Below are 127,544 nucleotides of genomic sequence, written 5' to 3' on the forward strand. Positions count from 1 at the left end.
TGCTGAGAAAGACATTGCAGGGAAGCTATAGTTCAAAGGTCAGATTGGCATCCGGAAGTTGCCTGGTGACTAGAAGTTACATCTATAGAACTTCCTGTAGTCATGTCAATCAAAGCTACCAGCCAATTAGCTTGGAGCTGTGTGTGGATGGCCCTGCTCCCTGTTTCACAGAAGGCTTCTGGGAGAAATGACTGAGGATCAGGGTCTTTTCATTTAGGAACCAGCTGTTGGAGGCAAGAAAATGTTTACTCTCTTAGATAGCTAGATGAAGGCTGTTTTTCCTCTCTCTCTCTCTCTTCACTAACTTCTAATACACTTTAATAAATACTTAAAAGCCTAAACTCTTGCTGAATTGATCAGTAAATCTTAGCTAGTTTCTCCCCAACACTGGGGTCAGGTCAGGTGACCACACATTAGATTTTAAATATCACAGCTAGAATTTTAGGCTTTACAATTTTGACTGACCACAAAGGAGAATGAATGCTGAACCCTTCAATCTTCTGATCTTCCAGTTGGGTAAGGAATTTTTACTACCTGTGTGACCCTGGGAAAGTCACTTAACCCCAATTGCCTCACCCCCCAAAAAAGAAAACTACACAAAAATACAAATAATATCTCATTTGATCCTCACAACCACCATATGAATTGGTGCTAATATTATCTTTTTGTAGAAGAGAAAACTGGCTGAGAGAGATTACATGATTTGCCCAAGGTCATACAACTAGGAAGTGACTGAAGCCAGATGTGAACTGTTCTATCCATAGCTTATAAAATTCTAATTTGGTTGGTAAGTTATCTATGACTTTGCTTCAGGCTCTTCAGAAAATGTTCTCCCAGTTCTGCTCACTTCACTCAGCATCAGTTCATGTAAATCTTTCCAGGTTTTTCTGAAATCAGCCTGCTCATCATTTCTTATAGTACAATGCCATTCCATTACATTCATATACCACAACTTGTTCAGCTATTCCCCAATTGATGGGCATCCTCTCAATTTCCAGTTCTTTGCCACCAGAAAAAGAGCTGCAAAAAATATTTTTGTTCATTTAAGTCCTTTTCCCTTTTTTTATGATCTCTTTGGGATACAGACCTAGTAGAGATATTATTGGATTACAGTTTGGTTGCCCTTAATGCATAGTTCCTAATTGCTCTCCAGGTTGGTTGGATCAGTTCACAACTCCAACAAAAGTTGCAGTCTTTCCAAATTTCAGAACTTTTTCAAGGTCAAGTGTCATATTTATTGTATAGCTTCTGGTGAAGTAAGGTCTCTAGGCAGAAGAAACTTGAACTGAATTCACTCACTCCATCTGCACCACTCCATCACCAACCCATCCCCACATTCTAGGGACAACTCAGTAGCTGTCAGCTTTACTAGCCAGCCCCTCTGGAAGCCTAGCTTGGGCTGAGCAGCAGCCCAAGGTTATAGAAGTCACCAGTATTCATTATAGTCTTTATGCATTTCTTAACCATTTGACATTTATAAAACTGTATTCTTGTTTTTATTAGGTTTCTATCTTTTTTAAATGTGTCACTGATGGAATTTTTTGTGTTATACTGCTAACTCCAATTTTTTTCATAAACCCTGTGGCTTTCATTGAGTGATTTTGCATAGAATTCTTAGAAGTGCATTTGTCCTCATATAGCAGAACTGACTGTTCATTCTGAATTGAATCTGGAGTCAGAAGCTATTTAGTTCTAATTTCTTTCTTTCTTTCTTTCTTTCTTTCTTTCTTTCTTTTTGGTGAGGCAATTGGGGTTAAGTGACTTGCCCAGGGTCACACAGCTAGTAAGAGTTAAGTGTCTGAGGACAGATTTGAACTCAGGTCCTCCTGAATCCAGGGCCGGTGCTCTATCCACTGAGCCACTTAGCTGCCCCTTTAATTTATTTCTTAAATCCAACAGCCTATTAGTATATTGATTTTAAGAGAACCAAATTGATGCATGTGATGATATAGCCTTGCCCAATTATTGGGGTTTGGGGGAAGTTTAAAATATGCTGATATTTCTATGTATTCATGTTCTGATTTGTTATAATTTTTGTAACATATAATTTTCAGAATCCACCTTTAAGGAAGAAGGGGCCTGAGGTCAGTAATTTGTGATTGTTATGTGGGGAAATAATTGGGTTCCCAGATAAGGAAAACAAAAGCTATACAGTTTCCATTTAGCTCTTCCTTATGTCTGCAATCTTACATTAATGAATTTTAAGAAGTCAGATGTATATAGAGAGGAACTTAATGTTAAGGAAATGAGCCCTAGAGTAAAGATGTAAAGAGACAGACCTAGAGACAGGTCCTGATGATGGCAGCTAAGAGCATGAGACCCATCTGGTATAGAGTGAAGGGGAGTGGCCCTGATTTATATATCTCCTTACATAACTAGGGTAGCAGAGTGACCAGAAAATTCCATAATGTGGGTAAAGTACTGAATTCTTCCAGTCTACCCCGCTCATTTTTTTTTGTGGGGCTATTGGGGTTAAGTGACTTGCCCAGGGTCACACTTAGTAAGTGTCAAGTGTCTGAGGCCGGATTTGAACTCAGGTCCTCCTGAATCCAGGGCCGGTGCTCTATCTACTGCACCACCTAGCTGCCCCTACCCCACTCATAATCTTGGCATTATTTTAGACTCATTCTTCCTCATCCCACATGCCCAATCCTGTAATTTCTAGCTTCACAACATATCTCACATCTGAGCACATCTCTCCACTCACGCAACTACTACCATCATTGAGACCCTTATAATCTCTTGGCTGAATAATTGCAATAGCCTCTTGTTTTTTGTTTTTTTGGTTTGTTTTTGTTTTTGTTTTTTTGTAGGGCAATGGGGGTTAAGTGACTTGCCCAGGGTCACACAGCTAGTAAGTGTCAAGTGTCTGAGGCCGGATTTGAACTCAGGTCCTCCTGAATCCAGGGTTGGTGCTTTATCCACTGTGCCACCTAGAAGCCCCCACCTCTGCCTTTTTACCTCATTTGAAATTATTTCTTTCCTTCTTTTGACTTCTCCATGTCTTTATCCTCTTTCAAAAATTCATCTCCTACAGGAAAACTTCCCTGATTACTCCTAGCCCACTCTCATACTTTCAACTTGGCATTCCCTTAGAATTTAAGCCTCGTTAATATTTATTTAATTTATCCTTACTTCTAGGTTGGGTTTTTTTGCTGTTGTTAAGTCACTGAAAACACTGTATCCCCCAACTAAATTTTCCCTCCTTTTCCCCCTTCCTTTATTACTATCTAGGCCTTCCTAAAACATATGAAACTACACTCAGCACAGTAAACAGTGTTGACTGATTTTTCTCTTAGATGGCCAAGGGCTAAGTATATATACACCAACTAGGCTTCAATGAACATTGAGACATCAGTGCTATTGTTCGGGGGCCTCAGTTCAATGCAAGAAGTCACCGCTATTAAGCAGAGGACCGTGCTAGACACTGAAGATACAAAGAAAAAAATGAAAAAAAATCTGACCTCAAGGAGCTTGTAATCTATTGGGGAACCTCCAGAAATTGCTAATAATGAAAAAGACTAGCAAAATAGCAGAGTAGTGTTTGACTGCAGTTCCACTGTTTTGTGTATCCCAAAGGTTTCTTGCCCTTGCCAGGTACCCAGCATCCTTATGGTGACCCTTGCTTTTCCAGGGCCCACATCCCAACTCTGGTGTTCTACTCCCTTGGAGACCTCTCCTTGCTTCTAAACATCCCCATCAAAGTATATTAGTCCTGCAGTGTGATAACCACATTGGAGATTTTGGAGATGGCTGGACCTGAGCTAGGACCACTAAGCATTGACCTGGGAAATCAGTATCATTGTAGCTGCTCCATATTACTGAAGCAGCCATTTACCTTTGCCTTTGTCTTTTCCACCTGCTGCCAGGGCCTTCTGATACTCATTCAAGACAGGAGAAGTGTAACAACCAACCAAAGTCTTCCCCAAGTAGCCTGATACTAATTTGCAACACAACTCAGCCAGTCATTGATATTGATAGGAGAGAGGCTATGGTCTCCTTCCCCTATAATAAATCCCATTCTTTATATGCCAAGAACTATTTCTCATCCTTTATTAATTCAGAATTCTTCCAGACAGTCCTGCTATGCTGAGTCCCATATCTGCATCCTGCTCTCTGCTCTGTAACAATGGATGATAATAGGTTAAATAGGTAAACTCAGCTCTGCTAATGTGCTGTCTGGCTGTGGCTATTTCTAGATTTTTTTTTAAGCTCAACCTACTTATAAAGTCCTTTAAAGTATAAAAATCAGTATAGAAATGCAGAGGCTATATTAAAGAAGGTATTTGGGATTGGGAGCCCTTTAAATGAATTTCCAGTAATACTGTTTTAGGAAGTATTCTCACTCTCACCATTTGTTTTTGTGGACAGATTGGCCACTGCCCCACTTAGCCTAACCTTCCCCTACTAAAATTGTCTGCTGAACCCTTTTATAGATGCAAAATACCCCACTATATGCACCACTGAACAAAAGGCCCTGAGTCAGTATTAACCAATTCACCACACCTACTTTAGAGCACTCCTATTTTAGAGCAGGTGTTCATAATCTGCAGTCTGTGAATTTTTTAAAAAAACATGTTCCTATCTGTAAAACTATGTATTTTATTTTATGTATTTAAAAATATCACTTTGAGAAGGAGTCCAGAGACTTTATCAGACTGACAAAGAGGTCTACAACCTGCTTCTAGAGGCGGGTTACTGGCTCAGGAGAGTTAAGAGTTAAATCAGATATTCAGGCCCAGAACAAACTTTGACTCCATTGTTCACTCTATGAGTTCCCGACCACCTGGGCAGGGAAGAGTTTCTGAGGGTCCAGTCAAGGCCATGAAAGCCAAAGCTGCTGTCTCTAGGAAAACAGACCTCCTTTGTAGGGTGTCAGGCTTTCTGCCTATCTTTCCTTTATTCCTTCTGCATCTCCTCAACCAATTACAAGGTTCAAAGATCCCAAAGTGTAGATTTGGTAAAGGGAGAAAAGGCAATAGATAACACTGTTGCTTTCCAACCAACCACTGCCCTAAAACAATTGGGGGAGTATCTTCACTATGTCAGAAATGGGGACTTTCCCATATAAAAGGGGAAAACCCCCCCACACACACACACCTTTGAAACTGTTAACTCCACTATCCCTATGAATTGCTTGGGTTCAGGCTTGGAGTTTCACAGGAACCCTTCCTCCACCCTCAGTTCTTCAGCCCTCTTGAGATATCCCTTAGTTATAAAGAATCTCCTTACATAAATCTCCTTTGGATATGTAAGCCTCATATGTGAGTTTCCTCTCCTCTCTATCAGTAGGGATGCTGACTTACTACACAATCACTCATTCAAACAGGTATTTGTCTAAAAGAATAGGAATTGGGGCAGCTAGGTGGCGCAGTGGATAGAGCACCGGCCATGGATTCAGGAGGACCTGAGTTCAAATCTGGCCTCAGACCCTTAACACTTACTAGCTTTGTGACCCTGGGCAAGTCACTTAACCCCAATTGCCTCACCAAAAAAGAAAATAAAAGAACAGGAATTAAAATGGAAAACTTTAATTTTTATGTTCATTTTAAGAGGAAAAAAAATCTTACGAACCAAGAGAAATAGCACTAATTCAAATTGGTGCCAGGAGTGAAACTAATACAATCATTCTGCATAAATACCTAGCCATTGAGACAGTGAGTTATAATAAATAGTGTAATGGGGTTGAAATAAAAAATACATAGGTTTTAATCCAATTTCTGTCACTAACCATATGATCCAGGCTCTAAGTTCCTCTGAATCTCAGTTTCCTTATCTATAAAGTGAGGACAGTAATCCCCCACTCATGGAGTGGTGATAATGAGCTTATATATTTATAAACATCTCTGTGTGTGTATATATGCAGATAAAAGTCTATTACCAAAAATAAGGTACAGATTTGCAAAATTAAGTAATGGATATCAAGGCAGACATTACCTAAAATAGAGTATACACTGTGGTAATGAGATAGATAGATGATAGATAGATAGATAGATAGATAGATAGATAGATAGATAGATAGATAGATAGATAGATAGATAGATAGATAGATAGATTGATAGATTGATAGATTGATAGAGAGATAGATGATAGATAGATAGATAGATAGATAGATAGATAGATAGATAGATAGATAGATAGATAGATGATAGATGATAGATAGATTGAGAGAGATAGATGATAGATAGATAGATAGATAGATAGATAGATAGATAGATAGATAGATAGATAGATAGATAGATAGAGACCTCAAATGTGATCATGTTTTTTTATAAAGTACCTTAAAGTTCTATATAAGCATCAGTTATTATAAAGCCAACACTATACTTAACCAAGGAGTGCTGGGGCTATGTAACATCTGATAGGAAACCAGAGACATAGTCTCTCTTTATACCAAGTTGTTTTTCTAAAACCCTTGATGCAGAAACTGTGGCCTCAGAAGAAAAAGACCAAGTGAGGAAGAGGACAAGGGTAGAGACCCTTGTGAGGAAGATTTGTTACTCTGTTTGAACTAGGTCCGAAAAAGAATTTGATACTCTGTGATACTGATACAGGACTGAATGGCATGTTCTTTTTTTTTTTTAAAGGAATAATTTCCAAAGACTTCCACCATCTACTCCATGCTTCTTATTTTCTCTCTTTTTCAGTCACAAAATGTCTGAACTGACCATCACTGGGGAAAGAGTAGGGTCCCCCCAGCAGTGATAGAGTAGATGACATATATTAATAATAGCATAGTTCTCTTAATATCTCTTTTCCACACTGGTCATTACATGAAATTATATTAAGTACTATGATGTTTAAAAATCTATGTTGTGTGATTGCCTTAAATTAGAAGCTTTAGCACCAGTCTTTGGGCATTAAACATTTATTAAAGCATACAGGTATTAACATGGAGTTCAGAAAGTTAAGAAAAGGTCTATCTAGCTATAGGGCTTGATTTTGCAGATGGGGGACCAGGTTTTGATCTTTCTTCTGATATTTACTAACTACATACTGTATGACTCATGCATAAGTCATTTTATTTATCTGATTCTCAGTTTCCTCATCTATAAAATGGGAATAATAATACCTGTAATACTTACCTTCAGTCAGTCAACAAACATTTATAAAATACCTACTGTGTGCCAGGTGCTATGCTAATAGACAGAGATATGAAGGCAAAATATAAGATAATAAAGATTAAATAGAAAATTTACACAAGTTACTTAGGAATTGTGGGATCAGGAAAGGCTTCATGAAGGTCCAGGTGGGTCTTTGAATATCTGCTAAATCCCATTATTTTATCACAAGTATTTGGTGTCTTTCCTCTACGGCTTTCAAATCTGTTTATGAGTATCATTCTGAAGACAGAGGCTAATAGAAAGAATCACACTGCTATGGTTAAGATCATGCTTTAGGAGATGAGGACTACAAATACCTCATTTTAGTCATTGGTTTGTTTTTACTTTGAAACTAAAAAAAAATCTTAGAATGACTGCATTTGGTAGCCTTGGACTGAGGAAAATCCATGTTTATTTTCCTTTGCCTTGATACTTTAATAAGTCTAAATACAATGATTTGTCCCTCAGCTTTCCTACTACCACCTTCTTTGCCTAAAACATCAAATCTAAAGGAAATCTGATTTTTAAGGTTAGGGATAAAGGCTAGAACTCTGATATCACTGACATGGGGAACTCTGAGATAAAGAAATCCTTCTACCAATTCCAGTCTATCAGTACATGTGAGAGGTAGGACTAAAACATGGGCTTTCGTGGTTCTGGACACAGCACTCTATCCACTATGCCATGCTCCCCATCAATCTTTAACAAATATCTTTAAAATATTTTTGACTAAACTTCTGATTTCAATCAATCAACATTTATTAAGAATCTACTGCCAAACACTGAACTAAGCACTAGACATACAAAAAGAGGCAAATCATTAAAATTGAGAATTCCTAATGAGGAACATCCTATACCAGTGTACCCAAGCACCTGCTCTGCAACTTAGACACTTAGAGAATTGCCTGAGGCATTGAAAAGTAAAGTGACTTGGACAGTGTCACATAATATGTATTGGAGACAAGCCTTGAACCTTTGCCTTTCTGATTTCAAGGCTAGATGTAATAGCATGAGATTTAATGTCAATTCTGTTTTCATTCTTAATTTATTGTGGAATATGTTGAAAGATATTAGTCTAAGCCCAGTTTATGTCAGACTGCATTCTGTTTCCTAGCAGTTTTTATCAAATAGGGGATTCTTTCTGAAATAACTTATGTTTGAGGATATAACACTGCATTTATTGAGTTCTGGTCTTTCCTTGACTAATCCATTCTATTAAACTGCCTTTCTATTTTTGAATCAATACTAAATGATTTTGATGGCTGTGGTTTTATAATATAGCTTAAGATCTGGACGTATAATAATTCCCCTTTCATTACTACCTTTTAGAATTATTTTATTTTCTAGCTCTTTTGTTTCTAAAAATTATTTTTGTTAGTTTTTATCAAGTTTGATAAAGAATCTCTTTGATAGTTTGGCTGGTATGTCATTAAAACTGTAAATTAATTTTGGTAGTATTGGCATTTTTATAATGTCAACAGGACCTACCCATGAGCACTATATATTCCTCTAACCATTTAAATGGTCCTTTAAGAAGTACTTCATAGGAGGCAGGTAGGTGGCGCAGTGGATAGAGCATGGGAGTCAGGAGTACCTGAGTTCAAATCCAGCCTCAGACACTTAACACTTACCAGCTGTGTGACCCTGGACAAGTCACTTAACCCCAACTGCCTCACTAAAAAAAAAAAGAAGAAGAAGAAGTACTTCATAATTGAATCTATATAAGTATTTTACGGGCTTTGATAGGTTGGTTACCACTAATTTGATGCATTTTGTAGTTATTTTGAATGGTGTTTCCCTTTCTATGACTGCCTCTTGGATTTTTTTATTATTATACAGAAAGGTTATTTAGTTTATGGATTTATTTCGTAAACTGCATCTTTGCTGAAGTAATTGTGTTAACTAGTATTTTTTTCTGATTTGCAGGATTCTCTAAATAAACTATCATGTCCTAAGCATATAGAGATAGTTTTATCTAATATCTTTCTCCTGTCTTATTGCTATTGGTAGTATTCCTATAACAATATCAAATAAAAATGAAGAAAGTGGGCATCCTTTTCATACCCCTGTATTTATTGGGAAAGCTTTCCATATATCCCTATTGCATATGATGCTTGTGGCCAGGGGAGAGGGGCAAGTTATATATTTTTTTTAAATCTCCCTAGGCCTATGAGGGTTGTGCTTTGCCAAAGCCTTTTCTGTTTTTTTGAGATAATCATGCAGTTTAGGATGTTTTTATTTTTAATATGATTAATTATGTTGTTTGGCTTCCTAATATTGAACCCTCCTTTCCTCTGAGTTATAAATCCAGTTTAGGCATAATGAATGATTTTTTAGATAAAGTGCTGTAAGTCTATTTGACAAGATTTTCCTTTAAATGCTTGTATTGACATTAATATTTATAGTTATATTTATTTGCTTTATCCTTCTCTGGTTGAGGTATTAGAATTATATTTTTATCCAAAAAAACAGGAATCTTGTAGAGTACTTTCAAAATTTTTAGAATAATTTGTTCAGTATGGGTACTAATCGTTTTTTAAAAGTTTGATAGAACTCTCCTGGGAATCCATCAGGCCAATGAGGTATTTCCCCTCCTTTGGTCCTTATAACTTTTTTCTATTTCCTTTTCTGAGACTGTATTATTGAAGATCTCAATTTGCTTCTTTTATTTTGTATATTTTATATTTTTGGAGATATTCCTCTATTTCTTTTATGTTCTCAGTTTTTAGCATATGACTGTATAGTTAGGTTCTGATAATTCTCTTTATTTATTCTAATTTTGTTGTGATTTTACCTTGTTCATTACTATTTTGTTATTTTATTTTCTGCTACCTTCTTTTTAATCAAGTTGCTAAAGGTTGGTCAATGTTCTTAATCTTTTTGACGAACTAGCATTTAGTCTTGTCGTTTCTATACCCTTGTTGGTTTCCAATTTATCAATTTCTCTATTTTCAACGTATTTTGTGTGCTTACTTTGGGTTTGTTTATTTTCCCAATTTTATTATATATTTATTGATAAATATATATATATCAATATATATTGATAAAGTATATTTGTTTCATTATATTGAATCACATTTTTATTTTAATTTGATGTTTAATATATTTTATATCTTTTATTATAACTTATAATTTTATATCATTATAAAACATATTCAAAATATGTTTATATTTGTTATCATTAATATATTATTAACATAGTATGTTTTATTTATTATAAATGTTTTATTGTTTCTTAATATTTAAAATACACATTCAGTTCATTAATCCTCTATTTTTATATTGTGTTAACATTTTTAGAGATGTCATTTTTTTGCCCAATGCTTATTTTGATTGAGTCTTAAGAAATTTTGGTTTGCTGTTTCATCATTATGATTCTCTTTTGCATAATTATTTATTGTTTCTTTGATTTGGATTTTTTTTGGACCCACTTATTATATTAGATTTCATTGTTAAGTCTCCATTTGGGTCTGTGTCTTTTGTTTGTGCTCCCTGAACTGATTAGTATTATTGTGTTATGATCTATAGCATATGTATTTACTTTTTCGCTTTTTTACATTTATTTGCAATATCTCTGTGTCCTAATACATGATTGTTTTTTGTAAGTGTCACATTGGAAGCTACCATAAGTTCTTTAGCTCTAATTTCTCCAGCAATTTGTTCAATTCCACGTATTGTCCTTTTACTTATCTTTTTGATAGATTTGTTAAAAATGGAGAATCCTATTGTTATAAATGGAGATTACTAAATAGAAACCACTATTATTGCATTACATTTCTTGTAATTCAGTTAGTCTTTTCCTTTGTGAATTTAAATTCTAGGGCACTTGAAGCCTATATGTTTGGTACTGATATTGGTTTGTTGTCTTTGATTCATTTCAGCACAGTGTAATTTCCTTTTTTAAAATGTCTCCTTATGTTGTGAATGTTTAATTTTGCTTTTCCTGGTAACATGATTTCAACTCCTACTTCTCTGAATTTGCCTAATGCATAATAAACTTTGCACCAATACTTCATTTTTATTCTATGTCTTTGCTTTTTAAGTGTATTTCTTATAAGCAATTGATTGTGGAGTTTTGTTTTCATATTCAAAATGTCTTCCTCTTCTCTTTTATTTGATTGTTTAATTCATTCCCATTTAAATTTATAAGATAGGTTATATTTTTCTGTTTGACTCTAACTTTTTTTCTAAATTATGATTCTTTTTGTCTCTCTTCTCCTTAAAGACAGTACTTTTTCTCTATAAGGTAACCCTCTTATAGGATCTCTTGCCCTCATCCTCAAGCCCACCCTTGTTTTTGTAACCCTTTTCCATAGCTTTGAAGTTTTACTTAACTAATTCATTTTTCTTTCTTCCTTTTATCTATTGGCCTAATCTTTTCCTTCTTTTTTCCTCAGTTAAGTAAAATCCTCTTTCCCCTCCCTTCTATTCAACTTCTTTTTTTTTTCATTTTCTGCACCTTTTTTCTAAGAGGTTTTTCTCTCATTCTCTTCACTAATTCTCCAATTTTTTTCTATTCCAAATTTTTATTCTTTAATTCATAGTACTTATGCTTATTTATTCCTTCTTTTGTCTGTGTCCCTCATATTAAAGCTTCCAAAATACCTATTTTGAATGCCTCTTCTGATGAATTCCTATGTTATTGTCTAATAGATCTTTCTTCTATTGCACCTCACTCTTAGAAGTATTAATCCCTGTAGGAGATAAAGAGGTGAAATTCTTCCTGTGTCCCAAGAATCACCTTTTTCATATTAATATTCTGCCAGTGTTTTTATAGAGCCACAAGATGTAAAATAAAACAGTTTTCAAAGAATTCAAAATTAGCATCACTCAGGGGACAATGGTGGCAAATTCACATGGTTGGTTTGGGCAGACTATAACATAAAAGCAATGAATAACTTACAATAAATGAAGAGTCTCATAAAAGAAATGTATGAGTGAGTGGACTGGTGAGAGTGAACAGGTGGGCAGTTAACTGAATTCCCTATTGGTATCCTCATGATGTCAGGATAAATTGAAAGTCACATGCTCATTGACTGGAATACATGTGAATTTATGGAAGGGCATGGTCCAGAGTTTCACAGAATGGGCATGCATGGATGGGTTGTGATCTGCATCTTTGGAGGAATACAGTATTGTCCCCTATGGAGTACCACTGAAAGCAGGTCTATATAAGCTTGTCAAGTTTGACAATTTAGTCAATCTGTCAATTCCTTCAAAGTTATTGAACTGAGTGTTTATATAAATTAACAATTCAATCTGGTCAAAATAGAACATGGAGTCAAGATAGCCTGATTCAAAGATTTCCTAGTTGAAAGCAACATTCCAAGCTTAATGGGCTTTTCTTCTGATGAATGAGGAAAATAAACCCAGCCCATCTTTCTATTTTGTCCTCATTTCATTCCACAAAATGCTGTGCTTGCACCATAGCTCAGGACATAGGAATTGCTAATGTGCCTGGAAATGTTATTCCTTTTGCAGAGAGAGTGATTGCTTGCCTAATGTTGGCTTTCACATTGGCACTTTGTTATCCACAACAGAGGACAGAAGATTGAGAAATAAGTCATAGAAGAGTGAAAAATATCCACATCAAAACCAGCTATTTTTATTCTCCTGCTGTGACCCATCAGCAAACAGTTGTTCCTTGACTCCTGTAGATAAGGATTCTATCTCTATGGCAAATTGACTGGAAAGGAAGTAGAAAAGGAGGTGGATGATGGTGGTCGGGTTATTCTCTTTTCGAAGGAATAAACCAGAGGGCAGAGTATGACTGGTCAATCCTTGCTCTTTATTATTGACAACCAAGGACAAAACGAACATCTAATGATTGCCATTTCTAAATAAACATCTCACTTAATCCATATCCCCTCCCTTTCTCAAGGGAAATGCAATCTCTGTATCTTGGTCTATTGCAGTTTTCTCATCATAAAATGAGTATTACAATAATAGCACCTACTCCCAGGGTTATTGGGCTAGGTTGGGCACTTGACCTAGAATCAGGAAGCCTTGAATTTGACCTCAGACACTTGCTGTCCATGGGATGCTGGACAAGCCATTTGACTACTACCTACCTCCTTTTCCTCCTCATGAATGTACCAATAGCACCTACTCTCAAGGTTGTTGGACTAAGAAAAATTTTTGCTGAAGTGGGAAACCTCATGAAATATTTATCCCCCTTGGAAGATGTGTTATTTTGTTTTTCAGATCTATTCTGTTAGCTAAAATTTGTTTTGTTGAGGAATTCAAAAAAGAATGATTTGCATCTACCTGCACCTGCCTAGTCATTTAAACTCTTTTAGCCTCAGTTTCTACATCTATAAAATAGGTAAAACAGTATTTGTTTCACACATAGAGTTGTGAAAATCAAATGAAATAATGCAAGCAAAGGGCTTTGCATACTTTAAAGAGCTATATAAAAGTAAGTTATTGTTATTAGTAATTATTATTATTATTCATTAGTAGTAATAGTAATAGTAGTAGTAGTAATCTGTGAAATCTTATCGTCAAGATGTTACATTACATGAGAGCTCTTTAGTCACCAGTAGTGTGGTAGAGTGGAAAAGTAGGCCTAAGTTTCAATCTCTGCTCTGTAATTCACTACCTATATGACCTCAGGCAAACCATTTAACTTCTCTTGGACTCAGTTTTCTCATCTGTTAAATGAGGGAGTTGGCCTAGATGATGCTGGTGGTCCCTTCTGATTCTAAATCTATGATACTATAAGTATTCCTTATTTTATAGTTAGTACCTTTATGACTATAAGCAACTGAATTAACTACTTTTGGCCTCATTGTCATCATGTGTAAAACCATGGTGTTAGACTAGATGACTTCAGAGGTCCATCCTGGCTCAAAATCCATCTGATCATTACATATGCCTTACATGAGTGACACACAATTCTCATGTTAGTGTTAATCCTTCCTAAACATAATAGCTTCACAATTTGCATAAAGCTTCTTTATATTTCCAGACTTTGTTTAATTAAACTCAACAAGCTAAAATATAGATCAGTGTTTTGTGGAAAATGCGCACATACATAGAAATGGACAAAATACATCTGCTCACTTCTGCTTATAACAGCATATGGGAGAAAAAAATGTCTTATAGTTATTATTCATTTTTCTCCTCATTGCCACACAATGACCACCAATGAACCTGATGTTTCCTGAATTGTTATCGTATTTAGTTCTCCTTAATACATTTATTCCCAAATTGTGTTTGTGTTTAAGTCAGATCTTACTTTTACTTCTTACACTAGGACAAATTTTCTTTCAGAGACAGCTAGGTGGCACAGTGGATAAGGTGCTGGACCTGGAATTGGGAAGACCTGATTTCAAATCCAGCCTCTGGCACCACCTATGCAACCCTGTGCAGGTGGCTTAATCCCTGTTTGCCTTAGTTTATTCATCTGTAAAATAACAATAACACCTACCTCCAAGAGTATTTGTAAGGATCAAATGAGATAATAATTATGAAGCATTTATCACAGTGGCCAGAATATTGTGAGCACTATTTAGCTATTGTTATTATTATAATGTCTTCTAAATGATATCACTATTATTATCATCATTATTCACTACACAGGATTTTATGTTGAGCATTGTACCAGGCTAACAAAACTGGCATTGCTAAAGCCTAGGAAGTAGCTAGGATAATTCAATGTTGCCATTATTTTAACCCATGACAAAAGGTTCTGATTTGTCATAAAAGGAAGTCTCTACCCACTATGAGCTTACAACCTCATTTTTGGAGAATACAAACAACCAAATAAAAATGAGTATGTAAAGACATGGACATATAGTTCTTCATCAGAAAAGTGCTATACATTCTTGTTAATTTGCTGGTGCTGTTTTCTTCCCTTTAATTTTGTACTAAAAGGGAAAATGAGAAGGAGAAAAGCTAAATAGCAATGTGAAGGTAATGACAAAGAAAGGGGAAAAGGAGAAGATGCATAAAGGCCAATTTAAAGGCCTCTCTATATAGGAAAGCTTCACTGTGTTATTTGTAGGAAACTTTTGCTACAGTCATTGAATTTTAAGGCAGAATGTAGCTATCTTGACCAATTATAGGTCTTCTTGCTTTCATCATGGAATGATTTCAAACTCAGTTAAATGTTATTTTTAAATGTCTTGTCCTGATAGGAATATAGTCAAACATTGTAACGGGCCTTTGTTCTTATCAAGATGGAAGTTTCCTCCAATGGTGAGAGCCTTGTCTTATCCTTCCATAATTCTGCTACCCAATGTGTTGAAGGACTTCCTTGATTTCTGTTGACATAAGAAGGGTACTACTCTACTGTTTATCTATCATCCCTCTCCCTTGCCATATGTGCGGCCTATCTTCTCTTACTATCATATAATTTCTCAATGTCTTTAACTGCTGTTCTTTGAAGTTCCTTGTTGTTCATAGGTTGCAATGTATTCATAACCTTCAGACACCTCTCCATTGTCCTCTGTGTGATGTTCATTTTTAATTCTTTAGAGATAATTGGGATTCCATGTCTTACTACCATAAAACAACACTGGCAGAATTCTGGTATTTAAAAAATTATGTGTTTTTAATTTTATAGGAAGTTGGGGGCGTAAAAGAGCTTTTCAGTTTCTAGAAGGCAACCTATCCTGATTTCCTGAGTCGGTCCAAGGGCTATTGTGTTTATATATTATTTTTGGGGATCTTTCTTGCTAAAGCTATTTTAATCAACTACCCTTTGTGAGTTGAATCTGTTGCTAGGGGTGGGAAATGCCGAAGAGGAAAACCACGGCATTTAAATTTCATCTAGGGGGCAGAGCCAAGATGGCAGAGAGAAGTCAGGAAGTTGCCTGAGCTCTCCTGAGTTTCCCTCAGAAACATCATTAAACCAAGCCTCTAAACAGATTCTGGAACTACATAACCTACAAAAAGACAGACACAATCTTCCAATTTGAGATAATTTAGAAAATTTCAGGAAAGGCCTGTCTCACTTGGGCAAAAGGGGAGCAAAGCACAGCTCAGCACAGCTTGGAGGGTGTCTGAACAAATCAGCAGGAAGCTCCTGGCCACAACACAGATCAGCTGAGGCCTCTTGGTCCTAGCTTGGGAGGCTGGTGGTACAGCAGGCCAGTTGCCCGGGCTAAGAGGGCAAACTGCCAGCTAGAGAACCACCCACTGGACAGGCACAACTAGGCCAAGCCATCCCATTGCAGGGAACAAGCCTAGGGAGGTGAGGAATCCACAAGCCACAGAGGCCTTAGAGCAGAAAGCCAGTAACCAGTTCCCTATCCTCTCTTCCCTCTGTCCCCCAGCACAAGAAGCTTGCAACAGTGCAAGCTTCTTCCTATGTCCCAGGAGCAGACCTCAACTTTAAAAGTCAAAAAACAGGCTATAATATGAGTAAGAAATGGAAAAGGGCACTTACCATTGAGAGTTTCTATGGTGACAAGAAAGACCGAAACACAAACTCAGATGAGGACAATACTGTCAAAATGTCTACATGTGAAGCCTCAAGGGGAAAGATGGATTAGTCTCAAAGCCAAAAAGCCTTCTTGGAAGAGCTCAGAAATTATTTTTTAAATCATATAAGAGAGGTAGAAAAAAAGAGAAAAGAAATGAGAGAAAATTATGGGAAAAAAAGGGAAAAGGAAGCATAAAAATTGACCGAAGAAAACAATTCCTTAAAAAATACAATTGGCCATCTTGTTTTCATTTATTTTCATCATGCAGTGTGTCTGACAGTAAATTCTAACTCACTCTGTCTCTCTGTCTGTCTCTCTCTCCCTCTCTCTCTCTCTCTCTCTCTCCTTCACTCTCTCTGTCTCTGTCTCTGACTCTCTGTCTGTCTCTCTGTCTCTCTCTTTCCTTCTCTCTTTCTCTCTCTCATCTACCCATCATCTATCTCTCTAGGTAAGAGCAATGCAAACTGAAACATTGACATCATCTTAAAATAAGGTTGCTGCCTTGAAACATAAACATACTCCACAGCAAAGAAAAAAATATTTAGAGAGAAAATTGGTCATATCCCAGCCCATTGCCAGGTAGAATATTCAGCACACAATGGGTTAAGAATAAGGATCTGGTGCAGACATCTAGCCCAGGGGAAGCACCATTTCAAGGACAGCAGTGTGAGAAAGATTCCTGATGCCTTGCTCATCAGAGATCCCTGAAGGACAATTTAGAAGATGGCTTTGGAAAAATATCTCATCAGGGCCCTCCTGGGAGATGAGAAATTTGGTGGGATACTGCTGTGGCATGAATTTTCAAAAGCCATTCTGGGCTATGGCATCTGTGTTATGGACCTAGAGCAGTAAGATTCCAGGACTGTACCCAAGATTCTAATTCTGTAGCTCCTCCTCACCCCTTTCAACACCACCAACCACAGGAGGGAAAAAAAACAAAGCTGGAATTGTTATAAAGAATCACATTTCTCCCACTGCCACCATTCTCTTTGCCTTTCTCCCACACATGCATCAGGGCAGATGTCTTCTGCTATGTCAACCAATTGATTGCTTTCTTTTTTGTTTGGTTGGGGTTTTTTTCTATTTAGAATTTTATTTTTCCAAATTACACGTAAAAACAAATTTTGACATCAATTTTAAGACTCCAAATATTTTTCACCCTTAAAAATCATGCAAGTCAGGTTTAGTCAAAAAAATGTAGTAATCTGAAAATTCAAATTTTTCATTCTATTTCCTTTGAACTATAATAATAATAATTAACATTAATAATCCATTAAGGTTTATAGAACACTTCACAATAGCTTTGTAAAGAAGGTAATATAAATCTTGTGTCTATTTTACAGATGAGGAAATAAAGGGTCAGAGAAATAAAGTGTTTGACCAAGGTCTGTCAGCCAATAAGTGAAGAGGCCAAGGATCTATCTGAAGCTGTCTTCTGATTCCAAGCCCAGTTCTCTTTCTATGCAATGCTAGAGAATGGGGACTAATAACTTTCTAGCCTCATTAGACATCGGTCCCCTTTGTGCACTCTTCACTCTATCCAAAATAACCTCCTTGAATTGTTCAGTCATGATGCTTCCCATCTTCTTTCTCCAGGCCTTCACACTGGCTATCCTCTATACTGTAATATACTCTCTCTTTACTGCCAACCCTTAGCATTCCTGTTCTCCCTTCTAGGTCCTGTATGAGACCTTTGTTCATTATTTGAAAAGGCATCTGACACAGTGGATAAAGCACTGGTCTTAGATTCAGGAGGACCTGAGTTCAAATCCAGCCTCAGACACTTGGGCAAGTCACTTAACCCTCATTGCCCTGAAAACAACAATAAAAACAAACAAATAAAGTAAGTATTGTACTTGGAGTCAGGAAAATCCGAATTTGAATCACACTGGGAAAGCCATCTCATTCCAGCCTCAGTTTCCTTCCTTGTAAAATGGGTATAATAACAGTACTTACCTAATAAGGCTGTTGTAAGGCTCAAACAAGACAATATATGTAATTGCTTTCTAAACTTTAAAGTTGTTTTTTTTTTAAGTGTGAGCTATTCTTCATAGGGTTGACATGAGGAGCAAATAAGATAAGACATGTAAAGTGCTTTGCAAACCTTAAAGTATTATTGTTCTCTTCCCAAAAACTAATGTCTTCCCCCTCAAAATTAACTTATATTTATTTTGTATATACTTATATGTGTACATGTGTCCCCCCCCCACCGCAAGTAGATGTAAACTCCTTGAGGATAGAACTGTATCCATCTACTTGTCACTTAGTAAACACTTAATAATGATTAGATAACAGCAATAATATTGTAAGAAACCCCTTTTTACACTGAAATTCAGTTTTAAGTCCTGGATGTCTATTTGCTATGGATGCAGGCTTGAAGACTTGCTTTCAAGTAAATATATGAGAAACTGGAGCATGCTAAAGGATACATTAGCCCTATCATATGACCCTGGGGTTTCTCCATTGGAGCCTTTTGTATGTACTCTAAGTTCCAGCTCAGATGCTATGTAAAAAGCTTTTCTTCATCACACGTGAATCCCACAAGAAGTCATCATCAAATACCTGCTCATGCTCTGAATCTGGATATGGGGAGAGAATGGGGAGATTCCCTCTATTACACAGTATCACATACTTCCATAAGAAGACTCACCAAACTATGCGTGTGGGATGGCAATAGATAGAACTATACTGAGAGGGCTAGATGAATCCCCATCAGCCAATCCCTCCATCACATTCAATGACAATAATGATAAATGGAATTCTGTAAATTAAAACAACCAAGCCCAAAGAAGAGGGATGAGATTGCAGCTTTCTGTGCAAAAATGCAGGGAATGGAGAAAAAGAGAAAGTGGCCAGGTGTGAAAACCTGCATATAATGTTGGGATTGGTTGATATATTAGTTAGTTTTGCTTGAACCTGGTCTTTTTTGGTTGTTATTCTTTAATAGCTCTCTGGGAGATGGAGGGTAAGATTTATTGGGAAATATTTGTGAGGCAAAAACAAAAGATATCAATAAATTTCATTTAAATTTCAGTGGTTGGAACTATCTTTCAAATGAGAGGTAAACCTAACACATGATTTCATTACAAAGGACACAAGAATATGTCCTGGACCATTTGAAAGTACTACAAGTTTTTGGAAGACAGAATTTCCATAAAAGGACAAATGATAAATATTTGGCCTATAATTTAATCAGCACCAGGACAATGACTAGACCGTATCATTTGGAGGAATTGCTCTAATTAGGGATTCCTAGGTCCTCCTCCCTAAAAGATAGAACCCTCCCTTCTTCCTAGTCAATTACTTATTTTTTTTATTGTCCCATAACTATTTATGGGATCCCACTAGTATAAAATTCTTTCATTCAGCCTTATTCAGCTCCCAGCTGAATTACAAACAATAAAATGTTTTATTCACAAGAGGTAAATTTGGTAACTGAAAATAATTCATTTGTCTCTGAGGATAGAATCCCATATGATTATCACTCATGATAGGATACAGGAGAGAGCATTTTGTATTTCTTGATGATTTAAGATGCAATATTAGGTCTGCAGGATGCTACTATATGCAAAGAAAGAAGCACAGATTCCTTTAGGAATTCAATTTCTCATTCAATAAGGAGAACAGTCAACTTTGAGGTATATTTTCCCATTTTGAATAAATAGGTTCCAAGAAATGGGGTTTGGAGAAAAGAATATAGTTATATCTATACAAAAACCTAATTAGAATGAATTGCTTTTAGCTTTCTTACTCTTCAGATAAATGTAAATTCTATAATAAAATTCTAAGATTCAACTATCAGAAAATTACACCCAGGATACCAAAGAGACTACCTTGAAATGCACCATCAACATCCAATAATGTTTTTCTCCAGGAAGAACTCCACAGCAAGGTTTTCAGTTACAATCTTCAAGATAAAAACTAGCACATTAGTTTCAAAGTGCTTGAAACCTGCAACAATATTCTGAAGTACTTGCTCCAAGCCTACATGACTGCAATGAGCTGAAAAGTTGATCAGTGTCTTAAAGGAGCTCTAAGGAAATAAAAAAGGAAGAAAATGAAATCTACTTGGAAGCTGCTTTTAATCCAATACAGTAAACTTTATATCAAGTGTCTACAATGTACCAAGCTAGATGCTGGGGATACAGACAAAATCAAAATAGCCCCTGACCTCAAAGGGCTTATATTCTACATTTTTAGAGGGAAGTCCTAGGAGTCCTGAGAGAGGGTGTCTATATCCTCTTCAAATTGTTATGATGTCCAGTATATCTCTTAGACAACTATGATAAGAGACAATGAAAGGTGATGACAACAACAAAATGTTCTAATGACCTCTTATCCACAGGGTCTTCTACACCCCTTCCCCATTATATCCCCAAATCGGTGCTGACCTTACACAGAAAGAAAATAAATGTTTGCCCACGTGATATGATTTTGGAGGGTTCTCAGAAGTCCTCTGTATCCCAAAATACATCTCCTATGCTAATATGAGTGAGAAATATCTGAAATTCCATCATTAACAATTCATTCCTTTGGTTTCAAGTTTTATAGTTCTGAAGAGTTCCCTATTAAAGTACAAATGCCCTTTGGAGACATAAACTTCAAATCATCATCAACAGCTTTAAGAAAAGCTATGTTGCATAGTGGAAAGATGTTCTAAATCAGAAGTCCTGGGTTTAAATCAAGCACTGCTTTTGTTGTTGTTCAATCATGTCTGACTCTTCATGACTCCATTTGGAGGTTTTTTTTTTTGGCAAAGATACTGGAGTAGTTTACCATTTTCTTCTCCAGTTCATTTTACAAACGAGGAAACTGAGGCAGAGTTTAGTCACTTCCCCAGAGTCACACAGCTAGTAAGTGTCTGAGTCAGGATTTAAACTCAGGTCTTCCAGACTCCAGGTCTGATGCTTTATCCCCTGCCCCAGCTCTGCTACTTACTAATTATATGACCTTCAGCAATCAATTAACCTCTCTATTGGTTTCAGTTTCCTCAGCTATAAAGTGAGAGTTAGTCTATAATCATGATTTCTCAGATCTCTCCTAACTCCATATTCTCTGAACCCATGTTGTCTCATCAAGTATTTGGTTTACTAGGTTGCATCTTAATTATCACAACAAATTGAAAGATCATATGAAGGAGAGGGCAGCTAAGTGGCACAGTGGATAAAACACTGGCCCTAGATTCAGGAGGACTTGGGTTCAGATCCAGCCTCAGACACTTGACACTTAACTAGCTGTGTGACCCTGGGCAAGTCACTTAACCCTCATTGCCCCACAAAAAAAAATCATATGAAGGAGAGAGTAGACCAGTTCTGTTTGAGTCCAGTGGACAAAACCAGAAGCAACAGGTATAACATTATAAGCTGGGGAAAGGCCGTTTGAGACTTGATTGGGAGTAAAAAAAACAAAACAAAAACCCTTCCCAATAAATTAAAGGTATCCAAGAGTAGGATGAGCTGTTTTGACACATATTGGGTCTCTCCTGCAGCCTCTGCCAGATGACCACCTGTTGGGTATATTATCATAGACACTCCTTTTGAATATGGGCTAATAAGGACCCTTTCAAATGCTCAAATTCCATGATTCTGTAAGAGCAAGGAGCACTTCTCGGTAGTAACTGAACAAAGAGCTAAGTAGGAAAAAAAGAGCTAAGTAGAGTGTTCTCTACCATGTAGAGAGTGAGTAGGAAAACCAAAGGATTCTGGGCATCCAGGAGGCATCACAAAAGTGTGGGAATGAGCTAAAATGGGATTAGGAAGATGAGCACTGAAAAGGGATGGAGACCAATGATCAAGGTTGTTTATTGGCCTTTTTTACCCAATTCAAATGAGTTTTCTCCTCCAACTTCAGGGAGCAGAGGCTGCTCATGGAGCAAAGGTGCATCTTCTTTTCCTTGAAAGACTGGCCCAAAATAACTTTCCAAGGAAAAACATTTTAAGAAATCTTTCTGTGTCATTAAGACTTATTAAAATGCACTATGGCTTCTTGTGTCTGTACTTGGGGAGTCTTTAAAGGTTCCTTTGTTGTTTTTTCTTTCTTAGTTTTTATCTACCCCTAGACATGGTAAAACTTTTCGCCCACAGTTAGCTCAGTGAACATCTCTAAATATTCTCCATCACCTGCTCCTAGTGCCAAGTCCCGGGCCATGTCAAGATGATTCATGTCATTGAAAATCAGAGCCTATTATAATTTTCTTTCTCCTTTATTATCTTCTAGGTAATGGAGAGTGAGAATTCTTGGTTGTGAAAATGGAAGTATAACTTGACATAGGATTGTGCTTCATGCTGGCTGCAACCTGTAAGGTGTATACACACATGTGTATGTATGTTTATACACATGTGTATGTATGTCCATATGTATACAATATATACAAATACACCTGTACATATATACATATTGTGGCATGTGTGTATCTATGTATACATATTACATATATACTTGTGTATATGTATATACCCATATATATATATATAAATCTTAAGGCACATATACATTATGTATGTGTGTGAATGGGAATAGCATATATATATATATATATATGTTGACAAAATAAAAGAGACCTGGTTGACAATGAACAGAGCAAAAGAAGGTGGGGAAAAGGAGAAAGAGCTCAACATCAGATCCAAAACTCCATATTGTACTTTCATCAGTCAGAGACACTGCCACACAAAATAAGTTAACATTTGGTTACATACAGGAAGAGCTAGTATCTAGAAGGCAGCTTTTCTGGTCGTGCATGGATTTAGTATTTATAAAGAGATTGGTTTTCCCTGGCACCCCTTTATATCAAGCAGGAACATTTATGTCCAGTAAACAAGGACAGATGAAATGATAAAATATGAAGTCCAATAACAAAGACACTGTTTTTCAGACTGGAAAAATGCAAATCAAAAAGCAGTGTTTTGAAGCAAGAGGAAATTAAAGAGGGTGCTCACAAAACCTTGGATACAAGGACTAAGGAGCTCTTTCTCATCTCTTTTATCAGTTCATCTGGACTCTTTTCCTTAAGCTCTTCATTCACAGACTAAGTGATTCATCAAAGACTTCTACTTCCTCTAAATGATTATTTCCTTGTCAACTATCCTCCATATATGCAAAGAACTTAAAGCTAGCAAACTCATAATCTCAAGAATATGTTAAAGTCATGTAATTATGCCAACAGAGGGAATTTCCTATAAGTTAGAGAACTCCAAGAGTGGGAGGTATGTCTATCAATGTAGATCTCAAGTCATCTATACTAAAGCAGAGAAATTATAGGAGGTTAACTGAGATCCAAAGAGATTAAATGATTTAACAAGGGTCAAACAACTATCAGAGACAGGAAGCAGGTCTTATGGACTCTAAGCCCAGAACTCTAACCATCATGTCACACTGTCTCATTTATCTGAATAACATTAGATTTGGAAAAGACCACAGAGATCATCTCAGTACAACTCCCTCTCCTAAGAGATACAAATACTGAGGACCAGATCAATCAAGTGGTTTGTACAGGGCTACACACTGAATTAGTTGTTTATGCCACACCCACCAATGGGGAGGCAGTGGACAGTGCATTGGAAGTGCATAAGGAAGACCTGATTTCAAATTCTTCCTCAGACACTTACCAGTATGACACCCTGAACAAATCTTAATCTCTCTTTTAGACTCAATGTCATCATCTTTCAAGTGGGAATGATAACAAAACCTACCTCAGAGAGTTGTTGTGAGAATCAAATGAGATAAAATATATAAGTTCTGCTTCAAACCTTAACACACTATATAAATGTTAGCTAATATCCCCAGTAAGAAACATGTAACGTGGGGGGCAGCTAGGTGGCGCAGTGGATAAAACACTGGCCTTGGATTCAGGAGGACCTGAGTTCAAATCCGATCTCAGACACTTGACACTTACTAGCTGTGTGACCCTGGGCAAGTCACTTAACCCTCATTGCCCCACCAAAAAATAAAAACAAACAAAGAAACATGTAACATGACGAACAAAAAGCAAAGGCTTTACTACAAAGGGCCAATAGTTCATGGTATTTGTATGATTATTACGTTGACACAATTTTATGTTGTCCATTTGTAAATTTATTTACATATAGTATTGTTCTATGCAGTCAACAAGCATTTATTATTGAGTGTTTTCTAGATGCCAGGCACTATACTAAGGGCTACCATACAAAGAAGGGCAAAACCCAGTCTCTTCTCTTAAGCAACTCACATTGTAATGTGGTAGACAATTGCGCATACAAGATATATCTGTGCAAAAAGAAAAAAAAAAGAGTTCAATGGAGCAGCTAGGTGTCACAATGGTTAAAGCACTGACCCTGGATTCAGGAGGACCTGAGTTCATTTTAGTGAGGCAATTGGGGTTAAGTGACTTGCCCAGAGTCACACAGCTAGTAAGTGTTAAGTGTCTGAGGTCGGATTTGAACTCAGGTCCTCCCGACTCCAGGGCCGGTGCTCTATCCACTGCACTACCTAGCTGCCCCAGGACCTGAATTCAAATCCAGGCTCAGACACTTGGCACTTACTAGCTGTGTGACCCTGGGCAAGTTACTTAACTCTCATTGCCCCACCCAAAAAAAAAAAAGATATATCTGTGCAGTGTAAATGGAAGGTCATCATGAAGGGAAGGAACTACAAGCTGGAGGAACAGGTCAGCTGCATAAAACGGGATTGGAGCTGAGTCTTTAAGGAAGTCTGGGAAAACAATAAGCAGAGGTGAACAGAGAGAGCATCCCTGGCATGAGGGACAACCAGTGAAAAAAGAGAGTAGGAAGATAGGGTGTGCTATGCAAATACCAGTTTAGAGGGATCATAGTGTGCAAATACTGGAAAACTAGGTAGGGACTAGGTTATGAAGGGCATTAAATGACCAAAGAGTTTATGTTTCCTTCTGGAGATAATGAGGAGCCATTTGAATTAACTGAGAAGGGGTGAAAGACCTGATGTGGTCAGACTTACGCTTAAGGAAAATCACTTTGGAAGGTGAGTGGATGGGAATGGGGAGAAACTTGAGGCAAAAAGATCAATTAGAAAGTTACTGGAGGGCAGCTAGGTGGCACAGTGGATAAAGCACCGACCCTGGATTCAGGAGTACCTGAGTTCAAATCCGGCCTCAGACACTTAACACTTACTAGCTGTGTGACCCTGGGCAAGTCACTTAACCCCAATTGCCTCACTAAAAAACAAAACAAAACAAAAAAAAGAAAGCTACTGGAGCAATTTGGGCCAGAGGTGATGAGGGCTTGTCCTGAAAAGCAAGAGCTAGGTCCAGTCTCTTGCCTGAACAGAACCTAGCAGCATGGTATAGTGAAGTAGGTTTGGAGTGAGAAGACCTGGGTGAATGGAACCCAAGTCCCAAAGCCCATTGTTAAAGGATGCTTCCTTTTTTAGGAAGAGGGAGATGGAGTTTTAAGATCTCTTCCTACATTAAAATGATATGATTCTATTCAACTTTCTATCATAGATAACCTGAGACTACATCTCCTGGCTATAAAGGATGCATTAATACATTATCTACCACCCAAGGTATTATTTCAAGATTGATGTCTATAGTGCTGCTAGGGAGAAAGTGAGGAAGATGTGAGTTGGGTGAATGGAGAAAAAGGGGTCTTGGGTGAGATTTGTTTAAAATGATTAGAATGGCACTGTGCTGTGGGCCATGGAAGACAAAGAAAATGAGGACCAAGATTAGTCTGAAATTCTAAACACCAATGTGGGGCCACCTCTATGTATCAAGTGCCAAGTAGGGGTATATGAGAATAGTCAATCAAAGTAGAGAAAACAGGTTTTCTTCCAACAGTAAAGAGGTATTAGAAGGAACAATCATCCCATAAGAGTGAGACCACAATAGTCTAGGTGAGGTGTTGGAAATACTTGGGCCAAGGCATCAGCACTAACCAAGGCAAAAAGATATGGGAGATATTGCACAGTTAAATGTTGGAGAGACAATGACAAGGCCACTGTTATGATCAAATTGGATGTAGGGGAAAAGCATAGAGAAATATGAACACCCTTTTTCCCTTTTTCATCTTCAGTGAATAACAAATCATCTGTCTAGGATATGGAGACAATCTGGTTGTAGTAGATAAAATGTTGACTTGGGATCACAAAAACATAGGTTCATATCCTACTTCTGACACTTACTGGCTATATGAGGCTATGACTTAATCTCTCTGGGGTAATTAAGGGTTGGACCCAATGATTTATTAGACTGTGATCTCCTATCTTTAACAGAATGCCTGATACATAGTAGGTGCTTAATAAATGTTTGTTGACTGACTGATCTCTAAGATTTCTCCCAGCTCTAAATCCATGGTTCTGATTTTATGTTCTAGAGATGAAAAGCTGCTGAAAAAAGCAAGACAAGGTGTTGAACATTAAAACAAATTTGCATTTCAACTCAGCAAGGCCCTTGCCTAGGCGTGCTGTGTTAAATGTATCATTGTAGTTCAGGCATGTTTCAATCATTTCCAATTCTTCAGGACTCCATTTGGGGTTTTCTTGGAGATACTGGAGTGGTTTACCATTTCCTTCTCTAGCTCATCTGACAGATGAGGAAACTCAGGCAAACGGGGTTAAGTGACTTACCCAGTATCACACAATTAGTAAGTGTCTGAGGTTGAATTTGAACCAAGATCCTCCTGACACCAGACCTGGCACTCTATCCACTGTGTCACCTAGCTACCCATTGTTAAATGTAGGGGTCATAAAAGTAGCCTAATAACCCACTGTCTCTTTATCCTTCTTTCTCTCTCAACAATGACCTAATGACCAGGTTCTCAAGATATGATTTCTGCATACAAAGAGGAGTAATTTTACATTTTTCCAGGGGTAGCTTTATGTTAGCAGTAGTAAAAAATAAGTGACTTTGTGAATGTGCACGCACACACATATCAAAATGTTAATGTGTTTTGGACTTAAAAATGCTATATGAATTTAGTTTATGATATCATTGCATTAATATCCTTCCATAGTCCTTTTTCATCATGGAACATGAAATTGCTTTTTTTGCATTTAATCATCTGCCAAAGCTTTTTACTACATATTACTATGCCACAAATATTACCTCTTAAACATTTTGATAGCTTGGCAAATAGGCTGTCATGTTAATGTCCCCTTCTAGGTTTTCTAGTTGTCTTCTCTAATGGTTCATAAGACCAGAATATCAGGGGGAAAAAAGATAACCAAATTTGCAAAGAATTGTGAAAGCACCTGAAATACTATTTTTTTAGGCACATTTAAGTCGGACTCATGTCCAGATTTTATACCATCCTGACCAACATCACCTCCTAAAACAATGAAGTACAGTAGAGGAGAAACAGGGTTTATTGAGAGCTTGGCAAAAGACATAATTATGTCACATCATCTCAAGAGCATTTGCAAATGAAACAGGAAGGACAGCAACTCGACAAAAGAAGGAGGCAGATCTGATGGCATACCAATCTCTGTGCATTATTGATGACAGTATTTCCAAGAATGGGTAGAATCAAAGGATCACAGATTTAGAGTGGGAACCAATCTTACATATCATAGCTCTTTGAACCACCATTTTTGGACCCTAACACCTTAATATCCAATATGCAAATATTTCTCCAAATGGGAGAAAAATTCCCTATAGATGGTGGTATCTTTCAGATACTCCTGTTTGCGAATGATGTGTTTTGATTGCATTAAGCCCCATAATATTATAGAGCTTTTTCAATGAAATTTATAATCACTCAGAAAAGATAAGCCTAATACTCAGATTTTTAAACAGTATGTGGGGCTTTGTCGCCAGGAACCAGCATAAGGGGTACCCTTCCTCCCCAGAATGGATTGCTAGAGTCAGCTTTGTAATCTATATAGGAAAAAAACAAATGGATAAAGAGTGCCTATTGTCTGAATAATGAGAAGCCCACTAAATCAGTCTATCATGCATCCATCTTGGAAAGACATTACAAATAGACAATAAGCTGGGCCTAGAAGTGAGGTTTAGGAAAATGGTGGATTGAAATCCCTTTGAGAAAAGACCTGATGCTCTAAATGATTCTATGTTTCTCCCTGCTATACGAAGGAAAAATATCTTTTTATATCAATTTTCTCCTTGTAAAGTTATATCACTATGAATCATGGAACATCACAATCTTTAAGGAATCAAAACTGTTGGAGACCATGAGAATTTTGAAGATGCATGGTGATCATAAATAGTTACATCTAAAATCTATCTGGAATCAGTGCTTCCACTTCCTTTAATCTCACTTTCTTTTTAACTCTGCAGTTTGCCTTCCCACCTCATCGTTCAATTGAAATTGCTCTCTCCAACACTGATCTCTTAATTCCCAAATCTAATGGCCTGTTCTCAATCTTCATCCTTTTTTATCTCCCTTCAGCCTTTGACACTGTCAATCACCCTCTTCTGAGATACTCTTTTCTCTAGGTTTTTATGGCTCTCTCCTCTTTTTCTTCCAATTTAACTGACCATTTCTTACCAACTTTCTTTGCTGGTAACATACTACAAACCCAGCTCTGTGACCCTTAGGTCACTTAAAGGCAAGTCACTTAACTTGTTTCAGCCTCCAAGGGAATGACCATATCATCGACTTTTAGAAGGTAAAACATGGCTAAGTTGTAGTATGTTACCAACAATAATTTATGTGCAAGAAATGGCACCAAAGATATACTTTTTCTTAAATGTATTATGAGATTAACAATCACCAAAAAAGCAATGCACAAGCATATAATCATGTGATAAAAACAAGGGTGCATGGCAGCAGAAGGATAGTCTGAATTCTGATTTAGCTCCCATGAAATGCTAAAAGACCACTTAGAGTAGGGATTCTTAAACTTCTGTGTGTGTTAGGGACTCCTTTAGTATTCTGATGAAGCCACTGAGCCATTTCCGACTAAATTTGCCCTAGGAGTAATAATCCCTTGTTACAGCTCTATAATCCACAAAGGGAAAAATAGCAAACAGTTAAAGAATGCCCATTATCTAGAAGATGACACTGAGTTGTATGAAGCAAAGTGTCATAGAAAGGCACTATAAATGGACTATGAACTGGGCCTAGAACTGAAGAGGAAGAAGAGAATAAGCTGGGTTGCATTTGGGAAACTGCTCAGCACTCAATATCTTTAAATAATTGCTAACTCAGGGGTTGCTGAAAATAAAAGCATGGATTTTTTTTTTCTCACCCAAGTTCACAGATCTCCTGAAATCTATCCAAGGACCACTTCCTTCAATGCCAGGTTAAGAACTTCTGACCTCAAGGAAGGCTTCCAGCAAGTATATATAGGATTCATGGATAGGCATAAAGGAAACATTGAGAAAATCTTTTCACCAATCTGGCTCGTACTCTTCCTTAAAGGAATTCTATCAAGCTCTAGATAAGTATTGGGGAGGACACCATTGACTTGGGTAATTTTGATGAACTCCCTTTGAATTCATAACCCAGCTTTCTGCTTCTGTAATTACACTTTCACTGGTATGAGAATGTTGGAGCCCAAAAGAGGAGATTATGTATTATTTATCATTTATTAATATTGTTTGAACTTAATTTTATGTGACTGGAGACTGTTTGAACACAGAACATCTCCTTGACCTCAATAACTCTAGGAGTGCTGGAGATGGCTACAAGACATTTTGAGCTCCCCCAAAATGTTCTGTTTGGGGTGCCCACAACCAGGTCTTGTATTGGGTCCATCCAAGCTTGTGGTTTTCCCCTTGTGTTTAGCTTCACTTTTTTTCCATCTCACTCTAACCTTGTTTTCAAGTTGCCCTCTTGGCAAAATTGCTTACCTATTTGTGTATGGTGGTTCATATGCAGGGTATACAGGATAAATTGAAGGTAATATCAGAAATAAAGCACTAGCAGTATGTGTGGGTGGGAGGAAAGGGCAGAGACCAGGAAAGGCCTCTTATAGAAGTTAGGATTGAATTGAGTCATGAAAGAAGCCAGGAGAAGGAAGTGAAGACAGATGGCATTCTAGACATGGGGAACAGCTAAAGAAAAGGCAAAGATTTGGGAGATGAAGTCCTATGTATGAGGAACAGCAGGAAGGCTAGTCTCACTGGATCATACAAGTATGTTGAGGGGATCAAAGTATAAGAAGCTGGAAAGATAAGAAGGGCCCTGGTCATAAAGGATTTTAAAAGCCAAACAGGGTATAATATGACTTTACATTGATACCATAATGCATATAGCAGTTGCTTTAGAAATGTTTTTTGTTGATTTGTTCATGGAGGTAACGGAGAAACTGAACTTGATTGAGTAGGGAAATAACAGGGATGCTTCAGGAACACTGACAACTGAATGGAGGATTGTTTTAAGCAGGAAGCACAACTAGCAAGCTGTTGTTAACAGTCTGGATATGAGGTGATGGGGGGATACTATACCAGGGTGGAGGATAAATAAGTAGAGAGAAAAGAATATATATTAGAGATATTTTGGAAGTAGAAATAAGACCTGGCAACAGACTATGAGGAGTGAGTGTGAGTGAGGCGTCAAGGATGACACTTATGTTGGGAGCCTGTGTGACTACATCTCAGAGGATATAGCATTAGAAGCCACATGGTAGCTTCACTGTAATAAGCTTGTATTTTCCTGTTTGAGTTTGTCTTAATTGTTTGCCTCATTTCTTTTTATTGGTTTTCACGTGTTACCTGATCTCTTGACAAAGCACCTATATTCTTTTGTTTTGTTACTTGTTTCCCCAATTATATGTAAAAACAATTTTTAACATTTTCTTTTTTTAATTTTGCATTCCAAAATCTGTCTCTCCCACCCCTGCCCCCTCATTGAACAGGCAAGCAATTTGATATAGGTTATACATGTACTGTCATAAAAACATATTTCCATATTAGTCATTTTGTGAAGGAAAATACAGACCAAAAATAAAGCAAAGCTTTGATCTGCATTGACTTCATCAGTTCTTTCTCTAGAGATGGATGACATTTTTCATCATAAGTCCTTTAGAATTGTCTTTGATCATTGTATTGTTGAAAATAATTTAGTTATCCACAATTGATCATCATACAATATTGCTGTTACTATGTACAATGTTCTGCTTGTACTGCTCACTTCACTTTGCTTCAGTTCAGGTTAAGTCTTTGCCATTTTTTCTGAGAGCAACCTACTTGTCATTTCTTATGCCATACTAGTAGTCCAAAACAATTGTATACCACAACCTGTTTAGTCATTCCCCAATTGATGGGCATCCCTTCAATTTCCAATTCTTTGATACCACTAAAAGAGTTGCATAGCACCTATATTGTTAAGGGGAAGGTTGAACTGGATGCCCTGAAACCAACTAGATAAGATTTCTAAGATTCAGTGATTCAAGGGCAGCCCAGAGAAGAGAAAACAAAAGAGAGATATGACAACTGTCTTCAAATATTTGAAAAGCTGTGATGCAGAAAAGGGAAAAAGCAGACTTTAGTTGAAATCAATTCAACAAACATTAAAACTTAGCTATGCATGACATACTTTTCAATATCAGAAATAACTTTCTCAAAACTAGGGCTAACAACTGAATGGACTGTCTCACAAAGTAATAAGACCTTTAAGGAGGTAATATGATTTCTCTGGCCTCCTATATAAAGAGAAGAGGATTAACCAGATGATATGCAATATATCTTTTAGTTCTAAATCTATGATCCTATGATCTTGACCATTACTGCAAGGATTCAGGCAGAGAATGGATATTCTTATGTCAGGTCAGTCAATATTTATTAAAAGCCTGTTAGGTTTCAGACCCTATGCAAAACTCTGGGGATACAAAGAAAGATAAAAGACAGTCTTTGTTCTCAAGGAGCACACAATCTAATAGGGGAGAGAAGATGCAAACAATTCTATACAAACAAGCTATATATAGAATACATTTGAAATAATCAACAGAGGGAAGGCACTCAAATTAAGAGAGATAGGGAAAAGTTTCCTGTGAGAGATGGAATTTTAACTGGGACTTGAAAGAAGCCAGGAAGTAGAGATGTGGAGGAAGACTGTGAGGATGACAGTGTCCTCCATAATTACAGGGAAGAGTAAAGGATTTCGGGGGAAGATAACATGTTCTATTTTGGACATGTTGAGTTGAGGAAGTGTATAAGACACCAAGTTTCAGATGTCCAGTATGCAGTTCAAAATATGAGACTGGAAGTCAGCAGAAAAGTTAGGGTTAGTAAGTAGATTTTAAAATCAAGAGTACAGAAATAATAAATTTAATTGATGGGAGCTGAGATCACTAAATGAAATAGTTTAAAGGAAAAAGAGAAGAGGACCCCATGGAATGCTTAAGAGTTATCAGGTATTACCTGAAAGAAGGGCCAGCAAAGGAAAGCATGAAGAAGCCGTCAGATTGGTGGAAGGAGAACCTCAAGAGGGTAGTGTCATGAAAACAGAAAGAGAAAGGAAAGTATCAGGGACAAGATGATGATTGGTAGTGGCAAAGACTGCAGAGGTCAAGAAGGATAAGGATTGAGAACAGGACCTTAGATTTAGTAATTAAGAGATCGTTAGTAACTTTGAAGAGAGCAGTTTTAGTTGAATGAGGAGGTTGGAAGGCAAACGGTAGAGAGTTAAGAAGAGAGTGAAAGGAAAAGTAAAGGCACCTATTTTAGATGGCCTCCTCAAGGAGTTTAGCCACAGAAAAGGAGTATAGAAATGGAAGAGTTAGGTATTGGGATGATGGATGAAGTGAGGGTTTTTTTGAGAATTCAGAAGATGCTGAAATATTTGTAGGCAGTAAGCAAAGCAGCATGTAGACAGGGAGAGACTGAAGACAAACGAGAGAGTAGGAATGAGAGGGAGCAATCTATAGTCAAGTATGACAAAGTACTGATGCCTCCACTAGGTGAGAGGTTAGATTAGATAATAATAGTTCACATTTATATAGGACTTAATATATAAAAGGTAATTTTCCTTCAAAAACAAAAAACACAGATTTTTAAGTTCCTCTCCTGAATAACTGTAAAAAACAATTCACTCAACTAAATTAGCAAATCAAATACACATGGGGAAATGATACTTTTTTAAAGCCTTTGGGAATGGTTGTGATGAGGTGAAGAAGTACGAGTACTTTTTTTAAAGGGCATTTTCCTCTCCAAATTTCCCCTTCAGTCCACAAAATGTATTTATTGCAACATTTCTTCTTACTCTGCTGTTCATACCAAACTTGGTATTTAAAATATCAGCTTCTATTTTGTGGAGCTGTCTCATTGTGAAAAGTAATGATATATAAAGGACATGCATCAGTAAGATCATTTTGTTCTCCTTAGGACAAATCCAAAAATTCTTAAACCATAACAAAGAGAGTCTTTGGTGAATGCTTTTACTAAAGAAATTATTCATTGACCTAAATGACAGAAATAATTTGTTTGGTTAAAATGTTCCTTTCAAATCTCTCTTTAAAATGGAAAATTAGCTCTGAAGCCAAGATAATACAATGAGAAATGCTTATACGAGAATATTTAAGCTTATATAAGAGACAATATAAACACATAAGAAAAAAGCCAACAACACATATAATACACACTTTTCCCTATTTCTATTTTAGGAGGGACAATAGAGAATTGTCTTTGACTCTAGCCTGATCATACCCAAGAATAAGGGCACTGTGTGTTTCTCAAATAAATTTGGCCAAAGATCCCTAGTGTATTGGCACAATTTTCTTTTTTTTTCTTTTTTTTTTTTTTTGTGGGCAATGGGGGTTAAGTGACTTGCCCAGAGTCACACAGCTAGTAAGTGTCAAGTGTCTGAGGCTGGATTTGAACTCAGGTACTCCTGAATCCAGGGCTGGTGCTTTATCCACTGTGCCACCTAGCTGCCCCTCGGCACAATTTTCAACATGAAAATTATCAAGAATACTGTTTACCTTTATTTCATTTATATTTGTTACATTTGTCTTCCCATACTAAAACTCCTTTCCCCTGCCATCACTCTCCTATATGTGTTGTTTCACCCATTAGAATGTAAGTCCCTCGAGGGCAGAGCATTTTGCTTTTGTATTTTGTACTTATACTTCCCACAGGGCTCAGCACATACAAAAGTACAAGAAGTACAAAAGTACTTACAAAAGTCACTGCGTGGAGAAGCTAGGTGGTGCAGTGGATAGAGCACCAGCCTTGGATTCAGGAGTACCTGAGTTCAAATCCAGCCTCAGACACTTAACACTTACTAGCTGTGTGACCCTGGGAAAGTCACTTAACCCCAATTGCCTCAATTAAAAAAAAAAAAAGTCAGTGGTTAAAAATCACTTTTATTACCATGCTGCTATCTTTAGGTTTTTTCAAGTTTTATTGCTGCCTTTCATTTTGTTTTTACACAAAAAGTATTTCCCAACGTATCCTTCCCTCACATGGATTGATTCCTTGGAACAAAAAAAAAGGCAAAATCAATCAAATAAATGATCACTTTTCACAGTCACATTGTATACAACATTCTGTACCCATCAGCTTCTACCTTTCAACATTTATCATTGAAAATATGAACCTTGTTTCACCTTCTTGGCATTTTAACTCTTGTTATTTCATATAATCTTCACTTTCTTCACTCTGCTCTCTTCACAAGCTAATTTTCCCATATTTCTCAGAATTCCTCATCCATAATTTTTTCTGGTGTAATCATATTCTGTTATATTAATATACCACAATTTGTTTATCCATTTCGCAATTGAGGGGCACCCACTTTTTGTCTGTTTTTTTCCAACTATCAAGAATATTCCTGTGATCATTTTGTAATTTGTTTATACATATATAAGTATATGTATAAAATACACACATATATAATCTTCATGAATTTATTTCATTGGGAGTAAATTTTGTATTGTCTGGGCTAAGGGAAGAGTGGTAGAAATAAATATTTATCTATCTATCCGCCTATCTGGCAATTGGGGTTATGTGATTTGCCGAGTGAAATACAGCTGGTAAGTGTCTGAGGCCAAATTTGAACTCATGTCCTCCATAGTCCAGGGCCACCTAGCTGCCCCCTAGAAAAAGATTTTTTTTAAATATTTAATATTTTAAAAACATTTATTCGCAAGAGTATGACAATTATAGAAGGTAATTAATGTGCAAAAAATGTAGGCAGGGATGGCAAGGAACTCCAATGAAGATTGGCCATTTTTCTATGTATAGTGTGGTTCTTATTTTTCCCTCCTATGCCTTAAAATTTTTTAACACAGGAACATCTGGTACAGAGGTGAGATTAAGAAATCCATAAGCCTACAGGGACAAAGCAAGACAAGCAAGAGGAATAAAGACTTAATGGCCAAGGATATTCTAGCAGTTAGCTGGGAATCTGTAAATCAAAAAGGTTTTATTAAGCTCTTATTAGGTGCAGGTACTATGCTAGGTGGTATGTTTATGAATACAAAAACAAAACAGTCCCTGCTCTCAGGAAGCTTACATTCTATCTAGCAATAAACATGGTAATTACAAAAAACATGCAGAGTCATTATAAAGGAAATCTGGGGCCTCCCACATGGCAGGGAACACTCTCAGATGGCAGGATGGAGAAAGGTCTCATCTAGGGGGTGACACCTGAGCCATAAAGATAGCTAAGGATTCTAAGAGGAGGAAATGAGAAAGGAAGGGAGTGAGTGTGCAGGAACTGGACATAGATTCTAAGCCAGGTAATGATAACTACATTCCTATGGCTCTTTAAAGTTCACAAAGTGTTTTTCTCATAGCAATCTTGTGAGATACAAATGAGGAAACTGATGTTCTGGGTGGTAAGTGATTTGCCTGTGATTATATTGAGACAGAACTCAAATTCAAACCCCTAATCCCAAACCCACTGCTCTTCCTACTACTTCTCAGAGCAGGTAATGTCAGGAATATGGTTCCCATCCCCCAAATGTTGCAGTGACTCCAAATTGTGGGTTCATGCTATTTTTAATTCAACAACAAATGTTTATTGAGTGACAACTAGGTACTATAAGGAATTAGTGGAATTTATTTAAAAGTTGTTTTACTAATGAAAACAATGCATTATTTAAACCTTCAGAACAAATACAAAATAGAAAGAAATTGCTTGTGAACATGAAACTTACCTAGATACATGTGTTTATCTTCTCTTTGTATTTGATAAATTGGTAAATCACTGGCATTTGAGTTTGACTGAGGAGCTACATATAATGTTAGACCAAAGATGTAACAGGCCCATGAACTTGGCTTTATTTTAATAATTCAATCATTATTTTGAAGTGTTGAGTGGCAATATGATTGATATATAGCTGTACCAATCCACTTGGGAAACAAAAACTATTAGCATGTATTCCCTGGCCTCCATCCTTTATCCCTCAGTCTTCCACAAATTAGCTAGCATGTTTCTGATTTATAATAGCAGTTAAGTACCCACACATGCCTATAGCACATAAAAGGAACAATCAACTATACAAACACATATAGACTTAATTACAAGTACACCCACTGCTGGTGATGTATATGGACAACAGTGAATATTTGAATGGGCTGCCTAAATTCCTTACAACCTTTTTATTAACCAAGAAAAAGCAATTACAGAAGACATGTCAAAAAGAAGTCGCTAACACTCAACAGGGAAAGGAGTTGTAATATGCCTAAACTTGGAAAGGTGGACACCACAAATCAGAAGAATGAACCCAACTCTTTCACTATTGAGTATTGAGTAGATAAAGCCTTGAGCCAGGATTTAGGTTCCTTTGCCCTGCTCCTTTGCCTGTGATGAATGGCCATGTTATATATGATTTGCCAATTCCCACAGTTTGGTCCAGCTGAAACAGATAGGAATGTCATGTTGATTTAGAGGGACCACCCAGTGTTCCTACTCATGACTCCTGTGACCATGTTGAACAGACATTGAAAACTGCTTGCTGTAATAGAGTAGGGTCAGTGATGGTGACTTATGAAAGGAATGAAAGTTATCATGTAAAAAAATTAAGAAAACCCATATTTAGAAAACTGCTGGAAAAAAAAAAGTTTCTTTCCCAAGAGAACTAAGGTTTAAAGTTCCTCTCTAGGGAAAGGGAGAAACTGTGAGGGAGATGTCAGCAATCAGGGCCTGGTCAGAAGCAACAGAGAGCTTCGAGTAAGAGCTTCTGCAGTGATTACCAACTGCTAATAGGGCACAGAGACTTGGTAGAGTGTGTGAACCTAGCTACTCCTAGGAGCCATAGAGTTAGTCTGTGAGAAAAGAGAAGGGAGATGGTTCCAAATCCACAAGTTTCCACAGCTCTCTATTACTTTCAGTATCTACTATAAAATTCTCTATTTGTTCTTCTGCCTTGTAATACTAAGTAATTATTTTAATTGGGTTTTAAAAATTAGAAAGCTAGCTGTAAATTATTCTCCATGGCTTCTAAATTTCAATTTTTAAAAGAGCTGTTACAGTTTTAAAAAGAATTTCTGCTTTTTGTGCTGCCTACTCTAGTAGCTGCCTACTCTACTCTGTGAGAGTTCTTTTTTAAACTGAGCAATCATTGACTTTCTATTGGAAAGTAAATCATTTATGATTTTAGCTTTTAAAACTATAAGGAGATAATAATTGGTAATATTTCTAAATTAAAATTTGGATTAGAATTTTTTAGGATTTTACCTTGTAGAAAGAGGAGATATAGAAATGATTAGGAAGAAGGAGAATTATTTATAGCATTAAGGTTGGGAAGTTGTGGATAGGCCAAAAGACAGTGGAACTATGGAACTGTCCAAGTGGTCAGAAACACCACAGTGTGTACGGCAGGGTGAAGCAGGATCTGTATAAACAGAGAAATCCACTTTGAGAAGCCCATAAGGCCTAGGGTCTATTTACACAGAGGAACTCACTGTGGAAAAGCTCCTTGTCAAGAGGTATAGGATCTGGTTCTGTTTGCCTAGTACAAGCCAGATCGGTCCTCCACACTCTGTGTGACATGGGAATTAGGCTGGGTAGAATATCAATCTTAGGTTGAGTAGAACATCTATCCCTAAAAAATTCTCTGTTAAATATATATATATATATATATTAGAGACATGGAACAAAAGAGAACTAACCGTAGGCAAAGAAATACATAGAGAAACTATCATCAGATATTGCTTTTAATTGGTTTAAAAACCTTAGGAACCTCTGAAAAATTGGAACTTTTTGATTCTTATATTCTAGATAAGTTAGAAAACTTCTTAGAAAAATAGGAAAATTGGAAATAGAATAGTTTGTTGAAAATTGTTATCTACTGATTTTTGAAGAAATTGTTACTCTTTATCCAGTAGTTAATGTAACATCAGGTCTTCCTTCTTATTTTATACCTAAAGAGGAAGGCTGGGCATTCCCCAACATGTCTCAGAATGCCCTAACATGTCCTAACCTGATAGGGACTTTACCTCAGTCTCTACTGTTTTTTTTAATAGCAGACATGAAACAACTAAGAGATTCTCTAGATGACGTAATTAGAAGAATAGAGTTTTTCTCAGAAAGACCAGAGAACTACAGTAAATTTCAAGATTCAACACAGGAAAAAGATGAGACCCCTGAGAGTTTTTATGAGAAATTATGGGGCAGCTAGGTGGCGCAGTGGATAGAGCACCAGCCCTGGAGTCAGGGGGACCTGAGTTCAAATCCAGCCTCAGACACTTAACACTTACTAGCTGTGTGACCCTAGGCAAGTCACTTAACTCCAATTGCCTCACTAAAGAAAAGAAAAAAAGAAAGAAAGAGAAATTATGTACGAATGCTAGAAGATTTTCTAGGTTGGACTCTATAAATCCTAGGAATGCTAGAATGATAAATGCTGTTTTCGTAAATCAGTCTCTTCCAAATATTAAGGAGTATTTTCTAAAATATTGCCCTGGATGGCATGAAAAGAATATCAGGGAACTAAAAGCAATTGCTAAGTATGTATATGAGGAAAAAGACAAGGGAGAAAGATTTAGTCCAGAATCTAAAGCTGTTCTTGTCACCATCCAACAGGTGCCTACATGAAGAAAGAACAGGAGAAAACTGTACTGCTTTTATTGTAGAAAAGTAGGACATCTAGCTAAAGACTGTTTTAAAAAGAAAAGAGATCAAGAAAGAAAGAAATTTAGGAGTGAGTAAGGAGTAGAATAGGACAAATCTGGACATTCCTGGACAGGTTGGTTAATGTTTTTAAGGTATAAAAATATTTTTTACTTATGTTTAATGATTGGTTAACTTGAATTGTTGACTGTGTTTATTTCTTTTTGTGTAGATCTTAAATTTCCTATTTTGGGGTAGAAATGTGTTAAGTGAATTGGAAATTGGTATTCAAATTTGAAAACTGGTATTTACTGTGTTCTAGAAAATTCAGTAGTTGTTAAAAAGTTTGATGAGAAATCTTCACATTGCATTGTGTATTAAGTATTACTATCAAAGGAGAGGAAACTACTGTCTGTACCTTGATTATTATTCTATGTAAATTAGAGGCTAACATTCCAATTCTTCTAAGCCAAAGTCTGATCCTGACAGTAAGTCCATCTATTGTTTTGTTCAGAATTTTAGAATGTTTATGTAATTGTTCTTCATTTTTGTTATGCCTCACCTAGCCATTATTGTGACCGTCATTTCTTATGATGCCACCTGTTTTCAAGATTTAATTTTTAATTCCTATAAGCCCCGAATTTCAGTATCTTTTTGCATTTACCTGATTGTCATTTATAAGGTTCCACTTGACTCCTAACACAGAAACTTGCTACCAGGATAGCTGTCATTTGGTTTAAGAACTATTTCAGCGAGGCCACAAGATTTAAGATATCGTGAAACCCCTCGCTGCTTGCCTGTTTAAGATTTATTGTTGTGGTTACTATGATGTGTTGTGGTCAGCTTTACTTCCATCCAATTTGAGTGCACCAGCAGCTGAACTTATAGCCTCAACAAAAGCCTGTCACTTGGATAGGACTTTTTTCAACTTCATCAGGGAAAGAGATTGTTAATTTTGACTTGATTAGAGACTTGCTTGAATTTATTCAACAACCTAAGACTTTAGCTATAATCCTTTATTCAGCTCATAAACTGACGTAGCTTCAAAAATAGCAGCCACTGATGGTCTCATTCTATAAAACTCAGTGGCCAGACCTTAGTTCTGTAGACAAGGGAGTAGAAACCTGGATACTGGGTATAATGCTAAACAGATATCATGAGTTTGGGTGAGGAAACCAGACCCCTTTGGTGATTCATTCAAGAGATCATTATGGGGGGCAGCTAGGTGGCGCAATGGATAAAGCACCGGCCCTGGAGTCAGGAGGACCTGAGTTCAAATCCGGCCTCGGACACTTGACACTTACTAGCTGTGTGACCCTGGGCAAGTCACTTAACCCCCATTGCCCCGCAAAAAAAAAAAAAAAAAAAAAAAAAGAGATCATTATGGTGCACAGGCAATCACAGATACAATAATTGGCAATAATTGGCTTTTTGTATGACAATAAGTTGTTTTGAAGATTTAGCTTTCAATCAGTAAAAGGAAGTAAAAGGACATATGGTGGTCACTCTCTAACATATTTTTTTATTTGTCATCATAAATTGGTTTTATAATTTCACCAAAGGCTAGATATCCTAAATATTATTGAACTGAAAGCTTTCACTACAGCCTTTGTGGCCAAAATAATTATGAAATTGTCCCGAAATATGTCTATGCCTCTCCTGCTAACATTACTTCAGGTAAAAGTTCTTATTTTTACTGATACAGTACTTTCTAGAGTCTTTGTATTCCCTCTAGCTCTGTTTTCTCTGAAGAATAGGCCTTAAGGAGATTGTTATATTTTTCTTTATGAGATGTTGTCTTGTCATCTTTCCTTAAAAACAAGACCATTTGTGCCTATATATAACTCTACGATGAGGAAACATTTATCAATGCCTAAATAATTGAATGTATGAGAGAATTACAAAATAGTCTAAAGACATTTCACATTGTTAGAGCATTATTTCAATTTGATTTTATTGATTTTTTAGATGAGTTTTGAATTGGTGATTTTGTATAAGTGATAATTTTTTGTTGTTGCTGCTGTTGCATCTTTTACTACTACCTTGAAAGGTGTCAAGTTAGTTTTAATTTTCCATGATCTGATCCCTGAAGGGGGTTCTGTAATTGGTTTCTTTGAATCTTTGTCACCTGAGGAGGCAACACCTGAGGCAGTACCTGCTTCTTTATATATTTTACTGACTCCCAGTGATACTTTATTACTTTTTATAGATCCATCCTGAGGAGGGATAAACATGAGAGATTTTGATGATTTGATTTTGAGTTTGAGAATACCACTACTGAGTCTAACAATTCAATTTTTCATTTTTGCAATTCAACTGTCACTGGCAATTGTTCTACTGTGCCTTCAATTTTTGCATAAAGGGGTCATACCCACTTTATGGATTTTGTTACTGCTAATTTATTTCATTGTATTTTTTATGTGCCTGGGAATTTTTCATTTTTGCAGTTATTGGAAGAGGATTCCCCCAAATCCTAGATATAGCAAGGCAGTTTCTAATATAGTATCCATTGATCCTGCAGAATTGCTTGTTTCTACACAAAGGGAACCTTACTCTGAATTGCAGGTTGTTGAACAAAATGACACCTCTTTAACAACTAGAGAATGTGTAGATGTTGAAACACAGACCAATGACTGGGATATTGATGGTTTAGATTGTAGCACTGATGATGATTCATATCAGGATATGACACTTGTGACAAAAGCAATTCCTATTACTCCTGTATTTCAGAGATCCTCTGTAGTGTGGGTTTTAAATCAGATAGTCTATAATTCCATTTTTATTTTACTACTGACTTTGGGAAGGCCTGCCTTCTTTTGTCCACTATAATGATGTTTGTTTTCCTTAAGGAGACTCATGTTATCATATTACAGTTATATCAGGCTAATCAGATAGGCCCACAACGCTGTTGGATTTTCCACAAATTCCATCAATACAGTTTCCAGAGATGGTCAGTGGTACCTCTAAGTTTTAGAGATTCTATACTCCCAATAGTAGGATTGAATTTGTCTTTTTGGGCCAAAATATTTGTTTCTGCTTTATTTGATTTGAACACAAGGAACTTTGTACAGTTTTCTAAATTTCTTTATGTTCTGGGTAGATTTGCTTCTGTTTTAATCTTGGAGTTGTTTAAAGTGATCTGCTTTCTTTGTGTTACTATCAAAATAAGGTTTTGTATTTCATTCTCTGGCTTGTCATCCTTGAGATGATTCAAGACCATATCCTTTGAAAATTTGATGATGAAATACCTCACGTTTATAGAGTTTCAAGTGTAGAAGCACTTCCTCTTTTTCTCTGTTGAGCCAATTTTACTAGAAGAAATATTCCCTTTGAACAGTAAAATGACACTACAAATTTTTTTCTTATCAATGGAGACTATTCCCATCTCCCTGAAGATATTTCCAGTTGTACCCTTAGCACATTTCTTAGTTGTGCCCTTAATAACTTTCATGATTTTTTCATTTGAGATTTACTTGTCCTTATGAAGTAATGCCCTATTCTGCTTATGTCTTAGAGAGTATCGTGTTAGTTTTTGTTGTTACATAATATGGTTTTGTAAAAGGGTTTACCTCCAAGAATCACTGCCTTATAAGGAGGGATAATAGAATGTTATAAAATTATTATAGTTGGTATTGCTATTAAATGAACTTTAAAATTTTTGTTTTGAAATTTAGAATAATATTTGGTATACTTCACTTGATTTTGTTGAACTCATTTGTTATGTAAAAAGAGAACTTTGTTATAAACATCAGATTATTGAATAGAAACAAGAAACATATTGTGATTCTAGAAGATTTTTAGATGTCACAATCCAGATTAGTGATTTTGGAAATAGGAAATATATTGAAAAAAGTTATATGGCTGTTTTGATGAGAACATTCAATATATGATACATGAGGGAAAGGTAATAGAATTACTTTTAGGTATTCCTATACTCGAGATATTTTATAAAAGATTATTAATGGTATTTGTAAAACTATTTTATGTCCCATTTGTACTATTTGTCTATGAAGTATATGACTTTTCTATAAAAACCCAAAGCAGAAGTTTTGTACAATTAATTGATTTTAGAACTTTTTCATTGCAAGCTTATGTTCTAATTTATTATTGATGAATGGAAATTATACATTAATGAATATATTATGTAATTTTTTGCAATTGTAATAATATTTATGGTAATATTTTGAATTATTGTATGTTATATCCTGAGTCAACAAAACTAATTCATTCTTTGTTATCATTATTATCCTCAATATTTAAATCCATATGAGATTTGGAATATTGGAAGTTATTATTTAAGACACTTTGGGACTGTTAATTGTATGGTCTGAGTTTGAATCCAGGTACTATTATCAAGGACTACCGTTGAGCCAATGAGTCATGGTGCCAGCAACCCTAAGGGGTTCTACATCTATGGATTGCAAGTGGTGGAACCGTCAAGGGAAAGGTCAGAGGAATGACTCTTAGCATGAGCTGAGGTAGGATTCTTCTGACTTGATTTCCCCTAATGTGACACATGATGCAGATCCCACCTAGCTAACTCTGAGCCTGACTCAATGCACTTGGATATCTACATAACTTTTGCCTGGAGTTGTCCTGGATGTTGGGAAAGAATACCTTCCCTAATGTATAGTTTATTTCCCTAATCTTTTGTGCTAACTTCCAATAGTCATGTCAGGTGTCACATCATGAACACAATATTAGCTTTAGCATTGACATCTGTTATTAGCTTTGTTAGATTTTTACTTTCTCATAATGGTATGAGGATGATTATGAAAATGATGCAAAGAGTGGTGAAATCAGGCTATGAATTTGTTAGTTAAACACTATACTTGTTAAAGAAAGATCTGTCAATGTAACTTTTGATCTATTATGCCTTAAAAGAAACATCCATTCTTGTTAGATGTTATCATTTGGATATGATTACAGGCTTAAATTGTTTTTAAATAAGTTGTGATAAATACTTTTGTAAAAATTATTAATTAATATCCTTAAATTCATTATACAACAGAAATTAATATAACAACTTTTATGAGTTTGTTCTGTCCATACTGAAGCTTGTGCTGTTACCACTTAACCCTGTTATTCTTAAGGATTGCAAAAATCTTTGAATAGTATTTTGAAAATAGCAAAGCCTACTCATGTATTGGAGGGTACTACTTTTGGGTTGGATCCCTCTTAATGATTTTCATGGATAGTCTCATGGCTCAGCAATGGAGGTTAACTATAATTTGTTCTAAAATGTATCCTAATTATTTTAGGAGTTTTTGTTCTAGTTAAAGTACTCGTGAATTGTTCTATCTCTGATTTTATAAACGTAACCTGGATTTCTGAGTGTATTTCCATAGAAATGAATTATTCCGAGATGATACAACAGGAAGATTCTTTTGACATCTGCAAAGATTTTAATTTGGTGAATTTCATCTCCTCTATAATATCTGGACCTTATTGACACTTATACTCCATGGACTTTATTCTTTCCTCTGATGATGACAACACACCCATCAATCTAGGACCAGTAGCTGATACTTCTGCTTTGATTAGCAAGAACCAGTATCTGACACCTTTGCTTCTGAGTCATCAGAGCCTGCTACATCCTTAAATGAAAGACTCTTGGGGCAGCTAGGTGGTGCAGTGGATAAAGCACTGGGCCTGGATTCAGGAGTTCCTGAGTTCAAATCCGGCCTCAGACACTTGACACTTACTGGCTGTGTGACCCTGGGCAAGTCACTTAACCCCCATTGCCCCACAAAAAAAAAAAAAAAGAAAGACTCTGAACTGAACCGAATCTTTGAACATCATTGCTAAAGCATTGCTACTACTGTATTTAATAGTTTTGTTGTGTTTGATTTGTGACAAGAGCTTGTAAGTTACTGGCAATAATTGTACCATATTTGTTAAATATTATGAGAATCTCTAGGCTATTTAATTGTTGCTCTTGCAGGTTTAAGGAAGGTGTTCAGGTTAACCTGCAGTTGAGACTTTCTACAGTAATGTATTATCAAACTGATGTTGATTATAGTCCACCATGTATGAAATATTCTTAACCATCATTTTATGGAAATATTACTTATCTTTGCTATGTTTCAAATTCTGTACTTATGTAATAATATGGATTATTCTAATGAGAAATAGTTATTAAGTTTGAATTTTGTTGTACTCTGTAACTGTATTAACCTAAGTTGTACCCATTCACATTACTTTGTACCTTGCATGTCAGTAGGGGAACATCCCCTCTGGAATTTGCGTCGCCCATAGAGGACTTCCCTTTATGCATTGGATTGTATCCATCTTTTAGACTGTTAATGATCCAAGAGAGAAATTTAGTATTTGCCTTTGGATCAAAGGAGGGATAATGTGAGTGAGATTTTCCCCACCCCTTAGTTATAAGAGATTTAAAGAAATTTAATTATGATAATAATTAGCATATTAACTAAAATTGTGATTTGTTATATTTAGATATCTTATTTTGTTGTATTAGTAGATTAAGTCTCTCTTTTTTACTCAACAATGTCAGATGATATTTTCCAATATTAAGCAATATGAGATGATATTATAAGTCAGCAATATGATATTTTAGAAATCACGAGTGATATGCTTGATTAAAGGGTCACGCATTAAAGTTATGACCATATGTTCAACGAAGGGGTCACGTATCAGAGTTATGACCCTGTTGCTACAAGAAGACTGATAAGATTATCAGAAAATTAAGATGACTTTGTCATGTAGGCAGTTTCAATATTTCCTAAGAAGATGGCTTAATATTAGAATCTCTAAAATTAATATGGTATATAAGCATTAAAGCTATGTAGGGGTATAAAACCCTGTTGAGTCCTTAGTTCATGGTCTTTCAGGTCCTACCCTTGACTGACCAACTTTATTGTGAGATCGGTATCCTCTCTCAATAAACCTATTTTTAAATGGCTTGGAGACTTTGCTTTCTGTTTCTTTGTTGGACTTAGTAATTTTTTCGACAAGGGAACTGCTCCATCTTAGCTCTCTTTATCAAATAAGCTTCCCTTTTCACCCTTCCCCTAAGAAAACAAGAAGCCAATCAATCAGTCAATCAATAGACATTTATTAAGTAACTACTATATTCCACACACTCTAGAAGGTTCTAGGGAATACAGAGACACAAGATGAAAACAATCCTTGCTTTCAGTCAAGAGCCAGTTTCACATAAAGTCATAATTTTCCTAGACTTTTCACAGATTTATCAGCATGCCAAACCCAATTTCCATATAGCAGGGTTTTTTAACCTTGGGGTTCTATGGACTTTTAAAATAATATTTAAAAAAATATTTTGAGGAGTTTTTTCCATATAATTGGTTTCCTTTGTAATCTTTTGTATTATATATTGTGCATTTTAAAATATCATTTTTAAGAGAAGTCCATACTTTCCAATAGACTTCCTAAGGGGTTCATGAGAAAAAAAAAGTTAAGAATCTCTGCCATAAGAATTGTGGCAAATCAATACACCCTTCCTCTACAGAACAAGAAATTCAGTTCTATTCCATTCAGCAAGGATTTACAGAACCCCCATCCTCCAGCCTTGGTGCTTGCTTAGTAGCAAGGCCAGATGCCTTCCATTTACAAAGCAGTAGGTCCTTCTTTGCTACTTTTGCTGAAAGAAATGAAATCTGTATAATGATAGCTTTTCTTCCCCTTCTAGACAGCAAATAGTTACACACAAAATACAACAAGAAAAGGTGGTTGTAGTCACGAATTTTTAATAAAACCACCTGTGGGTAAGTCAACCAAAAGGAGGAGCCTGACTGCAGATACTGTCAATGGTGTTTGTTACCTTATTATACCACATGAGACTAAGGAGGCAGAGTCCAGAGAACTTCTGCTCTTTCTTGTGCAATTCATTAGATTCTTTAAAAGGTGCTCCAGAGAAAACATATTTCTAAACCAAAATTGAGACTAAATGAGCATGCTACACTAATAATAATAATAATAATAATAGCAATAACAATAACAATAACAATAAATAGTAGTAACAAAGCACACCACAATACTGTTTAACAAGATTTTGTCTTCATCTTATAATTATCTGACAAGGAGCTTTTAGGGAAAAGCTGATGGTTTTACACATTAAAATCACGAACGGCCTTACGAGCCTTCCCAAATTTCTTAAAGAAATCTTGTTCTGCACGTGACAGAGCCTCTTCATCGATATACGCAGCAGGCCTTTTGACCATGAGGAAGTACTGAACCTTCCTCAGATTCCAGCCCATCACATACTTGAGCCAGCCACACACGACAGCAGTGGATCTTCCAACACCAGCATTGCAGTGTATATAGATGATGTGACCATTCTCAAGTAGGCTGTTGAGGAGAAAGACCGCCTGAGGCAACATCTGCACTCTCCCTAGGATTGAGAAAGCAAAGCACATACACATTAGGAACAAAACCTGAATATCATAGCTAATAGTAACTTGTCTGCTGCACTGTGAAATCAGGATGCTGCACAAGGTGAGATAGGTAGAGGACAGCTTGTTTCTTCACAAGCTTTGTTTGTTTTTTAAAGAAAAGGTAACAGTTTTCCAACATGGTTAATAATTTTCATGAAATCACACTTTAGCTGGGTCAACTCAAAAAGCGACAGATCAGGCCAGCAAAGGCCTTCATTCAATATTGCTGGTCTCTTTTCACCACTACCTGCACAGAGTTCCTTCCATATCTGGGCAGATGTCACTCAACAGGAAAAGTTAACAAATATCTCAGGGTGGGCACAGCATTTTTTCTTGACATGGATTATAGCTGTCTAGCAGGATAACCACAGGCTGAGCAGAGGGTTATTTTATTTTAAAAAGAACCTCTCACATAACTACACCTCAATTTCATTCTATTTACAAGTCAATCCAAGGATATTTTGTTCCACAATATTAATATCAATTCTTACCCATTTAGAGCACATCATAAAATTAATCCAGAGGATTGTTAACCCTTTGGCTGCTGTCTATTCTAGGAAAAACCTGGCTCAGAAGAAAATCCTTTAGCCTTAAGGGCTATGTAGTTCACTCAGTTGAAGATAATAGAATAATAGTTGTGAAGGGATTCCTTAGATCCCAGAACTCAAACTTAGGCCTAGAAGCTATCTAGTCCAACCCCCTTATTTTACAGAAGAGGAACATGAGGCCAAGGAACTTTAAGGGTCTTGCCCAAGTTTACATAGGTAGCAAGTAGTAAAGCTATCATTTGACTCCAAAGATTGATGCCAAATTCAGTTCTCTTTCAATTGTACCTATATTCCTCTCTGAGAAAAACAAATCATTTTAATATATTTCAATATGTTTCTGTGAGAGGCAGCATGTCATGGTGGATAGAAAGCTGCCCTCAGACCCAAGCAGACCTGGTTTTAAGTCTTGCCTCTAACACATACTAGCTTTGTGATTCTGGGATGGTCTTTAAACCTCTAAGGGCTCCAGGAAATTCTCTAAGAATAGAAGTAAAGCAGTGCATAGATTCATTGGTAGGAGGAGTTTTTTCATAAGGAGCTTCCTATACCAATGAAATCACAGGTTCATCCCCCAAAAATGTTTTGATATGTTGCCATTTATCAAGAATGATGTTATGCTGTCAGCAGTCAAGAAGCATTTATTAATGACTACTTTGTGCCAGAGCCTTTGCTGAACACTAGAAATACAAATATGAGGAAAAAAAACCGATTCCTGTCCTCAGAGGGCTTACATTCTTATGGGGAAGCCAACAAGAAGTCAACAATGCTCATTAAAACGCACACAGGGTTTGGGATGGAATAGGGCATGACACAAGGAAGATAATCAACAGCATTCTTTGAAACTTCATCGTACTTACTAGTAATTATGAGTATTTACTGAGAAAAAAAAATAAATTTATGATCCCATAAAAAAAAAAAAAATCCAAATCATAACCAAGGGCTAAACCTCCAAACTGCTCAACTGTAAAAGAGATTGTCAACTTCATATCCTCACAATTTAGCTTCCAATCTGACTTTCAAATTGAAACTGTTCTCTACAAAGTTATCTGTTATCTCTAAGTTATCAAAGATCTCATAATTGCCAAATCTGATGGTCTTTTCTCTGCCCTAATCCTTCTCCACATATCTCCTTCATTTGGCATTATAAGTGTCCTCTCTTCTCTGGGTTTTTGTGATATGACTCTCCCCTGGCTTGTCTCCTAACAGTCTGACTACTCATTGTTTTGGTTTTGGGTGTGTCCCAGGGCCATCTTCTGTTTCCTTTGTGTTCTCTCCCTGCCCCCTCCCTTCCCCGCCTCTTCCTGCGCTGCGTGCGCGCTCTCTCTCTCTCTCTCTCTCTCTCTCTCTCTCTCTCTCTCTCTCTTCTAGGCTTTCTCTCTCTAGCTTTAATCCTACAACACCAATTGAATATTAGACATTTCAAACTAGATGTCCCTGAGGCACTTCAAACTCAACATGTCTAAAATTGAACCATCATTTTTCCCTTTAATTCCTCCTCTCCTCTTCCACAATTTCTTTATTTCTGTCAAAGGCCACATCATCCTTCCACTACCTCAAATCTGTAATCTTTGCATCAATCTTGAATCCTCCCTACCCTCACCCTAAATATACAATCAACTAGCTGCCAAATCTTGCTGTTTCTACCATTGTTTTTTTTTTTTTTTGGGGGGGGGGGGACCAGGGCAATGAGGGTTAAGCGACTTTGCCCAGGGTCACACAGCTAGTAAGTGTCAAGTGTCTGAGGCCGGATTTGAACTCAAGTCCTCCTGAATCCAGGGTTGGTGTTTTATCCACTGTGCCCAGTTGCCCAGTTTCTACCTTTACAATACATCTTGCTTCTGACCCCTTCTCTTCACTGGCATCACCTTGGTTCATTCCCCCTGCACCTCTCACCTAAATGATTTCAACAGTCTCCTAATTGATCTCCTTGCAGTATAAAATGGACTCCTGTCCATCCTATATACTGCTGACAAAGTAATTTTTCTCAAGTGCAGATCTGACCAAATGACTCTCCTACTCAACCAACTCCAATGGAATAGGAAACTATTGCCCTTTTGAATAAAATATAAATTCCTGTTTAGTTTTTAAAGCCCTTCATGACCTATGCATAGTCTATGTCTCCAGCCTACCTGGACAATACTCCTCCTCCCACAGTGCCCTTCTCTCTGTTCCTCATACCTGACAATTGTCCATACAAAACCTCTCCTGACACCCCCAGCTGCTACTGTCCTCTCAAAACCACCTTGCATTTGACTGCTTTTTATGAATTTTTATTTATTCACTTCACATTGACGCTGTACATTTTTATGAGTACCTCCTGACTCCCTTCATTATAATGTCAGCTCATTGTGAGTATGGATTATTTCTTTCTTTGCTGTGCTTGGCACAGTGTCTGGCACATAGCAGGTATGTAGTAAATACACACCGATTGACTGATTTATTGATTGGCAGGGAGTTGTGGTTCCATTGCTCAAATGCTCTTTTATCTATTTATTGAAAACTGTTGTTGGGGTTTTGGAGGGTTGGGGTTTTTGGTTGGGTTTTTTAGGTATCGCCAGCGCCTGGCATATAGGACATGCTTAACAAAAGTTTGTTGAGTGAATAACAGAGAAAAGTAAGTGTGGACTGGGAAAATGTAGCTCCATGTGAGCTCTGGTTCACAGAACACCACAATACAAATGTCCAAGTGAGTTAGTGTGTCTCATCCCAAGAAAGCCAGTGGACATAAAATAGTGTTCCGTCAAGGAAACATTTTGTTTCTTGAGGAACAACAGGGGGGACTGTAACGATTGGAATAACGCCACCTGCTGGATACTTACTGTAGAGGAGTTCTGCCCATGAAGGGAAGGTCTTTGAGGGCAAGACCAGGAGTCAGGAAGTGACGCGAGCTAGTGGGAGGAGGAAGGAAGAGACTGGCGCTATTCCAATCGTTACAGTAGTCTTAAATAGGCAATACAAACCAGATGAAATGCTACAGGAGACGAGCATTATTTTGGTCTACAGTCAAACTGGAAGGTCCAGCCTGGTCTTGAGAAAGGAAGGGAACAGTTCTCTCTCACCACTGAATGAATATATCACATTCTTGAATGGTCTCACAACCAACATAATGCCACAACCCCAGAAGGTTCCCCAAAAGAAGAATGATTAAAGCTTGAGCCAGGACCACTGGGGAAGAAGTTATACTGGATGACTTCTCAGATCCTTTCTAAGTAGAGAATTCTATGCTTCAGGGGGAAAAAAAATTCCCAAATACCACTCTTTCCATTATGCTATGTACAATACAAGGTGCTAATCACTCTCAGTGTTCACTGAATTCAGTCATTGTTCTGAACACAGCCAGGACAGGATAGGCAACTGCAGTGTGATTAGGGAGAATCGTAGTCTGACATTAGAGTTTAAAAATCTCAACCCAAATAACAAAGCAGTAATTTGAAAGATTTTAAATATTATACCTACATACTGTTTCATCAAGGAAACACCCCGTGCCTTGTTATTGTTGACCAGCTCACTCGATGGGTAGAGGCTTTTCCTGCCCCACGAGCAACTGCTAGCTTTGTGGCCAAAACTCTCCTTAAAGAGATTGTTCCCCACTTTGGGCCACCAGCATGCATTGACTCTGATAGAGGTACACATTTTACAGATTCAATTCTCTCCCAGATTTATTCTTTCTTGGGAGTAACTCCTAGATTGCATACTCTTTATCACCCTCAAAGCTCAGGCCAAGTTGAACGTATGAATAAAGCGCTTAAGAGCATGATTGGCAAATTATGTACTGAAACCCATTTAAAATGGCCTGATATTCTACCCTTGGCATTATTCTATCTACACCGTAAACCAAGAAGAGAACTCCATATATCTCCTTATGAGATGCTTTTTGGTCACCCCCTCCTATCCAAGCTAAAACATTTTCCCCCAGTTTATACATCACTGGTTGAGATGATACTTCTGTTGCTTCCTATATACAGAAACTACTAACTAGGCTACGTGAACTCCATAAAGCAGAAGTTGCTGTACAAGCTGGTCCTTTAGATTTTTCCTTGCATGATTTAAATCCTGGCTGGCTCGCCAATCCGTAGGGGCCAAATTTCAGTTGGGGAGTGTTAGCTAGGAGGCTTGCTGCAATATTGGGGCAAGGAAGGAGACCAACAGCCTCCCTCAAAAACAGAATAGGATTTATTAACAAGAACAAACTTAAAAACACAAACAAGATCAGTAGAATTAAGGGAAAGGAAAAAAAAGAATGGGGGAAGGGAAACAATACAACCTAAATCACACCACCACTCAGGGGTCAGTAGAACACGTGGCCAAATCCTGCCTTTTTCCAGCTCCACGCCAGAATGGCAAAATTCCTCCCTTCTCCTTCCCAGCAGACCCCAGGCTGTCCACATACAGCCCAAAGCTAATTGGCTGGCAGCCCTGACTGACAGTCACATGAATGCCCTCATTGGGCTTCCAGTCATTATAATTTTGCCAGGCCCATGTAGGCATCAGCAAGTGGTGATGGTGTGAGCTGCCAGTGCCATGGCGACAGCTACAACCAGTGGGTGGAGCACCATGCCATTGCGGAGGCATGGCGCCTGAGTTCTAGGCCAGTGCGCCCGCCAGGGTTTTCTTAATTCTAGCCAAAAGATAGGTTCATAAAAACCTCAAATCACAATTAATTCTTTATAATACAGAAGAACAGGGTAATAAAGAATGACTGTTTGCATAGATAATGATATGCAGTTGCATGGAGTATATCCATCAGTCTAGGACATCCCATCTGTCTGGGACAGATACTGCAAAAGGACAGGGTACGCCCAGAGTTGAGGTCGAAGAGAACAGGCTACACTGCCCCTGAGAAATTGCAAAGGTCTTTTAATGACCTCAGATTCCTCATGAAACAAAGGTCAGTATTAATACCATTATTCTGCTGGCAATGTTACAAAGCTTCCATTAATAGAATATTACACTCTACAGAAATGAATTTGAGAACCACAAAAGTTCAATAGAGACATACAAGGGAGGCATAAACAAAGTAACAAGGAATTATGCAGGAGAAGTGTCAAGGACTTCTTCAGAGAGATGCATGATTGGGGGGAAAAGATGGGCTAGTCACACAGGTAGAAGGAAAGACAACTTAAGGACAGGTCAGGTGCATAGCTTTCAATCACACAATGTCAAGAAAATAAAAGAAAGGTCTCTAGCACATGAGGTAGATCCCCCTGTGGGAATACTAATGAGAAGTCACAGGTAGCTATGATGACCTTGGAAAACTACTTTGGAACAGCAATAAATTGATAAGGAATTAATTTCATCAGAGCTTTAACCATAAAATCAGAATACAAGATACATAATAAAATTATGTAGTTAAATATAAAATAGATTTCTACCACCTGAATTTTGCTTAATTCACAAAAACATGCATATTCAAGGGTTCTCTTAAAACATTTAGGAGAGAGGCAACCATTGGCTTCATTACCTTCAGTACTCATGTCTGGTGTAGGCAACCATATGTAGGAAATTCCTTCTTCTTTATAGAGCCTGATCATGGTGTCTGGGCTCATGGGCTCTGGGTAGCGATTGCAGCCTGATGAATTCTGAATAATATCCCATTCGGTCTGAAAATTGATTACTGCTGTCACCTTTAACTCATGCTTCATTTTGATAGTTACATGCTCCAGCTGGCGAGGGCAGCTTCCTAACCAGAGGTTTGGGAGGATTCTAGAATTTAAAAGCAGATATAGGTATCAAAATCATTATTGTTAAGGATTTATGGTAACATTAGCAGGAACTGAATAAAAAAAACGACACCCACACATGTGGAAATAAACATAGTGTAACTGTGGGAAAGTGTAGGGAAAGTCAGTAGGCAATTTACCCAACTGAAGCAGAGGGCTCCCTTTAAGAAGAAACCTAGATGGTTCAGTCTCTGAGAATGCATGATAACTGAATGTAAGGTTTTATGTATCCCTTAGCACATTCAATCATGTTAGGATCTTTAGCTTTCTTGGGTTCATTAGGTTTATTGTTCCCATAACAATTCGAAGCACTTACTACAATGCACACATAGTAAACATTATATAAATACTAACCACCACCACCACCACCATCATTATCTGACAATAGAGAGAACGCAGAACTGCCGAAATTTTTTCCTTCTTTTATTTCTGCCAAAGAGATTGAATTTTGAGCTAGAAAAAAAAAATGGCTAATATGGAATTAACCACCAAGTTAAATATAAGTACTTAGCTACATAAATTCAAGTTGCTAGAATCAGATTAGCTAGGCCTATCCTTGAGTATTAAAAGGAGGCAAACCGGGGCAGCTAGGTAGCACAGTGGATAGAGCACCGGCCCTGGAGTCAGGAGGACCTGAGTTCAAATCCGGCCTCAGACACTTAACACTTACTAGCTGTGTGGCCCTGGGCAAGTCACTTAACCCCAATTGCCTCACTAAAAAAAAAAAAAAAAAAAAAAAAAAAAAGGAGGCAAACCTCAAACCAGAGGCATCTGCACTTCAATCAGGCCAGACCACCAGTCCAAGATGTCAGATCTTTCCTAACATCCTCCCAAGTTGTCTTAGGCTGGACAACTGTTTTATCCCAACTTTTAATTATTTCTGTTGCATTGTGTGTTCATCTACTGTGATGGACTAGATTTTTCTCACCAATGCAATGGTACAGAAGAGTTCCAGGGGACTCATGATGGAAGAGGATCTCCAAATCCAGGGGGGAAAAAAAAAAAGAACTGTGGAGTATAGATGCTGATTGACACATACTATTTCTTTTGTTTTGGGTGCTGTTGTTTTTTCTATTTTGAGGTTTTTCCTCATTGCTCTGAGTTTTCTCTTATAACATGACTAATGCAGAAATATGTTTAATGTTATTATATACAATATATATATAACCTATATTAGATTACCTGCTGTCTAGGGGAGGGGAGAGGGAGGGGAGGGAGGGAGAAAAATCTGAAATTGGAAAGCTTGTATAAACAAATGTTGAGAACTATCTTTACATGTAACTGGAAAAAAATAAAATACTTTTATCAGAAAAAAATTATTTCTGTTGCTCTCAAATTTACTTTGAGGCATTATTTTAAGTTATTTGTGGTAGAATTTGAGAGATCCAGGTAGTTTTCTGCCTTGTTCTACCACCTTTCCATAATTCTCCCATTCAATAACAGATAAACTGTATATTTTCAATAGTGCTTAAACCAGCTGAGTTTCAAGCCCCTTGAAGCATATTTATCTCTATCTCTTGGACAAATTTCTTAACTGTTCTTTACATATGGGACAGAGCAAGACTATGTTTCAGTATTCAATCTTCCATGTTGGAATTCTATAATTCTGGAACATTTCTGCTTCTCAGTATATCAATGTATTTATCAGGGTTTATCATTCTTCAATGAGAACAAGACATCCAGGCCCCCAAAAAAGTTAAAAAAAAAAAATTCCCAGAACAATTTTTGTGAGTAGATGCTTTACAAACTACTAAAGATGACCACATCTTACAACCTCACTCAGACTTCTGATTTTAGTATAGCCTTGAAGGTCCAAGTGAGTCTCATCAATAAAAATTACCTCTTTTTTCAATCTTAAGTATTCCAATCTTTATATTTTCTTGCCCACAACAAGAAGGGTTTTTTTCTTCATTGCAACAGTTAGTAGCTCTTTTTACTAGTTTTCTCACTGTTTCTCTAACTTTAGCTCATGTCATACTATAATCAATAAAAGCCCTCCCAGTTTCCAAATCCTTCTGAAGCTCTTTGCTTTTTTCTAATGGTTAATTAGACTTTTTGCAGCAATTCTTTGCCAATTCTTGGCACTGGTTTTCATTTTTTTACTGAACCTTTCTCTTTGCCTCAGTATAACAAATCCTGTTTCATCGTGGGCTTGAGTGGTTCTTGCATTACTTTATTTCTCCCCATCAAAAAGAACTGTCATATCTCTATACAACCCCCCTGGTTACCTTCTTTCCCCATTTGCCTTAAAATCTCCTCCCTGGGTTCATGCCCTCCCATTCCCCCAGGTGCCAGTTACCCCCAGGAGTACCAACTTCCCCACTCCTAAGGCAAGATGAATGGTCTTTTAAACACCAACCCCCCCCCAAGAATACACAAAACTTCAGAATTTGTCTTGAAGCAAAGAATTCTCCAATAGCTCTTTAAAATGACCATGATTAAGCAGACTATAATAAATTTTCAGTGTTCTTTTCCTTTCATTATTTGTGGCACTCTGATGAAAAGTAATTATACTTTGGCAAATTTTCTCCTTAAATGTAATTTGTACTGCTTATCTGGGATTCTCACAAGGGAGCTGACTTGGCATCTAAGAAGAAACACTTGTTCCTACTGCTGTAAAGCAATCCATCTCAAGCTCCTTCCCATACTTAAGAGAATAGAGCATTTCTGCAGCATACAACATTCAGTCCACTAAACAGTGATTCCCAATGTTTTTGTTCCCTGAAAGCCCATCAACAAAAAATATGTTGTCAATCCTGTTAAGGCTAAAATTCTAGCTATTCTGTCTAAAATATCTAATGAGTGGTCGCCAATAAATTATAAGCTTTAGCAAGAGTTAGACTTTTAAGCATTTATTAAGGAGAATAAGAATTTGGTAAAGAGAGAAAGAAAGGCCTACATTCATCTATCTATTAAAGGGAGAGAGCATTCCTAGCTCCGCTCTCCGCCAGAGTCCCCAGGAAAGAGCCAGAGTCAGAGCGCCAGGCTCCCCCTTCTTCCTCCCACAAGCAAATGTCACTTCCTGACGCCAAAGAAAAGACACAGAGTCTTGCCCTCAAAGACCTTCACCTCATGGGCAGAGCTCTTCTACAGTGAGTCTCCAGCAGGTGGCGTCATTCTGATCGTTACAATCCCCAGCATAATTTGATACACTGCTCATATTATGCATTTAATTTCTGATTAAGATTCTTTTAAGAATTTTTAGCATAAACTCCTTTGGATCATCATGAACCCCGAAGAGATTAGTAAACCACTAAATGGACAACCATTGCACTAGGAAATGATCCTCTTTACCTGGTGTTTCCATTAATAAATAGAACCATGACTTAAAATGGAGTGGCCTTCTTATATTTAGCCTGGGAGAAAGGGAAGGAAATGCCATGAAGCCAAAAGATAGAACAAAGAAAGCAAGCGTTACCAGTGACTGAGTGATAGACAGTAGGAGGTTATACCAATGCCCAGTTCTATGTGACTAACATCACTGTGATGCTGACGGCTTACAAATACTTTTTTTTTAACCTCCATTAGGTTGAGGAAAAGTGTTATTTATATTTAGTAGCTGGAAGCAGAACTGCGGTAAATTTTATGTTGTTTGTACTATTGTTTCAAAACAAGACTTTCTAGTGAAAAATGGTACCCATCAACTACTCATCAGTGCTCAAAGCTGGCAACTGACATGGGTACTACTAGATCATAAAGGGAAGAAGTTCCCCTTTTTCTAAGCATTAAAAGACTTCATTTCCTGACAAAGATCCGAGAAGCTTCAAATATGCTTTAAAGAGCCTCTATTTGCTCTTTTTATGATCTATAAAAAAGACAACACTGTTGTAACGTTGCCTTTATATAGCATATTTCCTCCAAAAAGTAGAGTGCTCTCACATATATTATCTGTCTTCACAGCATGTCAGAGACACACTGACAATCAGTGAAATCAGTACTGGCTCAGGGGCCCAGACTCTAAAAAACAATTTTCAAGAAGAGGGAGAAAGACTATTGGATGTCTATACTTTTAAGATAAACGAGTAATTTTTCTAGTGACAGTAATTAGAATAGAGAGTATATGGGAAAAGAATGGAGAACCACTGGCATACAGAAGTAGTAGGGCAAGAGAAGGGGTGTGGTTAATGGAAAGAGGCCAACCAGGCATTAAGAAATAGTGGAATTCAAATTCTACCTTTACTACTGTTCTTACAATATGGACTAGTCATCTAAATTCTCAGAGCCTCAGTTTCTTCATTTGAAAAATGGAAAGATTACTTGCAATACTCACCTCATAAGGTTGTTATTAGAGAAGCACTTTGTAAATCTTAAAGCACTACACAAATGTGAAAGCATTATTATGTCAAAGGACAACAGGACCAATAGATTTTTGTAAGGTCCAAAAAAATGTCTGCAAGCTATTAATTTTTGTAAATTGCGTGTAAGGCTATCTATGTAGATTTTATTTATGACACTCCCTCTACAAAAAAAAAATCAGAAACACAGAATAGTTAGTTGAGCAATCTGAATCATGTCCCATAAAGTTTATGGAGAACAAGGACTAGATTCTGTTCTACTATGCTGTCAGTTAGACTAGATATTGTCTAAGAATTTTCCCTTGATCCTACCACTATCAAAATATCATCTTATCTTTGTCCATTATTTCACTGTTAAATGCCCAGAGACAGTAATTTATTCTTGCTGCCTCTCCTTTCCCCTCAACCTTTTATAATCTGGGTCACAACTAGCCTCCTTATCATCAAATACAGTAGCATTTTTTCCTACCTTGAACATGTTTGACATAGTACTTTAGTATGCTAACTTCTCTCTAATCTGTTCACTACTTCTTTTGCTGGTTTTTCATCTTTCTCCTACCCTTTAAACATGAATAATCCCCAGTTATGACTAGGCCACATTTTCTACTGTTCCACATCCTATTCACTGATCTCATCCACTCCTACAGTTTTAATTATGAAATCTATGTTATGTCTCTAAAATGTTTATATTTACCCCAAATCTCTCCAAAGTCCCACTCTCATATTTCCAAATACCTAATTGTACAAATTCACATGGATGTCCCATTGGTAGCTTAAAAGCAACATGTCTACAACTAAATTCATATTCCTTCATAAACTTTCTCCAAAACTTTTCTATTTCTATCTTCTCATTCTCTCAGACATGTAATCTAGAAGTCATCTTTGATTACCTCCCACATAGTTTTCATAACTCTCTCTGTGATCAGACCACTCCAAAACTAAAAAAAAAACAAAAAATAACAACAACAACAAAAAAAAAAAACCTTCAATGGTTCCCCATTGCCCATCAAATGAAAAAGAAACTCAAGATTGGCCTTCCACAATATGGAGCCAAACTCCCTGTCTAGTTTCATCTCAAGCTACTTCCCTTCACGTATCCAACATAACAGCCAGATAAACGACTCTCCATGCTTTATCCTCATCTTTTCGCCTTTGCTCATGCTACCCCTCATTCTTGGAAGGAGCTCCCAATGGTTACCATGCAATAAAACCCCTTTCTTTCTCTCAAGAGTAAACTCGGATGCCACCTACTGAAAGAAAGATTTTGCAACCACATTCCACTTAGATGAAAAGTGATTCCTCTCTCCTCAAATTTCTTAGTAAATTCTGTCTGAACTCTTTCCATTTGCCCTTCAAACTCTCACTTATATCATAATTATCTGTGTACCTGTTTTTTAGGTCATAAGTTCCTTCAGAGAAGGACTTGTATCATTCTTTGTATCCATAGTCTTACATAGACTACTTTTAAAATGTTTGTGGTTTGAATTGAACTGAAAATACATAGAAGTACAAAAGAGGTCAAGAGAAGTCATTTTTAAAAGCCATTATGAATTTGTTTATGAGAAATGGAATTCTTAAAATCCATTTGAAAGGATTATTTTCCTACAAGTGGTAATCAATGAGCAACATTACAAAAATTAAATTTACTGTACCTTTAGGATAGGAAATTATTAAATACTTATCTGTCAGTTATATCTGAATTAGTTGCCCCTGCAATAAAAGCATCAACCTGTTAGAACCAAGGTTCTAACCAAAGCCAAATTGGAACAAAGGATAAAGATGAAAAGATGCTACAGAAAATAACTACAATAGCCCTAGCCTGATCTATTCAAACTTGCTGCTAACTTGAGGCAGCTGGGGGCACAATAGATAGAGCAATGGACTTGAAGTCTGGAAGTCCTGAGTTCAAATCTAGCCTCAAGCATGTACTAGCTGTGTATAGCCTTGGGTAAGTCACTCAAGATTTGTTTGCCTCAGTTTACCTGACTATAAAAACAGGAATAATAATAGCACCTACTTCCCACGGTTATTGTAAGGATTAAATGAGATCACATTTATAAAAATTAATTTTTTTAAGTGTTTAGCACAGTACCTGGTACATAATAGGCACAATGCTTATTCCCTTTCCCCACTAATGCTAAGAAAAAGATAATGGTAAAGACTGACTGATGACTGTTTCTTACAGAACATTAAATGACGTAAAGCAGTCACAACACCAAGATGACCAAAAGATCTCAGAAACCACTCAACGAGCATCTGATATCTAAATCAAAATGAAATGGAAGCCAGGGAAAATACTAATTTAGAACTCAAAGTCATTTATAAAACATTACAAAGGATGATGGCAGAAGATTATAAGCACTATCACTACCAGGGAGAGAGAAAATGAAGGAGAAAACAAGTCTGAAAAAGAACTCATCATGAGAGCCAAATAAGTCATCTCATTTCAAGTATAGATGAAACTAAGAGAAAGACAAAAAATACTTATCAGCATTTCCATAATGATATGTTCTCATCATCAGTAAAAACAAGGTCACCACATTTGGAAATATACCACCTCACTTTTGTTCAATCATTTTTCAGTTGTGTCTAACTCTTCTTGATCCCATTTGGGGTTTTCTTGGCAAAGATCCTGGAGTGGTTTGCCATTTTCTTCTCCAGCTCATTTTACAGATGAGGAAACTAAGGCAAAAATGGCTAAGCAACTTGTCCAGGGTCACACAGCTACTGAGTGTGAGGCCAGATTTGAACTCAGGCAGGAGTCTTTCTGACTCTACGCCCGGCACTCTATTCACTGCACCACTGGGCACCCTAATAACTCACTGCCTAATGTACTAGATAAGGTGGAAATGACACAATAAAATTAAGCAAAGTAGCTGCACTAGAACACATGTTTAAAGTACAAATTCTGTACATTCTACCGACAAAATAATTTTAAAGCACTTAAAGACTCATGTTCAAGATATCTCAAAAAGAGAAAGAAAAAATGATTAGAAAAAAATCATGACTGTTACTACCTGTAAAAACAGAGACCTCCTTTAACAGTTATAGACCTAGGGGCAGCTAGATGGCGCAGTGGATAGAGCACTGGCCCTGGATTCAAGAGTACCTGAGTTCAGATCCGGCCTCAGACACTTAACACTTACTAGCTGTGTGACCCTGGGCAAGTCACTTAACCCCAATTGCCTTACTAAAAAAAAACCAAAAAGCCAAAAAACAGTTATAGACCTAGAACCCACAAGGCACTTCCAACTAAGGGTTCAGACTACCAGGACTCCAAGGTCTCTGTCTTTGGGCTCACTGCTAGAAATGCCAATAACTGGTCCATAAAGAACACTTCTTTATGTTCAGGGAAAAAATCATGCTCCCGACAATGTGAAAAACATTTCTGCCTCTCCCCACATCCTGATCTTCATTTAGACTTTGAAGCATTTTAATTAGTAGGTGGACAAGGTGTTCTGCTGCCCCCATTTTGAAGTCTGCATTTTCAGTACTTCAAGCACTACCATTGATTAGTTGAAGGGTCAAAAAAAGGAAAAAGGAAGGGATGTGGGATGTGGCTGGCTCTTTTCTTGTTTGAGCTGGAAAATGTGATATTCTTAACAGCCTAATAGCATCTTGGCAACAAGGAGACCATTCTAGTGTACCCAACTTTGTTTGGGGCTCTATCTTTTATGGACAGCCTTGGCCTCAGAAATGCAGGTAATGAAAATTAATCCGTAGGAAAGGATTCTGGGAAGATGGTGGAATAAGGCACTAAATTTCCTGACTCTCCCAAATATCCTCCAGTAAATAATTTAAAATAATGCCTCAAAGTGAACTTTAGAGTAGCAGAAATAATTAAAAGTCAGAGTGAAGCATTTGTCTGGTCTAAGACAACCTAGGAGGAAAAAAAAATTAGCAAACACCTGACCTCCAGGGTGGTGGTCTGGCCTGACTGAAGAACAGATAGTTCTGTGTAGATACCTATGAATCAACAAAGAACAAGCCCTGGGGGCAGCCTCAGTTTCAGGGACTTTCACCCCATGTATAGTATGGGGGTCAGATGGCTGATGAGGGGAAGATTGCAGGGCTCTCTGCTGGCACTGGAGCCCAGGTGCCCTGACCAGATGCAGTTGTGGCTATGGGCAAAGAAGAGCAAGTAAATGCAGGTGAGTGAGATCAAAGAGAAGCAGGGGCCCTGCTGGCTGTGGCCACTCACATGAGAGCGCACCTAGTTTTGGTTCCATGGCAGAGGGATGAGCTGAAGCTTGCAACCACAAGAGGAACAATGAGGAGTACAAATGTTTGCAGTGACAGTGGTTTTCATAGAAATAGAGGAAAAACAGGATAATTATAACTTTGAATGTGAATGGGATAAACTCACCCATAAAACAGAAATGGAAAGCAGAATGGATTAAAGACCATATGACAACATCTTGTTTATAAGAAACACACTTTAAAATGAGAGACACACATAAAGGAAAAATAAAGGACTAGAGTAGAATTTATTATGCTTCAGCTGATAAAAAAAAGAACTAGGGTAGCAATTATGATCAAAGACAAAGTTAAAGCTAAAATAGATTTAATTAAAAGAGACAAACAGGGAAACTACATTATTTTTATTTTTGTTTTTTGTTTTTCTTTGCAGGGAAATGAGGGTTAAGTGATTTGCCCAGGGTCACACAGCTAGTAAGTGTCAAGTATCTGAGGCCAAATTTGAACTCAGATCCTCCTGAATCCAAGGCCAGTACTTTATCCACTGTGCCACCTAGCTGCCCGAAACTACATTATTTTAAAAGGTACCACAGATAATGAAGTAATATCAATGCTAAACCTATATGCACCAAATGATATATCATCCAAATTTTTAAAGGAAAAGGTAAATGAATTACAGGTGGAAATAGATAGCAAAACTATAATAGTAAGGGACTTCAATCTTCCTCTCTCAGAACTAGGCAAGCCTAACAATAAACAAACAAATAAATAAATAATAGATGATCAGCTGAGCAAATAAATAAATAAATGGATGAGTGGGTGGGAATGTAAATAGACAGATAGCTAGAGACAGCACAAAATACCAGGTAGTGTACCTGCCAAGACAAACCCGGGAACTATATGAACATAATTATAAAACATTTTATGCAAATAAAGTTAGATTAAAATAATTGGAGAAATAATAATTGTGGGCAGAGCCTATATTTTTAAAAAATGACAATTCTACCTATACTAATGTACTTATTCAATGAATGCCTTCTCAATTAAATTACCAAAAAAAAATTAAGCTAGAAAAAAAAATTTTTTTTAATCATTTGGAAGACCAAGAGGTCAAAAATATTAAAGGAATTAATAAAAAATATACTGTAAAGGAAGGAGGTTTAGAAATACCAAATCTTAAACCGTATTATAAGGAAATAATTATCAAAACTATCCAGTACTAGGTAAGAAATAGAAAGGTAGATAGATCAGTAGAAGAGAGTAGACATACAACACAGTGGTAAATGATTATAGTAACCTCATATTTGACAAATGTAAAGATTTAAGCTTTTAGGATAAGAATTCACTGATAAAAATTGTTGAGAAAAAATGGAAAGCAGTCTGGCAGAAACTGGGTATGGACCAATATCTTACATCACTTGCCAAGATACAGTCAAAATAGATACATGGCCTAAATATAAAGGGAAATATCCTAAGTAAATGAGAAGAATATGGAACATATTATCTATCAGACTTATGAATAGAAGAACAATTTATGAATAAACAAGAAATGGAGAACATCATGAGATGTAAAATGGATCACTGTAATTACATTAAATAAAAAAAGTTTTGTGTAAATAAAATAATACAACCAAGATTAAAAAGAAACAGAAAATTAGGGAAACATTTTATAGACAGTTGCTCAGATAAAGTTCTCATATCTCAAATATATAAGGAACTTTGTCAAATTTATTAGAATATGAATCATTCACCAATTGATAAATGGTCAAAGGATATGAACAAGTAGTTTGTTGATGAAGAAATCAAATCTAACTATAGTCATATAAACTAAATGATATCAACCCCCTAATATTTGCTGATTCTATGAATTGATGCCTCTGCGTGGATCCCTCACTGACAAGATTTCTAAGTGATGGAGTAATAGGTGCCCTGGTAACCATGCTTTTCAGAGACAAAAAGATGAAGGAAAGGATCCATTTGTTTCTTAAAACAGCAAACTATTATCACCCAATTTGGCTGATTGGATCCAGGTATTTTATTGTCTGGTCACACCTGCAACACATCTGTCTGTTTCAATACAGGGCTTCTCTTACCTTGAATAATGCATGGCTTGATGGCCTGCAATGTTCAAATAGAAATCACTCGTATGCTTCATCTCATTGGTATGCCCAGTGGCCTCAATCCAGTGTCCAATTGGGAGACAGTACACACCATCTATAAAGTTGCTTTCAGTGTAAGTACTGCAGCGATCATGGTGAGGACCATTACCTATCACAAGAAGAAATGACATACACAACAATTAAATCCATGTTCTGCTTAAAGGATCTCAAAATAAACTAGAGCTAGAGAACAAACAACTGTAAATAGATAAAGAGACATTAATGAGATTCCTTGAGGGAGTCTAAGTTTTGAGTAAAGCTACAACCTATAGTAAGTAAGCACTTCAGCAACCTAATTAACTCTTTCAGGTGAGTATGGTAATTTTCTGTCCATTGATACCCTAAAGGATTCATTGCAAATCAAATACTTTCACAGAATAAGTGCATGAAGAAAGGATCTAAAGCACTAAAGGCTACTGCAGTACATAACTTTTAACTTTCCAGAAACCAAATTATGACTACTAGACCCAAGAGACCAGTATTTTAGCGCTGATTATTCTGCTGATTTTCCACTGACTTGGGTCAGCCATTTAACCTCTATGGGCTTCAATTACCTCATCTGAAAAATAAGGAGGTTAGACCAGATATTCTCTAAGACTCTTCCCCTAAAAGTCTACACATTTAATTGTTTAACTCACTGTAACTGACATAAAGCAACATCAGAGGCTGAGGAATAGCTGGTATGGTAAACAGAGAGCTGGCATAAAAGTACAGAAGAACTGTGATCAAGTCCCTCTTTTTTTTTTTTTTTTTGAGGCAATCTGGGCTAAGTGACTTGCCCATGGTCACACAGGTAGTAATATCTAAGGCCAGATTTGAACTCAGATCCTCCTCACTCCAGGGCCCATGCTCTATCCATTGCACCACCTAGCTGTTCCCAAGTCCCTCTTCTTATGCATACTGGCTGTGTGATCCTGGGCAAATCTTTTAGTTATTTAGTTTATTTAGTTTATTTAGTTTCACTGTGTGAAACTCCCATTGAGCAAACTCAATTTAGCAATGCATCCTCTGTAATATGAGCTAACTCTCAAATCAAGTGATTAACAAACATTTACTATGTGAAATTAAACTGAGTAGAATGTAGCAAAACAAGTTGTGTTCTACAGCTATCAAAATTATTTCCCTTAGATTTTTGTCAAATTCTGATTTCAAGATGACCTATTGCCTTTTCAAGTCTTTAAAATGTTATCCAGGGGGCAGCTAAGTGGTGCAGTGGATAAAGCACCAGCCCTGTATTCAGGAGGACCTGAGTTCAAATCCGACCTCAGACACCTGATATTTACTAGTTGTGTGACCCTGGGCAAGTCTTAACCCTTACGGCCCCACCAAAAAAAAATGTTATCCAATGATATAATAACAAGAGTCATTTCCTAAGAAATAAGTGGTCAGTGGATATAATTGTCCTCCTAAAGTTTGGTAAATATTCTTGTATAATTCCAAGAAGAATCATAAACTATCTTTCAATTGGGAAATGACTGAACAAGTGCTGGTGTGTGAGTATAATGGAATGCTACTGTGCTATAAGAGATAGTAAGCTCAATGATTGTTGAAAAACATAGAAAAGAATTGCACGAAATAATGAAGAGTGAAATGACCATAACCAAGGGAAAACTGTATACAGTAACAGCAATTTTGTTTTAAGAACAACTTTGAGTGAATAAGTCATTGTGACTATTATAAATGCCCAAATTAACTATTAGGGACATTTGAAGAGTTGTTTTGTTTTCCCTAATCCACTGATGGGATAAGTCTAGGATTCTGCATTTCCAACCCAGCCACCCACCCACAAAAAATTTGTAGAAGAGAAAATCTATTGATTTTCAACTACAAGACCCATAGAAGAGTCCACTAATCCTCCTATGAGAAAGAAATAATACCATAAATAAGGCATCACTGTGACATGTTGGCTATAATGATCAGCATGGGACCAACACAACACTGAACAGCAGTTTCATAAGACCAGTAGGGACCAATACCTGGAAAGATTATGCATCCACAGAATAAGAAATAGGCAAGAGTTTCAAATAAACACTATATATGTGTGTATGCATGTATAAAATTTTATATAGATATATACATGTGTTTGTATGTATGTGTATGTATGTACGTATATCTTCAACAAGAAAACTTCACTATCACACCAAAATTAATGCTAAGTTTTAAGGCTCAGTGCATATAAAAATGGTGGTGCCATTGATACCATTATGGGAATTTTTTATTTCCTTTGATTAATTTTGTGTTATTTGGTAGTCAGGGCCATTTCTCCTACAAATTTTGGTTAGAGTCTGTTTTCAGTTAATATTATGAGAAAAATATTGCTAATAATCAATTTCTTGGGGGACCCAGAAATCAGTTTTTTTGCCTCCCACTTCAAAAAGTGAGTTCTCCTTGAAAGACTTCATCAAATCTCAATCAAACAAACCCAAGAAAACAAAAGGAGCTTTGGGTGGAGATAGATTTTGTCTAGATATCCCAAGGACTAACTGATGGGATTAAACCACATCTAGATAACGGATTTTGCCCTGACCATCTTAAGTGGAGGTCTTTTCCTTTCTCTGATGTCATCCCTAGAATTCTTTATGATATAGCCCACCATCAAGTCATGCCAAACAATTAGATCTAAATAATGTTAACCACTTAGATTTGATTAAGGTATAATAACCTGCCTCAATCAAAAAAAAAAAAAAAAAAGGGATAAAAACCCATGGAAAACGGCACAGGGTCTCTTGGGGCTTTTCTGCTGCTCAAACTGGCATGCTGAAGCTCTCTCTGCCTCCATTACCACGTGGCCTGGGACCATGTGAAGATAAGGAGATACATGATCAATCCCTTACTGGTATAGTATTGATAAATTAGTATAAGCTTATCCAAGGCTTGTGTCTATAGTAATTATTTTTCGTCATAATATTATGTTATAATATTAACCTTACCTAACCAAAATCTGACTCATGAAAAAAGGGATGACTGTTTAACATTCCTCAGATAGAAGCCAAAGGGGAGTCAAAAGGATTTGTTTGTTAGTTCCTTTAGCTATTTATTGAAGCAAGGATTTCCCTGAAGCCAAATCTCCTTAGTTATCTTAATGACATGTAAACCTTTCCCGTGAATAAGCCTATTTGTGAAACCTCTAAATGTAGTTTAATTTGTAGCCTGACTTAGTTTACCTATAGGTTTAACTAAATTTGTTCAACTTTTATGACACTAAAGGAAGTATGGGATTATGGATCTATCTTTTCTTTAATTTCTATAGCCTAAGAGGAAGGTAATTTTGCCTATAAGAGGGCTTGTGAGGATCCTAATGATTTCAGGTTTTCTTTGAGGCCTAAACTTAGGCTTGAGCACAATAATAATAAAACCTATAGTTTCTGCACTGTGGTAAATATAATTTGGCAGCAGTTGTCTACCACATGAACTCAGAAAAGAGATCTTTCTCCCATAACAATAGGAATAAGGAAATGGAAAATTAGTGGGGCATAGGGGGGATGAAAAAAATTAATGAGTTCAGTTTATATGCAGTTAAACTTGAAGTAGCAGTCAGGCATTTAGGAGAGAGGCTTTGTAAGTAGTTGGAGATAAGGATTAGAACCCAAGTGAGTTATAGTCAATTACCAACCACTGTCACTTCTAGAATCAAGACATTCCTCCCAAACAACTTTTCTCCATTCCCACTGCCACACCAATCAACTCATGACCAGAAAGTGCAGAAACCCAGCCTTCTTGACCTAGATTTCTCCCCACTCTAATCCATATTGCTTTCCAGCTCCTCTATAATCTATCTTAACCCAGCCAACCCAGCCAACTATATTTTGCCACCCCTTAGAACTCAGCATCATGTCTTGTAAAATAAAGCATATATTCTGGTTATAAAGAGCTCACCAAGCTTCACCATTGTCCTCCCTGCAGAGAGCCACCTTTTAGGAAAAAAACAGAAAAAAAAGGGGGAGGAGAAATCTAAAGACCAATTTCACCTACATCACTATTAATCAATGCTAAAGGTAGCACTGCTTTCAAAAATGGTCTTTATTCCTGTGAAAATCTCTTGTTTTTAATTCATCATTTTGGCCAACAATTAGTTCTCTGGTTTGTTTGGTTTTTTTTAATGAAATTTTATTTCTTTCAAATAACAAGCATTTACTTTCTTCTCTGCTCCTAATGGGAGAAGAAAGGGGGGGGGGGGAAACCATTGTGACAAATACGCGTAGTAAGGCAAAACAAATTCTCACATTGGTCATGTCCATTTTGTAGTCTGAGTCCATCTCCTCTCTGACAGGAGGTAGATCTTCTGTAATCATGGTTGATCCCTTCATTATATTGATTGGAATTTTTAGGTCTTTCAAAATTGTTTAGTTTTACAATATTTTTATTATAGTATTGTTCAGCTATTCCCTGATTGACAGGCTCTCCCTTAGTTTCCAGTTCTTTGCCACCACAAAAGGAACTGCTATTAATATTTTTGTGCATATGGGCCCTTTTCCTCTTTTTCTGAGCTCCCTTCAGTGATCCAAGTGAAACATGACTTCTCTTACTTCCACTACCTTCCCTCATGCACAGCACTTGACACATTAAGCATGTAAGACATGTAACAAATGTACTACTGATTATTTTTTGGTAGCTCAGTAACTACAGAATCCATTTAGGTAATTCTGTCACGAAAAGGGTCGACCTTTGCTCCTTAATCAGCCTTACCACATATTACTTAATCCCAAGAAAAACTGAGTCTTGAAAGAGGTTATGGATCTCATTCAAGCATGCACTCTACACATATTAGGTTTTTCATAATATCTGTTGTACTGAAGTGAATATCACTCTATACTGTCAAATGAGAAGGATGGCTCCATTTATAAATCCTCACTGCTCTTCCCAGATAAATCAAATTTATCAATTTACTACAGACTGTTTATATATATGTGTGTGTGTGTGTGTGTGTGTATGTATGTATGTGTATATATATATATATATATATATGTATGTATGTATGTATATTTATTTGTTTATTTATTTATTTATTTTAAATCTGGTATTTAATAGCCTAAAGAGAAAAGGATAGGGACTGGATCTGATTTTATTAGGACAGGCAACTCCCAAGTGAGGAAACTCCCTAAGGCAATTCATATTCATACCTTCTCTGCAATTTATAGACCTAAGGAATTGCCTAGTCCCCAGAGGATTTAAGTGACTTTCTCAGAGTCACACAATGAGTACATCAGAAGCAGGACTTGGACCCATGTCTTTCTGGCTTTGAGACCAGTCCTCTGTCCACTATGCAAATTTACCTCTAAAGTATAATACATAACCTAAAACTAGATCCAAATCTGGGTCTTTCAACGGGCAATGTAGAAGTCTTAGGGCAGGCCTAAAGGGTTGTTTCTTAAGCAACTTTGGTTCCTTTAGGGGATACACTAAATAAAACATTTTAAACTACCAAGCACCATTCCCATAATTAGCAATGTGATATTTTACTTGTTCATTTGTTATATATACAAGTTCTGAAGTTACCTTAAGTGAAACTCTTTCTAGCTGATGAGCTAAAGTATATAAAAGATCCCTTTATAAGTGAAATGCTCATATACTTCAGACAAAACATATGCCAGCAAAGTTTCATTGAAAACTTAGTATGCGGGGCAACTAGGTGGTGCAGTGGATAGAGCACTGGCCCTGGATTCAGGAGGACCTGAGTTCAAATCCAGCCTCAGACCCTTGACACTTACTAGCTGTATGACCCTGGGCAAGTCACTTAATCCCAACTGCCTCACCAAAAAAAGAGAAAGAAAGAAAGAAAGAAAACTTAGTGTGTCTACATAGTCATTCTGAATAATTGATGGATTGTTGTTTTCATGGGGGAGAGAAGGAGGGTTAGTCTAAATCTGTATTTTCATCAATATTAGGAAATTCCTTCTACTATCAAAGATCAGCAAGTCTTCTGTGTTTTATAAACTTAGAGAGCTGCCAAGGCCAAGTAGTTAAATGACTTGTCTGTGATCATGCAAGTTTGAGCCAAGATGTGAATCTGAGGTTTTACTGATTCCAAGGTCAACCTTCTATCCATTAAATGACACTAATTAGTATAGTATCAAAAATCAATTACAGGGGCAGCTAGATGGCACAGTGGATAAAGCACCAGCCCTGGATTCAGGAGGACCTGAGTTCAAATCCGGCCTCAGATACTTGACACTAGCTGTGTGACCCTGGGGCAAGTCACTTAACCCCCATTGCCTGGCCCCCCCAAAAAAAATTTAATTAATTAAAAAAATAAAAAATAAAATAAAAGGACATTTGTAAAAAAAAAAAATCGATTACAAACTTTCCAAATGAACTGGGGAAAAAACAAAGAGTATGCTAGTAAATGTTTAAAAACAAGCTCTCTCTAGGAGGAAAAAAGTTATCTGCATTATAAGCAGTTTCTCAGGCATTTTCTTAAGTTGTTACCCCATTTGGGATAAAGATACTAGAGTGGTTTGCAATTTCCTTCTCCAATTCATTTTACAAATGAAGAAACTGAGACAAACAAGGTTAAGTGGCTTGCCCAAGGTCACATAGCTAGTAAGTGTCTAAGGTCAGATTTGAACTCTGGTCCTCCTGAATCCAGGTCCAGCATTCTATCTACTACACCATGTATTTCTTAAGTCTACAAAACAAGAAATCAAGCCCTAACTTAGAACACTGCTGATTTCCCAGGCATAGACACTCACAATGAAAATGTAACACTTTCAGAAAAGCCACAAAAATTCAGCTCCAATATACCACTGGAAAATATGCAGTCTCCATGTCAACTTGTGTTGTGCAGACTCAGCCAAACACCACCTGTTCAGTTGTATATTATTAACCACAATGACCACCTATTCCCAGAAGCCCTTTTAACTAAGCACTTTTCTTTGCATCCAAAAGAACTTATTTTCAACCCTAGAATCATGATGAAACATGCTACCTACTTACTGCAAGGGGAGTGGTATAAATACATAGAGAGGCAATATATATATATTGAGATATACAGAGATAGATAGATAGATATGTATGTGTGTGTGTGTATAAAGATAGATATGTATATATATAAATATACACACACACATACTTATATAATATGTATGTGTGTTACATATAACAAACATATACACTACTTATAAAAGCTTTATTTTTCTCTTTTTCATGGGGTTAAGGGGGAAAAGGTAGGAGGGAAAGAAAGTGGATTTGTATATTAGAAAATAATAATAATTAAATTACAAAAATTACAAAATTACAAAAGAGTACAAAAAATACTAGATTTGAATTTAGAGACTCAGGTTTAAATCATGCTTGTGTGGCTTTGGGAAAGTCATATAATCTATTTCCTCACCCATAAAATCTCATAGTTATTGGTTGGTTGGTTGTTGTCTTTTGTAAATAATACTGTATTTCCTAATTATAAGACAGGGAAAATGTGGCCAGACAGGAAGACCTAGGAAAGGAGAGAACCTGGGAGTTTTAGTGGACTTCAAGGTCCACTAAATAATAAGTGTGCCAGTGAGAGTCAGAGTAGTACAATGGAAATATTGCTGGGTTTTGAATCAGAAGACCAGGCTTTTTACTTATTGGAACAAGTTGCTTAGCCTCTCTCCCCTCAGTTTTCTCATCCATATGAGACATAGAGACGAAATGATCTCTAAGGTTTGTTTCAGCTCTAAATCTATAATCTTCACCAAAAAGAGGGAAAGTATCCATATGTACAAAAATAATCATAGGAATTCTTTTGTGATGGCAAAGACCTAGAACAAATTGCTAATAGATGAATGGCTAAAGAAATTATGGCATATGAATATGATGAAATATTATTGTGCTGTAAGAAATGATAAAGGAGACAGTTTCAGGGACACCTGTTAAGACTCATGTGAACTGAAACAGAATAAAGAGAGCCGAACCAGGAGAACAATCTTCACAATAACAACAATATTGTCAAGACAATTTTGAAAAACTTCAGAACACTGCTCAACTCAATGATCCCCCTTGATTACTGAGGACGCCTGATGAAATATGCTACCTATCTATTGCAAGGGAGGTGGTATACATACATAGAGAGACATATATATAATCTAAACATATGTAATATGCATTGTATATTATATATATGCACACATAGAGACCAGTTACAAGGGCTTCATTTTGCTCTTTTTCATGGAGGCAAGGGGGGAAATGCAGGAGAGAGAGAAGGTGGATTTACATATTAGAAAAAGGTCATTAAGTTACAAAAAAAATAATAAATCCCTCTGTCAGATAAAAAACAAAAATCAACCATGCCAGGCTGATGGTGGTGGAGGAAAATTCATTTACTGTGTGAACCCTGAAAACAGTGGCTGGACTGAGGGAGGCCTGGATCTCCTCCACTTTGTTTGGGGTCTCCAGAGCTGTTCAGGAGTTTGGCCTAGCCAGATTCAAAAGTAAAGTGACCAAGACCAGCAAAGGCTTTGAGTACATCTTGGCCAAACTGCCAAGGTGAAGCTACTTCTAAGACACTGGTTGAAACAGCTAAGGAAGCAACCCACCCTGCCACCCACAGGCACTGGGCTCAAGGACGAGCTCGCTGCTGCCGCCCTACCCCCTACCCCAGCCACTCACTGTCACCAGGCTCAAGCCTCACTGCTTGAAGCCTGCCCCTCCCTTGCCCCCACCAACTTCACCTTCACCATCAGGGACCCCTCCCCACACCAACCCCCCCCATCCACCCACTATTACTAGGTTCAAGTCCAGCTGTTTGCTGGTGCCACCACCCCACCACCCACTGTCACAGGGCTCAAGCCTCCCTCTGCTCACCGCTGCTTCCACTGGCACCACTGCCACCTCTGACTCCGCTGCCACTGCTGCCGCAGATGCCCAAGATGATGCCACTGCCCAGGCTGATGCTGCGGCTGCCACGGGTACCATAGCTGCCACCGATGCCACTGCCACAGCTGGCGCCGATGCCATAGATACTGATGATGCCACTGAGGTCGCGGCGGATGATGCCACTGACGTTGCGGCTGCCACCTCTGGCCCCATTACCGCCACTGCTGCTGCTGGCCCCGCTGCCGACACTGCCACCACTGACCCAGCTGCCACAGCTGGCATCAAAGCGCTTGACAATGGCCAGGTGAGTAACGTCGATGCTGCCTCTGATGGCCCCACTGCTGCCTCTGGCCCCACTACCACCACTGATGCCACTGCTGCTGCTGGCCCCACTGCCACCACTGGCCCAGCTGCCACGGCTCCCATCAAAGCGCTCCACGATGGCCAAGTGAGTGACGTCGGTGCTGGGTGGGATGGCCCCGCTGTCACCTCTGGCCCGACTACCACCGCTGGCGCCACTGCTGCTGCTGGCCCCGCTGCCACCACTACCACAGCTCCCGTCAAAGCGCTCCACAATGGCGAGGTGAGTGACGTCGGTGCTGGGTGAGATGGCCCCACTGTTGCCTGTGGCCCCACTACCACCACTGGTGCCACTGCTTTTGCTGGCCCCGTTGCCACTGCTGCCACAGTCCCCATCAAAGCGCTCCACGATGGCCAGGTGAGTGACATCAGTGCTGGGTGGGATGGCCTCGCTGTCACCTCTGGCCCCACTACCACCGCTAGCCCCACTGCTGTTGCTGGCCCCATTGCCGCTGCTGCCACAGCTCCCATCAAAGCGCTCCACGATGGCCAGGTGAGTGATGTCAGTGCTGGGTGGGATGGCCCCACTGTTGCCTATGGCCCCATTGCCACAGCTCCCATCAGGGTGCTGCACAAAGGCCTGGTGAGTGCCATTGGTGCTGGGTGGGATTGCCCCGCTGTTGCCTGTGGCCCCACTATCACCACTGGTGCCACTGCTGTTGCTGACCCCACTGCCACCACTGCCACCACTGGCCGGGTTGCCATGGCTCCCGTCAGAGCACTGCACAAAGGCCTGGTGAAGGCCATTGGGTGTGGGTGGAATGGTCCCGCTGTCATCTGTATCCCCACTACCACCATCATCAGCGTCCCCACTACCACTACTGCCACCACTGCTGTTGCTGGCCCCACTGCCACTGTCGCCACTGCTGTTGCTGGCCCCGCTGCCGCTGGCACCACTGCTGTTGCTGGCCCCGCTGCCGCTGGCGCCACTGTTGTTGTTGGCCCCGCTGCCGCTGGCGCCACTGCTGTTGTTGGCCCCGCTGCCGCCGCTGCCACCACTTGCCCGGTTGCCACGGCTCCCGTCAGGGCGCTGCACGAAGGCCCGATGAATGCCATTGGTGCTGGGTGGGATGGCCCCACTGTTGCCTGTGGCCCCACTACCACCGCTGGCGCCACCGCCATTGTTGGCCCCGTTGCCGCCGCTGCCACCACTGGCCCGGCTGCCATGGCTCCAGTCAGGGCGCTGCACGAAGGCCCGGTGAATGCCGTTGGGTCTGGGTGGGATGGCCCAGCTGTCGTCTGTGTCCTCACTACCACCGCTGGTGCCAATGATGTTGCTGGCCCCATTGCCGCTGCTACCACCACTCCCGTCAGGGCGCTGCACGAAGGCCCGGTGAGTGCCATTGGTGTTGGGTGGGATGGCCCCGCCGTTGCCTGTGGCCCCACTACCACCGCTGGCGCCACGGCCGTTGCTGGCCCCGTTGCCACTGCTGCCACCACTGGCCCGGCTGCCACGGCTCCAGTCAGGGCGCTGCACGAAGGCCCGGTGAATGCCGTTGGGTCTGGGTGGGATGGCCCAGCTGTCGTCTGCGTCCCCACTACCACCGCTGGCGCCACCGCCGCCACTGCCACCACTGGCCCAGCCGCTGCCACCGCTCCCGTCAGGGCGCTGCACGAAGGCCTGGTGAGTGCCATTGGTGTTGGGTGGGATGGCCCCGCCGTTGCCTGCGGCCCCACTACCACCGCTGGCGCCACCGCCGTTGCTGGCCCCGTTGCCACCGCTGCCACCACTGGCCCAGCTGCCACGGCTCCAGTCAGGGCGCTGCACGACGGCCCGGTGAATGCCGTTGGGTCTGGGTGGGAAGGCCCAGTTATCGTCTATGTCCCCACTACCACCGCTGCCGTCGCTGGCCCCGTTGCCGCCGCTGCCACCACTGGCCCAGCCGCTGCCACCGCTCCCGTCAGGGCGCTGCACGAAGGCCTGGTGAATGCCGTTGCCGATGGGTGGGATGGCCCCGCCGTTGCCTGCGGCCCCACTACCACCGCTGGCGCCACCGCCGTTGCTGGCCCCGTTGCCACCGCTGCCACCACTGGCCCAGCCGCTGCCACCGCTCCCGTTAGGGCGCTGCACGAAGGCCCGGTGAATGCCGTTGCCGATGGGTGGGATGGCCCCGCCGTTGCCTGCGGCCCCACTACCACCGCTGGCGCCACCGCCATTGCTGGCCCCGTTGCCGCCGCTGCCACCACTGGCCCAGCCGCTGCCACCGCTCCCGTTAGGGCGCTGCACGAAGGCCCGGTGAATGCCGTTGCCGATGGGTGGGATGGCCCCGCCGTTGCCTGCGGCCCCACTACCACCGCTGGCGCCACCGCCATTGCTGGCCCCGTTGCCGCCGCTGCCACCACTGCCCCAGTTGCCACGGCTCCAGTTAGGGCGCTGCACGAAAGCCCGGTGAATGCCGTTGCTGATGGGTGGGATGGCCCAGTTGTTGTCTGCGTCCCCACTACCACCGCTGGCGCCACTGCCATTGCTGGCCCCGTTGCCGCTGCCGCCACCACTGGCCCAGTTGCCACCGCTCCCGCCACTGGCCCAGTTGCCACCGCTCCCATCAGGGTGCTGCACGAAGGCCTGGTGAGTGCCGTTGGTGTTGGGTAGGATGGCCCCACCGTTGCCTGTGGCCCCACTACCACCGCTGGCGCCACCGCCGTTGCTGGCCCCGTTGCCGCCACTGCCACCACTGGCCCAGTCAGGGCGCTGCACGAAAGCCCGGTGAGTGCCGCTGGGTCTGGGTGGGATGGCCCAGTTGTCGTCTGCGTCCCCACTACCACCGCTGGCGCCACCGCCGCCGTTGCTGGCCCCGTTGCCGCCACTGCCACCACTGGCCCAGTCAGGGCGCTGCACGAAGGCCCCGTGAATGCCGTTGGTGCTGGGTGGGATAGCCCCGCCGTTGCCTGTGGCCCCACTACCACCGCTGGCGCCACTGCCGTTGTTGGCCCCGTTGCCGCCGCTGCCACCACTGGCCCAGCTGCCACCGCTCCAGTCAGGGCGCTGCACGAAGGCCCGGTGAATGCCGTTGGTGCTGGGTGGGATGGCCCCGCTGTTGCCTGTGCTGTCACTGGCCCCACTGCTGTTACTGGCCCCGTTGCCGCCGCTGCCACCACTGGCCCAGCTGCCACAGATCCCGACAGGGTTCTGCACAAAGGCCAAGGGAGTGCCGTTGGTGTTGGGTGGGATGGCCCAGCTTGCACCACTGCTGTTGCTGGCCCCGTTGCCGCCGTTGCCACCACTAGCCCAGCTGCCACAGTTCCCGTCAAAGCACTGCATGAAGGCCTGGGGAGTGCCGTTGGTGCTGGGTGGGATGGCCCAGCTGGCGCCTGTGGCCCCACTTCCACCGTTGGTGCCACTGCTGTTGATGGCCCCGCTGCCGCCACTGCCACCACTGGCCCAGTTGCCACCGCTCCCATCAGGGCACTGCACGAAGGCCTGGGGAGTGCCGTTGGTGCTGGGTGGGATGGCCCAGCTGGCGCCTGTGACCCCACTTCCACCGCTGGCGCCACTGCTGTTGCTGGCCCCGTTGCCGCCACTGCCACCACTGGCCCAGCTGCCACAGCTCCCGTCAGGGTTCTGCACGAAGGCCAGGGGAGTGCCGTTGGTGCTGGGTGGGATGGCCCAGCTGGCACCACTGCTGTTGATGGCCCCGTTGCTGCCGCTGCCACCACTGGCCCAGCTGCCACCGCTCCCGTCAGGGAGCTGCATGAATGCCTGGGGAGTGCCGTTGGTGCTGGGTGGGATGGCCCCACTACCATAGCTGGCGCCACTGCCGTTGCTGGCCCCGTTGCCACCGCTGCCACCACTGGCCCAGCTGCCACAGCTCCCATCAGGGTTCTGCACAAAGGCCAGGGGAGTGCCGTTGGTGCTGGGTGGGATGGCCCAGCTGGTGCCACTGCTGTTGCTGGCCCCGTTGCCGCTGTTGCCACCACTGGCCCAGCTGCCACAGCTCCCATCAAAGCACTGCACGAAAGCCTGGGGAGTGCCGTTGGTACTGGGTGGGATGACCCCGCTGTTGCCTGTGGCCCCACTACCATAGCTGGCGCCACTGCCATTGCTGGCCCCATTGCCACCGCTGCCACCACTGGCCCAGCTGCCACAGCTCCCGTCAGGGTTCTGCACAAAGGCCAGGGGAGTGCCGTTGGTGCTGGGTGGGATGGCCCAGCTGGCACCACTGCTGTTGCTGGCCCCGTTGCTGCCACTGCCACCATTGGCCCAGCTGCCACCGCTCCCGTCAGGGAGCTGCATGAATGCCTGGGGAGTGCCGTTGGTGCTGGGTGGGATGGCCCCGCTGTTGCCTGTGGCCCCACTACCACAGCCTGCCCCGCTGCCACTGCTGGTGCCTATGACCATGCCACTGACATTGTGGCTGCCACTGATGGCCCCACTGCTGGCCCAGCTATCGCCATTGGCACTGCCACTGCTGCCACCACTGCCCCCTCTGCCATAGCTAGCACCAATGTGATTGAGGCTACTGCTGCTGGCCCCACTACCACCACCGGCGTCACTGCTGCTGCTGGCCCCGATGCCGCCACCTCTCCCGCCATCACCACCATCTCCCACTGTCTCATGGTTCTCGCTGCTCATGGCAGCCCCACCGCCACTTGCTGTCATGTGGTTCAAGCTGAGCTGCTTGCCACCCCGCCACCAGCCTCTATTACAGGGCTCAAGCCTCCGGCTGCTCACTGCTGGGGCAGCTCTGGCTGCGGGCTGCTGCGGCTGCGGGCTGCTGGCTGCTGGCTGCTGCGGCTACGGCTACGGACTACGGGCTGCTGGCTGCTGCGACCGCTGGCTGCTGCGGCTGCTGACTGCTGGCTGCTGCGACCGCTCGCTGATGCGACCGCTCGCTGCTGCGACCGCTCGCTACTGCGACCGATCGCTACTGTGGCTGCTTGCTACTGCGGCTGCAGTCACCACCGCCCACCGTCACGTGGTTTCCGGGGCTGGCTACTGTTGCTCCTCCTCCCAGCCCCTTAGCTCACTGCCAAGCTGCTCCGCCCCACCACTAGTGGTAACGTGGTTCCAGCTGCCCCGCCCCGCCACTCACTGACACAGAGGCTGGGCTCAAGCCTTCTCTGTTCACTGCTGCTACTGCTGTGGCTGCTGCCCACAGTCAGGTGATTCCCTCTGCTGGTTGCTGTACCCCCACCACTTGCTGTCACGTGATTCCAGCCGCTCTGCTCACCGCCAAGCCGCCTTGCCCCACCACTTGCGATCACGTGGTTCAGGCCGCCCCTAGCCGCCCCTCACTGTCATAGCAGCAGGGCTCAAGCCTCCCCTTGCTCACTGCTGCTGCCCACTGTCAGGTAATTCCCGCTGCTGGTCGCGGCACCCCTGCCACTCACTGTCATGTGATTCCAGCCCCTCTGCTCACCACCAAGCCGCCCCGCCCCGCCACTAGCGGTCACGTGGTTCAGGCCGCCCTGCCCCGCCCCTCACTGTCGTGGCGGCTGGGCTCAAGCCTCCCCTTGCTCACTGCTGCTGCCCACTGTCAGGTAATTCCCGCTGCTGGTCGCGGCACCCCTGCCACTCACTGTCATGTGATTCCAGCCCCTCTGCTCACCACCAAGCCGCCCCGCCCCGCCACTAGCGGTCACGTGGTTTAGGCCGCGCTGCCCCGCCCCTCACTGTCGTGGCGGCTGGGCTCAAGCCTCCCCTTGCTCACTGCTGCTGCCTACTGTCAGGTAATTCCCGCTGCTGGTCGCGGCACCCCTGCCACTCACTGTCATGTGATTCCAGCCCCTCTGCTCACCACCAAGCCACCCCACCCCGCCCCGCCACTAGCGGTCACGTGGTTCAGGCCGCCCCGCCCCACCCCGCACTGTCGTGGCACCTGGGTTCTACCTTCCCCTTGCTCACTGCTGCTGCCCACTGTCAGGTAATTTCCGCTGCTGGTCGCGGCACCCCTGCCACTCATTGTCACGTGACTCCAGCCGCTCGCCCACCACCAAGCCGCCCCGCCACTAGCCGTCACGTGGCTCGAGCCGCAACGCGCTGCGGCGGGCGCGCTGTCATGTGGTTCAAACCACCCCGACCAACCTATTGCAGTCACGGGGCTCAAACCACCACTGCCCCATCCCGCCGCCGCCCCAACCACTCGCTGTCACGTGGTTCCAGCCGCTCGGCTCACTGTCAAGCTGTCCCGTCCCTGTGGTCACGTGGTTCAAACCACCCCGCCCCTTGTAGTCACATGGTTCAAACTACCCCACACAGCCCCTTGTAGTCATGTGGTTCAAGCCGCCCCGCCCAGCCATTCACTGTCACAGGTTCAGGCTGCCGCCGCCCTCCCCCCATTACTAGGCTCAAGCCATGCTGTGTATAGCGAGGGCCCACCGTCATGTTGTTAAAGCCCAGCGCCACCCATCCGTAGCTCAAGCTACGTTTGCCGCTGCCCTGCCTACTACGCAGTCACGTGGTTCGAGCCACGCCCCGCTGGGCTCAAGCTGTGGGTTGCTTGCTGCCTCCTCCCCGCCTGGTCACTCACTGTCACGTGGTTCAAGCGGCCCCGCCCCCACTAGACTCAAGCCAAGATGAGCTGCGGCCCTACCCCGCCACCTGCTGTCACTGGACTCAAGACCACCTCCAAGATGCCAACGTTCCTGGTGCAGACCAACAGTGTAGTGCTCTTCGTTGTAAGACTCCCTGCTGAGTGCACTCACCATGCAGGTGGCCAAGGCCATGGGCAAACCTGCCCAGTACATCACCATGCACATCTTGATGGACCAGCTGATGGCCTTCAGGGGATCCTCGGGACCGTATGCCCTCTGATAGCTGCTCAGCAAGCACCTCAAAATTCCAGGGAGCAGTATCTATATCAATTACTACGACATGAGCGCTGCCAATGTGGGCTGGAATGGCTCCACCTTTGCCTGAGCGCCTGCCCGCCTCTACCCTGTACTCCTGGCCCAAGCATGTGCTCTTCGCTGTGTAGTCATTCCCTGGTTCTTGTGTAGTTGGGAATCAATAAAGAGATTTTAGGTGACCAAAAAAAAAAAAAAACAATAACAATAGCAGGTAAATTGACTGCCAGTTCCCTCCCAATTCTGTTAGTTTGAAGATCTGCCGAAGATGCCTAAAACTACTAAAAAGAATAAGGGATAGCTCTAAATGTTAGTTTTATGTTAGATTTAATTAGATTTATCCCCGAAGAGTTCAATTACTTTTACAATTTTGATTTCTGACATATGAAGGAAAAAAAACCCTAAAATTAATCAATCAACCTCCAAGTTAAGCAGCAAACACACCCTAATCTAACATCCTGTCCTGAACTACTAGAGCAGAGAAAGGTGCAATAAACGGTGTCAACATTTTAACCACCTTTACATTTTGATATTCAGTGGTATTCTTTTCCAAGGCTTTCAATTTGTACAGAGTATCAAGATTATAGTACATACACTATGTACAGCACATATACAAATGCAGGTACAGTTACATATCAAAGAAAGGATTGACATAAGGAAGACTACATGCTAGACTACTGTACAAATAAACAAAAATCCGAAATGCAAAGCCTAAGTAAGCAGCCAGAGACTCATGCCTGTTTTTGCTCATATTTTGCTCTTACTGAATCCTTTATGACTCTAGTCATTTTGTCAATAGGTAAAACAAAGGGAAGATAGGACTGAACATAAACCCTTTCCTCAACATTATAGTATGGGTCTTTTGTGATATTTTCCCCTTGTTGGGTTCTCTATGAAGGATTTATATAAGGACATGGAAAAGAATCATACATGTGATAAAATAATGGGATTTAGCAGATACTCAAAGGCCCACACGGAGAGTAATCTAAACTGACTGAATTAAGTGGGAGTGATTAACTGCTGATTAGCATACTTCAAATTAACTAGATTGTAATCATACCAGGCTAGTCCTTAAGAAGTTATTGTTCTGGTATAGAAGAGTTCCAGGGAACTCATGATAGAAGAGAATCTCCAAATCCAAGGAAAAAAAAAAAAGAACTGTGGAGTATAGATGCTGAATGAACCATACTATTTCTTTTGTTTTTGGTGCTGTTGTCTTTTTTTCTATTTTGAGGTTTTTCATCATTGCTCTGATTTTTTCTCTTAGAACAGGACTAATGCAGAAATAGGATTAATGTTATTATGTGTATATATACGTGTTTGTGTATATATATATATATGTATATATACATAGATATATAGATATAACCTATATCAGATTACCTGCTGTCTAGGGGAGGGGGGAGGGAGGGAGAAAAATCTGAAATTGTAAAGCTTGTATAAACAAAAGTTGAGAACTATCTTTACATGTCACGGAAAAAATAAAATACCTTATATGTTTAAAAAAAAAGCTATTGTTCTCAGAAGCTAAAGACTTTGAACTTAACTGGAGACCACCTTCAAGTCCAGTGAACAATGGATTTAGATGATGCCCACCAATCAGCTTGAAGCAGTGTGTAAGGCCCGCCTCTGGTCTGGACCCATAAAAAGCTTCCACACTCAGTTTGAAAGCAGTTCATGATCGAAGCAGGCTCCTGGTGGAGGACTTGAGGAAGAACCAAACCAGGCTGGAACTCTAGGCTAGATAGGCCTTTTTTTAACTTTCTGAACTCCACGTGAATACCTGGTATGCTTTAATAAATGCTTAGTGCCCAAAGACTGGTGCTAAAGCTTCTAATTTAAGGTGACCATACATTAGATTTTTTAGACATCACATACAGGATGAGAAAACAGGACTGAGTCGTGGTCAGCACTGGTGGTGAGAATAGGCACACCACAAAGATCCTAGCTCCATTATAGACTCTTGAGTTGGAAGGGACCTTAGAGTTTATCAAGTCATTGTTGTTCCCAATGCTGGAATCCCATCTTCAACACCCCAGGCAAGTTATCTTTCAGCCTCTGTGTGAATATTTCCAGTGATGTAGTGTTAGAGGTAAGTCATTTCATTGCTGAACAGTTCCAAATATTATGAGTTGTTCCAAAGCCATGAAGTTGGTAACTTCTACCAGTTCTATTTCTGCTCTTTTGAGCACAATAAAATATGTTCACTCTAAAGTATAGCCTCCAAATATTCAAAGATGACAATCATATCACCCCTAAGTCTCCTCATATCCCTCTATTTTTTATTAGTGTACCTCTTAAAGTATGGGACTTGGAACTGAACACACTATTCATATCACTTCAAATGTGGTTTTACCAACATGGGGTACAATGGAATTACTTCTCTTAATCCAGATGCTATATTTATACTAATAAAACCTAATATTGCTTCACTATTTTATATCTTATTTTTGATTCACTGGGGCAGCTAGGTGGCACAGCAGATAGCGTCAGGCCTGGAGTCAGAAAGACTCATCTTTCTGAGTTCAAATATGACCTCAGATACTTACTAGCTGTGTCACCCTGGGTAAGTCGCTTAACCCTGTTTGCTTCATCTGTAAAAAATTAGCTAGAAAAGTCAATGACAAACCATTCCAGTATCTTTACCAAGAAAACCCCAAATGGGGTCATGAGGAATTAGACACGACTGAAAATGACTGAACAACAAACAAAAATTGATTCATTAAGCTTTTCGTCAACTAAAATATTCAAGCATTTTTTTTCCACATGAATTCTGGTAAAAATTCAGATTGTTTTTCTTCATCATGGACTCATGTGACTAATTTTTTAACCAAGGCTTTAAATTTATCCCCATTAGTTTAAAAAGGAAATGAGGATAGTTTGACAATGAAATATACAGTGAGTTCTGGGAACTTTCAGAGGAACTGCTGAATATTTGAGAAGCCTTGTTCCAATGACTTGATAAACTAAGAGTCCAGAGAGTTCACAGTCAATTCCTGACTTGATTACTTATTTGGGTACAGGCAAATCATTGCACATCACTGTACCTTAGTACATAATAACACCATATCCAACTAAAGAATTAGCATTTTCTATGGTCTTCTTAGAAACACACATAGTAAAAGACAGGAATTTGCATAAACTCTCCATCTCACATTATTATTAATATTGTGATCATCATCATTGGCAGTTGCTCTAATGCACAGAGGACTGGACATGGACATAGGAAGGCCAAAGCTTGAATCTTGCCTTAGATGCTTACTGGCTGTGTGGCCATTTAACCTCTCTCTGCTTCAATTTCCTCATCTATAAAATAAGGGCACCAACCACACTGGATTGTTGTGAAGGTAACTAGAAAGATGAAGTATGTGAAGCGCTTTGCAAACTCTAAAGCACTATAAAAATGTTGGTTATTATTGCCATGTCTTCATTCTGCTTACAAACAGAAGTCCTAGTTTCTCTATTCTGAAACAATTAAGACCAAAAGTTCTGTGAGAATATTTTCCATTCTGTTATCTCCCTAAGATATCTACAATTAATTAAGCCTTCTATGTTTAGGATTTAGATAATTTCTAGGTTATCTCTCACATTCACTGCCACAGTGATGTTAGTTTAAATGTGTTATGATATGCCAATGTGATAGTTTATAAAACTTTTTTTTCCTTAGAAATTAAACATATAGATGCATCCTGCTGATGAAGAATTTATTTTTTCATCTTAATGGAGAGCAAGGTTACTCTCTGGCATCTAGGCCACCAGACATATTAAAATTTCATTATCAACATAACATTCAGCAGGCTATTTCCCAATGAGCTTCACAAGTATAACTTTCCCCCACCTTATCTCACACTAGGGAGCAAATCCTCTATTTAATTCTCACACAAAGTAAACTGATAAATTTGTTTCTAAAACATGTCATAAACAGATCAAAGGACATGACAACTATAAGATCCTTCCTTTATGTGCAAGATAAATCACAAGCAGGACTGATACTACAAATCAAAAACTTATCTATAAGCATGTGCTGAAAAGCAAGATTTTAAAGTATTCTTCAAGGGCAAGGAGCACGATTCTGTAGGCTATGTCAAACTGATTCTATTTACCTGTGTCAACATAATTTCCTCACAACCCAACTAACACTTCACCAAAGTAAGCAAAGGCTACATTAATAAATATTGCATATGGTTATTTGGGTGTTAATATGAGAACAATTTTGCCTTCATTGATTCCTTTGAATGAGAAATATAAGGTGATAATAGTACAGAATGAAGAGGTGGAGAGAAGGGGAAATAAGATGCACCATATTCATCTAAAATCTTAATTAAATTCTTACCTATGTTTTGGTGTAGAGAAGAAGTTACAAACTATGATACAGTATAAGTGAAATGCTGCCACATACTGGAGATATGACCAAACCTCAAATTTGAAAAGATTTCATCTAATTGCAGGATTTTAGAGAGAGAATATTCACATTATTTCATTTTTGCATAGAACTTTATAGTTTCTGAAGAATTTCCACACATCTCGTCCTCACAAGAAAATATCAAGATAAGGTAGAAGGATAAGATCTAAAACCTCTTGGGATGAGCCTTTTCCAGGTGGCTTGGAGCTGGCTAAATAATAAGGCAGAAAAACCCAATCTGCCTGGCTGGGATAATTATATCAGCACTCATCAGAAATGCAATCTGCTTTACCTCCAGGAGTGACATACCTGCCTAAGGAGAGTCCCCATCTTTCTAAGATAACAATTTGCAGAGGGTACTCACTCAGAGCAAGGTATCCAGAGGTGTAAGTTCTATGTATCCACTTTCTCTTTCCTGCTCATTCACTAATTCCAAGATGACTTTTTTATTCCCAAGACATCCACAGAAATAAATATTTTCATACTGCATTGAGATAATGCTTTATACTCATTACTTCTTTCCCTAAACAGAGATCTAGCAAAGTCTCACTACCCTTCTCAGGATCCCCATGTAAGACACTCATGTCTGTTTTCCAGAGAGCACACCATGACCATGGTGATCTTTTTCTTATCCTTCAAAACCTTCTCCTCTTTCAGTTTCTCCTTACCTGAATGGAGTTACCTTCTGATCTCAGCCTTAAAAAATACATTCTAGTCTTTGAGATCTGCTTCAAGCCATAGAAGTGGACCTGATAAGATTATCACTGAGCTCAGTAATTCGTGCAGATATTCAAAGTTTGGTTCTGGTCAACGAATTTCTCTCTTTTAGCCACCAACTTGAAAACAGGTTTTTATGAGATTTCTCACAGTGCCACTTAGCTGCCCCAAAAGTCTTCTTTTTTAAAAAACATTCATGTGTCCTCTTGCTAGCTGATAAAAGTAAATACATTGGTGGGGATTCATGAAGTTTAGTGTTAAGTGAGCAATGATCCCGTTTCTTAGCTTTTCCAAGAGCCCATATGTGAGAGAATGGCCCAAAACTGTTTCTATGACTCAATGTTGTCCTTAGGTATCCAATTCAAACTCCTTCTACTTAAAGAACAAAGCCAAAACAAAATATTAATTAATTAATTAATTAAAGAACAAAGCCCTTTTCTGTCTACATTTCCATTCTCATCGCTTACTTTTTTTCTGTGTTTCTCCTCAGTTCAGTAAAGCTAACATAAGCTCACCAAAGCCTTTATTCTCTGGCTATGAAAACGCTCCTCAAAAGACTTCTCATTTATAAAGTTCATGTCCCCCTCCCTCACTAAAAAAGTGTCCAATAAAGTCTGACTACATTAACCTCAAGGAAAATTGGTCTGAAATTTGAGGATACACGTTGGTAAGGTTACCAATGCTAAAATTGCCCCCAAATTCCATCCCCATCTAATTTTCAATTGGGGTATGACATAATCAGTGTTGAACTCAAGGTAACCCAGGTGATACAAATCATTGAAAGTTTTTTTTTTCTTTTAAAGTGTACCACATTTTGGAAAGTGAAGAAAAAGGGGAAAGGTTAGCTCTGTATTAGACCAGAATGATGAAATAACTCAAAACATACATTTCAACACTTTATGCCTGTCTACTTCCACTCAAACATCTCTGTACCAGATATGCTATAAGAAGAAATGGAAAAGGCATTTAAAAATATTAAGTTGGGAAGAACAACTGCACCTAATCAAATACATTCAGAAAAAGAATATATTTTGGAGGTGATCACATTCAAGGATGGATTTCAAGATATCTCAGAGATGAAATACCAAAATAAGTGGAATGGAAAGAGCATGGAATTTAAAAATATTTTTTAAAAGGCAACTGATAATACATGAGTAATTACTAACCCACATGTCTATTACCTCATTTCTAATACATATGAAAATGGCCTACATGTATAACAAGGGTAAATTTAATTAAGCAAAAAGGCAGGCTTCCCCATGTTTAACTTGGGGTTAGAATGCAGCAAGATAGATTTAGGTTAGACATAGAGAAGAAATTCTTTTAGATAAATTAAACACTGGAGCTTCAAGTTGTAGATGTAGAAATTATATATATATATATATACCCTGAAAGGTCTTAAAGGTCTAGCTAGACAAACAGCTGTTTCAAACAGTTCTAGTGCCATTTAAAATCCTATAAATGGGAGGGGAGGGCAAAAAAAAAAAAAAGAAAAGAAAAGCAAAGAAAAACAAACATCAATTCCATGAAATTTTAGAATCTGACTTTTCCCAAATTCCATTAGAAAAGCCAGATAAAGGAAGGGTATTAATTTTGTCTTTTAGAAAGCAGGTTGTTTAGAGTCACTTTAAAATGCTAATGATCTAAAAGAAATAAGTATTTCATTCTTATTTCTTTGGCTATCTATATTCTCAAGGTAGGGCAAAAGAGAAAGAACAGACTGATTTTAAAGTTATCTATGATTAGAAGATTCCCTTTATCACCAGAGAGTTAAAGCAGTATACACAGAACTATTTTCCAGATCAGGTATAGCAAGACTTTTTGAGTTTTAAATAGATACACCATTTAGTCTGGACAAAGTCTGAAATTACCTCGTTTAATATAATTAAGTTACTGGAATAACCTATACATTAACTCAGAGTTGGATCCATCCTGATTACCAATGGGAAGGCACTTTGTAAATGTCAGTCATTACAAATTGCCAACAGCTTAAATAAGCACTAAATTGATATATTACCATGCCAGGCACTAGATATCTCTATGGGAAATATCATAACATTCGTTATTCACTTAGTACCTTTCACTGGCACAATTCAAACTCTTCATTTTAACTTACTGTCACCAACTTGTGAAAATAATGTTGAGCATTGCTATGTCTACTTTAAAAATGAAGAAATTTTAAATTAGAGATGCTTAACCAAATAAAGTTCTTCTCCAAAAATAAGTATAGAAGTGGTCAGAAATTAGTTAGCCATAGTTATTATATTGTGCAGCTTCTGAGACAAAATAAAAGCAACCAGATAGTCCCCAATTAACATAAATCCGTTACACATGGAATAACTACCTAGAAGTAGGTCAGTGTTGATAGAAAACTCCCATCTACTCTCCCTTTTCCCTTCTGTTAGATGCTCCCTCACCTGCACCCGATCCCCTGCTTTTCACTCTCCCCACCCCACCCCACCTCACATACCCCATGAAAGGTCAGAGCATCTGTCTTGCATAACTTAAAGCAGTTCCTATATGCAAAGAGGTTTCCTTGGCTTTTGCTGGAAACAACCTCATCTGTAGCACTGCCAAACTCTCCCAACTCCTCAACCCCTGCCCACGATCTCCATCCAGATCTTTACCGTAATATAGTTCTCACACCATTGGGGGGGAGGGGAATACTGTGGATAACCTGACTCTGACACAAATGAATCATACTTTATTCTTTGTATGTAAAAACTCACCACTATTACCTACTTTTGACTGAGGAGAAAAATGAGGGGGCCTTATCCTAAGCCTTACCCTCCTTATCCCTACCAGAAATCCTCTCCAACCTTCTCCCTTAACCAGAGGCAGAACCAAGACTAAGGCTTCTAATCTTCTCATCACTGGCTATTTTAGGTGGATCTGCTCCTATCCAATCCTTTTGATACTTAACTGTGTGCTGCCTAAGGGTACTATACCCTTCCCCAACCCCTACCTCCTTTTCTATCACTGCCATCCTATTCAATTTTTCTCAATCCCCTCCAATTCTACCAGCACCTCCAGAGACCTGAATTGTCCGAGATGACACTATATGCCTAGATATCCCCTCCAGTACTGACCTCCCCTAATATTCCTCTTCACATCGGTCCTAGACAGGAAGCAGGAATACCTATTGCTCCCCACTGCCACCTCGAAACTCTCCTTTTGCCCCCAAACACTCAGCAACCTCTTCTTTAAAGCTATCAAAATGAAGCATCCAACATACATCATGGTGGCTGTTGTCTATGGCCCCCTGGTCATCCACCCTTCCTTTTCAGTACCAAGCTCAGTCTTCCTCTCCTGACTCTCATACAAAGGGACTTCAACATAAATACCATGGCTCTCTGATATACCATAACCAGCCAGTTCCCCAATCACCTCAGATCCTACTCCAGATTCTACTCCACCTCAGCCATAAGAAGGGAATTAAAGGACACCCTCCATTTCATCATCACATTTCATCATAAGGGTTTCACCACCATAATTAAGAACTCTGATAGTTCTCTATCCTTTTACTCCATCCTAATTCATTCTCTCAAGCAGCTAGATGGCGCAATAGATAGACTGCCAGACCTGGAGTCAGGAAGACTCCTCTTCCTGAGTTCAAATCTGGCCTCAGACACAACTGGTTGTGTGACCCTGGGCAAGTCACTTAACTCCATTTGCTTCAGTTTCCTCATCTATAAAATGAGCTGAAGAAGAAAATGGCCAAAGCAATCCAATATCTTTGCCAAGAAAACCGCAAATGGGGTCACAAGAGTCAGACATCTCTGAAAAAAATGATTAAAATTTTATTCTCTATTCCATTCCCAAAGAGGCTATTTCAAATTTCTTTTCTTGTCAAACCTTCCACACTTCCCACTCCTCCTATCTGGACTGACTTTACTGAAAAAAGGGAGGCAAAAGTTCATCTTCATCTCAAAACTCCTTGACATCACCCACTACTCACTCTTCTTTTCCTCTGAGATGGCCCTTCTCTCTAAGGCCTTGATTCCATTCTCTTTCCCTTCTTTTCTAGAAGATTGTCTCCTCAATCACCTTCCCTCTATCTACCAATTCCTTACCTGCTTCCTAGAACCAGTACTGTCTCCCCTATGCTTAAAAATTCTTCATGACATCCTACCATCCCCTCAATTTATCATCCTATTGTTGTCCTCTCTTTCTCAAATGCCTAGAAAAAGCAATCTACACTTTTTGCTTCCCCTTCCCTATTCTAGCTCTCTCTTCAATCTTTTACAATCCAGTTTCCAACTTCATCATTTAACTGAAATTGTTCTTTTCAAAGTTACCAGTGACCTCACCTGCCAAAACTGATGGTCATTTCTCAATATTAATCATTCTTGATCTCTTGGTCAGTAAACAAGCACTTATTAAGGGCTTACTGTATGCCAAACTATAATTTCTGATGGCAATGACCTGACTGTATTGCCATAGTAAACCTTCTATTTTTATAAACAAGTCCATGACTCTACCATGCAGGAGACTAGCTTCATTGCTGATGAATAATATTAATTGAGACCATGTGAACGTTGCTCATGGAAAACCTTTTGATTCCATTTATAGGTCTTAGCAAGGTCATATGCTCCAGAAAGAGGTAATCCGCTGTTCATTACTTTCAGCAAATCCAATGACATGTTCCTATTATCAGTCTGTACTTTTATTGCTCATTAAAGAGATACATGCTGGTTTCAGAAGAATTTCAGAAGAATTCCTTTTTAATGAGAAAGTGGTAAAGTTTCCACATAGCTACTTTAGGGTGATGGTCCTTGTGTTTCATTAATGTCATATGAGTTGTCATTAGGATACTTTCCAAATTTGTTTTAGTCTATTTTACAACTGTCACCACTATACTGGGTATCCCAAAAATCAGTGCGTTTTAGGTTATTAAAGCTGAAACTGCAGAGACTTTTGGGACACCACATATATTATGACAGGCAATGCATAGGTTTAAAATGATTTAAAGGTGCCCATCCCATTAAGCTTTGATTTTAGAACACCAGTATATCTCTTAACAGAGCAATACTTTTCCCCTTAATAGATTTATGCTCAAAGTGCCTTACATGAAGTAGATTAATGTATTTGTAGGCAATGAACCTTCATCCATTGATTCAGTTTGGCTTCCAGATTCAAGCTTGAAGCTTTCAGTCTCTATTTTTCCTTGACATGTATTAAGATTTTTACATTTATCAAGTCTAATTGCATTTCAGTATCACTAAACAGATTGCAAAAGTCACAAAATGATGTCACCAATTATGTTAAATGATTAATATAGTGTTTTGGTGCAAATCTGTCTTATAACTTAGAATTCATGCTCAGTTCTATTTAGAAAATATTATAGTTGGTTTAAAGTTAGGCAGAACCACAAGACACTTACATTCTCTCCCAAAAAGATATTACATTGACATTATGGTATTGGTGATATGTTTAAATACAGAATGGTTTTCCATGTAGACGGCAAATACTTTACTATTCTCAAGTCTATTTTATATATTTGTATTATGTAAATAGACATGAGTGTAGAACTGAGTTAAAGGCTTGGCAATAATCAAGAAAGAATATAAATATTCTAGTGTTTGGGGATAATTTGTTCAATAACTATTCAAATAATAATAGGTTACTCTTTAAAACCTTGGGACTTTTGATAAGCCCTTTTTCCTTCTCAGGAAATATAACACTTTCTAATAAATGTTTATAGTTGTTTTTAGTGACATGAGTTATCAATATTTCATATAAAGTACATAAACATATAACTGATTTACATTTGAAGGAGTTAGTAGTGTTTGCCCCTGTGAAACATCTGAGCCGATAATTAGAGATCATACCTGGCTCCATCTCTGTCCAATTTTGCAGAAAAGTTAGTTTTGATCACCTCACTTGACATAACTGTTCTATAAACAAATCAGAATACAAGGAAGAAGTTACTTTCAGATCTGTGGACAAGAGAAGAGTTTATGACTAAACAAGTGTTAGAATTATATAGCATAAAATGAACAACTTTGATTATATAAAATTAAAAAGGCTTTGCACAAATCTATTATGATTTTTAAAATTAGGAAATCTGCAGCCAAGAAAAAAATCTTTGCAACAAGTTTCTCTTTAAAAAGTATCATTTCCAAAATACATAAGGAACTGATTCAAATTTATTTATAAGACTAAGAGTCTTTCCTTAACTGGTAAACAGTCAAAGAAAATGAATAGGCAGTTTTCAAAGGAAGAAATCAAGATATTAACAATTATGTGAAAAAACCCAAATCACCAAAATTCATAGAAATGTGAACTAAAGCAACTTAGAGGTTGTACTTGATACCTACAAAATGACAAAAGATGACAAAGAAGAAACTGGAAAATGTTGGAGAAGCTTTGGGGAAAACAGGTATACTAATTCACTGTAGGTGACACTGTGAATTGGTCCAGCCAATGTATGAAGCAATTTGGAGCTATGCCCAGAAAATTACCAAACTATGAATACCCTTTGAATCCAGCTATACCACTACTAGGCCTGTTTCTCAAAAAAAAAAATAAATAAAAGATGAAAGAAAAGGATCTATACACACAAATATATTTATAGCAATTCTTTTTGTGGTAGCCAAAATTGGAAACTAAAAGGGCAGCCTACTGGGGAACAACTAAACAAAATATAAGAAACATAATGGAATATAAATGTTCAATAAAAAATTATGAAGGGGACAGATTCGGAGAAACTCAAAATACCTCTGATGCATAACAAAATAAGCAAAACTAGGAGATTAAATAGATAGCTAGACAGATAAACAGACACACAGAGATAGCTGTTTTCAGAGCTAAGGCCCAGCAAGCAAACTGCACCTTCAGCTTAGCAGGACAACAATCCTTTGGGATCACCCTCTGGATGATCTCACCCTCTGGGCTAGTCACACAATTCACCAGGTGTTCTCTGGTCAAAGACAAACACTGGACAAAGCTGGAACGTCCTGCAGTGAATCAAATTTGTCACATGCTTGCTGCCCCTTCATTGTTAGGGCTACAATTCATTGAGCAATCACTAGTATAAGCATTGAGATCTCCCCACACTACCAGAGGTCCCCCCCACTAGGGGTGGGGCCCCAGCACATGTGTCTATAGCTCCATCTTGCTTGCAAGCCTTTTTCCTTACTTAAAAAATAAACTTTCTCTGTAACTCCTGACACCTGTCTCTGGCCTATTTTGTGCTGGCCATATGTAGGATAGAGACCAGTTCTGGAAAAAGACCGGTTGACAGATTACATAGAAAGATAAAGTAAAATGCCCCATGTAGTATTTCAGTCTAAAAAATTCTCTCAAGCATCAATTAGAAATGTAGAATTTGTTTGGGACAGTTTATTTTTGTTTTTGTTTTTTTGTTTTGAAAATATTAACAGGACTGTTAGCAGCATTACAATATATAAAGAGAGATTATGTTAAGGGGAGAACAGGCATTCTATTCTACTTTATCCAGAGTTAATCTAGATGTCTAGATTCTCTGGACTACTATTTGTAGGTTCCATCCATATATTTCCAGCTTAAAAGTGTTCTGTGGCAAAATTAGTCTGGGAAATGCTGGAGTAGATAAATTTAAAATGAAATAAAATGAGGCATGAATAATGTAGATCAAGGTTATATTAAACAAGAATGTGCATTTTTTTAGAAAAGGGTAATTAAGTTGAATCTTTTTGACTAGCCATTTAAATCACCATTCAAACCCACTCTTGCAAACTTTGATATATAGATATATAGATATTTTTTGGTCTGGACCATACATTTTATCCACATGAACCAATTTACAGAGAAGAGTCTTAAGTCACCTTAAATAACTTCCTTTCCCCAGTGAAAGGCAGGCTTCCACAAAGATCCCTAAATAACAGAGTAATAGACAGCATAGAGCCTGGAACATAAGACCAAGGCTCAGATTACTGCATGCTAGGGAGAACAGTTTTTCAAATATAATAGAATGCAGTAAGGCAAACACTAAACATAAAAACCTTCTGTATGCCCTTTAAACAAATCACTTTCTTAAAATTCCTACATAGTGCAACACATTTATTAAACCACAAATCCTTAGCCTTCTGGAATCCCATGGAATTACCAGAAAAAGAAAAGCAAAGATAAAAAGAGGGTTCCAAAAGATTCCAAAAGATGATTTCCACTGATTCTTGTCTCTTTTATTCAACACATGTCTTAGGCATAAATCTTTAACATACCTTTGATTTAGGAGTCTGTTTTTAGATAAATGTTACTCCCGTTGGGAAGTAGTGGGGATTCTGGATAAATGACGGGTACAATTTAGAGGAGGCAAAATTACTAATGGTGAATAGGAATTTAAAGCTGAAAGAGACCTTAGAGGTCACTAAATCCAGCCTCCTTCATTTTACATATGAAGAAAATGAAGCTCCGGGAGGTCAAATGTCTAGCCCAGGATCACAAACCTAGTGAGTATCTAAGACAAGATTTGAATCCAAGTGTTCACAATCACTAAGTCCAGTGGTCTGTCCACCATTTACAACTGATCTTTCCGTTCACCTAGCAATTACCTAGGGCAGCAAGTCTGGAGTCAGGAAGGCTCAATCTTCCTAAATTCAAATCTGACCACAGACACTTACTAGCTATGTGACCCTGGACAAGTCATTTAACCTTGTTTGCCTCAGTTTCCTCATCTGAAAAATGAGTTGGAGAAGAAAATGGCAAACTTCTCCAGTATCTTTACCAAGAAAAGCCCAAATGGAGTCACTCTCCCCTGAGTTATTGCAATAGTTTCCTATTTAGTCTCCCAGTCTCAAGGCTTTGTCCCCTCCAATCTCTCCTGCCAGTCACCAAAATGATTTTCCTAATACACAGGTCTGACTGTGACCCTGATTCAATAAAGTCTGGAAGTTTCCTATTACCTCCAGGATCAAATATAAGATCTTCTGTTGGACATTTAAAAGTCTTCACAGCCTGGCCTCTGCCTATCTTTCCAGTCTCCTTCCAAGTTACTCCCTATTACTTTCCTCTATAATCATAACAATTCAGTCACACTGAGCTACTTCCTGTTCCTCCCACATGACGCCTGTGTGACTTAGTACTAACTGTCCACATGTCCCACATGTCCACTAGCTATATGACCCTGGGCAAGTCACTTAACCCTCATTGCCCCTCAAAAAAAAAATCATAAAATAAGCAGTTATTATGTGCTGTTTTCCCTCCTAACCTCTGCCTCTTGGAATTCTTAGTTTCCTTCAAAACTTTAAGCACCACCTTCTACAGAGTCCATTCCTAGTGTACAATGATCTGCTATCTCCAAGGTTACCTTGTACATGTTTTATATGTTTTCTTATTTGTCTATATTATCACCCTCTCTAAGTGCACTTTCCCAACAATTTTTACAGCCAGTATTTCTGATAAAGGCCTAATTTCTAAAATATATAGGGAACAAATCAAATTTATAAGAACGCAAGCCATTCCCCAATTGAGAAATGGTCAGGGGCAGCTAGGTGGTGCTAGGTGGATAGATCACCAGCCCTGGATTCAGGAGGACCTGAGTTCAAATCCAGCCTCAAACACTTGATACTTACTAGCTGTGTGACCCTGGGCAAGTCACTTAACCCTAATTGCCTCACCAAAAAAAAGAAAAAAAGGAAAAAAAAAAAAGAACTGTGGAATCTAGATGCAGATTGAACCACAATGTTTCTCCTTTTTTTGTTTTTGTTTTTTGAGTTTTTTCCTTTTGTTCTGATTCTTCTTTCATAGCACGACTAATGCAGAAATATGGTTAATGTGATTGTACATATATAACCTATATCAGATTGCTTGCTGTCTTGGGGAGGGGGGAAGGAGGGGAGGGAGGGAGAAAAATTTGGAACTAGAAATCTTATAAAAACAAATGTTTAAAACTATCTCTACATGTAACTAGAAAATAATAAAATACTTTTATGATTAAAAAAATGAATGTTGCAAAGGGATAATTTACAGTTTTTGATTGGATAAAGTCTTTTTCTCCTTTCCTGGGGAACTTGGAAAATTCTTCTCAGTGGCTATAGCTCTCTCCTGGACTTCTTCCTAACACATTTTCTTGATACCTTGTATTCACTTAGCAGTGTCTAGCATATAATAAGCACTTAATAAATTTTTATTGATTGTCTTATCTCACAGCCATTTCAACCCTTGTAGATTAAACCTTCCCTTGTGACAAAGAAAAACAAAAATATACAATATAGTGACTGGGTCTGGCAATGTGTATAATATCCTGTCCTAGTAATTCCTTTCCTCACTAGCCAGAAGCAATTTGACATTATCAGTTCTTCCCTCTTTCATTAATCATCCAATAAGCAGGGGGCAGCTAGGTGGTGCAATGGATAGATAAGGCACTGGCCCTGGATTCAGGAGGACCTGAGTTCAAATATGACCTCAGACACTTGCCACTTACTAGCTGTGTGACCCTGGGCAAGTCACTTAACCCTCATTGCCCCGGCCCCCCCTCCCAAAAAAAATCCAATAAGCAGTTATTATGTGATGAGCACTATGATAAAGCCCTGGGAGTACAGTAAAAACCAAAACCAAAACAGTACCTGCCCTCAAAGAGCTCAGTAATTAGAGAGACAAGCAAACAACGATTTACAAGCAAGATATATACAGGGTAAATTAGAAGAATCACAGAAGGAAGGAGTGAAGTGGGGGCGGAGACTCCCCACTTTGTTCAACTATTCATAATATGATTTCCTTTTAATAATTTTAAGGTCAATGCTAAAACAAAATGAGAGACCTGTAGGACATTCAAAAGTTAATAAAAAAAATTAATCAAAAGAGATTTACTTAGCCACAGCAGGTTAAGCACTGAGAACCCCTCAAGTTGATTCAGCTAAGAATAGCTCCCTGGCCTAAATCACCATTATGAGCCACCAGGTAAACATCAGAGAACCCCTGGATCCTAGGTAATGAGGATGTAAACTCAAAGGAACCAATCAAGTCTAGGGAAATGTCTCAATACCTTTCAAGGAAAAATTAAGTCTAATTTTAAAGAAAAAAGATTCTAATTTGCATGGGGAGGGGGCCAGGGTTAGGCTACTGCACCCACCCTAGGCTGCCTCTCAGAAGACTAGGTCCCTGGTAAGGGTATAAAAACTCTTTGAGGCAGAGGAATTTTTCAGTCTTTGAATCCAAATACACTTTTTTGGTTTTATGTTGTTTTAGTTCCTAATGAATGCCACAGTCCTTTGCAATCAATGGATAATCTAATTTGCATTCAGTTGTTTGCCTAATTTTAGAGTTGCCTCTAAGGGATAAGAGACTAAGTGACTTGCTCTTGGTTTTTGCCATAGCAGGTCAGTTGATTCTTGGCTGAAGCTTCAGGGCCCCATTTGGGTTTTTTGGGGGAAAAGATCCTAGAGTAGCTTGTCATTTCCTTCTGAAGCTCATTTGAGGAAACTGAGGCAAACAAGGTTTAGTGACTTGCCCAAGGTCACACAGCTACTAAGTGTCTGAAGGTAGGTTTGAACTCAGGAAAGTAAGTCTTCCTGACACCAGGAATAGCATTTTATCTACCTTACAATTTCAAAGAGGATGAGCAGGCCTGGCCAAGGTACATGAGCCAATGAGGCTGTACAAAAGAATCTAGGAATAGTACAAAGGGACCAATGCAAATAAATAGCCTGTGGGGCCTGGTGTCAGGAAGTTCTGAGTTCAAATCCCACTTCAGACACTTCCTAACTGAATATGGACGTCACAACCCCTTTTTGCTTCATTTTCCTCATCGGTAAAACAAGGATTAAAAATAGCACCTACCTCCCAGGTGTTGAAAGGCCTAAATTAGGGTATCTGGTAAACGCTATACACATTAGTTATGATTATCATTATAATTATCTTAACTGGGGGAGCTGTGATTACCTAACAGTGCTCAAGGCCTTTAGCTCCCAAGGAACCTGTCCCTGCCATCCCTCTTCCTACAGATAAAATGAGGCTCGGCCCAAAGTCACCCGGGCAGTAAGCAGTCTGGGGCGAGAGGAAGAGAGGACACTAAGGGGCAGGAGCTGCACTGCTTTCAGAGGTCTGGGGTCAGACTGGGGCAGCACTGGGTGGGAGAGGAGCCCATGCTGGGACCTGGCAGAGGCTGGGGCTGGGGGTGGGGGGGGGCGGGGCGGGGAAGGTTGGGTGGGGTGGACGGAGGGATGGAGTGCATGGAGGGGGGAGATGAAGGGGGAGGATGGAAGGGGTGGGGGGGGGAGATGGGGGGATGGGGGGTGGATGGAGGGGCAGATGGAGGGAGTGGAGTGGATGGAGGGGGTGAATGAGGGAGTGGAGTGAATGGGTGGGTGGGATGGGAGGGAGTGGATGGAGGGGGCAGATGTGGGGGCGGATGGAGGAGGTGAATGGGTAGTGTGGATGGGGGGGTGGAGTGGATCAAGGAGTGGATGGGGGGATGGGAGGGAGTGGATGGAGGGGGCAGATGGGTGGTGTGGATGGATGGTGTGGATGGAGGGGTGGGGTGGAGGGAGGGGGGATGGGAGGGAGTGGATGGAGGGGGCGGATGGGGGGGCGGCGTGGATGGAGGAGTGGATGGGTGGGGTGGATGAGGGGGTGGAGTGGATGGAGGAGTGGATGGGTGGGGGGGATGGGAGGGGGCGGATGGGTGGCGTGGATGGAGAGGTGGGGTGTATGGAGGAGGTGGATGGGTGGGATGGATGGGTCGGGGAGGGGAACGGCAGGCGCGCCTGCCTTGGGGTGGAAGGGAGGGCGAGGGCGAGGCCGAGGCCGTGGGGCCCGTACCTTCCCAGGAGAACTCTCCTCCTGGCTCCTGCTTTAGGAACTTGTACCAGAACGTCTCGGGGACGCCGGGCCCCGCCCCCTCGGCCCGCCGCTGCTGCTCTTGGGCTTCCGGCGGCGGCTCCCCGACCAGCTCTACCTCCGCAAGCCACAGGCCTGGCTCCTGCAGCCCGCTTACCCCGTCTGGCCCGACCCCGTCGCCCGCCTGCTTCATGAGTACGGCCCTCTGAGGCGCCCAACGCCCCAGCTCGGGCCGAGAGCCCACCACCAGCAACTGCGAACGGCCCTGGGCCACGGCGGGAGGCACCACCACCCCGAAACGGAACAGCATCGCCGCGAGCCTTCCGACTCGCCGGCTCAGGAGGAACGGCTCCGGCCCTGCCTTTCTCCTCCTCCTCCTCCTCCTCCTCTTCTTCCAGTTCTCTAGGCTGCGGGGACCCTCCCGGTACCGACGCCGAGCTGTGCTTTCTACACGGCGAGGTAAATGTCAGCCGTAAATCCCGTAACCATCCGACGTAGCGGGGGGCGGGGCGGAGCTGAGGAAGGGGAGGGAGGGGAAGGAGCGCTCAGGTCAGGGACTGCGCAGAGCCCCCTCCAGCCCCAGCCCGAATCCTAGTGGAATAGCTGCGGGGGCAATCTCTACGCCTCCCACACGGGAGCCCTTCCTCGTCAGACCACTTGGAAGAAAAACGTGGCTCCCTCTCTTGGTGGGTGGGGAGTCCTGCACCACTTAGACTAAGGAGAAAGCTGAATTCTAAATGCTGTGACATACATACTAAAATCGTTATAAATGCTAGTCTGTCCAGGACCGGATTGTATAGCATATAAATGCTGTGATCTGGCTGTTAACATTCTGACTGGGTAATAAAAGTGCAGCATAGTTGTATGTGTGTGTTTTTAAGGGGGGGGGGGAGGGGCCGAGATATTTTCCCTTTTCTTTTTAGTTTTTATTTAGGACAAAATGCTACTTAGGATTATTTGTCCTCCAGCATATTGTTGATAATTACTAGTACTATGTGAAAGGCCTGAGCCAGAGGATGATAGGAGAAAAGTGCAAAAACACTCCTTAACCAAACTAACAATTTAAAGGGCAGAAAATAATGGGTTAAATTTAGACACTTAAAAAAGAATTTTAGATTGAGTTATTTTTAAAAGAATGAAAATGGCACTGAGAGAATGTATAACCCATGTCTTTATGATTTGACCCTGTTTCTTTTGGGTTTTTTTTATCATAAAAGTGTTTTATTATTTTCTAGTTACACATAGCGATGTTTCCTGGTTTTTTTGTTTTCTTTTGTTGTGGAGCAGTGAGGGTTAAGTGACTTGCCCAGGGTCACACAGCTAGTAAGTGTAAAGTGTCTGAGGTCGGATTTAAACTCAGGTCCTCCTGAATCCAGGGCTGGTGCTTTATCCACTGTGCCACCTAGCTGCCCCAGAGATAATTTTCAGCATTTCTTTTTTTTTAAGATTTCTAGTTCCAAATTTTTCTCTCTCCCTTCCTTCCCCCTTCCCCAAGACAGAAAGCAATCTGATATAGGTTATATATGTACAGTCACATTAACCATATATCTGCATTAGTCATTCTATGTAAGAAGAATCAGAACAAAAGGGGGAAAGCTCAAAAAAGAAAAACAAAACAAGTAGAAACAGTATGGTTCAATCTGCATCTAGATTCCACAGTTCTTTTTTCTGGATGTGGAGAGCATTTTCCATCATGAGTGCTTTGGAATTATCTTGGACCATTGCATTGCTGAGAAGTCTATCACAGTTAATCATCACACAAAGTTGTTGATACTGTGTACAATGTTCTCCTGGTTCTGCTCATCTCACTCAGCATCAGTTCATGTAAGTCCTTCCAGGTGTCTATGAAATCTGCCTGCTCATCATTTCTTACAGCACAATAGAATTCCATTACATTCACATACCACAACTTGTTCAGCCATTCCCCAGTTGATGGGCATCCCCTCAATTTCCAATTTCTTGCCACCACAAAAAGAACAGGTATAAATATTTTTGTACATGTGGGTCCTTTTACCTTTTTTATGATAAAGACCTAATAGTGGTATTGCTGAGTCATAGGGTATGCACAGTTTTATAGTCCTTTGGGCATAGTTCCAATTTTTCCACAGCTTCTCCAACATTTATTATTTTCCTTTTTTGTCATATTAACCAATCTGATAGGTGTGACCCTGTTTCTTTTTGATTAAGACTGATACTCTTAAACAAAACAAAAAAACAAAACGGGGCAGCTAGGTGGCACAATGGATAGAGCACCAGCCCTGGATTCAGGAGTACCTAAGTTCAAATACAGCCTCAGACACTTTGATACTTACTAGCTCTGTGACCTTGGGCAAGTCACTTAACCCCCATTGCCCCACAAAAAAACAAAAACAAAAAAAGACTGATACTCTTTTTTTTTTTTCACTTAAGAAACAACTTGAAGCAGCTTCATCCTGACCTATTCAGTGGATACTGTTGATGCTGAAGTTCACAAATATAGTTCCAGTCTACCTTCTTCTACCTATACGATTCTTCAGCCCAATGTGTTGTCCATCTGCAATGTCTGTTCCAGGTATATGAACTGGTGTACCGATTCAATTGCCTGGCCATCCAACAGCATATCACATTCTCAACAACAATAGGCATCTTTTATCCTTTTTTCCCCCTGTATGGAAGTTCTATAATGTTCTGGGGCTTGACATAATCAATACAGTATTATCCACAAACAGGAGCATCAGGGGACCTCATTGTCTGTAGGTTATCAATCCCACTTTTACTCTGTATAGGACATCTTCCATGACACTGACATGTACCTTTGGTGAACATTCCTCTTGTGTTTTATGCTTTGTTTGATGTTAGTAACTGAAGTGTTACCAACAGTATCTCTGGTTGCATTCATCAAGAAATATTGTATTATCTTAACATACTTACAAGAGACTCCTCATTGGAAAAGAGCTCTTAAGTGGTGTTGTTCTAATCTGTGAAGTTAAAGGCTTCTTTATTGTTAAAAGACACTAAATACAGTGGAACCTTGTTTTCTCTGTACCTTTCAGGAAATTGGGTAAAGATGTATGGTATGCTGTAGGAAATTTTTTATGAATGCTGACAGGTTCATAGTTTTAAGGGTTCCCATGATACATGTGTAGATCATTCCCGCAAGGACCTTATAGCAGTAGTGTGTGCTTCTCCCTCTTTCAGTTCATCTCACTTTGTCCTTCCTCGTGACTTGAACTGGATTTTTGTTCAGCATTGAAGGACCCAAGGGGCCAGGTATACACTGGGGGGGGAGGGGGGGTGTAGCCATGGAGTCTAGACAGAGGGAGAGCAGCACAGAGGGTGAAGAAAGAAGGAAAGAGGGACACCTAGCCTCAGAAGCCAAAGTCCATTTCAGAGTGACACGGTTCATCATGGAAGCTGGTATCAAGCTAGGGATGCAATCCATTCCAATTGCCACAGCCTGTACCATTTACCATAAATTTTTCCGAGAGACCAAATTAGATGCATATGACCCTTACCTCATAGCCATGTCAGCCATTTACTTGGCAGGTAAAGTAGAGGAGCAACACCTCAGGACAAGAGACATCATCAATGTCTCTCACAGGTATTTAAACCCTAAGAGTGAACCTTTGGAATTGGACTCTTGGTTCTGGGAACTGAGGGACAGCATTGTTCAGTGTGAATTACTCATGTTGAGAGTTTTGCATTTCCGGGTCTCCTTCCAGCATCCCCACAAATATCTGCTCCACTACCTTATTTCTTTAAAGAATTGGATGAACCGTCATAGCTGGGAGAGGACTCCCATTTCCCTGGCAGCCTGGGCACTGCTGCGGGACAGCTATCATGGAGCATTGTGCCTTCAGTATCCGGCCCAGCACATAGCTGTAGCAGTGCTCTATCTTGCCTTGCAGTGCTACGGAGTGGAGGTGCCTGCTGATTCTGAGGCAGAAAAACCATGGTGGCAGGTTTTTAGTGAAGACCTTACCAAGCCAGTCATTGACAATATTGTGTCTGACCTGATTCAGATTTACACAGTGGACACTGAAATCCCTTAATTGCTGTAAGGTCATCCAAGGAGAAGGGGACGTTTGCTTTGTCTGAGGGCTGGATCTGACCCACTAAAATGGGTGCCAGCTTCAAAACATTAATTTCAAGATTGGTCACAGGGAGCAGCTTTGCATTAGCAAAGGGGGAAGAACTAAACTTGGGTTCCTTTCTGGTTTCTCTTTGGTATTTATATGGTGGCACAACGAATGGGTGATAATAGGCAATCCCCCTGAGCAGGTTTGAAGCTCATTGTGTTTGGATACAAATAAGACCATGTTTGGGACAGCTAGGTGGCGCAGTAGATAAAGCATCAGCCCTGGATTCAGGGGACCTGAATTTAAATCCAGCTTCAGACACTTGACACTAGCTGTGTGACCCTGGGCGAGTCACTTAACCCTCATTGCCCCACAAAAAAAAGAAGAAAAAGTCCATGTTGAATGTACTGTGTTTGATTGCCTTTTGCACCTTAGGAATTTTTTGAAGATGAACTTTTTGAATTTGGTGCAGACTGCATTTAGGCATCTCTTCATTAAAACAAAAGCCAAAACAGAATACTTGATTGTACTCTTTGGGATAGCTTTGCAAGCCATACATATGCTTAACCTTCTAACATAAGTGAACAGTATTTTATTTTACATGATTAAATCCAAACAAAATTTTTTTTTTTTTGTAAAGCTGTGAAAATAGGCAATAAGAGCTTTCAATGTTCTGTGGACCACATTGGAGATAGTGGCTAATATTAGCCTTAATTTTTTTTTCCATTTTGTTTTATCTTCCTCTCCCTAAAATACATTCTAAAATATGATCATCTTTTCAACACAAATGTTCTTCCAGGAATCTTACATGTTCAAAGTTTTGGAATGTCTTGATCTCTAAAGAATCAAAGTTTTCCAGTAAACTCCGAGGCAAATGAGAGCTAGGTAATGGGCAAAAGTATGCCTATTTCCACCAATGACCTGTGTGCAAGAAATAGTGTTAAAAAGGAAAACTATGATGAAGCAGTCATTTAGCAAGCATTGGGGAGTAACAGAAAGAGCATAAATGATGAACTGGTGCCCAAAAAATATAAATGCTGAGAAAGGCCTATAGCACACTAGGTAGCTATGTGAAGAATCTCTGAGAGACCAGGAAAAAGAATCATATAGGAAGAAACAATAGAGATGGGTTCTATCAACACCAATAGAGGGAGTGCCCTCTCAGATGAGATCATGGATTGACAAATGTTGGAAGAATAACAAAACACTTTTATAGTTAAGGAGCCAGGGCCACATTGCCAACAGTTGGCCAAAAGAAACAGCTCCGCTTGAGATTTTCACTTATGTCATTTCCAAAACAAATTTGTTTATATATTAAGCCTGTTTGTTGATTTCCTAATAAAATAATTTTTTTCATGTTTCTGTTCTTGTATTTGATTTATATTCTTTTTATAGGACTTAACATACACAAATCTCTCATGTAAATTAAGCATGAACATACATATGCAAAGATATATTATTAGATGTTTGAAAGTGTGAACAACCCAGGGAAAAGGACTCAAATTGGGATGGAGTAAATAAACTAGGTTTCATGTATTCAAAGTATCATGAAGCAGAATTGAAAGAAATCTAATAATTTAACTATGTCCAAAGTTCTCATACTTTCTAGGGTGCTGCTAGTAAAACAACATTTCACACTGAAATATAGATACTCCAAGAAAAGCTTGGTTAGTAGCTAAGCATAGGGGCCAACCTTAAAAGAACAGTGAGCAAGACTGGATAAACAAGGACCACTTTAGTGGCAAAAAAAGGGCAGATTTTAAGTAAGATCTGTGCTTTAAGATTTCATTCTGTTATTAAATAATCTAAGAATAGTTTGTGAAAGGCTTTTAGCAGGTAATTATTGCAGAACAGTATAGTATCATAGACATTCTGGGGCAAAAATAAGACAATTTAGACCCTTGTCTTCAGGAAAACAGATTTTTCACTTACATCACTCTGGGAAAATCTATTGTTTGATTCCCTAATAAAATTCCCTCACATTCTTGTATACTTTTTAATGTATGTATACTTTCTGAACTGAGCTTGCCCCACCTTTTTTTTTTTTTAATTTTGGCCCTCTCCATACAATGGATCAAATAGTTTCTCTAAGAAAGAAAAACAAAAAACACCCATTCACTTTCTTTTTTTTTTTTTGCAGGGCAATGAGGGTTAAGTGACTTGCCCAGGGTCAGACAGCTGGTGTCAAGTGTCTGAGTCCGAATTTGAACTCAGGTCCTCCTGAATCCAGGGGCCAGTGCTTTATCTACTGTGCCACCTAGCTTCCTATGCCATCTAGCTGTCCCATTCACTGTCAATCATAAAATGGACAGGCAATTTTTCTATCTCCTCAAAATAGCTTGCATTTCAATAGGTTTTTTTTAGTAGGAATGTGTGGGCTATACACCAACTAAACAAAAGAAAATATGATATCTGATTCATATTTAAATCTATGTTATTTCTGATGATCTCATATACCAGGTGAAATTTAGACCAAGTTTAGGAGAGAAGTGATTCTAAAGAGCAATCATATCTAGATCAAGAGAAATGTTTCAATACTTCTTTACAGCGTTATTGTCAGTCTTGTAAATTAGATAAAAGTTTTAGGGCTAGTTTGCCATTGAAATGATAGTAAAAAGTAAGTTCTAGCAAAGAAAAACATTTGTAGGATAAAGAGGGGAAAACCTATCATACTTAACAGTTATTTGCTGTTAACTCTTAGCAGAGGACAGATCTGATGTATTATTTCTTGTTGCTACAATAATTTTACCATTAGAAACAACAGAACAGATAGATTTAAGTGGCAACTATTTCTAAAGGAGATTTCTTTTTTTTTTAACTAAGTCAATTGTCACATACCTAGATCTGTGTATATAGATTTTACTTGACCTAAAGACATGTAGTGGACTCAGGAGATACTAATGTTCCAATCCCATACAGTCACCGTGAGGATAGGCAGGTCACTTAACCTCTACAGCCCTCAGTTTCCTAGGTGACAACTGTGGCTCCAGTACAGGGCTGTGACAGATGATGATTTGTTCGACTCCTATTTTATTGGGCCCTTATTTTATTCTAATCAGTATTAATTGATTTGATGTGATTCCATAGAGGTGGTAATTATAAGTTCTGATAGTAGGCCTCGGAGCTGTGAACTGCAGATTGTAAATGGACTTGCTTAGTCATAAGAAGCTAACTAGAGAACTTCCACTCTTGTTTTTCTTTGTTATGGTAACCAAGCCCAGTGTGGCACAGGTGACTCAATTCTATGGAAAGCCCCCCAGCTATTTTTGTTACTCCTCCATCCCTTGGCATCTCTCTATTGCCCAACATGGGGAAATGACCATGAGCATGTAACCAGTAAATGACCCTGGTTGCCAGCCTTCCTCCTGCCTTTTCTACCAGCCCACAGGTGTACTCATCAGCTTGGTAGGACCTCCTGAAAGGTCAAGATAGGTCATTTATCAACCAGTGGGATTCTGTATTTTTTGTAGACCCTCCTGGAGGGTTAAGAGCAAGGTTTATCCACCAAGAAGACTTTCTGGCCTGCTCCACCTGTATTGTCTGGATATCAAGCACTATAAAACTAAGGCCCTGGAGGAACATGAGCAACATGTTCATGAGCAACATCTGAGGTCCACTTCATTAGAAGGGACCATGGACCCTTTAACAAAGTACCATTGGCTCAGAGCTCTGCCTCTGTGGTTTTTCTTGCAGTTTGGACAGTTTTGGAAATCCCCACAGGGCCTAGAGGCAAGAAGATTCCTGAGTTCAAATCTGGCCTCAAACGCTAACAGTGTGACCCTGGGCAAGTCACTTACACCTAATTGCCTCAGTTTCTTCATCTATAAAATGAACTGAAGAAGGAATGGCAAACCACTCCAGTATCTTTGCCAAGAAAACCTCAAATAAAAAAAAAATTTAAATTAAATCAAAAGAAAAAAGAAAAGAAAACCTCAAATGGGGTCACGAAGAGTTAGACACAACTGAACAACTAGTGCAGTGCCTGGTACATATAAACAATATAAATGTTAGCTATTATTATTATATGATGGAAATTCAGATTTTAAAAGCTAAGATTAAGAATTTCCCTATCATAGAAACTAATGCCATTTATACCTTTTATACTCCACCTGAATTTTGGCACATTGGGAAAGGTCATTCATTCAAAAACCATTATTTCAGATGTCTATTTGATATTAGCTTCATGAAACCATGCTGATAAACAAAATGAGAAATTGAACAAATGTATGAAATAAACTGCTATTAACTCTGTTGTTTTGCACCATCTAGAGGACAGAGCCTGTAAGCTCCTTAAGGGCAGAGATTGTTTTTTATTATCTGTAGCAGTGCACTTCCATTCACACAGTAGGGGCTTAATAAATGCTTACTCAGATTGGATGGGATGGGATGGGATAGGATGGGACTGGACAGTCTAAAACCGTAATCCTTATCTTATGCATTTTAGTATCACAAACCCAGGATGGAGCGAATAGTAATTATTTTGAATAACAGTTTATACTATAACACAGAATCATTTTTCTGCACAATAACCCAAAGCTTGGCACAGTTCCTGGACCATAGTAGGTGATTAATAAATGCTTCTTGACTTGATGTTGACAATCTATGAGGTAAGTGCTGCAAGTATCATTCTTTTCATTTTATAGAAGAAGAAACTGAAGCTCAGATAGGTTAGAGGGTTCATCTCACTGTTACACAGGTAGTAAGTATCCAGGCTTGCGAGTCTTGCCCAGGACTCTGACTACAAAGACAGTGATCATTTTATTCCATGTTTAATTTTAACTGCATTTGAAATGTAGTTTAAAAAATATTTACCAAATGAGGAAAAACTGGCAGAGGAATGGCTTTTAAAAAATTTTCAGGCTATAAGAAGAGTGAAATAGTAGAAATATAAGACAAGGTTTAAGGCTACTGTACACTGAAGTATTTATGGATTAAGGCTGAGCATATGCAAAATAAACAATTCACTATTAGCCGCTGTTTTTTATAATGCAGTTTATAAGGTATGAATAGCAATTCTTTGGGTTTTTTTTTAGTGAAATATCTTTTCTTGATTTAGAGGTGCATAGGCCTTGTTCACACTTTAAAAAAAATAATATATTTTATTTTTTCCCCAGTTGCATGTTAAAACAACTTTCAAAACCATCCTGGTGCCTGCCTGTCAAGCCAGTGATTCACAGTACCTAGCATATGGTAGGGACTGAATAAATGCTTATTGACTGATTAATGTACAGATAAATATTTTGGTCTAAGTCAATTGAAATGTAACATTTTTCAAACTATTTTTATGTACCAGTTTATAACATGTAATAGAAAACAGAGTAGCCAGATGGAACAGTGGATAAGACTCTTCCTGAGTTCAAATCTGGTCAAATCTGGAGCCTCAGATACTTCCTAGCTGTGTGACCCTGGGCAAGTCACTTCACCCTGTTTGCTTCAGTTTTCTCCTCTCTCAAATGAGCTGGAGAAGGAATTGGCAAACCACTCTTTGCCAAGAAAACCCCAAAAGATGCCATGAAGAGTTGGAGATGATTGTAAACAACTGTGTTGTAGCACTGTGCTAAATACTTTTTATCAATATTATCTCATTTGGTCTTCACAACAACCTATAATGTAGGTGTTAATATTATCCTCATTTTACAGTACAGGAAACTGAGGCAAACAGAGGTTAAGTAATTTCTTCAGAGTCACACAGCCAGCAAGTGTCTGAGGCTCAATTGGACTCAGGTCTTCTTGACTCTAGCCCAGTGGCTCTATCCATTGCACAACATGGCTGACTAGATGCCTAGCTGAGGCAGATAACACAGTACAGGACAGTGGGACTTGGAATTAGAAGATGTGAGATCAAATCCTAGCTCTGCAACTTACTGGCTCTATGAGTTTGGGCAAATAGCTTGTTCTTTCTGGGTCTCAGTTTCCTCCTGTGTAGTATAAAGGAATTGTCTAGATGACCATGCTAGCTCTAACACTGTGTGATTCTATGACTTGGGAATGCATCCACAGGAGCCAGATTCTCTTTGCTTTACCCAGTTAGTTTTATGTCACTGACTTATCTGTGCATCTCTCTTCCTCAACAGTTCATCAGTGTGTGTGTACAAGATACTAACTTTATTTCCTAATGCAGGAAATTGAATTGGAAGACTATAAAGGAATTGTTGTGAAACAGCATTTCAGGAGGTTCTTGTGAGGTCTGGGTTGCAATGAGGATTCTTGCATTAGGAGCAAAACTGGACTGAATGAGCCCAGGAGTCCTTTACAACTCTAAGGTTTTGTGAATCTAAAACCTACTGTTTGAATGCTATCAAAATCTTAAGGCTCAAAAATACATTCCTTTTACACTTTAGAAGCAGACACGGATAGGGTTAGGGTAAGGGATAGAGAAGGGGGAGGGGGAAGGGAGGGGAGGGATATTTAAACATTGTGCTTAGCATTTGACAGTTATTATCTCATTTGATTCACACAATAATCCTGCAAAGTAGAAATTGAGGCAAATAGAGGCCTCAGGGTGCTCAGGGCCACACAGCTCTTCAGTGTCTGAGACAGGATTTGAACTCAGGTCTTCCTGACCCCAAGTCTAATGTTCTATCTCCATGTCACTAGCTGGCTCTAATAGTACCTATAGTAAAATAATATCTATAGTACTTGTCTCATGGAGTGGTGGTGAATTGAAACTCAAATGAGCTTTCAAACATTTAAGGACTATTTAAATGCCAGTCTTTTTGTCCTGGGGAAACCCAATCTAGCATCATTTCCATCCTTTTTCCATTGTAAACAAGGTGTCTAAGTAAGAAAACCTGCAGGTTAAATAGAACTAATTAATTTTGCCTTTGCTAGTGAGTGTCACTATTGTAAGGAGAGAAAGATGTGGGAGTAATGTGGGTCATTAAACTACCCCTCTCCATCAGATACCAGAAATCTGGGCTAAGCTTGCTAGCCCAGCAAAACCATTGATGAAAACAAGGTAACCAGGTGTTTAAAGGAAAGGATTTAAGCAAAACTGCAAAAATCACTTCACCTGTGGAAATTCTATTTACTCAACTATTCCAGAGAAGTCTTTCAAGCATAATCAATTCTTAGAATGTACAGAAAAAAAAGTTACTTGTGTAAATGCACAGCATTGTTAGGGATCTAATTAAAGTCTTTCTATTGTATACAGGATACACATAAACAGAAAGGGTAAGGAGAGAGGGGAAGCTGGCACTTTGCCTCAGTTGCCGACCTGAGGAAGGGGAAAGGTGTCATACCCTTTCAAGGTGGGCATGGTTTCCTCCCTCTGAGCCCTGAGATTGCTGTCTCTGCATGTGGAGGGGGCATGACCACTTACGGGTTGGAGGAATGGAATAGGAGAGGAAGCAGGCTTTGAGGTGAGGGAGAAGGTCATAGGTGGGGATTGGAAGAAAGGAAGGGTTAGGAAGGGGGGGTTAAGAAAGGGGGAAGAAAAGATGGGCCACTTGCTCTCCCAAAGCTATTGCACTGGCCTGCGTCACCTTGGGGGTGCAGTGGGAGGGAAGACAATTCCTACAAGATTGTGAATGAGCAGAATTTCTGTACTCAAAGATCCAGGGAGAAGAGGAGGGAGACAGGCTATCCCTTCCCCTACAAATCTCATTTCTATGTTCTGTGTGTGTGTGTGTGTGTGTGTGTATCTTGAGGCTAACTTGAACCAGCTAAGGATATTTTGTTGTTGTTCTGTCATTGCAGTCACATTCAGTTCTTCGAGACCCCATTTGGGGCTTCCTTCACAAAAATACTGGAGTGGTTTGTCATTTCCTTCTCCAGTTCATTTTACAGATGAAGAAACTGAGGCAAACAAGGTTAAGTGATTTGCCTAGGGTCACACAGCCATTAAATGTCTAAGGTCAAATTTGAACTCAGGAAGATGAGTCTTCCTGACTTTAGGCCTGGCACTCTATCCACTCTGCCACCTACCTGCCCATGCACTGTTGTGATTCAGTCATTTTTCAGTAGTGTCTGACTCTTTGTGACCCCATTTAGGATTTTCTTGGCAAAGGTACTGGAGTAGTTAGCCATTTCCTTCTCCATCTCATTTTACAGATGAGGAAACTGAGGCAAACAGAGATAAGTGTCTGGTCAGGGTCATGTGGAAATTTATTTTAATTTGGGGACCCTACCTTTGTGCTGAGATTAGAAAGCCTTAGGCCCTCAGGGTCTCTTCTGTGTGGGAGGCACTGGTGCCCCTCCCCCTCTGCTTCAGCTGAGTTAAAAAAAAACCATGGCCTGAGACGCCAGGTTAGACAGCTGGGGGAAAAAAGCCCCAGTTCCCTCCGCCCTGAGTGTATCTATCCATGAGATCCTAGGCTTATCCAGGCCAGCCTCTGGCGTAGCCCATGCAGAGGTCCCTGGGCGCACAGCAGGGGTCATGGGCCCCTGGAGCCCTGGGTGTGGTACGCAAGAGATACTCAAGCACCACCACCCCCCAGCCGCAGCCCTAAAGTGGCTGGCGGATTATTTTGGTGTGTGTGGGGGCACAAAAAGCCCCGAGGTTTGAGTGGAGAGAAGAAAGATATATAAACTGGAGAGTTAGACAGTGAGGGGGGGGGGCTGATAAGATTAGAAGAACAGAGAAGGATGCAGGAGATTAAAAGGAGGGGGGGGGAAGAAAAAGGGAGAGGCTGGAAGGTTAAGAGGTTAGAGGAAGGAAACAAAAGGACACCAAAGGACTAGGAGGGAGTGGAGAGCACAGAAGTGGTCAGCACAGGGTACAGGTTGGAGAAAGCGAAGATTAAGAGAACAGAAGGACACTGGAGGACTAGGAGAACGGAAGGAGAGGTCGGTGAGAGAGAAACACATGGGTTCAGCGGTGGCAGTGCCGAGAGGAAAGTTAGAAGCAGGGGGCATCAAAGTGAAAGGTACTCAGAGTTAGAAGAAAGGAGTTGAGCAGTGAAAGTAGAACATACCCTAAGGCAAGAGGTGTCAAGGGCCCTTATTGTATTAAAAGCAGACAGGCTGTATAATTTGCATTTCTTAACCCTTATCTCTTACATTTATTTTTATAAATAAACTCTGCTTTGATTATTTAGTTAAGAGGCTTCTTAATCTTTTGCTTATCAATTTGGGAGCAGTGTAGAGGAATTTTTAAACAGCCCATATTAAATTAATAGCAGTCAGATAACCAGTTAGTCAAAAATCCCAGATTAAGTACCCCAGTCAAATTAGGCCTCCCAAATTAGCCCTAGTAAGTAAAAAAATATTTCTACATTTGAATGGCGACTGCAGCTGGATTTACGGCCCAATTATAATTTTTCTAAACTTATAATTTTTCGTATAGTTATATTTTTTCATAAGTCCAGTTATATTTTTCAAATTAGATATAGTTATTAATAATTAATTTTTTACAGTCACACAGACAATCAATTGCTAAATATTTAATATAAGCATTTACTTTTGGAAATCAGAAAATGCTACAAACCAAGGCTTAATTTATTGTTTTATAAATTGTCTAGACTTAAAATGATGGAGAAAATGTTAATAATATATATTAAACTAAGAAATGTGTCATAGGTACATTTCCCAAACCACTCCCAGCCCCCACAGGGAACCAGATGTTAAATATTTATCACCATACCATTGGAGGGAGGACACTAGCTGTTGAAGACATCTGAAAAGGCTTCATGCAGAAGGGTGCTTGGGCTGCATCTACAAGGAGGAGAAGGCTTCTGTGAGCGAGAAGTAAGGAAGGAGACATGAGAGACTGCCAGTACAAGTGCATGGAGACAGGAGGTATTGTCATTGTGTGTGAGGAGCATAGAGAAAGTCATTTTCACTGAATCACAAAGTACAGGGAATGGAGGAATAGCTAATAAGGCTGGAAAGGTAAGTTGAGGCAGGTTGTGTAATGGTTTAAAAGCTAAACAGAGTTTATATTTTATCCTGGAACTAGAGTTGGTTAAGTAAGTGATTGATGTGGTCAGAAGGAAACTTAAGGAAAATTGTTTTGGTAGTGGTGTTCAGGATGAACTGGAGTGGTTAGAAACCTAAGACGGAAAGACCAATTAGGTGGCTGTTAAAAATCTAAGTGAAAGATGATGAGGGCCTGTACTGAAGTGGTAACTGTGTGAGTAAAGAGAAGGGGTCAGGCTGGTTTGTTTTCTTTCAGTCAAATCTCCACTCTCTCACACACACCCCTTTTTTTCCAGGGCAATGAGGGTTAAGTGACTTGCCCAGGGTCACACAGCTAGTAAGTGTGGAGTATCTGAGGCCAAATTTGAACTCAGGTCGTTTTGAATCCAGGGCCAGTGCTTTATCCACTGTACCACCTAGCTGCCCCCCATACCTTCCATTTTCAATTGCTCACTAAAACTTGGCTTTCTCCTTCACCTTACTTTTTGTTGTTTAGTCATTTTCAGTCGTGTCTGACTCTTTATAACTCCATTTCAGGTTTTCTTGTTAAAAATACTGGAGTGGTTTCCTTCTCCAGCTCATTTTACAAATGAGGAACTGAGGCAAACAGGGTTAAGTGACTTGTTCAAGTTCACACAACCAGTAATTGTATGAGGTCAGATTTCAACTCAGGAATATGAATCTTCCTGACACTAGGCCAGCATTCTATCCACTGTACAACCTAGCTGCCCATTCTTTACCTTATTACAGCTGCCAAAGTAATATGAACTTTCTGGATTCAAATCTACCCTCAGATACATAATAGCTGTGTGATTCTGGGCAAGTCACTTAACCCTGTTTCCTCAGTTCCTCATCTGTAAAAAAAAAAAAAAAAAAGCTGGAGAAGGAAATGGCAAACCATTCCAATCTTTGCCAAGAAAACCCCAATAGCGTCACAAAGAGTCAGACACGTCAGAAAAACAAATGAAGAACCAAGTAATATAGTCATACCACAGGTCTGACTATGTCACTCTCTTGCTCACCAAAATCAAGTGGTTCCCTAGTATTTCTAGGTTCAAAACCAAATTCTTCTATTTGACATCTAAAACCCTTCACAACCTGGCTTCAATTTACATACTTTGCTCCCCCTTCATACACTCTCCCATCCAAACCAGCCACCTTTCTGTTCCTCACAAACATTTCATCTCCCCTTCTTCTTCCTTTGTACAGGTTGCCCATGGAATTGTGCTACTTCCTCACCTCTGTCTCTTAGAAGCCCTAATTACCTTCAAAGCTCAGCTCAAGTGTTCCATATATATTTTGAATATACATGTAATATGTTCTGGTCTCTCCTGATAGATGCCTGAACACTCACCTTCCTAAGCTGAAATCTGACCTCAGACACTTACTAGCTGTGTGACTCTGAGCAAGTCACTTAACCCTGTTTGCCTCAGTTCCTCATCTATAAACTTCTTGAAGACAAAGGCTATCTTCTTTTGTTTGGGGATCCCTAGCCCCTAGGACACTGTAGGTAGGCACTTATAAATAATTGTTGATTAATTATCACATGTGATTATTTTTTTCTTAATCATAAATAGTAAAAACAAAGCCTACTTGACCATTTAAGATATAATCATGAGGGGGCAGCTAGGTGGCGCAGTAGATAAAGCACTGGTTCTGGATTCAAAAAGACCTGAGTTCAAATCCGACCTCAGGTACTTGACATTCATAAGCCATGTGACCCTGGGCAAGTCACTTAACCCTCATTGCCCTGCAAAAAAAAAAAAAAAGATATAATCATGAAAAGAGAGAATTCATAGCATTATTAGATATTAGTATATGTATTAATATTATTAATCCTAATAAGCAAATTAATATTTCCAAATATTGTCCAAAATTCAAAGAATAAAGAGAGCCATATTACATAAATGTTATTACCTTTGTTTCTCCTATTTGTATACAGCCCTCAGAAGGAGAGAAGTGCTATTGGTCCCCATCACACAAAGTAGCTCCTGATACATATGAACACTTAGTCCCTTAGCCTTTTTTCATCTTTAAATAAACAAACCCAGTTCCTTGAGCTTTTTACTCACAGGGCCCATTTTACAAACTTTTCATTATTTTGTTACCCTACTTCTGGACTGTCTCCAAACTTTTCATATAATACTTTATTTGTGGAGCCCCAAATCAAATAGGGCATTCTAATAAAAGCCAGACCAATGCTGGGTATTAGAGGGAGGATTAGCTACATGCTATTTACAAATCCCAGTGTCAGGGACTTTATTAGGAACTAATTATGTATGCTGGCTATGTCTAGCTAGCCGAGCTCCATGGAATTCCAAAATTGGAAAGTCAAAACAAATGGCACTTAGGAGCAATGAAGAAATATGAGTGGTACTTCAATTGTGAGACTATCTAGCATAATGGGAATTGCATATTCAATCTTCAATTTAGGAATAAGCCAAAATCCAAAGTGGTCATTCAATGTTTGGAAAAGATTTTTTAAAAGTCTCAGTCAGTTGCTAAGCAACCAGGGACAGAAAGTGAAATAGAGAGAAGAGTATCTGTTTTCAATGAATCCTCTAGTTCCAGACATCATTATTCCTTTTGTATACGAATATTTCAATAATGTTATCACTATTTAAGAAATCTTGGAAAATATAAAGGATGAAATATTTCCTACATTAGTGTTAATGTACTATGCCACTATTTTGGGGTACCAGGAAATGTCTTAAGATTAACATTCATTCTTTCACAACAGTCTGTCACACTTCCCATTGTTGACATAAATGCGGTGTCTGGGAGAAAAATATCATAGAGCAGATATATCCAATGTACCACAGAGATATTTGTATTTGCTCTCACAATTTGGTGACTTTCTTAGGCTGTAATTACTATCATCCATTCAACTGAAATGTTCTTGGGGCTAAAATTTCATTTCTCACTTGGTAAATGATGTTGCTGCCAAGACGGTAGTTGAAATGAATAAAAAAAGCAAATTTGGGAATATAGGACTTGGAGACTCAGGGTTGTCAAAATAGCAATTCCCAGATTCCCTAGAGATGAGAGTAAGACATATGCCCTGAAAGTCCTCTGCTAAAAGAAGAAACCAATTATAAAGTCCACGTCCAAAATTCTAATGGTTTTACCATAGGCTTTCCATTACTAAGGGAGAAAGAAAAACAACTTTGGGTGGGATATTAACTTTTTTTTTTGTGGGGCAATGGAGGTTAAGTGACTTGCCCAGGGTCACACAGCTAATATGTGTCAAGTTTCTGAAGTGAGATTTGAACTCAGGTCTTCCTGAATCCAGGGCTGGTGCTTTATCCACTGTGCCACCTAGCTGCCCCACTGGGATATTAGCTTTTAAAAATTCCACTGTAGTCTACATTGATGTCCCCTTGTTGAATAGAAATGACACAGTAGAAGGGGGCAAAGCCAAGATGGTGGAGGAAAGGCAGTGACTTCCCTGACCTCTCCCCCAAACCCCTCCAAATACTTTCAAATAATGCCATATGACAATTGTTAGAGCAGCAGAACCCAAAAAAGGACAGGCTGAAATAATTTTCCAGCCAAAGACAGCTTAGAGGGTCAGCAGGAAAGGTCTTTTGTACCCATGGGAGAGTGGGTCACACTGAGCAGACCCAGCCCCAGCCCCAGAGAACCAGACCTTGGGAAACTCTGACTCAACTGTGGCAGCAGCTACTTCTGGAACTCACCCCACAGATGAAGAGAGGAGCTTGGCTCACAGTGCAGACGCAGCCAGGAACAGACAGTGCTCCTGGGGCCTCAGAGTCTTCAGCGCCAGTAGCTTCTTCTGAGGCTCGGCTCATGGACTGGTGAGGGGGTTCACTGGTTGGCCAGGGTGAAGTGGCTGTTGCCTCTGCTGGAGTTTGGGCAAAGTGCCCCAGTTCTGATCCAGTGGGCAGACTCTAGTGGTGGCAGCCTAGTCGGGGAGGGGCACAGGCATGCCAAGCTTCCTACCATAGAGAATCAGATTTCAATCTGCTTCCAGGTTGAGATGAGTAGGCAAAGAAAGCAGCAGACTATGGAAAGCTTTTTTGGGGGAAAAACAGACCAGAATACACCCTCAGAAGAAGATAATAACAAAGTCAAAGCTCCAACATCCAAAACTTCCAAGAAAAATATGAATTGGTTTCAGGCCATGGAAGTGCTCAAAAGGGACTTTGAAGAGAAAGTAGGAGAGATAGAAGGAAGATTTAGAGAGGTGGAAGAAAGAATGGGAAGAGAAATGAAAGCATTCAGGAGAGCTATGACAAAAAAGTCAACAGCTTAAAAGGCCAAATGGGAAAGGAATTAAAAAAGCTCTCTGAAGAAAATAATTTCCTAAGAATTAGGATTGAATAAATGGAAGCTAGTGACTTTATGAGAAACCAAGACACAATAAAGCAAATACAAATGAATGAAAAAATAGAGGACAATGTGAAATATCTCCTTGGAAAAACAGCTGACCTGGAAAATATCTCCAGGAAAGATAATTTAAAAATCACTGGACTACCTGAAAACCATGACCAAAATAAGAGTTTAGACATCATCTTCCAAGAAATTGTCAGGCAAAAATTTCCCTGATATTCTTGAAGCAGAAGGTAAAATAGAAATTGAAAGAATCCACCAATTACCTCCCAAAAGATATCCCAAAAGGAAAACTTCCAGGAATATTATAGCCAAATTCCAAAGATTCCAGGTCAAGGAGAAAATATTTCAAGCAGCTAGAAAAAAGGAATTCAAATACTACAGAGCTACAGTAAGGATAACACAAGATCTAGCAGCATCTACATTAAAGGACCAGAGGGCATGGAATATGATATTCTGGAGGGCAAAGGAACTGAAACTACAGCCAAGAATCACCTCCCCAGCAAAACTGAGTGTAATCTTTCAGGGGAAAAATGGGACTTCAATGAAAAAGAGGACTTTCAGGCACTTGTGATAAAAAGACCTAAACTGAATAGAAAATTTTACTTTCAAATACAAGATCCTAGAGAAGTATAAAAAGGTAAACTGGAAAAAGAAATTATGAGGGATATCAAAAGATTAAACTGTTTACATTCCTACATGGGAAGATAATACTTCTAACTCAATGTAATTTTCTCAGTATTAGGGCAGCTGAAAGGAATATACTTAGTCAGAGGGCACAAGTGTGAATTGAATATGAAGGGATGATGTCTGTAAAGCATTTACTTTTTGTTTATCCTTGGTTTTTTGTCAGGCAGGCAGGGTGGGGTGTCTTATGTCTGGGGCTAGATTTGGGATTGGGGCCTCCTGGGTCTGGGGCTGGTGCTTTGTCCACTGTGTCACCTAGCTGACCCATGATGACATGTTTAAAATAGGTTAAAATAAAATAAAATAAGTTTAAAAATAAAATAGTTTAAAAAGTTAATGGGTAAGAGGAATGTACTGGAAGAAAGGGAAAGGGAGAGGTGGACTGGGGAAAAGAAACTCACATAAAAGAAACAAGAAAAAGCTTATGGAGTGGAGGGGAAGATGGGAAAGGAGTGGGGGAGTGAGTGAACCTTACTCTCATCAGAATTGGCTCAAAGAGGGGATAACATACACACTCAAGTGGATATAGTAATATAATTTGTCCCGAGGGAAACTAGGAGGGGAAAGAGATGGAGGGGGAGGGGAGGAGAGGCGAAGGAAGGAAGGGCAGATTGGGGGAGGGGGCAGTAAAAAGCAAACCACTCTCGAGGAGGGATAGGGTGTAGGAAGATAGAAAATAGAGTAAATATCAAGGGAAGTCAATAAGATGGAGGGTAATGCAGTTAGCAGTAGTAACTGTGAAAGAAATGATAAGCAGGATGATATTAGAAGGACGTATAAAAATGCAAACCATCAACAGAGGAAGAATTGATGGTATCTGAATACGGATTGAAGTATAGTTTTATTTGTTAGCTCATTTTTCTAAAGCTAATTTGTCTATTTTCTTTCACAACCTGACTAATGTGAAGATGTTATGTATAATTGCACATGTATGACTTATATTGAATTGCTTGATTTCATAGGGAAGGTTGAGGAGGGAGGAAGAAAATTTAGAACACAAAGTTTTAAAAAATCAATGTGAAAAAATTTGGTTTTTTTACATGTAACTTGGGGAAAATTCTAAATAAAATGAAAATTTAAAAAAAACAAGGAAGGGTACAGAAGGAAGCTTAGAAAGAGACTTATGTGCCTTAAAAAACAACAACAACGGGCAGCTAGGTGGCGCAGTGGATAAGGCACCAGCCTTGGATTCAGGATGGACCTGAGTTCAAACCCAACCTCAAGCACTTACTAGCTGTGTGACCCTGGGCAAGTCACTTAACCCCCATTGCCCTGGAAAAAAAAAAACCAACAACAACAACAACAAAGAATAAATAAACTTAAACAGAAAGAAAAGAAATGACACAGTGGACAGAGCACTGGGTCTGGAATCAGGAAGACCTGAGTTCAAATCTGATTTCAGACACAAGCATGTGACACTGGGCAAGGTATTTAACTGCCTCAGTTTCCTCAACTGTAAAATGGGAATAATGGTGGCACCTACCTCATAAGTTTGTTATGAGGATCAAATGAGAAAAAAAAAATTTTAAGCACTTGGCACAATACCTGGCACATAAGTAGGCACTTAAATGCTCCTTCCTTCCTTCCTTCCTTCCTTCCTTCCTTCCTTCCTTCCTTCCTTCCTTCCTTCCTTCCTTCCTTCCTTCCTTCTTTCCTTCCTCCTCTTAATATCCAGCAGAGCACAAATCTTGATGAGTCTAGCCTTGTTGAGAAGGCTTCAAGGGCAGACCCAGTGATAGGACATATTTCTGTTTTCCAGGACTAGTCCCACTGAGGATGGTGGATAAGACAATGAATTTTTTGGGCACAGCTACTCTTTAATGTAATCTACAAAGCTGTAGAAGGATTTCAGTCCATGTCAGCAGAGGGATTACCCACATCATCAAAATTACAGATACTAACAGACTTTAAAAATTTTTTTTATGTTTTATTGCTGTCTTGTGTTTTTTTTCCACCTCAGTCATTTCCAGATAATTTCCCCCATCTCCTGAAATGAGTCTGCCTTTGTAACAAAGAAAAACAGTTAAACTAAACCAGCTGGCACAAACAATGACCAAGTCTAATAGTTTATGCAACATTCTGCAGCCAGACTATCTTACTTCTCTACCAAAAAGACAGGAAAGTTCTTCCTCATCTTTTCTGGGGACTAGATAGGTCATGGCAATTAATGCAAATCATTAAGGTATTAGTTTTTTGTTTTGTTGTGTTTTGTTTTGCAGGTCAATAAGGTTTAAATGACTTGCCCAGGGTCACACAGCTAGTAAGTGTCAAGTGTCTGAGGTTGGATTTGAACTCAGGTCCTCCTGAATCCAGGGTTGGTTCTTTATGCACTGTGCCACCTAGCTGCCCCCAAGGTATTAGTTATTAAAAGAATACTCTTTAGGTTCCCTAATTCTCCATATTACAAAACTAAGCAATTTAGGTGATCTAACTAGGACAAACTGGGAAATTTTACAATAATCCAGTTAATTACTATGAAGCACACATTGAAGAAAAAGTTCATGAATGGCTCACATCTAATCCACAACGCTTTGCCCTTTCCCAAATGGAGTCTAGGAACCCTGAGCCTACATACCCATAGATCTGTCCCCTCATAGCTGGAGAAGAAACAGAGAAAAACTCCACAAACCCTATGGTTCCACATTCTATCTTGAACTCTGGAGCATGTTAATTATAAAAATACTCTTTTGGTTAAAGTATGCCAATGAAGAATACCACACCAATCAACCTAGAGTTGTACCAGTTTTATGAGGTTAGTTTTCTAGATTCACCGCCCTACTGCCATATTGCCCTTCTTGAATCATCATCCCAACCAAATCATTTTATTCCTCCACAGTTCCATTATATCCCAATTTACCCATCACCTAGCCCATTCCACTGTACACACAGGAAGCTTTGTTCTATTCTTAGCAAATTCCTTGAATCCTGGAGATTTTTTTTTCCAATTGACCTTACTTCTACCATTTTATTTTAATCTGAAAATTGGCTTTCTCCAAGGACATTTCACTTCTAATCCTCTCCACTGATGGCTATTCCCTTTCTCACTCCCCTTTACTTATAAGGAAAAGAAGGAGGGGTCAGAATACACATCAGTCTCCATTGCTGCTTCCAGACTGTTCACACAGAATCAAAAAAATTTAAGAATTGGAAAGGACCCCAGAGACTATCTACTTTAACCCTTATCATACCACACATCTCTCTACCGCAACCCAAACAAGTGGTCACTCAGACTTGGCTCAAAAATAGCCACTAAAGAAGGAACTCACTACCTCCCAAAGAAGTGTATTCCTCATGTAAATATGACTAATTGTTGGAAAGTTTTCCCTTGCAGAAAATCTCAGTCTGCCTTTCTTCAGCTTCTTATCCTTGACTTGCACTTCTGTCCTCTTAGGTCAAACAGAATAAGTCTCATTCCTCTTCCATGTGATTACCTTTCAAATATTTGAATACTAAGTTATGGTATATGAATGTGATGGAATATTATTATTCTGCAAGAAATAATGAATGGAAGAAAAAAAAAGAAATAATGAAGGGGATGGTTTCAGAGAAACCTGGAGAAACTTATACACAGAGTGAAGTTAGCAGAATCAGGAAAACAATGTATATAGTAACAACAATATTGTGAAGATAATCAACTGTGAAATACTCAGGAACTCTGATCAACACAACGACCAATCACCATTCCAGAGCACTCATGACAAATCATGTGCCCTACCTCAAGACAGAGAAGTGATGGAGTCAGAGTACAGACTGAGGAGATTTTATATATATATATATAAAACATATATAACATGTGTGTGTGTGTTTTGTGTGTATGTGTGTGTGTATATATCTTCAGTGTGGGAATTTGTTTTGCTTAACTAACATGTTTGAAATGGGTTTTGCTTTTCTTGCTTCCTCAATGGAGGGTGGCAGGGGGAGGGAAAGAATGCAGACCTGGAAAAAAGGTGACTTAAAAATAAGCAAATGCTTATTGATTGACAAAAACAAATAACCCCCAAACCATATAATACTTGATTTCTGTTATTATGCCTTCAGGCTAACCATAATGAATTTCTTGAACTAATTTTCAAACAGCATGTTTGTTCTCCATTCCTCACCCCATCCTGGTTGTCCTCCTTTTCTCTAGCTTACCTATGGTCTCAAAATGCGGTGGCCAGAACTAAACCCAATGCTACCAAATGGGTCTGATCAGGGCAAAGTAGAGCTTAACTACTACCTCCTTCAGCACAATACAGACTGTTTCTCACTTAGCCTTAGTACTCTTCCTGGTCAAAACTAGGTGTTTAGGGGGCAGCTAGGTGACACAGTGGATAAAGCACCAGCCTTGGATTCAGGAAGACCTGAGTTCAAATCTGACCTCAGACACTTGACACTTACTAGCTGTGTGACCCTGGGCAAGTCATTTAACCCTCATTGCCCTGCAAAAAAAAAAAAAGTAGGTGCTTAATAAATCCTTCCATATTACAGTGTTATAATGTCATCAACTATAGTTTGGATTCACAGTCTACTACTAGATTTCTTTCAGAGAAACTTTTACCTAACTATGATATATCCATCCTATGTGTTGTTGTTCAGTCATTTCTGGGCAAAGATACTGGAGTAGTTTGCCATTTTCTTCTCCAGCTCATTTTATAGATGAAGAAACTGAGGCAAACAGACTTCAGTGACTTTCCCAGGGTCACCCAATTAGCAAATGTCTATGCTTACATTTGAACTCAGGAAAATGTGTCTTCCTGACTTCAGGAATAGCACCCTATCTACTGCACCACCTAGTTGCCTCTCACCATCCTATAGTTGTGCAGTTAATTTAAAAAAAAAAAAAACCTTCTGTAGAATTTTACATCCCTATAAGATTTTGTTGTATTTAGTTTTACTCTTCCAGTCCAGCCTATTGAGATCTTTATGGATCATGACTTAGTATCCGTGTCATCAGCAAATTTGACAAGCACTGGGAGAAAGACAAGTTCCTGTAACATACACTAGAGACTTCCCTCTACTATGATAATGACCCATTAATGTTGCCTCTCTGGATCTAGCTATTCAATTAGTTCTAAAAGCACCTAACCATACTGCCACCTAGTCCATATCTCTCCGTCTTGTCCACAAGGGTGGCATTTGTCAGATTCTTTGGTGAAATACAAATGTATTGTGTCTATAGCTCTCCCCTGAGACATCTGGCAAGCTCCTCTGTCAAAAAAGACATTAGAGGGGGCAGCTAGGTGGCGCAGTATTTAAAGCACTGGCCCTGGATTCAGGAGGACCTGAGTTCAAATCTGACCTCAGACACTTGACCCTGGGTAAGTCACTTAACCCTTATTGCCCCACAAAACCCCCCAAAACAAAACAAAACAAAAAAAGGACATGTGAATAGTCTGAGATGATCAATTCCTGATGAAACCACCTTTTCCCATTCTAAATACTCATAAAGTATCCCTTTAGTAATGTATTCTAGAATTTTGTCAGGACTTGAAGTCATGCACATTAAGCAATTGCTTGCAAATATCATCTTCCCATTTTTGAAAATCAGGGCATTAGTCCTCCAATCCTGCAGCAACTGTCTGGTTATATAAGACCTTTCAAAAATTACCTACAACAGCTTAACATATGTGCTAGACATGTAATCAAGAACATGCTGAAAATATAAGAAAGAAATGGGCAGTGTTTTCCAAATAATTTTATATAGCAGATTACATCTTCATAGTTGTATAATTAACTGAAGGTTGATTTTATTATGGTAGGAAGTATTCCTAATATACCAACAGGAGGCTTCTGAGTAGTCTTTAAGCCTTTGACCTCTTTCATTTCTTATTACTGGACCATGTTTTTCACCTTCTTATATACCTACTTGCTCACTGAAGTCACCAAGTATCAATGCTGATTTGGCTTAGAGGATCTGGCCACATTCTTCATACAATTTTCCACTCTTGGGGGCAGCTAGGTGGCACAGTGGATAAAGCACTGGCCCTGGATTCAGGAGGACCTGAGTTCAGATCCGACCTCAGACACTTACATTTCCTAGCTGTGTGACCCTGGGCAAGTCACCTAGCCCTCATTGCCCCGCGAAAAAATAAAATAAAATAAAATTGCCATTCTCTTATGTTCTAAAGCAGATGTTGGCCCAATAAGTTGCAATTACTGTCCCAGTAATCCGTGTATCTGTGTGCTGCAGGTTAGTATGATTAAGCATACCATGAAATGAAATTTCTTGTTGGCATCTAGTACATGACACAACCAAGTGCACTGATTCCTTTTTCTACCTTTCTATGGAAAACCTATGATGCATCCTTGCATTTAGCTCCAGTCTTTATGTCTTATGGTTGCAACCTTGATAATTCTATAATATTGGCATACCATAAAGTTACTATCCATCAGTACTATATTGACTCACTGGTTGTTGGACATGTATCTCACATTCAGAGTATCAATGGTTAAACTGATAGTCTAATGTAACTGTTAGCATCTTCTGTCTTCTTTTCTAATCACTCTGCCTCCATCACCATAAAATGGAAGTGAGTCATACAGGACTATTGAACATTTTGTATTTTTCTTTGTTTCAGGGTCTGACTTAAGCAAAGAATTCATCATCTTCTCATCAGCCTACTAGTGATGAACGTCTTTATGCTTACCAAGGTCAGATGTCAGGCAGCACATAGACTGTCACCAGGGCTGTGTCTGAATCCTTTTCAAAAGCTTGGCAGAATCTGCCAGCACCTGTGCTCAGCTGGCAAATGCTTGAAGAGCCATGATCCCCTCCATGACAAGATTAGGGAACAGAATAGGATTTTTGTAGATAGGACTATTATTCTGCCAACTGTGATAAGAATTACACTTCAAAGAAACCCTGAGCAATGAACATACTCTGATAATCAAAGAGATGACTTCTGTAAAACGTTCATTCACTCAATAAACATTTACCCTTTTAAAAGAACTATTAGTGGGGGCAGCTAGGTGGCACAGTGGATAAAGCACCAGCCCTGGATTCAGGAGGATCTGAGTTCAAATCCAACCTCAGACACTTGACACTTATTAGCTGTGTGACCTTGGGCAAGTCATTTAACCCTCATTGCCCCACCAAAATAAATAAATAAATAAATAAATAAATAAACAAACAAACAAACAAACAAACAAACAAACAAATAAATAAATAAATAAATAAATAAAAGAACTATTAGTTAGGGTTGTTATTATTTGTTATTTTTTATTATTGCTGTTGTTGTTGTTATTATTATTACTGATAAAAGGGCCAATAACAGAAAATTCATTATATATTTGGTTCTCCAGATTCAAGAATGCCACAAATGTCAATTCAAAGTCCAAGGAGTATTGATTTATTTTTTTTAATCTTTTATTTTTTGTTGACTCAAAGATTTAACTACGGATGAAAAAATTAAGTTCACATTGTCAGATACTAATAAGATTTAGAGATCCTGATTTTAAATAAAGGTCTTTTTTCAAAGAAAAAAAAATCATAGAAAGTAATCAAGAATTCCAAAATTGAATATGTTACATCCAATTCATTTTGTGGTATATGACAGTCCTAAGAGAACTTGGTAGAAAGGAATAAAAATAATGACTGATATGTATAATACTTTTCATTCATTACCTCATTTGATTCTCACAATAAATCCTGTGAGGCAGGTAATGGACGAATTACTCCCATTTTGCAGATAAAGAAACTGAAGCACAGGACAACTAACTGACTTTCCCAAAGTCACACAGCAAATAAGTGTAAGATCCAGGTTTTGAACTGAGGTGCTATGATGATAACTTCAGGGCTCTCTCCCATTGCTACAATAGTTACAGTATTCACAAGGAACAATATAAATAAAATGTCTCAGGACATAGCATAAACAGACAGAAGGGAAGGGGAAAAGCATTTATATAGCACTTATATGTGCCAGGCACCATGCTAAGTACTTTGCTAAGTACTATTATTATCTCATTTGATCTTCACAACAACCCTGTGAGATAGTTGCTGTTGCTATCCCCATTTTACAGGTGAAGAAACAGAAAAATAGAGGCTAGGTGACTTGCCCAGGGTCACACAGCTAGTTAAATATCTCAGGCCACATTTTAATTCAAGTATTCCTGACTCCAAGCCCAGTACTCCATTAATCGTGCAGTGTCATCCAAGTAGATTGTTTATAAAGAGGAAAGGGAGAGTAATTTTTAACATTTGAAATAACATGTAATTTTTTAAAAATTTAAATGTTTATATTTATAGGATCATAGAAGTTGAAAGAAACCTTGAATTTTACAGAATCCTTTCATTTTACAGAATTAAGTTATTTCTGGATCTACAGGAATTTGGTGAGCATCAATACTCACCTCACACCAGTTTTAACATATGTTAAAACACCTACTATTCAATTTAGAAGAGGAGACTGTCACTGATAGAATAATCCATTAGATTATAAATTCCTTGAGGGCAGGGACTTACTTTCACCTCTTTTTGTATCCCCAGTACTTACCACAGTAGCTAGCACATAGTAGGTGCTAAGTAAATGTTGATCGATTGTTTGATGTCAGAATAATGTAGGATCGAGACTTTTGAAATAGGAGTAAGACATCTTGCCACTGCTACGTGTCTTTGGGCTGAATTCACTGCTGTACACTTCAGCTTCCTCATCTTTCCAATAGGGGCAGGGTAAACTAGAAGATCTCCAAAGTCCCTTACAATTCTAACAAAGGACCACATAGAATGAAGAAGGCTGGCTGAAATCCTGCATGGAGGGCGGCAGATAAAGCTGCACACCTGTGAAGATGTCCAGCAGCAGTCTAGATTTGTTTGTCTGGTGCTTTGATTTCATTGGTGAGAGGAACTCCCAGTGTGAAAACTCCTTCCACTAATGTATATCACCAACTCATCTATAATTTACAGTCTTAAAGAGTTGCCTGGGACACTGAACGGCTAAGTAAGTTAGACCTGGGTCAAACAGCTAGCCAGCAAGTCACAGGCTGGAACTAAACCTGTTTCCACAGCAAGTACCTTATCCACTCAGCCATATTATCTGCCTTTCTTTGTTGCTCTAGGGTTACTAAAATTCAAATCCAGACTACAGGACAGGAGAGTAGAGCCAAACACAGCTTCTCTTGTCTATGTGAAAATAGAAAGGGGAGTTTAATTATAGGCTGGCTCCTCAGGTGCTTCAAAGACCTTCTGAATTACTGTCATTTTAGGTTTATGTGGGATAATTTGGAAAGGAAAGGTGACTATCCTGTCTATATGATTTCCTATGTTTAGTAACAAATATTCTCTGAGTGATTTTGTGGTTAGTCAATATCTATGGTGGGAAAAACAAAATGGGACCTATACAGAAACCTACATATGCAAATGAGATCTATCAAAGGCTATCTTTGTACTTCAGAAGGACTGAAAATAGGAACTGCTACAAGTTTTCAAGTCTTCATTGGAAGATGGGCCTTCACTAGTTACTTCCGGTGGTATCATATCAGCTCTTGCTGAAGGGAGGTGGGGAGAAACACCAAATGTAGGTTCCCCACTTTTCCCTTTTTATACAGGAAAGTCCCATTTCTTAGATGTCAGGGATAGTCCTTTAGTTTCTCAGTTCTTAGGAGATACTAGGACAGTGACTAGCAAGGAATCAAGGTGTTACTGGTTCCCTCCACTCCCAAATCTGCACATAGGGATATAGGGAGTAAGCACTAGAACTTATCATTACTTTGTTTTGCTTAGGCTATTAAAATATTGATAACTATTCATCAACTAGCAGATCTTCCCAAATATACTTTGTCACAAAGGATAAAGAAAACAATCCCAACTTGAAACCAAAGAATAAGCAGAAGCAAGGATAATTTCTTTTGCAACAAACATTTATTTTATTTTTTCCAGTTACATGTAAGGGTAGTTTTCAACATTCATTTTCATAAGATTTAGAGTTCCAAATTTTTCTCTCTCCCTCCCTCCCTCCCTTTCCTCCCCCCTCCACAAGACAGCAACCAGGTTATATATGTACAATCCACAAGT

At 39.5% G+C, this 127,544-nt stretch overlaps 2 protein-coding genes across 6 annotated transcripts; one reads left to right on the forward strand and one right to left on the reverse strand.

Annotated features, from left to right (window-relative positions):
- Positions 1-46,501: 46,501 nt before the first annotated feature.
- EPM2A (EPM2A glucan phosphatase, laforin) lies at positions 46,502-98,907 on the reverse strand. Of its 5 annotated transcripts, XM_044001622.1 has the most exons (5): positions 98,580-98,622; positions 91,670-91,735; positions 64,715-64,889; positions 53,871-54,112; positions 46,502-47,818 (listed from the first exon to the last, which is right to left on the reverse strand). In XM_044001622.1, exons 2-5 carry the CDS (start codon positions 91,677-91,679, stop codon positions 47,535-47,537), a joined length of 711 nt encoding a protein of 236 aa, XP_043857557.1. In that variant the 5' UTR covers positions 91,680-91,735; positions 98,580-98,622; the 3' UTR covers positions 46,502-47,534. The 5 variants fall into 5 exon arrangements, with proteins under 5 accessions (XP_043857557.1, XP_043857556.1, XP_043857559.1 ...); XM_044001621.1 differs by lacking the exon at positions 91,670-91,735 and having other exon boundaries at positions 98,580-98,907; XM_044001624.1 differs by lacking the exons at positions 91,670-91,735; positions 98,580-98,622 and adding an exon at positions 98,755-98,880.
- Positions 98,908-98,915: 8 nt separating this feature from the next.
- On the forward strand, positions 98,916-103,974 carry CCNQ (cyclin Q). The gene is made up of 2 exons (XM_044001625.1): positions 98,916-99,056; positions 101,007-103,974. The coding sequence occupies exon 2, from the start codon at positions 101,879-101,881 to the stop codon at positions 102,626-102,628; it is 750 nt and encodes a 249-aa protein (XP_043857560.1). The 5' UTR covers positions 98,916-99,056; positions 101,007-101,878; the 3' UTR covers positions 102,629-103,974.
- Positions 103,975-127,544: the final 23,570 nt, after the last annotated feature.

The sequence above is a fragment of the Dromiciops gliroides genome, chromosome 4 (assembly GCF_019393635.1).
Source record: "Dromiciops gliroides isolate mDroGli1 chromosome 4, mDroGli1.pri, whole genome shotgun sequence".
NCBI classification, from domain to species: Eukaryota; Metazoa; Chordata; class Mammalia; order Microbiotheria; family Microbiotheriidae; genus Dromiciops; species Dromiciops gliroides.

What these genes read in the sequence shown, in the direction of transcription:
- EPM2A (XM_044001620.1), bottom strand. Translation starts at nt 78,533, where the DNA reads ATGACAGCAAGTGGCGGTGGGGCTGCCATGAGCAGCGAGAACCATGAG. An exon ending in CAAGCCATGCATTATTCAAG is followed by an intron (nt 54,113 to 64,714) that starts GTAAGAGAAGCC and finishes TTTAAATTCTAG; the next exon opens with AATCCTCCCAAACCTCTGGT. An exon ending in ACCAGACATGAGTACTGAAG is followed by an intron (nt 47,819 to 53,870) that starts GTAATGAAGCCA and finishes TCTCAATCCTAG; the next exon opens with GGAGAGTGCAGATGTTGCCT.
- CCNQ (XM_044001625.1), top strand. Translation starts at nt 101,879, where the DNA reads ATGGAGTCTAGACAGAGGGAGAGCAGCACAGAGGGTGAAGAAAGAAGG.